This window comes from Ceratotherium simum, chromosome 21, assembly GCF_057802395.1.
Source record: "Ceratotherium simum simum isolate JZ-2026a chromosome 21, ASM5780239v1, whole genome shotgun sequence".
Lineage (NCBI taxonomy): Eukaryota > Metazoa > Chordata > Mammalia > Perissodactyla > Rhinocerotidae > Ceratotherium > Ceratotherium simum.
Window position 1 is genome coordinate 1,306,504 of NC_141920.1, and position 138,805 is coordinate 1,445,308.

The window sequence follows — 138,805 nt, forward strand, 5'->3', positions numbered from 1 at the left end:
AGACACATTTTGGGGTGGCAAATCCTGGTCCCCCACATTCCTGCCTTTGAAACTTCAAGAAGTTTCACAGTCTAGAAGCTGAATTGGTAGATTGTTCCATCTCACTGAACACCAACCAGTCTCCTAGTCCTGACAACAGGTTACATTCAGTCAGTCCAGTTACATTCAGTTCAGGAGGTGGTGATGCAGGTCAGCTCCCAAAGTTAGGCCTATACTGTGTAAGCAAGCAATCAGGAAAAACGTTAGTTTGGAGATTTGTAGCCAGATATGTCAGGAAACTAGAGGAATTCAGGATCCAGTCCAGTTTACAGGTAGAAAACAAAAACCTCAAAGACAATTAACAGAACTAGAATGTGTAGTATAGTTTCTACTGAAATATAATTTTTCCCTCTTAAGTCACCCTCATTTTTATCAAAGATAGACAAATTGAGACTCATTGGTTTGCAAAATAAGTCTAGTTTCAATAAACCTGGCCCAAATATTTACATAAGTACAGCAAGAATAGTAATTGATCATATAAGCTCTTTTAAATCTGCTTTGCTGGAACTTTTCATAAATAATCTCAGATTGAACTATAAAGGCCTCTCGAGGCCAGGAAAGCCAAGCTGAGGACTTGTCATCAGACTCTGCCTGCAATACCTATAGATTTGAGTGAATTACTCTCTTCTTGAGGTCCCCAAAATATCCTGAGGTTCTTGAACCTGCCAGGAAGTGACCTTCTTTACTCACCTGGTAAGGTTGCTGGGAACCCTGTAAGCAAGGTACTAGGCCAATTTCCAAGGGGCTTTATTTGTTCCATAAAGTCAACCTTTGTTCCTTAAAGCTGTCTGGTCATATCTGAGTCTATGCATGTTTCCCTCAAATATGACATTCCAGTCAAAGCTTTGGTAATATAACCAACGTTTCTAATTGTGCCCTGTTATAAGGAGAAGAGATTCTTACTGAACTTATGCAAATAATTATATTTCTATGAGAATAAGAATATTCACTCATTCTAAATTCTGGAGGGAACAGGTTGAGAGAAAAAGATAAATGTTTCAATTTTGCCTTAAATCCAGAATAAAATTTTTAAAAATCAGCAATATTTCAAAGAAAAATTCATTAAAAATTATAATCATCCTCATCAGTTCATTTGGCCCCATTTAATCAACTCTTGATCTTGATATTTTGTTAGCAGTTTTATGAAGCCATCAGTTTCTCCGTTGGAGTTCTGTAATTTCTTACCCAGTTCAGCTTTTTTTGTGTGTGTGTGGAAGATCAGCCCTAAGCTAACATCTGTGCTAATCCTCCTCTTTTTGCTGAGGAAGACCGGCCCTGAGCTAACATCTATTGCCAATCCTCCTCCTTTTTTCCCCCCCAAAGCCCCAGTAGATAGTTGTATGTCATGGTTGCACATCCTTCTAGTTGCTGTATGTGGGACGCGGCCTCAGCATGGCCGGAGAAGCGGTGCGTTGGTGCGCGCCCGGGATCCGAACCCAGGCTGCCAGTAGTGGAGTGCATGCACTTAACCGCTAAGCCACTGGGGCTGGCCCCCCGTTCAGTTTTATGATCTGAAAGTTTATCAGAAACCTGTATTCTAGAGTAAGTATCAGAGTTCTTCACATGAATCTCCCTGAAGATGACACATACTTGCAAAAGTATCAGAGTAAAACAATAACTGTCTGTAAATGACAAAAGATTTTAAAATGGCAATTGACAAAGAAATTTGGCTATTTCTGTGACATATAACATTTTATAATCAGGATAGATCAAAATTTTAGGAATGCTGTATAATTTTTAAAACACTTATATTAATAACATTTACCCATGCAATATAACATAAGAAGGTTTATCATCATTTACTTGACAATGCTTCCCATGCAATTTAACATCAAAAGATTTTAAAACACTTGTTCAAATAGGATCATAAACAATGCTTTGTTATCCATTTAACCAAAGTGACAACAGAAGATGTTAAAGGCAAATATAGAGAGTTATTAAACAGTTAAAAACAAAACCTTAATAGAAAGACCTCAGCCTTTTTGAACATAGGAAATTATTTTGACAAAACATAGAATTTCTGTCTTTTAGGTAGATTTACTCAAAGGTAAAGAAAGCTTTTATAATTTCTTTATCAAGAGCAGACTAAAAGTTCAAGAAAATTATCCTTTTAAGAGAGAGAAGAGCCAGCTCTGATGGCCTGGTGGTTCAAGTTCAGTGCTCACTGCTTCGGTGGCCTGCATTTGCTTTCTGGTAGTGGAACCACATCACCTGTCTGTCAGCTGCAATGCTGTGGTGGCAGCTCACATAGAAGAACTAGAACAACTTACAACTAGGATATACAACCATGCAATGGGGCTTTGGGAGGGAAAAAAAAGAGAGAGAGAAAACCAAATTCTAATTTTGCACCAGCTTACTTTTGATATTAAAACTTATTTACTTAATTAAATTCATTTTAATCTTAGCCAACTTGACCATGCACAAAACTCTCTTCTCAGGGCTCCTCTTCTATAAACTTTCTATAACATTTTTTTTACATTCAGAATTTGTTTCATGTCTTCCCTCCTTCCTAGTACTTTAGGAAAAATGTATCTTTCTTAACAAAACAAACAAAAATATCTCCATTATTTATACCTTCTTTACTGAAAACATACATCTTACTTTCCTTGGATACAAAGATGTTTTCCTTATTAATTTTTAGTAGCTTTAATCACATATATTATTAGAATTCTTAATTGTTAGAAACCTTAAATTTTAGTAAAAACTAAGAATTAAGCAATTATGAACTGTCTTTTATATTAGCCAAATTTATAAATACTTTTTATAATTTCTAGAAACATGCTAATTCATATACAATCTTTTTTTTTTTTTTAGGTGAGGAAGATTAGCCCTGAGCTAACCTCCATTGCCAATCCTCTTTTTGCTGAGGAAGATTGGCCCTGGGCTAACATTGGATCCCGTCTTCCTCTACTTTATATGGGATGCCACCACAGCATGGCTTGACAAGCGGTGCGTTGGTCTGTGCCCAGGATCTGAACCTGCGAATCCCAGGCCACCAAAGTGGAGCACGTGAACTTAACTGCTATGCCACCAGGCTGGCCTCCTACAATCTTTTAATAAAATATAAGACATGTTTACTAAGAGACTCAAACATAACATTTAGTTTTTCTGTAGTAAGAAGCCAAAGGTAGATAAATCTATGTTTAGTTATTAATATCTAATATTTTTTCTTATGTGGAAATGACCTAGATCATTTAATTTAGTAAAACTCTTAAGGTTTCAAGTTACCAAAAGGTTTTGAAGTTATTTTAGGTATATATACCATAACATTTATTGTTAAAAATTTGACCCAGAACTTTCATCTTTTTCACATCTCTTTAGTTTACTTGTCTCAATAATTACTTAGATTGCCTACAAAACTTCCCTGAGACATTAGGCAAAATCAACTATTGTTCTAAGTTATTTTCTCTGCTGAGAAATTTTGTAATGGAGATAACATGTCTGTATCATATCCAATGCTGATAACTCTGGAAATATATCTACTTTGATCAAACCAACAAACTTAAATAAGCTTTCATTTACCAAGCATTGTTTATATCACATTAACTTGAAAGACATTTGGCTTAGTTTTTATTACATTTACTTTAAGCCAATTAATAGAGATCTTTTAGAAATTATATGATCCAGAGGGAGAAAAATCTCAGATTTACAACATATACATATAGACATACATGAACAGAGAGACAGAGACCTTATAGCTTCTGTTAAATTATTTTTTATTTTATTTTTTCTTTTGGTGAGGAAGATTTGCCCTGAGCTAACATCTGTGCCAATCTTCCTCTATTTCGTATGTGGGATGCCTCCACAGCATGGCTGATGAGTGGCATAGGTAAACACCTCGGATCCGAACTCACAAACCCCAGGCTGCAGAAGCAGAGCGCACTGAATTTAACCACTACTCCATGGGGCCAGCCCCTTAAATTCTTGACTAATATGCTAGATGTGGAGCAAGGGCACTTCTATAGCTGTGCTTCTTTCCTTTTACAGAATAGACCTAATCGCAAGATTGTATTATAGTTCAAAGACCTGTTCTCAAGCCATACCTCACCAGACCCCAGTGAGTACTGGGGCCAGGCCGTAATACAAAAGAAAATATACCATTTACACACAATATAATTTACATATAACATAGATCAGAATGCTAGCTAGACTGCCAGGAGTACTCAAGACCAGACTGCCAGGAGTAACTTCCAAGTGAACCTTTTGCCCTGTCTCTAATTATCTTGGGTTGTCCAGGTCGAAGATTCAGGACTCCCCAGAATACAAGTCAAACTTATATCTCCAGAGGATCAAACTGGAGAGACAAAGTAAGGACAGTCACTTTCTTAAAGTTACTCACCCAGAGCCCAGAGACATCTTGATCCAGAAGCAATTTCTTTTTGCAAAAGTGAAAGAAGCACCAAGGAGCTGGAGTGCTGCGGCAGGGAAGCAGGAACCCGCCAACTGAGCCTGTAGACACATTCGGTCTAGGTGGCCACTTAGGGTCAGTGGCAAGGGCCCACACCCCATGGGGCCTACAGTGCCTCAGGCAGGCGGTCATAAGACCTTGCTCCCTTCATGGTTGCCAGAAATTGTTACCAAGCAAGAGCTTGCTGCCCAATGCACATAGAAGCCAATACTATGGCACCAGCTTTTGAGAAAAGAAAGAGCTTTATTGCAAGGTCAACTGACAAGGAGACAGGAGGCAAAGCTCTCAAATCTGTCTCCTTGATCCAAGGTTTGGGGCAAAATTTAAGGAGTTAGGGGCTACTAAGCTGCAGCTGGGCCCATGCAAGCTGATGGGCTAGTCTCGAATCAGTCCCTGTATGGTAATCAAGCTACATGGGCTGCTGGAAGCCAGATTTCCCTTATTGAAGGCCGGGGTCATCCTGGGGCTATGGGTTCCTACCTGGCACATGCCTAGCGCCGTCTCTGTTATTGAGTAAAGTTTGATTAATCAACAACTTGTTTTAAGGAAACAAAACTTGTTTAAGCTGGTCAATATTTTATGCGCTGTTTCAGCACTAACAACAACAACAATAAAAAAGAAATGAGGGGCTGGCCCGGTGGCGTAGTGGTTGGGTGCGTGCATTCCACTGTGGCGGCCCAGGGTTTGCCGGTTCAGATCCTGGGCATGGACCTACTCACTGCTCATCAAGCCATGCTGAGGTGGCATCCCATACAGAAGAGCTACAACTCTACAACTACGATACACAACTACGTACTGGGGCTTTGGGAAGAAAAAAACAAAAAGAGGAAGATTGGCAACAGATGTTAGCACAGGGCCAGTCTCCCTCCAAAAAAAGAAAAATGAGCTGTCAAGCTATGAAGACACGGAGGAAACTTCAGTGCATGTTACTAAGTGAGAGAAGCCAGTCTGAAAGGCTACATACTGTGTGGTTCCATCTATCTGACATCCGGAAAAGGCAGAACTACGGGGACAGTAAAAGGATCAGTGACTTCCAGGGGGTGGGGGGAGGGGGGACTGAACAGGCGGCATGCAGAGGATTCTTAGGGCAGTGAAACTACTCTGTGTGATGTCCAACATACACATCCTATCCATGTTTTGTTAAATTTATACCTAAGCGTATTTTTGAGTGGTTGTAAACGGTATTGTATTTTAGTTTCAGTGTACACATTCTCATTGCTAGTACACAGGAATACAGTTGACGTTTGTATGCTGTCCTTGTATTCTGTGACCTTGCTGAACTCACTTATTAGCTTTCTTATAGATTCCATAGAATTTTCTACATAGATCACCATGCTGTCTGCAAGTAAAGACAGAACATCCAGTACAAAGTTGAACAGAAGTGGTGATAGTGGTTATCTTTGCTTTTTTCCTAATCTGGGGGAAAACATTCAGTCTTTTACCATCAAGTGTGATGTTAGCTGTGGTGATTGCAAAGATGCCCGTTACCCTGCTGAGGAAGTTCCCTTCCAGTCTTGCTTTGTAGAGGTTTTTTTTTGTTTTGTGTGTGAGGAAGATCAGCCCTGAGCTAACATCTGATGCCAATCCTCCTCTTTTTTCTGAGGAAGATTAGCCCTGAGCTAACATTGTGCCCATCTTCCTCCACTTTATGTGTGGGACGCCGCCACAGCATGGCTCGACAAGCAGCGTGTTGGTGCGCACCCAGGATCCGAACCGGCGAACCCTGGGCCGCCACAGCGCAGTGTGCGCACTTAACCGCTTGCGCCACCGGGCCAGCACCCCTTTGTAGAGTTTTTTATCAGGAAATGGATGTGGGATTTACCACTTTTTTATTTTTGCATTTTTGAGGTAATCGTGGAGTTTTTCTTTTCTGTTAATACAGTAATCTACATTGGTTGATTTTCAAATGTGAACAAAACTTGACTCACTGGAATAAACTCCACTTGGTCAAGATGTCGTATTCTTTTTTTCAAGTCTTGTTGGATTCAGTGTGCTAGATTTTGTTAGAAACTTGCATACCTGTTCGTGTCATATTGTTCTGTAGTTTTATTCTCCTGTAATCTTTATTTGATCTGACATCGAGGCCTGCTGGTTTCACAGAACGCACACATCTGTACTAGCTTCCCTTCAACACTCACCCTCACTCCACACGGTTCACATGACGGTGTGCTTTGTGGTCCAGAGCCGCTAAACCAACTCCACGATCCACTCTGGTCCTCCCCCAGATAACCAGCCTGTCCCTCCCCCTGTCCACTGTGCTGCTCCTTGTGTCCTCGAAGGCCCATCCTTCCCTCGTGGTCCCTCTTGAATTGGGCCTGGCCTGTGGCTGCTGTCTACCTCTTTTTCCCTTGCGAGTTTGGAGCAGGGCCTGCTGTTTGCTCAAGGGAGCTGTGGCGGGAGCCTGTGTCCCTCCCCACCTGCTCAAGGGGCTCCGCCTGACCCCTAGGGAGCCTTCTCAGCTAAGGAGGGCCGCCTCTCCAGGGCAGACCAGAACCCCTGGGAGCCACGTTTAGAGTTTGGAAAAGTGTGTTCAGTATTCTCTTCACACTTTATTTATAACACAAGCCCCAGTAAAGCCAGATCACGCTCACGTTTCACGTTTAAATAAAAGAGGACTCAAAAACTGCTATCCACGAGAACTCCACCCAAAACAAGAAACAAAAAGCATTGTTGGTGCCAATGTTCTTCATTTCTGATAAATGAAAAGCCAAACTGGATATAATCCTGATTTTATTTTCTCATTTAAACATTGTAAATTTCATTGTACTCCAAGATTGTGCTATTCAAAGTGGCAGCAGACGCATCAGTGGGGGGCTCCTTTGAAAGGCAGGATTCCGTGTCCCACCCTAGGCCTGCTAAATTAGAAACTGCTTTTTAACAAGATCCCCAGGGTGATTCTGTGCACATGATGGTCTGTGTTGGTGCCATGCTTAGAATCTTCACAAAGAATGTATGGATATCATTCTACATAATTTTGCTTTTTAAATTTAGGTATTTCAATCATCTGGAACTAATTTTTATGTTAGGTGTGAAAAAAAGTGCTCTAACAATTTTTCCCTAAATGATTAATCAGCTGTCTTGGTATCTTTTATTGAGTATCCATCTTGTCCCTACTAGGGACATATTAAGTGGGGAAAAAAGAAAAGCTAATTATAAAATCACATAAATAGTATGATCTTATATTTGTTCAAAGAAAAGATAATGCAAAAGAAATGAACAGCACTCCAAAGATAAATACTGTCTGAGCTGTGATAGGATAAGCCAAAGATTCAGAGCCGCTTGGAAGAAAACTGTGCCTAAGTCACAGGCCTTCAAACATCCCGTTCCTACACAGAAAACAACCAACCTTTGGTTGAGATAGGGGTAGGGGGAGAGGTGGGTACAGTAATTATCTTGAGCCTGCAAAAATAATTCTCTCAAAGACCACATATCCTATGATACCATTTATTTGAAATGCCTGGATAGGCGAACCCACAGAGACAGAAAGGAAATTACTGGTTGCCGGGCTCAGGGATGGGGAATGCGGAGGGAGTGCTCATGGGTATGGGGATTTTCTTTTGGGCTGATGAAAGTGTCCTAAAATTGACGGTGGTGACGGATCGGCAGCACCGTGAATACACTTAACCGTCGAATCGCACACTGTAAATGGATGAACGTGTGGCATGTGCATCCGCTCTCAATAAAGCTGTTAAAAGGCTCTTAATTCTTGGCCAGCATTTGTTGAGCGCGTTAACTACAGGCGCCCTTCGCTGTTCTAGGACAAACTCGAAATACGAGGTGTATTTATCTGAGTTTTCACCTAGCCTGCAGGCCGCCTGGTCACACCGGTATTTGGGGCACTGTCTAGCTGTCTACCAGCAGGGCGCACGGAGACGTCGCGTCCCCGCACGCCGAGACGGGGCGCCCCACAGCACCCCTCCTGTTGGAGCTTTCCCTCCAGCACGTGGAGAGGCTCCTCCTGCGTGCGTCCCGCTACCCGCCAGGCCCGGCGGTCGGCACCTCGTGGTCACTGGGCCCCGGGCGGGGCGGGACCCGCGGTCACTCGGCGGGGCGGTCCGGCCCCCGCGCGCCGCCCCGTGCGGGGTCCCCGGGCCCCCCGACCTGCGCGCGCAGCCCCCGCGGGGTGGCCGTGGGGGGGGCGGGCGGTTGGAGGCGGGGCGGCGCCGGGGCGGGGGTGCCGTTGGGGGCGGGCCGCGCAGGCGCGCTGCGTCCCGGCGGTTTCGGCCCGCCCGCCTCTCCGGCCCGTCGCCGCCGGCCCGCCCGCGCGCCCCGCCGTTGGCGCCGGCATGTCGGGCCCCGGGCCGCGGGAGCCGCCGCAGGCGGGCGGGCCGGCGGGCCCCGAGGGCGCGGACGCGGCGCTGGGCGAGGCGGGGCTGAGCTTCACGACCACCGACCTGAGCCTGGTGGAGATGACGGAGATCGAGTACACGCAGCTGCAGCACATCCTCTACTCGCACATGGAGGCGGCGGCGGCCGACGGCGAGCTCGAGACGCGCCTCAACTCGGCCTTCCTGGCGGCGGCGGCGCCGGGCGCGGCGGCGGGGGGCTTCGCGGCGGCGGGGGCGCGGCGGCGGCGGCGGGGGGGGGCGCGCCGCCCGTGTACCCGGTGCTGTGCCCGCCCGCGCTGGCCGACGGCGGCTTCGCGGGCGCCAGCCCGTGCCTGGGCCACATCGACTTCCAGGAGCTGCGCATGATGCTGCTGAGCGAGGCGGGCGCGCCCCCCGCCGCCGCCGCCGAGAAGACGCCGGGCGCCGACGGCCCCCCGGGCGCCCCCCGGCCCAAGGCGTCCGACGGCGCGGCCAAGGAGAAGGCGGCGGCCGGGGAGGGCGCGCCCGAGGCGCGGGCCAAGTCGGCAGTGCGCGTCCGCCTGGAGGACCGCTTCAACAGCATCTCCGCCGAGCCCCCGCCCGCCCCGCGCGGCGCCGAGTCCCCGGAGCCGGGCGTGGCGCTCAACAAGTGGGTGCCCACGCCCCGGGCGGGACGGGGACGGGGAGGGCGCGGCTGCGGAGGGAGGACGTGGGTGCGGAGGCCGCCAGCTTGGCCTCTCAACGGGGAGCAGGACCTGCTGGGTCAGGGTGTAGACAAGGCGATCCTGTGCAGAGGGCGCCAGCCTGCCTGCCTGCGGCTGGATCTCAACAGGGAGCAGGACCTAGGACCTACTGGGTCTGGGTGTAGACAAGGCCACTGGTCTCCCTCTGGCTGGCGTCCCTCAGCAGGGAGCAGGTTCCCGGGGTCTGGGTGTAGGAGACTTGTTGTGAAGCTTTGAATATACAATACAGCTTCAGCCTGCAGCAGGATTGCCAGCCCACGGTGATCTCCCCAGGACGAGTATGGAAGAGGAGTGGCCTCTCTGCTTGGGTGACTTCTCAGCTTTCTATCCGTCCCCACTGTGTAGTTTTCCCCATTTTGCCCATAGTCATCAGATTTTGGAAGATGGCCCCAAAAAGAGAGATTGCTGTCAAGGGTGTGATAGGAAGGGAGGTGCAACTAAAAGATGACACACGGCCCGGTCTTCCTCTGTGAGAAAGAGGAGACTTTGAACCATCCCCAACAGCACTGGTTGATTGTTGCAGAGGTGTCCATGATGAGGGGTGGTGGTCCCAACAGATCTGAGGTCCTCTCTAGAAAATCTCACATGACCTATTAGAGTGACAGTAAGTGCGGGGTCTCAGGACACTTACCTGCCTCGAATTCTTCACATTTCTGGGTTTTCTTTTGTCTTGGCAGTTTGGTAACTCTTATTCGACATCCATCCGAATTAATGAATGTTCCTCTTCATCAGCAACAGAACAAATGTACAACGTTAGTGAAAAATAAAACTGCTGCTGCGACCGCCGCTTTGCAGTTCACTTACCCGCTGTTTCCCACAAACTCCTGCTCCTCGGGCGGGAGCGCCAGCCTCTCGCAAGCACAGGTGGGCCGACGACACGTGGAGCTCTGCTCTTTCCTGTTAAACGAATTTATTTTAGTTAAGTACCAAGGATTTTGTTTTTCTTTGATTGAGCTTAATGACCTTTTAAACTCCAGAGTATTTATGTGATTTGGGAACATTTTAAAATCCTCAGTGCACCTAAAGTTCTTCAAATTGGATGTTAGTAGCTTTGTCATTACTTCTGTTAAAGTGCATTTTATATGTGCAGTAAAGAGAAGATTAAGTTGCATATTGATGAAATTCCTGTTGCTTCATTTTTTCCAGAGTTCTAGTAACTCCTGTTCTATACTTGAAGCTGCCAAGCATCAGGATATTGGATTGCCTAGAGCATTTTCTTTCTGTTATCAGCAAGAAATTGAATCCACTAAACAGACTTTAGGTAGTAGAAACAAAGCTTTGCCTGAGCAGGTTTGGATTAAAGTGGGAGGTAAGCAACACGCAGAAGGTGGCAGGTATTCTGTCCTGCCTGGGTTGTGTCCTCCATGTCATCGTAGCTTTGGGCGGGTGAGGGAGAGAGGTGGTTTATAAACATGTGAGGTGATCTTGGAAGCGCATTTGTATCTGAGGGATCCTTCTTCCAACTCTCTTCTCATCATCGCACTTGGAACATTCTTTTGAATTTTGAACATCATTTTTATACTTGGTATGGAAACATTGAGTTTGGGGGCTGCCTTTTCTTAATAGTAAACTAAACTCCTTAAACAGAAAAATGATAGACTTACATAAGTTTTAAGCTATGAAATTACTAAAACAATAGTTTTTGTTTTTTTCCTTATTTTGTACTTCGTGAGTGAGGGAGGAGTCTGAAATCTGCTAAAAGCTTTAGGAGACAGTCTGCAGATGGGCAAAGATTGACTTGAGAGCAAGAGACCATAAGGTGATTCAGAAAGTTTTAGAAATAAGGAAACTGCAGGAGGCAGGCTTTGCTTACCTCCAAGGTTAAGTCTCAATCCCTTTCTCCCTGGAAACAAATTATTTTTCAAGTTATCCAACAAAATAACACAACTTACACTGAGCTTCTCAAGAGCTAATGAAGATAGGATAGGGACGGAGTGCTCCTGCTTTCTCCGTGTCAGTAATTAATTTTTCCTTGTTATGAAATTTTATGCAAAAGTATATGTTTACATTTGTAAGGTATAAAGGTTAATATTAAAATAGTCCCTGTACTGACTACTCAGCTTGGGGGATAAATATTACCAATACTTGTGAGTCCCCTCTGGGTTTCCCTTGAAAAGTGATCAGTGCTCTGAAATCTGTGTTAGGCGACTCTTTCGCTTTAGGCAATTGGGCTTTCGTGGCATCTTGGGAATGCTCATCACCACACATACTACTTAGATGCCTGCTGTTCTTTGTTTGATGGAAATTTGACATATTTCTGTAGCATAAATAAAAGGTATGCTGGGATTACTGCCTTTGTGGGGAGCATCACGTGTAAGATGAGGGCATATTTAGTCCTAAACCACTTCGGTTTTGTCGTCTTCTGAGTATTGCAGTCAGAATGTCAGCTGTCATATTAGCATAATTGTATGTAAAGAAAATCTTTCGGGGGCCGGCCTGGTGGCACAAGCGGTTAAATGCGCGCGCACTGCTGCGGCCGCCTGGGGTTCACTGGTTCGGATCCCGGGCGCGCACCGACATACTGCTTGTCGAGCCATGCTGTGGTGGCATCCCATATAAAGTGGAGGAAGATGGGCATGGATGTTAGCTCAGGGCCAGTCTTCCTCAGGAAAAAGAGGAGGATTGGCAGATGTTAGCTCAGGGCCGATCTTCCTCACACACAAAAAAAAAGGAGAAGATCTTTCAGAGAAAATATTTCCAGCTTTTTTTTTTTCCATTCTGAATATCTGGAAAATCAAACATCTTCTTGGGTGCTCTACTCAAAGATGACAGTTAACACCTGGCCATGGAAGAGGGGACTTCTGAAAGGTTACACCGATCACGTAAGACTCGGAGTGTTTAAATTCAGTGGTAGGGTTACTTTCGGGTCCGTGGCTTGGAGCCTGGGGCTTCGTGCCGAACTGCGGCAGTCGTGCGGCTCCTCCCGTTCCATTCTCTGCGTCCTGCACCCACTGATGTTTCTCTTTTGGATTGAAAATGCCAAAAAATATACTTAGCATTAATGGGGGTAAGTTAAGAAGAATAAAAAATTAAAATACCACTTTTTTCTTGTTTTGCAAAGAAGAAGCGCTATGTAAACAAGCCATAAATAAGAGGAGTCGGAGTAGAATCCGTCCGCTGGACACACACTTAGAACGAAGAGCGCTGGGAGAGATTCAGAACGTGGGCGAAGGCTCCATGGCCGCACAGGGTGCCTGGCAGTCCGCGGAGTCCGCGCAGTCCAACCTCGGGGAGCAGACCCAGAGCGGGCCCCAGGGAGGAAGGTCCCAGCGTAGGGAGAGGCACAACCGCATGGAGAGAGATAGAAGGTAATGCGTGTGGTTGATTGCCAGGCCGATTTGTATGTAGTTACTTAGACATGCGAGCGTGTTACAGTTATTAGTACTAATAGGCAAGTTATCGCATAGAACAATACCTTAGCCATTTCTGTGTTCAAAGGAGGAGGGCCGGCCCCATGGCTTAGCGGTTAGGTGCTCGCGCTCCGCTGCTGGCGGCCCGGGTTCGGATCCCGGGCGCGCACCAACACACCACTTCTCCGGCTATGCTGAGGCCGCGTCCCACATACAGCAACTAGAAGGATGTGCAGCTGTGACATACAACTATCTACTGGGGCTTTGGGGGGAAAAAAATAAATAAATAAAATCTAAAAAAAAAAAAGGAGGAAAAGTTGGCAAGAGTGAACACTGACTTTGTTTTGCTAGGTGGGTCGGGGTCCCAAGCTGTGATGGTTCACGAGGTCCCACACCCCCAGGTGTGATGGTTCTGGAGAAGGACTCATGGCTTCGATTTATTACAAGAGAGGATCCAGCAGCATTAGCCAAGGCGAATGGGGAGAAGCACTAGGGGACCAGGTGCAGGCTCCCGAGCCCCCCCCACTAGAGTCACAGGATGCACTTCCCTCCCCCAGCGCCAAGCTCTGGCCACGTGTGAGGTGGTACCAGCCAGGAAAGCTCACTAGGGACTCAGAACTCCGGGGTTTACTGGGAGCCTGTCTTGTAGGTGTTCCCTACCTGGCACCCAGCCAATTTCCAGACCCCCAGAAGGAAAGCCAGTGTTTGACATAAGCTGTGTTGTTTGCACAGGAAGCCCCTCTTAACTGGTGATGGTGGGAACCCTCTACAAGTCTCAGTTCCCTGATGGCTGTCAGGGCTGGCCGTGTGAGCAGGTGTCCTAAGCAGAGCTGGTCTACTGGCTTGACTCTTTCCTGCACACAAATCACTGGTTTTTCTTGGTTCTTTTAAGAACACTGGGGAAGGAGGAGGTTAATGCTGTTATTTAAGGCGTTTTATTGTGGATTTTATTTGTGCTATTCTTCTATGTAGATTTAACAGGTGGTTAATTTTTCTCTATTTCAGCTGGATTTTTACATGATGTTTCCCTAACATACAATTAATTAACTTATTTATTGAGTACTTTGAACCAATTTCTGTTTTAGGCTCAGGAAACATAGATGGAGCAAGACACATATTCAACTTTGAAGCTACAGTGTTGAGCTAAAGCCATATCGTTTCTGTTCAAAGGTGTACATTAGAGCTAGCCAGCCAGCTAGATGCCTTTCTTAACTGCGTGTACACACGCATTCCAACCAGAGGACTTCACTGAACTCACCGTGAATTATGAAGGGCATTTTTCCTGCTCTGACGTCTGTTTAATAAACATTTAACGAATACCTACTATGTGAAAACCGTCACACTATATGTTGACAGTAAAAGTTTGAATTCTTACCCTGCCATTTCCTAGTTTAACAACCTTCTGCAAATTCTTTACCTCTCATCTCGAGTTTCTCATCTATAAAAGAGAGATATTACCTACCTCATAGATTTGAGATCAGAATTAAATGAGCTGATATGTGAAGGGTGTCAGGCCCAGTGCCTGGAAGGTAGAGAGCACCCAGCTGTGTTCTACCTTACGAAGTCTCTACATAGCACTCCAAGTGTCCAGGTGTCCAGGCGTCCAGCTGGGAGGCTGGGAAGATGGGAAACAAGACTGTCTGGTAGAAGTGGTTCAGTGGCGGCTTACGTGGGACTCAGCATGTTACTAAATCGGGTTCGCAAAAATTAAAGATGGTCTAATAATAAGACTCCAGCTGTGATTTTAATTATCTCTAAAAGACCAGTTTTCGGGATATTAACAGGCTGGTAGTCTGTGATCCTTTTTGAACCAGGGCCCCTTGGAGAATCGAAGCCGTGAATCCTGTCTGTGAGTGAGCTCCCCGGAACATGAGGGCAGGTTAATAACTGTCGGGTGAAAGAATGCTCTTCCCAGAAAACCCACACGCAGCGTTTTGCTTCCAGTTTCAGGGGTTTGGACCTGCCCGTTGCTCCTGGCCTGAGAAGTAAATAGGGAAAACTGCAGGGAATGCAGCCGTGAGGGGAGGGCGCCCCGAGGCAAGGGGGTCCCAGGAGCAGCAGCGGCAGAGTGACGGGCACCCAGCCTGGAGGTGGTGGTGGGCACTTCCCCAGCACTCAGAGTCCTTGAGAAATACGAACCCTCTGCTCCTTGGGTTTGTTCCAGCCTCTCCATGTGATGCTTTGGATTTTGACTGTAGGCGCAGAATCCGCATTTGTTGCGATGAGTTGAATCTTTTAGTCCCGTTCTGCAACGCCGAGACCGATAAGGCAACAACTCTTCAGTGGACCACAGCGTTCCTGAAATATATTCAGGAAAGACATGGAGATTCTCTTAAAAAGGTTAGTATGTAGGCTGGGTAGACTTTCAGAATTTTATAAACTTATCAGTGTTCTTATCCTTTTTCCCCTGAGAATCCCAAACTCTCCTTTGTTTCCTGGAATCTGATGTCCGACCCTGAGTCCACTATGAACAAAGCTCTGCTCGTTACTGAGGTAACTTGTCATTTACTAAAGTGACTCATTCACTAAACTGCAGAATACAGATGACTGAAATGTCAGTGGTCGGGTAGACTGAGCGCCTGCCCTCTGCAGTGAGTTGTGCTGGGGTGGGAAGGGGTTTCAGAGACCTGTAGGGTGGGATTTCTTTTTGCCCTCAGAAAACTTTGTAAAAGGGATGAAGCAAGAATAGCTTAAAAAAAAAAGAGGCAAATAAATGTGAAATAAATAGTCTGGACTTCAAACGCATCCAGAGAAGAGACACCTCCGTGGGTGGGTGGCTGGGGATGACTTGGGGGCTCTGGGGCCCAAGCGTCTCAGCTCCTTAGGATACCAGCGCCACCTCGACCCTGTCTGTTTGGTCCCAGGCGATTCCCAGGCAGCGAGCTGGGCTCCTGCAGGACTGAGCGCTTGGCGTGTGAGTCCAGCCCGCCCCCTCTGTGCTGTTTCCCAGGAAAGAATGGAGGCGTTCGAGGCCTTGGGGGGACCTCGGTGCCAGGTTCTGGCCTCAGAATTCTGTGGGTCGGGATGAGTGGTGAGGAGGCCTTAGTGAAGTGAGCCCAGAGCGTCCTGATTCTGTTCCTTGTCCAGAGCTGTTGTGCAGCAGCCGCTGTTGACCGCAGCCCCAGTCTGATCAGAGGACTGAGCTGAGGGTGGTCTCACAATTGTGGAGCCTTTTTAACAAGAGCATCCTGCATCAGGTCCTGGAAGGGCCTGAGAGGGCTCCTCCCCAGCCAGAGGGCCCCCCTCTGGGGCTGTGTGCGGACAGTTTGTCATCTCGGTTTCCCTTTTCTGTGTCCACGTGACATTTACATCTTGTGAGTTATATAATTTCATCAAGTTCCTTATTTTCATTGTACGTTTAATTGCATTTTGAAATAATACTTATGTCAAATTTGTTCTAATTGGATCATTTATGGTTATTTTTAATGCAGTTACCCTAATATTTTTTAGAGGTAGACTATTGGTTTATTTTAATAAAATAAAGCTTTAATATTTTTAAAAATGACTTAATGTTTGGCTCTGTGTACCTACTAGTAAACTGTTATTGATATAATTCATTCAAATATGATGGAGGTGTTTACAACAAAAAAAACTCATTAACTATCTATATATATACTCAAAGATTAAATAGATTAAAAACTCATGGGTACTTTATATTATATATATTATGCTTCCCGGATAATTCTGAAATTTAATTACATGGAACTTGTGGATTGTTTCTGGGTCGGATGGTAGGGCCTGTCAAGAAACAGGCTGAAGTGAGGTCAGTTAGCAGTGTGTGGACTGGGCCTGAGTGGCCGAACCCTGTACTTAGTTGTGTCCGTGGCACCTTCCCCCTCTTGCTCCCATGAATATTTTGTTCTTAAAGATACAGTACATGAGAGTCTCAGGTGATTTTCCTGAATTATCTTAGTGCATATTTCGTCCCACAAATCTTTCCTTCTCCAACCAGGCTTCTGTGCAAGATGCTGGGGGCACTTAGAGTGAGACAGAGACCCTGCTGGCTGGAGGGAGGCGGTCACCAAGGAGGCAGGGAACAGAGGTCTCTGTCCTGTCTCAAGGACGAGACCCTGCTGTGCGGGCCCCACCTGCAGAGGGGGCTTCTTAGGTTGGGTGCCGGGGTGGGGCCCTGGAAGGTGGCATGGTCTAACCGACAGTTTGCAGAGGTCACTCGCTGCTGTGTGGGGAGAATGGACTTGGGAAGTAGAGGTCGGGGTTGGGGGGGAGTGAAGGCCAAGACCCTGGTCGGGAGGCCACAGGCGCAGCTCCCCAGGACTGGCCCAGGGGCAGCGGTGGAGTGCGAGAGGCACGTGGCTTGAGCATGTATTTGTTGGCGGTGCCAGATGTGGGATGTGCTGGAAAGAGGAATCAGGGACCACTCGGGTTTCTGGTTGAGCATGAGCAGCTGGATGGGTGGTGCTGTTTACTGAGATGAGAAGATGGGAGAAACAGGGTGAGGTGGAGCAGAATACATGTTCTATTTCGGACACACGAGGTTTTCGGTGCCCAGGAGGTGGCAGGTGGACGTGTGGAGAAGGCCATTGTGGTTCGTGGTTGACAGCAAATAGTTCACCTTGTATTCTTTTTCTAATGCACCTACAGAACAAGGAATACCTGTATACCCATCTCCTCATCTCAGCAGTTAACATCAACCACACTTACTTCATGTACACACACACACACACACACACACACACACACACAGATATTTGCTGTACATTTTCAGACAGTTACAGACATCATGAACCTTCACCTCTAAATATTTTCTGCATGCATGTCCTAAAAAACTCTGATGCCATTATCATGCCTTACAAAGCTGATAGTAATTTTCTCACATCATCCAATACCCAGTCCATATTCACATCTCCCGAAAATGTTTTACAAGTGACTTTTATAGCTGGGTTTTTTTTCCAAACCAGCATCCTGTATCTAGGAATGCATTTATGTTTTCAGGCTCTTTAAGCCTCAACAATCCCACCCCAGTTATTATGATGTTGAGATTTGAGATCAGGCCAGGTGCCTGTTGAATGTCCTGCATTCTGGATTTACATGACTCACTTTATTTATTTATGGTAATTTTAAATTTTGCTATAACTTCAGACTTACAGAAAAATTACAGTAGTACTAAGAGCTCCTTGTATCCCGATGCGGTTCACCCAGAGTCACCAGTGTTAACGTTTCACCCGCTTGCTCAGTCTCTCTCTGTTTTTCTGAGCCATTTGATAGTAAATTGCAGACACCATGCCCCTTTATTCCTAAATACTTCAGTGTATATTTTTAAAGAATAAGTACATTATCTTACATAACCAGAATACAATGACCAAAATCAGGAAATTGAGCATTGGTGTAATATTGTTATCTAATGACAGATTAACATTCAAGTTCTGCTGTTGTCCCAGTAACACCCTCTACAGCTTTTTCCCAGTCAGGATCCAGTCCAGGACCACAGCTACGCGTTGCTGTGGCAAGATGACGTTTTGGAGTCGTCAGGTGAACCTCAGTGAGGTTTCCTCTCCAGGCTGCTGGCCAGCTGCCCCCTGCCTCCCTCTCTGATCCGTCACCGGCACTGATGGGGCCAGGGGCTGCTGCTTCCTTCTGCTTTGCCTTCCCCCTCCGTCCATCTGAAGTCAGGCGAGCCCTGCGACCCAAGCCGCCCCTTTGCCCCCTCTCCACGGCACCAGCCCAGGTTCTGCGGTGCGGACATGCTGCTCCCACTCCTGTGATCCTGCAGGAACTCTCGACTCACGACCCCTGCCGCAGCCACCTTTCTCGGCTCCTCTCAGTGCAGAGCCCCAAGGGATTGTCTGTCCCCCGGGGCCCTTCTCCAGCACCCTTTGGTGGCCAGAGCCCTCTTTAGCCAGTGAGGGGTCTGCGGGTGAGCGTGGACCGCTCCCCGTTTCTGTCTTCACTGGCTTCAGGCCACCGCCCTCGCTGGCGTTCCTGCTTCCTCCCTGGGCGCGCCTTCTCTCCCTGCCTTCTCGGTGATGGGCGCCGGGCTTAGTCCATGGTCCGGGTGCTGAGCTGGGTTCCCAGCAGTCAGTGCACAGCGTCCACTGATCCCCGTATTGAGTGAGGTGCCTCCCCCACCTGTACACGAGCCCTCCTTCACCCTCTCCAGGCAGGAACCCCCAGCCTTTGGCTCCCAAGGGCAGGGAGGATCTGCGCCTGCCTTGGTGGGTGGGCCCAGCATGAGGAGACCCTCCTCGCAGTGCTTTGGCCGCCGCTGCTTGAGCGCCATCTCCACCTGCAGAGGCCCTGGGGCCCTCCTCCGCAGCCTCAGGCTCCACCAGCACCGCTGTGGGCTGTTCCTCCCGTTGCTGTCGGTGGGCTGGTCGCTGGCCCTCGGGGTCCTAGTGAGTTTGTGCCTCCTTTATTCTTCCGTCATTCCCGAGCTGCTTCATCTGTGCCCGGATTCCCCCGATTCCTGGGGGATCTGGCCATGTTCTTGGCCTTCCCAGGGAACCGGCTGTGGTCTTGTTCTGCTCTGTTGGATTTTTGGGGGCACAGGAGGCAGTGGTAGTGTTTTTTCTATTATAATTTTGCTTTTATTGTAATTATTTAAAAACCTTACTTTTTCTATTCTTCCCTTCTTTCTGTTTTTTGAGTTTTATTTTTCCTGCTGTCTTGAGTTGAAGTTTAGTACTTCATTTCTTTCCAGTCTTTCTGAGCGGGGCGTGTAAAGCAGATTTGTCTTCGTGCTCTTTCTGAAAACTTCCCACAGGTTCAGATATAATGCTTTCATTGTCTCCAGATACCTCGTAATTTCGTCTGTTTGCCTCTTCAACACAGGAATTCTCTGGAAGTTGGTGTTTAATTTTCCACATATGTAGGGAGGGGGTTTTTCCTGTCTTTTTTTTGCATGTTTCTCAAACTTATCACATTGTGGTTAGTGAAGATGGTCTGTATAAAAAAGCAGTTTTTAGAAGACTTCTATTGTGACCTCGTATGTGGTCAATTTTTAAAAGTTGTGTGTTTATTTGGAAGGAATGTGCGTTCTCCGTGTGGAGAATTCCGTGTGTGTATCAGGCTGAGATTGTGGTTCAAACCTCGGCTCCCGCGTCTGCCCGGCCTGCTGTCCCCAGGGTCCTGTGGGACGGCTCGCGCTGTGATTGGATTTGTCACCTCCCTTAGAGGTCTCTCGTGTTTGCTTTCACGGGTCCAAGCTTTGTGAGGTGCGCACATGTTCCGGTCCGTGGGTCTTCTCTGTGCGTGGTTGCGTGTGGCCGGTGATGTCAACCTGACGTGCCCTCATTGTTTCCTTTAACCCTTTGCCTTCAGTTCTCTCTTCTCTCCATTCAGACAACACCAGCTTTGTTCCCCTGCATAACTTCCTGGTATAATTTCCTGACGTGTAATTGGAACTATCTCTCTTTTTCTTACTAATACAGTTTTTATTATTGGCATTTTCATATTTACAAATCTAAAGTGAATATCAACTTTGGTCAGGTGTCATCTCAAGGTGATTTGATGAGTTGTAAAAATCTCTTAAAACTCAGTTATTTAACTTATGTTTGGTTGAAAATAGATGCTAATTGAGAGAGTCGAATGACAGGTGTGCACCTCTGGCTCGGCTGAGCGGGGCTGGGGGCTGGAGAGGGCGCTCGTCTCCTGCTCTCACAGGCACCCCTCTGCCAGTGAGTCGACTCCCGACTCCCGGGGATCCTGTAAGGGTCTAGGTTGAGCTGCAGCTTAACGCCTGTTCTGGGGAGCTGTTCAAAATAAAGATGGATGGCTAGGGCTAGCCTCCCCATTGTGTCAAGATTATTTAGAAAATCTCCCAAGTACTTTCTTATATCTGAGAAATGATTATTTTCTTTTTTCTGACTTATGCTTAGTTATTCTCAAAAGTAAATTCTACCTTTTGAAATATAGACAAATATTTTATGTTTGGGCTCTGGGTATTAAATATAGGAAATTATCAAAATGTGGTTTATCTTAAATTGCATTGAGACCCTAACACCTTTTAAAGTTTGGGAAGAAAATTAGAGTATCTTTATGTGCAAATACAGCTTCCGAGGTAGGGAGTGGTTGCCTTGGCGGGGATGCCACCTGGGCTGTGGACAGATGGTGTGCTGCAGCCCTTCCAGGTGTTGAGAAGTTAAACCAAGGGCAGCAGAGCCATTTATACATCCCTTCCTGGACCTGAATTAAATAGAAACCTACTGCAACCCAGCAACAAAAAAGACAACCTGATTCAAAAATGGGCAAAGAACTTGAATAGACATTTCTCCAAAGAAGAAAAACAAATGGCCAATAAGCAAATCACTGATGAAAAGATGCTCAACATCACTGATCATCAGGGAAATGCAAGTCAAAGCTACAGTGAGACACCACCTCACACCCATTAGGAAGGCTCCTATCAAAAGAACAGAAGATAACAAGTGTTGGCAAGGATGTGGAGAAATTGGAACCCTTGGGATTGCTGGTGGGAACGTAAAGTGGTGCAGCTGCTGTGGAGAACAGTCTGGTGGTTCCTCAAAAAGTTAAACATAGAATTACCACGTGATCCTACAGTGTCACTTCTTGGTTTATACCCAAAAGAACTGAAAGCAGGGACCTAAATGGATACTTGGACATGAATGTTCACAGCAGCATATTCACAATAGCCGAAAGGTGGAAGCACCCCAAGTGTCCATTGACAGATGAATAGATAAACAAAATGTGGTCCATCCATACAATGGAATATTATTCCGTCATAAAAAGGAAAGAAATCCTGACACCTGCTACAACGTGGACGAACCTTGAGGACATTATGCTCCATGAAATAAGCCAGTCACAAAAGGACAAATACTGTGTGATTCCACTCGTATGAGGTCCCTAGAGGAGTCAAGTTCACAGAGACAGAAAGTAGGATGGTGGGTGCCAGGGGCTGGGGGAGGGGGATGGGAGTTGGTGTTTAATGGGGACAGAGTTTCAGTTTTACCAGGTGAAAAGAGTTCTGGAGATGGATGGTGGTGATGGGTGCACAGCAATGTGAATGTATTTAATGCCACAGAACTGTACATTTACAAACAGTTAAAATGGCAAATTTTATGTTATATATTTTTTTCCTAATAAAAAATATGTAAACCTAGATTTAATTGTGTAAGAATGCTGTGCTTTTTTAAAAAAAAACTGATGGAAATTTATACATGCATAAAAATGGAGAGAACAGAATCATGAACTCCCGTGTCCCTGTAACTCAGCTTCAGGCATAATTTTGTTTCATCTGTACCTCCCCATCCTCCCACCCTTGCTGAATTATTGTTTTTTTTTTTTTACTTTTTTGCTGAGGAAGATTGTCCCTGAGCTAACACCTGTGCCAATCTACTTCTATTTTGTATGTGGGATGCCGCCACAGCATGGCTGACAAGTGGTGTAAGTCCACACCTGGGATCCAAACCCGCAAACCCGGGCCTCCAAAGCAGAGCACACAGAACTTTAACCACTCAGCCATGGGGCTGGCCCCCCCCCCTTCCTTTTTCCTTGCCATTTATCTGTGGAAGAAACTGAATACTTTGTCCTGTAGAATTTCCCACCTCCTGCGTTTTGCACACCCAAGACCTTTTGTTTCCTAGAGGCTGGTGAGATTCTGGTTGTCTGCTTGTACTAACTAGCCTTCTACTGCGTGAGGTTGAGACTGACCTGCCTGCTCAGGGCTGGTCAGTCTGACCGAGTGTTAACACTGAGGCCTTTTAAAAAGCGTGTAGGGGCAGAGCCGCATGAACGAGGACCTGCCGCCAGCAGGGCGCTGCAGGAGTCAGCTCTTAGTCTTACGTGTAGAGAGAGCATGCCTGCCACGGAGCACTCCTCAGTCTGCGTGGAATCAAACAGGTGCTCGTGGGGGGAGGGTATGTAATGGGTCAGAGTGTCTGGGGCGGTGGAAAGTTCTGGAGGTGGATGGTGGTGATGGTTGTACGACAGTGTGAATGTACTTAATGCACTTGAGTTGCACACTTGGTAAATGTGTGCAAGTAAAATGGTAAATTTTATGTTGTGTCTATTTGACCACAATAAAAATAACAAATATTAATATAGCTTCTCTTTTTAAATATGAGAAGCCTTTACAATGTGGTCAGGCATTTTAAGAATCTATTGGAAAACTAAATAAAAATACATATAACTATTTGAGAAAAATGTTTGAATTCCTGTTTTTATCATATATACCCTCTTACGATATGTGACCTAAGTTTGTGAAAGACACCTTTATTTAACGATATATTTTCAAGTAGTTTACTCTTAATTTCAGCCTTTTGTGTTTTTTGAAGATAGCACTTTTCATATATGTGAATTCAGTACATTAATGATCATTCCTCTGCTTTAGGAATTTGAGAGTGTATTTTGCGGCAAAACTGGCAGAAGGCTCAAGTTGACCAGGCCAGACTCCTTGGTGACATGTCCCGCACAGGAGAGCCTACAGAGTAGCCCGGCCATGGAGATCAAGTGACCGGGACTGGACACTCATCCTGGGACGGGCTCGGTCGTTCCCTCGTGGCCCATAAACGTTCTCTACAGTCCTGGAACTCGGCTCTGACAGTTTCACTCTAAAGGGACATGACTCAAGTTGATGGGACTCCAGGGGGGACTTTGGAAGCACATTTTGTAAAAATATTTATCTAGAACAAAATACTTGTCCACTCATGTCCTCTTAGACCATTTGGGGATGAAGACATCTTGATAATTAGTAAGTAATTTTCAATTATCTGTCTGATTCCATCATGTTTTCTTAACATGATATCTTAAAAAATTAACATCTTTTGTAATTTCTTTAGTCCTAAAAGGTACATTGCTTTTTATTTATTTTATCTACATTTTAAAATATGCCCCCTTAGCAACTGGAACAAGTTAAATTGTTCTTAACTAGAAGCAGTTTGGAATTTTATTTCACTTGTTTATCACTTCCCCTTGTAAGGACTTCGTCTCAGGGTACTGTATTGCAAAATGCAGTCCTATTTTAAACCTTTTGCTAGAAATTTTCCAGAGACTTCCTTTAAAGCTACTTTTGTCCATAAATGAGACACTGTCACGGTAGATTGCTGCAGTGCCCTCATTCTCATACTGAGAGTCTGACTTTCTGTGTAATAAACTGTAGTGTTCGGAACTGAGTTTTTCAAATGAGTGGCTTTATTTATTACAACAGATAATACCAATAGCCTTTAGTGCAATACAAAGTCACCTTCAATAAATACTGTTAATTGGACACAGTTAGAAGTTTGTACACAGAAGCAGCAGGTAATCAGACCAGACGTCTGTGTGAAAGGGACACTGTGCATTGGAGCCTTTATTTTCTTCTTACACTGTGGCTGTCATTAATCTGAAGATTTACTATATCATTTTGCTGGGATTGTATCTTAGTCTTTACACAAATGCTATGTAAACAAGTTGCTGAATATTTTTTATCTTGTGGAATTGTACAGAACTTTTTATACGTACACCTATGTCCTCTCAAATGTTGGGTTTACAGTTTTATCACGTAGGGCCTGTGTCTGAGGTATGACGGCAGCTGAATGGACCGATGCCGGTACTCGAAGAGACACAGCTGGATGGAGGATGCTCTCAGGGACCAAGTGTCCAGTCGCTGCCAGTGAGGACACGGAGGGGCAGGCCAGGAAGGCCTTGCTGGCGTCACGGCGCGGCGCGGCGTCCACTCCTTAATACCAGACGCTGCTGATCCCTGGGTGTCCTTCCACAGCTCACTGCTTAGCTCAGCATCACTTTCTCACTTGCTGCTTTAAGTTATGTTTTAGGAGCTTCTAGGTCCTGATTTTTCCCCAGCGCCTGCCATCACGGCTCCTTGGCAGGCCGAGGTGTCGCAGATGCCGGGGGTCCCCTGAGCTCCAACAGCCCCAGGAAGGCCAGGGTCGCCAGGCAGCCCGGGCTCGCCGGGGGCCCCGTCTCGGCCGTCTTTGCTCACGCCCTGCACGCCTTGCGGTCCTTGAGAGAGACCAGGAAGGTGAGTGTAGACGTAGTAAGAACAGAACGTTCGTGATCAGCATGCCACCCAGCTCTTGTGTTTTCCTAGCTTGTTTCTGAGCTCTGGAAGAGGCCAAGGGGAGGAGAGCCAGGCCAGGAGAAGGGCAAGGGCAGAGGTCTGAAGTGGGCAAGGGTGTGGCGGGCACAGCCAGAGGCCAGGCGGAGCCACAGGGAGCCCACCTCCAGGTTTGTCCTACGTACGCCAGCTCGGACTTGAGGAGAATTAATTGGTGCCATGTGACAAAGGGGTCTGGAGTGAGCCAGGGGGCCGCTGTGGGAGTAGCTTGGTGAGTGATGAGGGTGGCGTGGCAGCCATGGGAGTGGACTGGGTGTGAGCGGAAGAGGAACCCCCACCGGGGTGGTGGGCACCTGAGCAGGTGGGCGGCAGGTGGAGGCAGAGTAGGTCAGCAAAGCAGAAACAGGAACGTGGGGTGCAGCCTCGAGGCCAGGAGATGAGGGTGTTTGCGGGGCTGGGGGAGGGCCCCCTGTGGTGTGGAGAGGAGCCAGAGCCAACAGCTGTGTGTTTTGGGAAAACCAGCAGGCCTTTGACTCCCAGGATGTGTGTGCAGATGAGAATGACCCCGACGTCTCCGAGAAGGCTTGGGAGGGACCGCGGTGGTGCTGGCCTTCTCGAGGGTCAGCGGCTCCTCCTCCCTCTCGACAGAGCATTTATATTCAGCATTAAAAATCCAGACATTCAGTGTACATGTGGGTCAATGAAGAGAAAATTCTGTTGGAATTTAACTGAAATAGATACTAGATGGCTTTAGTTAAGTAGAATTTAACTGAATCTACTTAACTAAAATAGATGCAGGAGGGTCTGTTATTGACTAAACTTTTACATATCAAAGTGGTTATTGAAACAGTTCCTAACCTTGCCTCTAAGAATGCTTTGGCAAGAGAAAGATGTTGTTCCATTAAAAGACAATGAGGGGCCGGCCCCGTGGCTTAGCGGTTAAGTGCACATGCTCCACTACTGACGGCTGGGGTTCGGATCCCGGGCATGCACCGACGCACCGCTTGTCCGGCCATGCTGAGGCCGCGTCCCACATACAGCAACTAGGAGGATGTGCATCTATGACATACCACTATCTACTGGGGCTTTGGGGAGAAAAAGAGAAACAAAGGAGGAGGATTGGCAATAGATGTTAGCTCAGGGCAGGTCTTCCTCAGCAAAAAGAGGAGGATTGGCATGCAGGTTAGCTCAGGGCTGATCTTCCTCACCAAAAAAAAAAAAAAGACAATGAGACATGTTCATCACCCAAAGTCATAAAATGTCAGGAAAGGTGCCCCAGAACACAAGCTTGTTAACGACAGTGGCCTCGTACCTTGGAGCCCCTGGTCTCCGTCGGGCCCATCCAGACCCACGCCAGCCGAGCCTTTGTCTCCTCGGTCCCCCTGGTTTCCTGTCAAAGGCATTTGACATGTGCACATGTTTAGATTCAAGTTTAAAGACAGACTGGTGTGGCGTCACGGACGACACCACAAGTGTGTGACCCCGCCTTTTTACAAGTGGGGTGCATACTTTTTAAGCTTCCTACAGAAGTGAAACACCTTGACCTTTGGTCAAGTCCACACAGCACAAGCATAGGGCTCGACGGAGTCTGACGAAGTGAACCCTCCCACGTGGCTGACCAGCACCAGGGCAGCCACTTTTGATGGCATTTTAGTTTTGTTCAAACTGCTTGTGCCTGTTAAATAGTTGAGTGCTTGTTTTGTGTTTCTATTTTCAACATGATTTTTGACCCACGAGTTATCTACAGGTGTTTTAGAATGTCCCTCTAACTGTCATTCCAGCCTCCCACCTCCTGCTGGGTTTGGTTGTGGTGGCCACAGTGCTGACAGGCGTGCCGAGGTCTCCTGCTGGGAAGGCCCATCTGCCAGCCTGTGCCTTATGTGATGTAACGTGCCTACGAGTTACTGTGTTCCTGGTCAATGGAACCTTTGTCGGTGTAGCGACACCCGTACAGCACACAGCATTCCTGGAGGCGGCCAGTCTTCCCTGATGTTAAGTAGCAACCCCAGCTTTCTTGTGGCTGCTGTTTGCCAGTGTCTTTTTTGATCAGAAGTGTAGGCCTGACGAGCAGCGCGAGGCCACGGGGCAGTCAGTGCTCATCTCATTACACAGGGACACTGGCGGGGATGCCGTCCGTGGCTGTGGAGTTACAAGCTGGCCCCCCATGGGGTGTGGGATTTCCTGGCCTCTGAGGCCCTGAAGCAGTTGGTTCTGGTGCAGGGTCCCCAACCCGCTGCCTCCCTGACCCACTGCCTCGCTGACCCACTGCATCCTGGCCTGCTGTGTCTCGGGGCGGGAGAGGGTGGGAACGACAGCTCAGCAGTACCAGGGGCTTCTGCCTGAGGACGTACAGTCTACGTTCTTGTTTAATTCTCGCGATAACCCTCAGGCACCCCATGCTGCCACGTTGAAGGGACCGAGGCGCCAGGAGGTGAAAGGACCCACCCGCTTCCTCTGGGGGAAAAGCCCTCTTCAGACAGGGAGCGAGGAGATGTGGGGCGCCCGGAGGACACACGGACCCCTGTGTCTGTGTGGTGGCTTCACTTCAATATTGTCATGGGGCTTTGCTGGGAGAACCCATACAAGTGATTAATGCTAATTTTGAATTTTAGTTTCAAAAGTCTTAAAGGCATTCAGGTCCCTGTTCGAAGAAGACCCCGTGTGGTCTTTCATTTGAAGACAGCGCCCCTCAGTGAGGGACTAGCGTGCAGGCCCGGGACCTGAGCCCTTAGACAAGGCCCCGAGAACAGGAGCTGTGGGGGATCTGGGACGGGCCTCACAGCCCTGAGGAGCAGATGACAGGGACGTGCTTGCCCTCTAGTGTTGACACTGCTCAGTCTCTGAGTGTCTCAAAACAAGTGAGGTAGCACCGCTACTCATGGAACACTTGCACCTGCTAACGGGTTTAAAGTTAACCTCACAGAGGAAGAAAAGAACTCAGAATTAAGTTTCCCTTAGAAACTTTTTCCTTAAGCTGTTTTTTAGAGACAGAAAATTATCTGGCCAATAAGTTGGAATGAACTGGAATCATGTTTAAATCCTTGATTTGGGCCATGAGGCTGGCCAACTGGACGCAGGTCGACTTGAGGGCAAACCGTCAGAACTTGAGAAGGAACCGAATGTTAGAGGTTCGTATCCGACAGTTCACAGAGCTGTCATTCGTGCCCCAGGCCTCCCTGGATGTCAGCACAGTCAGCGTAAACAGATGGGACCACCGAGGGGTGAGCAGTCAGTGCGAGCGTCTGTGGTTCCATCTCGTTTCTAAATTACGTTTCCTAGTTCTTGATGGTCCTTAAAATGGATTTTTCAATTTTATAATTTTTGCCTTTTGCAACAGAAATGTTCATATATGCGAGTTTTCATTAAGGTATGTGCCACTAAGTATAAATGGGGTGCCTGTGTATTCATTCCTCACATTTTTATCAACCTTTCCTCCCTAAATGTTGTTTTGATGGTATTTGAGAAAAGCATCACACTTTAAAAATATTATAGTACCTGTGGGAGTAATAAGGCATTCACTGTGCTGGGCCCCGAAAGCATGAAGGCCCCGTCAACCTGAGCACAGCCGGCTCTCCCCGGGGGGCAGCTCAGCCTCTCCTAGCATTTGCATGCAGCATTTCCAGAGGAGCCATGTGGACTGGGGGACAGGAGGCCACTCAGACACACGTGTCAGACACGAGTCTTCGTGAGGCTGGGTAAGGCCCGAGCGCCTGCCTGCCCGCTCAGGTCCAGGTGACTTCAGGTCCCAAGTTTCCCTCAGGGTCTCTTCCCTCCCTTGTCCCTGCAGAGGGGAACATCTCTGTTTGGAGGCGTCGGGTTTCATGATGTGGGGAATGTCTGGGGGTCCTGTCGTGTGGCTGGGGGGCTGCCCACAGCAGAGTGGCCGTGTGGTGGGGTCGATGGAACTCACCTCTGGGTCCGGGGTCTCCCAGCTCTCCAGTGGGACCACGATATCCAGGGGGCCCTCGAGCACCAGGGTGACCAATGGAGCCTGGGGGCCCCGGGGGTCCTGGGGGGCCAGCTGGACCAGGCCGACCAATGGATCCCGGCGCTAAAGGCTTCCTCAGGTGAGCAGCTAACTGCGCAATTTGTTCTTTTGGAAAACAAAGATAAAAGCATTTATTCAAAGAGGATTATCAAAAACATTTTATGTGAAACGTAAAATATCTATACTGCCTTTGAGAAGGAAGTTTTGTTTATTGATTGAAAATGGCTTTAACTGCTTTGGGGTGCGTCGTAAACGCTGTGAGATTTTCTCAGTGTACCCAAGAGTGAATTGCAGGCCTAGAAAGGGGGATTCTCATTGTTTTGGAGCTCCTTAAAAATCCTGTGAATCAGAGTGGCCGAAAGATGTCCACTTGGTCTATTCAAGCTGAAAGGGCACAATTATTTGTCCCTTGTCCCTATTCATTCAGCAGACACTTAGAACATCCACCATGCGCCAGGCTCTGTGGGAAATCCTGCGGGGAGGGAGCCCTCATCTAGTGCAGATGGACAGACTGGAGTGCCAACACGGGCCCCCAAGGACCACAAGTCAGCCCGAAGCTCAGCTTGGCTGGGAAGCAGTGGAGATGAGGCTGGGGGTGAAGGTAGGGCTGAGGCGTGTACCCCCTGCGCGGGGCACAGGGAGCCACCCGTGGGATGGAGAGCGCTTACCGCTGATCATGTCCCCGCACAGCTCCCGGATGTGCTGCTCGCTGGCTTCTTTCCCCTGAAATTCACCCCCCAAGTTCATGAGCATACTGGGGGCGTGCTGGCACCTCTCTGAGGCTCCCCCCGCCCCACACCCTGAAAGGTAAGTGACCTCAACAAAAGAAAGAAATGCGTACCGGGACTCCGGGCTTCCCGGTGATGCCAGGCACGCCCTGGACGCCCTGGAAGCCCACGGGGCCAGGGGGGCCTGGGAGGCCCTCCACACCGCTGGTGCCATTGGGACCCTGGATGCCTTTCAGGCCCAGCTCCCCTCGACTGCCCGACTGGAGAGAAACAGCAGGACGAGGTGGGTCGGAGGCGAGCCACGCCCTGGAGCTGCCAGCCCACCCGCTGCGCCCTCTTGGCCAGCGGTTTCCATCTTGCCTGGCTTCAGAACAGAGTGAGCATTTACAAACTGCAGGTCCAGCAGTGCCCCAGGCGCCTGGGGGCCTAGAGGGGCCGAGAAGCCAATGGGCTCCTTTGGATGTTGTCACTGGAACATCTGCCAGGTACTCACCTCTCCTTTGGGTCCAACAGGGCCACTGGGACCCTGCAAAAGAGAAGAGGTGCATTCTGATTACTCCAGTGTTGTTGGCAGCTGGGTGGGACTGAGTTCCCAAGGAGCCAATCTAGCACGTTACTAGTTGGGGATGAAATAAAAAATCAAACCATCCACAAAACTGCTATCAGACTACGCCAAAATGTCGGCAGCCGCACTTCCTTTGATTCTTCTAGGTACTTGTTTTCATGTTGCTGTGGTTGTATTCTATCTACCCTTGTTTTTTAGCTTATTTCCATAAAATTTTAGCTTATTTCCTTGTTTTAATAGCTGCATGGTGCTTTTTCTCGTACACGTGGACTTTGTTCCCACTCTCTTATTGTAAATGATGCAGAGCTGAAGGTCTCTGTGCCTAGAGCGCCCCCCATCTCCAGCTGTGTCCTCAGGAAGCTGCCCAGCTGGATGCAGACAGGGACATGGTCTGACCAGACAGTTGGCCCAGGACCCACTCATCCGCATTGCCATCTGGTTGAAAGCCTGGGCATCACGCTCCGCTCAGGCCACATCACTGACTCCCCGTCAAGCCACAAGGGAGAGTCCAGGGTGAGGCTGTTCAGCCCCCACAGCCCGACTGCTGAAGTCACTGGGGGCACAGTGCACGATGTCCCAGCTCGTGGGCACTGCCGCCCCCATCAGATCATCGGGAGGTGGATTCCCATGGTCCTGTTTGTCAAGGTTGTCTAGGAATTCGCCAAAAGAAACAACACACACAGAACTGGGATTGTCTTGGCTGGAGACACAAGAAGTTTGCACTGGGCCCCAGGTTCTGCCGGAGGATCCTTGGGCCAAGCCATCTCCATCTCACCCAGACACAAGAAAGGCTTCACTACAGAACCAGACATCCTGCCCCGTGGAAGCCAGAAAGATCTTTCTCCCCTAAACCCCATGACGGTTCCAGGTCAGTTACCTCCAGGAAAAATGTGAATCCGTCGACGAACTCAATCAAGGATTTTATTTTAAACTTAACCTGAGTTTTAGCTCTGTGGAAGCCAAGTTTGCATTAGTTAAAACTCAGCTGTGACTAATTCACGCTGAAAGGCCACAGATGGAGCGACTTTACAGGCAGCATCTCTGTGCAGGAGAGGGTAGAGAATCCTGCAGCCAGGCCTGCGGCCGCCTCTCCCCACAGGCCCTTCAGGGCCGGTCAGCGGCCTGGGCCTCCGCTGACCCTCGGCTTCCCACCCCCTCGGAGTTTCTCCTTCTGCCTGGATCTGCAGACACCTTTTCCACAGATAGGTGCCCCCACCGCCCCCGGAACGTGGCGAGTTCATTCTCAGTTGTTAATAAAAGTGGAGTCAACTTAATCACACTTACCAGTTCTCCTTTATCCCCAGGAAGACCATCGGAACCTGCAATCCCCTGAAAATGACACACCCCAAAATTAAAAGAACTGTTCACGACTTAAGCTGTCGTCAAACCTTGGTGGGAGCTGGTGCAGGAGACCCAGGCCCAGGCAGGGACCAGGCTGAAGTCAGTTGTTGACGTGATGAGGCTTGTCCGCCAAGCAGAACATCAGGTGGGTTTAGACTGTTCTAGGCCTTTGACCAATGTAGCAAGGGCCTGGTGCTCCCTGAAGGTCAGGAGAAGCAGAGCCACAGCAACAGAGGCCCCTTCCACCCCTGAGCCTTTCCAGAGAGCAAAGTGCTCCTGGAGAAGCGAACGCGTTTCTCATCTGCTTCTGCACACAGAGGCCTGGAACCCGATTCTGCCCCTTTCCATGGTCACTTTCCCAGAAGGCCAGCAGGAACACGCCTTCCCGTTTGAGGGCCCAGGCCAGAGGCAGCTGCTGTTGTACCCAGGAGCCAACCGGCGACCTTGGGCTGGCTGCCCTGCTGTTTGCACCCAGGAAGGCAGCATGTGGGTCCTGGCTTTGGCTCCGGGGCTGGGTGCCCAGAGCTGTCGTCACTGCTCCATGGGAGAGGGCGCCGGGGACCAAGACCGCAGGAGGGAGAGAAACAAGAGTTCTGAAGACGGCCCAGAGCCACATCTGACTTCAGAACGGGTGCCCACTCACCTGGTCTCCCTTAGAACCTGCGGCTCCTCCCGGGCCCTGCAGCAGAGAGAAGGCTCAGCGTTAGAGGAATTACAGGAATCCCTAAGGTGACCTGCTCCGAGTTGTGGACCCGGGAATGTGTATGCTGCCCACACAAGGGGCCACCGTGGAACAGGCTCCCTCCCCCAAGCGACAGACTGTGCTCTGTGTGCGTCCCTAAGTGTCTCAGGGGTCTTCCTGTAGACCCGCCTCGTCTTTTTATGGATGCCACAGTGTCGCACCACTTGGGGTACCACAATGGTCTAACAGGCCTCTTCAGAGTTTGTAATTCCAGTGAATTGGATATCTTTGCACACACAATCCTCGGATAATTTCACAAGAGTGGAATTGCCGAGTCAGAGCCAAAAGTGCATATGAATCATCTTCCCGGCGGACTGAGAGGTTAGGGGCATGTCTGGGAACTGGTATGATCGCCCCTAAAACATTAAAATAAAAATTGTCCATTTGCTTAAGAGCAGCCTGAGTGAGAACCCACCTAAAGGGCAGAAGGTGGGGACTTCCCTTTGAGTCCAGTGTGCAGAGGGCAGGAGCGGGTGAGGGGCTGGGGGACCCAGTGCTGGCCCCACACCCCCACTGGGGACCGGCCAGCACCCAGGCGCCTCTCTCCACCGGCTCCAAGGCCCTGGCCTGGTTGGTATGTCCCTGACCCCTGGAATTTCCTGCCCGGAGGCTGCCCCGGCACAAGCTGGTGGTTTCCATGGCCCCGTCACTGCCGGGGATGAAGGGGCATCTGGGACGTTGGCTCCTGGGCCTCCCTGTCTGCAGTGATGTCTGGAGGCAGATGTGGCCTTTGCAGGGTCTCGAGCGCACCTCTGAGGAGGGCTCTGTTGCTGCCCGGTGGGCAGGCGGCCACGGAAGACACTAGGAGTTCCCCAAGGACCTGGTGCAGTGCGGCTGAGCTGGGCAGAAGTGCACACTCAGACCCGCAGCCTGCTCCCCGTGAACCAAGGCCGTGCCCTGGTCACCAGGCAACAAACAACCGACCTGGGGCCCTCTGTGCCCTGACTCACAGGACGATGGGGACCCCACAGTGAACCTACTGGCTGTTGTAAGACCACTAGGAAAGAGTCTTGAAAAGTTAGAAGCAGTGACAGTTACGGTAGTTTAGGGCGATGGTTTTCACACTTATTTACAGCAACATCACCCTGCCAAGTCCAGCCAAGTCCATCCTCCGTGGAGTCCAGCAGAGTGAGCAGAGGGCCAGGAGCCACTGCCCCTCCCCTCGGCCCCACAGGCCCCACAGAGCCCGAGCGTGCAGCTGCGGGGCACCGACAGTGTGCCATACGCCCCGAGGGCCTCTGACATAGGGCCCTCTGTCTGTATGTCCCGGGGGCTGTGGATGTGGGGCTAGGGCGCAGGGGTGGGACCCCCCTGCTGGGACTGCCACTTACCCGGTCACCTATGTCACCTCGGAGGCCTTGGGGGCCCGGCAGGCCAGGGTCTCCTATGTTGCCCTTCCGGCCCTACAGACAGGGACCCAGCTCATCAGCACCCACAAGAGAGCCCAGCGGGGACCCCGCCCCGAGCCCGGCTGGCCCACCTGGGGTCATTGGGCGCGAACCCTGACTCCAAATCTCACCCACCTGGAAACCTCGGACACCAGGGGCCCCAGGAGGGCCTTGTGGGCCCAGAGCCCCCTGAAAGACAAGGAAGGTGTGAGTCTAGCTCTGCTTCCTCCCGGGGGCTGGGCAGACACAGGAGCTGGTCCCCAGCCATCTGGCCCAGTTGCTGGGGACAGAGGTGGGGGCTGTCCTAGGGGGCAGCTGAGGGGTCGCAGAGGTCAGGCACATCCTCGGACCCCATGCATCAGCCAGGCTTGGTGCTGGGCATTGCGGCCCCACAGCTGCTGTCATCATATCTCCGTCTATGGTGGGGACACACGGAGTGGGAGCTTCCTCTGCAGCCCCCGGGGCTCAGGTGAGCCGCTCCCCTCAGCCAGGCATCATGGCTTCAGTCCATCAGCACAGAGGTCTCAAGGACAGGACAGCTTGGGCCTGGCCCCCACCATCTCCTGGCTTTCATGGACTCCGCCCATGGATGCATCCAAAACGCCACCCCAGCCCACACAGAAACTGGGCCACGCTGAGGCGGCTCCGTGCCAATCCCCCCTCCCCAGACCGCGTCCCCCACTCACCGCTGAGCCCCTGTGGCCAGCCTCGCCGCGCTCCCCGGGCACACCAACGTCTCCCTATGCATAGGGAGGGGGTGATGTCAGCAGGGTCCACACACTCGGGGTCGGGGGGTGAGGGTGGTGGATACTTACAGGGATGCCGGGCTCCCCCGAGGGACCGGCCTCACCCAGCTCTCCAGCTCTTCCCTGCAGGGGAAGGGAGACCCTGAGTGTCCACCCACGTCCCCTCCGTCCAGGACCCAGGCGCTGGCCTCCCCTCCCCTGGGAGAAAGAAGCCACGTACCAGTTCTCCCTTCTCGCCCTTGGACCCTGCTCGTCCTGGGAGACCCTGTGGGACAGAGGTCAGGGGTCAGAGCTGCTGAGCCCATGGGCAGCAGCACACGGCCAGAGGCAGAGCACCCTCAAATGGTGGGGCAGTGTCCTCCAGCCCTGCTGACCCCGGCGAGGGGCTCCGACCGCTTCCTCGGCCTCGATGCAGAGACCCTTGCATGAGTCTCCATTCAGGGACCCACGGGAGACACCCCCATTCTGGGAACACCCCCTGGCACAGTCCCCGGGACCACTACAGAAAGCCCCTTGCACTCACCGGCAGCCCGTTGGGACCTTTCTCTCCCGGGGCACCATTGCGACCAGCCTCTCCCTGCAGGAGATTGTAGGGGAGGGGGTACTGAGGCCTCAGAGGCTGAACTCCCTGCAGACCCCTCCTCCCCCACAGGCGCCAGCTGAGTACCAACCTTCTCGCCATCAAGTCCTGGAACGCCGTCCCGACCGTCCTTGCCTGGCATGCCCTGGGGACAGAGGACAGTGTAAGGCCAGGCAGGCAGTGTGTCCGTGCTCCCTGCTCCTCCCCATTCCCGTCACCCTCCAGGCCCCCCCCTCCAGGCAGCAACCTTCCCCATCCCTCCCCACCCTGCACTGGGCCTGCACCTCCTGGGCCAGAGGACCCCCAGTGCCCTGGGATGTCTGTGGTCTCACGGCTCAGTGGCCACGTGGCAACCTGTGCTGCAGGTGAGGGGAGCATGGGCGCATGAAGGGGGGTGCCTGTTTGAGCCCTTGCACCGCCCTCCACATCTGCCCAGACTCGTCACAGCACCCCCAGGGAAGCTCTGTTGTGGCCTGTTTTACAGATGGAGAAATTGAGGTTTGGGAGCCAGGATTTGGGCCCAGGCCTGCCTAATCCCACACTCTTGACTAATTCCGGAAATGAGGACACAGCCAAGTGCTGGGAAGGTGGCAGGAGAGCAGACGGTCCCCCTGCATTCGCCCTCCTTCAGCCCTGCCTCCCCATCCCAGGCCGTCCTACACAGACAGGGACACCCAGGGGCCTGTCCTCTAGGGCCACAGTGGGGAGGGGCCCAGAGGGGCCAGGAGGGAGTGTGGGTCCAGGCTGAGGATGGGCATGTAGCAGGGACGAGGGGGCACGGGTAGGGAGGGTGGGTGCCCTGGGGCCCTCAGAATGCCTGTACCTGTGCCCACGGGGCTACCCCACCTGCCCTCATGTCTCATGTGCCCCTGGAACGCAGACGAGCTCAAGCCGAGACCCTCTACCTCTGCACAGTCGGGAGGGCAACGGTCTTCGGGCCATGCAAAATGACAGTGGGGGGCTGTTCAAGCACTATTGCTATTTCCAGACGCAACAGCAGAGCATGAAACCGAGTGAGGGCCACACACCAGTGAAGCTGCCTGTGCGCAGCCCAGGACCGTGGAAGGAGAATGACCCCCCGGGGGAAGCAGTTGCAGCGGATGGGAAACCCGGTGACACCGGCGTCTGCACAGCAGTACTCACCGGCTCTCCACCCGGCCCGGCCACTCCGGGGATGCCTTTGAGACCAGGTCTGCCCTAAAAGACACACAAGGACCGCAGGTGGGAGCGTGAGGGGGGCTTGGGTGGGAGCTGTAGACACACCCAGTGCCCATCTTAGGATCCCGTGGACTCTGCAGCATCGCACAGCCACCTCATGGACCTCTGGCTGCTAGGTTCAGTCCAGGGGGAAGACAAGGTTGGTTTGGGGGCATCCGCAGGCAAATGCCAGTTTGGGGACGGTCCCTTCAGTTCATTTCATGAGATGCTTGATTGTCTCTCGGCTTTACTCGTGTTCACTTGCTCAGCCCGAGAGTGGCTTTCTCTGTTCATCCATTTCACAGCACAAGGCCGAGCATGACCGCCCAGGTCCTCTCCATATGTGTGCATCAGTGGCCAGAATTTGCACCCAGGAGTCAGGTCCTACAGTCCCTGCCTGCCCAGCTGCTCTGGAGGGGAGCTTGTCAGACGACGGCAGCTTGAAGGAGCCACCGGGGAAATGGGGGCCGGTCTGTGGGAGAAGAGCCTGGGGCAGGAGAGTGCTGGGGACCCCTCCAGGCCAGGCCCAGCACATGTCCAGTGGTCACCTCCACCCACCCCTCATCCCCCTGGCAGGTGCCGTCTGCGCGTCCTCCCCCTCCCTGTAGATCAGGTTCTTCCACTTACGAGGTCACCTTTGGGGCCGCGGAACCCCTCTGGGCCTCTCTCGCCTCTGTCACCCTGAAATGACAAGGGTCATTTGACCCTTGGTCAAATGGTTAACAACAGGAAGAAAGTGGGAGAGCTGGTCTGAGGTGTGACTGGCCCGGGTCAGCCCTGGAAGTGGTCAGAGGTGGCGGGACTGATGCTGCTGACGGTGGCAGAGGCCAGAGGGACGCTAACTGCACCTCACTGTACGTCCAGAAAGAGAACAAATGCAAATCTCCACAAAGGACAGACAGACTCCTTTGGTAAACTCGCCTCCTCAGGGGTGCCTGCCGGGGTGTGCCACATGTGCCCCCCAGCTGTGCCCACGGCTACCTGCCCAGGTGTGCCCACAGGACAGCTCAGCCCCAGGAGGGGGCAGCAAAGCCCAGAGGGGTTGGGGGAGGTATCCGAGTGAGGAAGAGGGAAGGGGACAGAGAGCCTGGGCCTGCCCGGGGCCACCCTCCACCCCAGACACACACATACCACTTTCCCGGGGGCTCCTGGGATTCCGGGGGGCCCTCGGAATCCGATGGGACCCTGTGGAGGAGAAGGGGGCATCTGGGGCCTCCCGTCTGAAGCCTGGCCAGCATCCCCCAGAAGACCCAGCTCCTTCTGGAGGGGCCCTGCTGTGAGCACCCCTACCTGAGCACCCCCGCAGCAGGCCCCTCCCCAATTAGCCACCCAGCGCTCCCCAAGCCCCTGTCCCCCTCCTGCATTTGCCAAGGCTTCCCCTTCTGTCCCCCACTTGCCCCTCCCTATCCCCTTGGGCCTAAGCCACAACAGCCTTCGTAGACCTCAGTTTTGGGAACCATGCGAGGGAGTGGAGGCCCAGAGGCAACCTTGCCAAGATCACACCGTCTGCCTACAGCCACAGGTGACGACCAGCACTCATGGGGCCCATCTGACATCTGGAATGGCCCCCCAACCGCCTGGGCTGACTTCAGGCTGGCCCACAGCCCCCAAGGGGCTGGGCTAGGTGGGGGCCAGCAGACTTACCCGGTCCCCGGGGGGCCCGAGCGTCCCTGGCAGTCCTCGTAGCCCCCGAGGGCCCTGCGGAGAGAGAGCTGAAGATTCAGGGCCCGGGCCAGCAGCCCCCAGGGACTCACAGCCCCTGGGAGCCACCAAGGGGCCCTGGTGTCTTCCCAGAAGCCCTTGGCCTCCCCTCAGGCCCCAGAGGGGTGATGGGGGCCACCACCCTGGGATCAGCTGCCTGGTGGAGGCAGGACCCCAGCCTGGTTCCCGTCGTGGGTGTTGGTGGACTGTCCCCTACAGCCCTGAGCTGCCCAAGGGGGTGGCTGTCCAAGGGGCTCCCATCCTGCATCCACACCCCTGTCCAGCCTCCCACCACTTACCTGCAGCCCCACGGTGCCCGGGATGCCGGCGGGCCCAGGGGGGCCAGGGTCACCCTGCAGCGGAGGCAGAGAAAGTGGTGGTAATCAAGTGGGCCCGGAGGTCTCCCAGGACCTTTCATGCCCACCGGTCCCCCAACCCGTGCCTGTGTAGTGGGAGGCGTTGCCCCACTTCACAGCTGAGCCTTGGAGGCTGAGGGGGCACGTGGCCTCTGTTCCGGCAAGGGCCCCACCCCTTCCCAGACGCCTCCTCCTGGCTGGCGTGGGCCCCCTCTGCTGGGCACTCCCACCAGCCACACCCCATTCCTTCCATGGGGCAGGGCGGCAGGGACCACTGGGGGACACTTCAGGCTGAGGCCAACCTTCTGTGGTCACCAGTGGGGCCCACTCAAGCTCAGGGCGCTTCCATGAGGCCAGGCAAGCAGGGGTCTGTGCCGGCTCTGCCCAGCCAGACCCCGCCGGGGAGGCGTGTGTGCCAGCTGCTCAATCAGGGTGTGCCCGCCATGAGGCTGGCACCCCTCACTCCTCCACCGGAGTCCCAGCCCCCACAAGTGCCTGTCCCTCCCTGCAGCCACTGCCTGGGCCAGCAGCCCCGACATGCCGGCCCGTGACACCCCATGCTCACCTTCTCCCCATCCTTGCCGACTTCTCCTTGATCTCCTTTGTAGCCCGTGGGTCCCTGGAAGCCAGTGGTGGGTGATGAGTCACAGCCCCACCCCCAAGAGGCCTGAACAAAAGCCCCATGGCCTGCCAGCCCGGGTGGGGAAACCGAGGCCTAGTTGGGAGGGGGCAGGGCTGGGCCAGGGAAGGTGGTTGGGGGCCTGATGCCAGCTCTCTGCTGAGCCCTTTCTCAATGCCTCCCAGTTGCAGGGGCCACGCCAGCTCTCAGCGGGTCACCAGTGTTGAGGGGGGATGGGGACAGAGCCAGGACCCCAGGAAGGGCGGAGGCCAGCCCCCTTTCTTCCTATGACAACCCTGGAACCAGGGCAGGCTTTCTGGACCCCCATCCTCCCCCCACCGGCTGTCACAGCTGGGGCCAGGCTGCCTCCCGAGGGGCGTGAAGCTGGGCTCAGGTCTGAGTCACCCCATGGCTGCTGCTCACCTTGAACCCTGGCATTCCTGGGGGCCCAGGGGGGCCTGGTGGGCAGATGGCCGGGCACTGTTGGAAAACAGAGTGGTCAGCCCCCTCCCAGACAAAAAGGGCCGGATGGCAGCTCTGAGCAGGACCCTGATGCCTAGGTAGCACCCAGGAGCCCTGAGATGGGCCTTTCCACACGGGCAAAGGGGACCTCGGGCCACACCGGGGCCCCAGACAGAGTCTCATTCATACTGGCCGCAGGGCGGCAAGGCGCTGTCCAGAGCCAGACCTTGGCCGCCTAGCCCACACAGCCTCCTCCTCACAGCCCGGCTCCAATTTCTCAGCTCCAGTGTGGACGCCGGGTTCAAAGCAGCCATTCAGCACGGTGGCTGTTGGCCTCACAAAGGGGCCTTCATCCCATGCCCCAGCTCCCGGCAGCGAGCTTCAGGCTGGCTTCTCCTCCAGGCACAAATGTGCTCTAGGAAGGGATGTGTCCCTCAGGCACAGACTGGATGCTCCCAGGCCTGGGATGGCGTGGGGATTCTAGATCGTTCCACCGCTGATCTGGCACAGAGCTAGTGCCGTCAACCTCCTCCCCAGCCGCTCCTGCCCGGCCCGTCATGAGGGGCCCAGCCATTCTCATTCTGGGAGATCCCTACACTCCCTCTGGGACACCAACCCGTCAAGCGCTTGGGACATGGGGTGGGGGCGAGAAGAGCTGGCAGACAGCAGCAGTGGGTGAGCCAGAATGGGCCGAGTTCTTCCTTCAAGAGCACAATACCCCTCCTCCGTGAAGCCAGGGCCTGACCCAGTCCACGGCCGCACAGAGCAGAGAAACAGACCTGGGGCCGCCCCAGTTACTGGTTTTTTTTTACACGAGCGACAAAGCTCAAAGACCAAAGGAAGAGTGAGTCTCAGACTTGAGTCCGGAATCTTCTACGGTGGGGAAACATTCTGTCTGCACCAGCCAGTGCGGCCGCCACTCGCCACGTGTGGCTGAGAGCACACGGAGTGTGGATTTGATTTTGCTTAATTCAGATTCACGCAGCTGCACGTGGGCCATGCAGGGGGACAGTGCAGGGCCTGGCGGTGGCAGAGGTGGGGCAGGGAGGGCGGGGGAGGCTGTGCCTGGAGGGGGTGTGCCTGCATGGAGCCTGTCCCTTGGGAGCCCCCATCCCTGCCTTCCTGCGGGTAGGGAACAGGCCCCTCCCCAGACGGTCCCTGAGGCTGCAGATGGAGCCAGAGCCCCTCCCACCAAGGCAGGCACCCGCCCCCCTTCACAAACGGCTGTGCGTGCCCACCTGAAGGTCAGTAGCGCCTTCGGGGAGGACCCCTGGCTGCCCCTAGAACAGAGATGGCTGACTTTGACACCACCCACCTGCCCACCCCCTCCCTCGCCCTCCCTGCCACCCACCACCCTGGGACCACCGGGGGACTGGGGGCCCTTCATCCCCCAAGGGGCATGTTCTAGGCCTCCTCCCCAAGTGGACAGTGCCAGGTGCTGCTGGCCCATCTGCTAGGCACGTGACAATGACAGAAACCACCTGTCCTTGGGGCAGGGTGCCCACCCGGCCTGAGCCCTATCCCCAAGTCGGCTGACCACTGCTTCAGCCCTGGACTCGGCCCATGTCTGGGGAGTGGAGCCGGGAGGGGGCTGGGGGGGCCCTGGGACAGAGGTATCAAGCCCACCATGCAGTCATCCATGCCCCACACGTCCCCTGAGAAGCTCTGGAGCCCCCTGCCCAGTACTTACAGGGGGTCCTGGAGGTCCTGGGGGGCCAGGGAGGCCTGGAGGTCCAGAGGGTCCCTGGGGGGGATTATAGCTTAGATGGAGCAGGACCAGCCCCCAGCTGAGGTGAGGTGACCAGCCACTTCCAGAGAGAAGCCTCCCTTCTGAACTGCGCCCTACGGGGACACGCCCAGTCCACCCACCTCCCCGCCCCGGCTTTTGCTAGCGTCCTCTGTGCCCCTGAGGTCTGGTCTGTCCTAGTCCCTGGATGTCAGCCAGGGCTTCCATCAAGGCCCACCAGGAAAGGAAAGTGGGGGAGGCAGGGGGGAGGAGAAGGGAGTGGAGGGAGGAGGGAAGGGAGGAGGGGAGGGGGAGGGTAGCCCCTAGAGGGTGAATCAGGAGAGTCTCTGGGGCGCCTGCTCCACCTGGTGGGGGGAAGTCTGGGGCAGTCACTCACCGGGGGGCCGCGGAGGCCGAGTCCACCTGGGAGGCCACTCACCCCTGCCTCTCCCTGGGGGAGGTAAGGAAGTGAGAGATGGGGGTCTGCACCCAAGGAGCTCTGGGGATCCTGGGGAGTTCATACCCTACTCCCAGATCCCCATGCAGGGCCAGTCTGCCCACTCTGAAGGGACAGGGACTGCAGGTGGGGGGTCAGGTCACTGCCCCTGAGGAGCCCCGCCCCAGCCCTGGTTTGGGTCCTGGCAGCCAGGTTGGCTCTGGGTGTGGAGGGCACACTAGGATGGGGGCCACAAGGACTGTCGGTACTCACAGGGGGTCCGGGGAGGCCTTTGCCCTGCAAAGCCAAGTATGGAGTCAGATCTTGCTGGGGCCAGGAGGGAGTCTGCCCACCACCCCACCCTTTCCCTCAAGATGGTCAGATGGGTCTTGGGGGAAGAGCGCCCAGTGCAGGAGACCCTCCCCTGGGGAGAGGGCACAGCCTAGATGGCACCCCAGGACCCCAGCCCAGGCACCAGCCTCCAGGAGAGGCTCCTGGAGGACACACCACCCTGGTTGGACGTCAGACGCCCACCGAGAGGAGAGACGGTACTCACCCCCAGCCCGGGCGGCCCTGGGGGTCCCAGGTTTCCCTGTGGAAGGACACAGGCGTCAGGAGCAGGCTGGGCCCATGCATACTCGCCTGTTTGCAAACCCGTTCTCCTCCCTCCCAAGTCCATCCTACAGCTCCTTTCAGGGGGGTCCCCACTTTACAGAAGACCGAGATGGGGTGGGGGGACCTCTGATGCCCCAGTGGTCTGGGACGGCTCCTTTGCCAACAATCCTGCCTAGAAAAAGCCAGAAAAGGTCTTTTCCCAGGAGTGCTGCTGGAAACATGTGGAAAGAAGCAGCACATGTGCCGGGTGGGCCTCCAGGAAGGCCCAGCACCAGGGCTGACCTGAGCCACGCAGAAGTGCCCCGTGTCTGTCTCCTCCAGGAAGCCCTCCAGTTAACCCACCTCAGAGGTCACTGAGACCTCCGACCTCCCACAATAAGGAGCCCGGAACCTCAGGCAGCCCAGTCCTCCTGCTTCCTTGCATCCCAAAGACAGCGTCCTTGCACCCTGTGCCCCCTGCCCTCCCGCCCCCTCCACCTTGCTGCAGGGCAAGTCCTCCCCTCCTGCGTCCCTACCTGGCCAGGCTCCCTGCAGAAGGCCTGGAGCTAGCCCACCCTCCCCCAGTCCTCCCACCCCTCAGCACCAAAGGACCCGCTGGCTGCAGGCAGTCACTCTTGCCCTTGTTTCCAACTCAGAACTCCCACCGGTGAGGTCCCAAAGGCAGGGCCGTGTCCTTGTGGCCCCCCATCTGGCCTCCCTGCCCTCTGCACCCCCAGAGAGGACCGTGGGGGGACAGTCACATCTCGCAGGGAGGAAAGTTGGGTTCAGCTTGTACTCAGAAACCACGAGAGAGAAATCCTTCCTGAAGAGGGTCAGTCAGGAGGTGGTTTCAGTGGGTGATGGTCAGACCTAGGGGACAGGCTGGGTGGCGTGGGCCCCCCGGGTGGACACAGAGAGGGGTGGCAGTTCACTGGGGGAGGAGGACACTTGGGGCCGGTCACCCCCAACCACACCAGCCCCCCCACCAAGGTCTGAATGCCAGGACAACTCTGATCAGAGATGGGTGTGGGACAGGGCACCACGGCACAGGGGACCATGACCAGTGGCCACCCTGTGCCCACCTGCCCTCTTGCCCCCTCCACCACACCACATGGCGAGGCCCAGCTGGTCCCAGTCCTGGCAGCGGCCCTCAGAACCGCCAGCCCCATGCCTTGTAGATAGAGGGCCCTTACCTTGAACCTGAACTGAAGCCACTTGACAACGTGGTTCGGGTACTTACCCGTTCTCCAGGGGCACCCTTGGGTCCAGGGGGTCCATCATGCCCAGTCAGACCCTGGGGAGGGAGACGAAGGGAGGGCTCGAGGGGTCACAGGGAAGGATATGCCCCTCACAGGGGGAAGATCAAGCCAGGGCCCTTCCCTAACTAAACTGAGTCCAGAGAGGCCTCAGGACCTTTGGGTCTGGTACCTTCCTCTTCTGGCCCCGCCCACTGTCCAACTGGTGTGCCCAGGGGCTCCGGGTGGAGGCAGGGCAGCCAGTGACCAGAGCTTCTGCTGGAGTTAGCAGCCCAGCAGGCAGGAGAATTCACTCCTCAGAGCCGGCGCCAGTCCTCACAAAACCCGCTGGTCCTGAGCCCAGGCCTTGAGACCCTGATGACCCATGAGGTGGCCTGGGGCTAGGAGGGGCCTGGATAATGGGCATTTGTTCCCAGATAAGCAAGAGCTGGTGGGACTTCCACCTCTACTGTGGGCTGGCTCTGTCCTCTGCCAGCCACCTTGGCCAGACACTAAGAGGTCTGGGATGAAGGCCAAGGGACCCCTGCTGGGGGACATCCGGAGACTCTGGGGACTGGGCTTCCTGCTTGAGCAGGCCCAGCTGGAGAACAGCAATTACCTGACTCCAGGCCGGGAGGGGAATGGGGGGGTCGCGGGGTGTGGGAAGGGAGGGGTCTCAGGGGAGGGGGAGGGGAGGGACCTCTGGGGAGGGGGAGGGTAGGGGGCTCTGGGGAGGGCAGCACACTCACGTCCACCCCGGGCAGGCCTGGCAGCCCGGCCTCTCCTGGTTTCCCTGGCTTCCCCGGAGCTCCTTTTGGTCCCTGTGTGTGGCGGGGTGGGGGGGGTGGGAAGGGCAGAGGCATGAGAGAAGGTGGGCCGGGAGCCTTGGCCTTCACGGAGAAGAAAGGTGTTTTCCAGCAGGGTCACCACCAGCAATCCGAGATGGGTGCCTCTCCACCAGAGGCCCAGCCCTGCCTGCGGTCCTGCAGACCCGAACTCAGCTGGGGCTTACCCACCCACCCCTCCCTGGGGCTGCCCACTCCAGCTGACCGCCCTCACTCAGTCACATCTGTGGGACGTTCACCTGGACCCTTGGTTCAGCTGGTCGCCTCAGCCTCCCCAGCTAAGGATGGGTGGGTCGTCCTGTGGGACCCCCAGTGAGCCCAACGACCCTTAACTCCTGGGCCTGAACAGCTCCGTGAGGGCTCGCTTGTGGGACCTCTGACTGTCTGGCCGTGCAGGGCTGTATGGACCCCTCCCCTGGCCTGCCTGGGCGCTGGCCCAAAGAAAGCTTCAAAGCCAGACCCTGCCCAGAGACACTGAATCCCACGCAGTCTCCTCCCACCCCTTCCTGGCCCAGCACAGTGTGGTGGGAAGGGGTGTCAATGACCCCTCTGTTCTAGGCCCACCCCCTCTCCAGACGGGAAGGGGCTGCCTCTCCGCCCACCGCAGCCTGGACACTCACCGGGGGCCCAGGCAGACCTGGAGGGCCAACTTCTCCCTGTAGAGGAGGAGACACCCACAAGTGACCGAGAGTCCCCTGGAAACCCCACCCCAGGAGAGAGCTGGGCCCCAGAGGCCCCAGGAGACAAGATGGGAGCCCCTCACCCCTCGTCCACACCTAGGGCACCTCTCCTCCAGGGCCAGGTGCAGAGGCAGTGGCGGGGAAGTGGTGAGCTTGACAGATGGGCCTGCAAGGCCCACACAGCTTTTGGGGACCACTTTGAGGTCACAGGGACAAACCCCAGAAACGAAGGGAACACGTCACAGAGCCCCTCCCCTCCACCCACACGAAAAACTTCAGCAGGCGGGCTGAGAGGCCTCCCGCTCCACCTGGTCAGAGGTGGCATCCCCCAAGACGCGCAGAGCAGCAGGAAGAGACCCCAGCCTCCCCCACACCCCCTGTCGTGACCACTATGCCTGAAATCCTTTAACCGAGGCTTCCAGGCTAAGTTTTAAGTGGAAGTGTTCCCAGAAGGAACTATTCAGCTTGGCTCCTGTCAGCCTGGGAGCCCTGGGGCGCCAGGTGCCCAGCCCCCACAGGAGGTGGGGAGGAGGGAGGCTGCCCTGAGCGACAGCCCTGAGAAGGGTGGAGGGAGGCTCAGGGCTGGGCAGGGCTTGGGGACTCCCCAGGAGGCTGAAGACCGGTGTGGGGGGCTGCACCTAGGGAGCAATATGGGTGAGGAGAGGCCTTGGGAGGGTCCTCCGCCATCCATGGAGGTGGCTGAATGGGGGGCTTTCACCCCAGACGGTCCCCAGGGGACAGCTGCAGGATTTCAGCTGCCTCCCCATGTTGCGTGGGCCACACTTGGACTGGGGCACCCACGGAGGATGCCATCTCTGGGGCAGAGCCAGCCTCCAAGCCCCCTCCAAGGCTTGCTCCAGCCCCCAGCAGCCCCCAACAAGACCCACCCAGAGGGACAGGCCCCACACCTCCACCCGCAAACCCCAAGAATACAGGAGCACGGGCCCCTCCATTTCCAGTCCAAAGACCACCATGCAGCCCCCCAAGTGCTCTGGGGATGCAGTCCCCGTGGGGTGTGCTCCAAGTAGGAACAGGGGTCATCTTTGTCCTGTTCCACACCCCACAAGGGGTGCTGGCTCATCACCTGACATCGCCCAGCCCTCGGAGGTAGACTTAGTGTTTCCTCCATCAGTCCTGGGGGCTCAGGGAGGTTGGGGCCAGAGCTGAAACCCCACAGAACCCATCCCGCCCTTCCCACCCCTCAAACTCACGTCAATGCCGTCCTTGCCCGGCTTCCCAGGTGGCCCTTGTGGGCCAGGGGGGCCTCGAGGTCCCATTTTCTGAAAATGGAGAAATGTCATTAGGCAGCTGCGCCCCACCCCCACCCCCTGTCCTGTGGGGTTTGTACCCCTGGTTGGCCCTCGGGTCAGCCCAATGAAGTGTCCCCTCTTCCTGGTCCCCGGCACTGAGGCCTGTCACGGGGCCTTGATGCCGGCCCACCTCAGAGACCCCAGCAGCAATATCTATGCTGCTCGCTTGTTCAGCCATGAGGGGCTGAATCCCGCCCGGCAGGGAGCTGGTGGGAACAAAGGCGACATTGTGCGTCCCTGGTGGCGGCAGCAGTGCCGGCAGCAGCCGGGCCCCAGTCAGGCGAGGACGGGGCGGCCTCCTGGGCTCATCCTCAAGGTGTCCTGGCCTCTGTGGGGGCTTAGCCGAGTGACTGTGACTCTGCACCCCTGGCAGGAAGGTGGGCTATGGGGTGACAAGGCTGCACCGGCAGTCCCCAAGCACCCACGGCATCCCGGCCTCACTCACTGGCCCAGGGTGCCTGGGGTGGGAGGTCGTCCCCTGGCTGCACTGCTTGACATCTGAACTCAGAGCCCCGGACCCCCACCCCGGGCCGCTGTTCTCCTGTGTGAGCCCAGCGCGCCCGCGGCCCCGTGCTCACCTGTGCCTCCGTCATGGTCGTGGCCAGGAGCTGCCCCAGCAGGAGCAGGGCCAGGGAGGGGGCTCCGGCCATGGCTGCACTCGCGATCTGAGCCTTGCCGGCAGCAGTGTCTGGGCTCGGGGCTCAGCAGGCGGGGCGGGAGGTGGGCCGGATGCCAGTTCCCGCCCCGCCAGCCTGCACACAAGCCCCCCATTCAGCTGGGCCCACCTGGGAGGGTGGGGGCTCCCCTGCTGCCTCGCGCCTCCCTGCCGAGCCAGGCAGGGGGAAAAAGAAGCCCAGTGGCATTTTTTTGGCCAGTCTCTGAGTTAAAATTATCCCAGGACTGGTGAGTTACACACATACACCTTTTAGCAAAAAAGAAAGGCGCTCTTTTCTCCCCTTGCCCCTCGCCCCGGTGTGGAGAGGGAAGAATCCCACAGTGAAGGGCTCCTTTGGAGAAGGGGCAGCCCTAGTCCTGGAAATGGGGTGCAGAAGTTGCATACCCCTCCCCAGGGTCCTGAGTGGGACCCAGGAAGCCACTGAGAGAGGGTGAGCATCCCTGTGCCAGGGGCAGACAGGGCCCACCACAGCCCTGGCTCCCGCCTCAGGGACCTGCCCCACGGAAGAGTCTAGGGCCATGCCTGCTGGGCCGGAACACCTCCCACTTTCAGGGCCCCCACCCCAAACTCTAAGGGTACTGTGTAGTCCGTCTACGTCAGCCACCACCGGCAAAGGCCGGATTCTCACCCAGCACCCCCCACCCCGAGAAAGAGCAAGGTGGTGGCCCTGGCCAAGAGGGAGGGAGCACCACCATGACCCTGGGGCCTGAGCGGCACTATGATGAAGTCCGAGGCTGATGGGGGCAGCTCCTGTGTCCCACAAACCATGGGCAGCTAGCTGTGGGGTCGCAGCTTTGGACAAGCTGTGCTTCACCCTGAGGGGCAGGGGAACATCAGGGTAAAGGGCACCACCCAGGGCCAGGACACCTCGACGGCCACCCTAGGGGGCTCTCAAACATTCAGGCCACCAGACAGCCCATCAAACGTGCTGAGTCTCAGCCTCACCCCAGGTGTCCGAATCTTCAGAATTCCTTGGGAAACGCTGCTTTGGGATTATAGGACGCTGCGTGAGCTTTGTTTCTGCAGGTGGGAACTCAGGACCCAGGAGACGACGTGAACATGGAGGGAGGGAGTGGATGGAAGAGGACAGGCAGGGATGCCAGTGGCCCTCAGGAAGCTCACTTCACTACTGAGTGGCACCGTGGCTCCCTCAGGCCTGGCCACACCTCAGGTGGGAGGTGTGTGTGAATTCTATCCTGAAGGACCAAGACAAGCTAGAAAGTTCCTGCTCTCCAACAGAGTCTGAGTCATCCCAGGACACCCTCAGAAACAGCAGAGTGGGGCTGGGGGGCAAGACCCTTCCACCCCAGCAGCTCGCCTCCTTGGTCCCTCCCACGTGGCCTCACAGCCCATCTGCCCTCTCTGCCCCATGCCCAGCACATGGCCAGTGAGGGCTCCTGCTGGACCAGACTCAGAGGAAGCCCAGCTGGCCTTTACTTCGGTCAGGGGAGTGGCCTGGTGCTTGGAATCTCACTCCACCCCTCCAACCACCGCCCCCCCAGCAGAAACCCACCCCCAGCTCCACGTGCAGACCCTCCCCCACTGCTGCTGGGAAATGCTCTCCATGGAGAGCTGCCCCTGCCCCGAAGCCCAAAGAGCCCCAAAGAGCCTCAGTGACCTAGGGCTGGGGGAGGCCAGGGGCTGGCAGCACCGCACCCCCCCCCACTGCCCTGTCAGGATCAGCCTCACCGCCAGAACCAAACCGCTGTCCACCTGTTTCGGGCCATCACTCTCCCGGAAGCCTAGAGGTCGGGTAGGCCAGATCGCCTGCCTGTCCCTACGTCCCTCCGCTGGGCACAGACCCCCTCCCCCAGGGTCGCTCAAGGGCATTTCCTTCTCACTTCAGGCTTCGAGCTTCTCCATCTGAACTTGAGCCCCAAAATGGTCTCAACTGAGGGTCCCGACCACGGGATCACTGGATCCTACTGAGGAGACTCAGCGTTTGATGCCCTACACCCATCTCAGTTCCCCTCTGTGGTGGAAACCCCGTCTCTGAGCCAAACCGGAGGTCAGGCACCTGGGGTCCCTCCCCTTCCAGCAGACCGGGGTGGTGCGGGCAGGCGACCCAGCTGTAAAGGACAGGCCCCTCCCTGACCCAGCACTGGTGAAAGTTAACTTGGTCTCCCCTTCCCACTTGGTCTTCCCCTTCTGGGAAGTCCAGAAAGACTTCCCATCTGTCCATCACCCCTCCCACACCATCAACGCTTTCATGGATCACAGCTCAACTCTCAGAAGGAACCACACTCCCCCCTCCTCCCTCCAGGAGAGCAGTGACCTCCATCACTTCATTTGTTCAAAGGCAAGTGTGTGGCCCCCTGCAGTCTCTTCCCTGGTTGGTGCTGATGGTAGAAATGCCGGTGCCCAGGAAGGGAGGGGTCCAGGCCCAGGGGGACAAAGCTGGGCTGAGAGCCAACCACGCCCTGCGGGGAGGAGGCTGCTGTGGGTGGGAGGCGCACTGTGCCCATGCCAGGCCAGAGGGGCCAAGGGGGTCCTGGGAAGGCTGCGGGGGGTCGGTGGGAACTGAGGCTGTCGGGCAGGGACAAAGGGGCAGAGCCACAGAGAGCACTGCTGAGCTTGCCCCCCAAGGCACATCACTGCAACCCGAACCATGCGGGGGAAGGCCTGGGCTAGACCCCACACTGCAACACTGCTCCCCCCTCCTTGGCCCACCCGATGGGACCGTGTATGAGTCCCCAGACCTACTCTTGAGCTGGTGACAAGAGGTAGCCAAGGGGCCAACTGCCTTGCCCCAGAGGCTCCAGAGGCCGTGCAGTCAGGGTGTGGGGTGGGGAGGGGACCTTGCTCCCGGAGGGAGTCCCGAGAGCAGCATCCCTTGTGAACCCAGCCCCACCCCACACCCCCACAGGCCCACCGTCCACGCCCCAGCACGCAAAATCAAATGAGTTTATTCAGAAAAGGCCCCGGCTCAGACTGAGAAAATGAGCCCCACTCCCCCCAGACCCTTAAGGGCCAATTTACAAAGACGGGGGCAGGGCACAGAGGGGGAGGGAGGCCGGAAAGAGGTCGAAGTGCGGGGACCCGCAGCCCTTGGCCTCCCTGAGGGCGGGGCCTGTTCTTCCAGTGGCTGCAGTGACCACAGGGAGAGGCCAGCACTGCCGGGTGCTGGGGACAGCTGGCATGGTGGCTCCCAGATGGCCGCAGGGCAGGGCCAAGAGGCCCACGGGCTCTTTTCTCTTAGGGCTTTCGGGGTTCAGGAGAAGGCCCCGCTTCCGTCGCCTCAGCCCTCTCATCCGCTGTGGGTCCTGCAGTCTCCGGGCTCCTGGGGGCACCCTGCTCCTGACCCGCTGGGCCTTCTGCCTCCTCCTTTATCCCATTCTCACCCTCTCGGGCCTCCGGGTGCCCTGACAGGGCAGGGGGAGAGGCGGGGGCTGGCGTTTGGGCCTCACCGCCAGCCGCCACCTCAGTTTCGTCTCTGGCACCCTGGTCCACCTTCCTTCGCTTCCTCACCTCGTCGGTCACCTTGGCCCCTGGGGGCTGGGGACAGGGCTTCTCGGGCTCCCCTGGGTCGGGGCTGCCCATTTCCTGGGTCCCTGCCCTGAGACTGCCCTGACTGAGGGCACAGCCCTCCAGGTTCTGGGCGATCTTCTCCACCTCCGAGGCGCCTTGGGGGGCCGGCTCCCCTAGGGCCCGCTCACGCTGGTTCACCTCCAACTTCCTCTTCTTGCTCTCCTTAGGACTTGAGGGCTCCAGCCCCTCCTCCCCGCAGCCCCTGGCTTCATCTCCCTGGTCCCTCTCCAGAGGCCCCGCCTCCTGGGGCTCCGCGCTGGCCTCCTGGGGCTCCGCGCTGGCCTCCTGGGGCTCCGCGCTGGCCTCCTGGGGCTCCGCGCTCACTGGCTGGGAACCCTGGGCCACACTGTCCCCCTCCTCCTCCCTCTCTGGCTCACAGGTCCGCCCCTGGGCGCCAGCCGCAAGGAGGGGATCCCCACGGCTCTCCTTGCCCTCGGCCAGTCTGGGGCCCACCGGTAGGGGTGGACAGGGCGGAGAGTGCGGCCTGAACCTCTTCAGCTTGTCGTGGGGCCCCCAGACGAACTTGTAGCGGGGTTTGAAGTGCTCCCAGGCGTAGTGCAGCAGCTCGCGGCGCTGGCGCCGACTGCGCACAGTGAACACGAAGTAGTCCAGCGCGCTCTGCCGCACGCCCGGCAGCTCCCCGTGCACCAGCGTCTCCTCCAGGAAGAAGCGGGCCAGCGGCGCCTGGTAGTGCTCCAGGCCCAGCTCGCCCAGCGACTTGAGGATGCGCGTGATGCGGAGGTTGTTGTGGCTGTGCCTGGGGGGAGCGTGAGCAGAGCGGAGCGCTAGCAGGGCTGCGCACGAGGGTAGGTGGTCCCAGCCAAGGCCTGCTCTTCTCCTCCCACCGTGCTCCACCCCGCCCCTCCAGGAGCCTGGTGTCTCCACCAGCAGACACACTCCGGTCCACATGTCCAGACTCTGTCCCCACCTGCTCACCCCCCTGGGCCTCGCCCCAGTCCCTGAGAAAACACCCCATGGACCAGGACCATGTAGGCATGGGACTGTGAGGCATCCTCTACAGCGGTGAGTGTCCCCTGGTCCCATGGAACCCCCCCAGCATGGGGGTCCAGCATGGGGGCCTCAGTCATCCACATGCAAAGGGGGCTGTGCCATCAGCAGATTCACTCCCTGCACGTCCTCCCCGCCCAGTGCTTCTCAACGGGGACACGGGGGTTGTGCCTGCCACTGACCAGGTGCGAGGCTCAGGGACGCTGAGAGGCAGGTCAGCCCTGCTGGCAACCTGACTCACGCCCATGCGGGCAGGAGGGACACAGCCAAGAAGCCAAACTGCCTCTGTGGCTTTCTCTAGGTTCCCACGCCCTACCAGGTGGACCACCCCCTCCTGTGAGCAAGGAGGAGGGTGCTCAAAGCCCTGGTCACTTGTCCAAGTGCCCTCCTCCCTGGAAATGCCTCTACACCTGCCTGAAACCTAGCATAGCCCCATGTTCCTCAACCGGAGACCCCTGTACTGCTGGGGTGGGGCACAGGGCAGGTGGCAGCAGGGGGCGGCGGAGGGGGGTGTGCAGGGCAGGGGGCAGGAGGGCAGGTGGGGGCAGGAGGGGGGAGGGCACAGGGCAGCGGGCAGTAAGGGTGGCCTCACCGGTCCAGGTTCTGGAAGCGCTTCTGGTAGTTATCAGCCCGGCACACCTTGCCCGTGTTCTGGTCCTGGAGCTCGATCCCATAGAACCCCAGCATGAGCTCGTAGGCCTTGACAAACCGCTCCCTGATGTCCTTGGAGCTTTTAAACTCCTGGAAAACACCCCCAAGGAGAGCAGAGAGCTGGGTGGCATCGCTGGCGTGGACCTCAGGCTGGCCGATGCCTCTCTTGGGCCCTGATCCATCCAGGGGCCTAGGCCCAGACTTCTAGGGTAAAGTGACGGGGAGGAGCCGGGGATGCGCTCACCCGCTCTCTTTACTCTGAGCTGCTACACGGTCTCTCTGGGGCCTGAGGTGTCTGCTTTAGCCCTGAGAGGAACTCCTCCAGCTGCTGGGGAGCTCAGGGGCCTCCTGGGCTGGGCCGGAGGCAGGAAACACCACCATCTTCTCCGCAGACCTGCTTTACCTCCTTCGGGCCCTCGGCTCCCCGAGCCCCTCTCAACTCTCGAGGAGTGTCCCACTCCAGCCCAAACAGGGGTGACAAAAGCCAAGCCCCTGCCCTGGACTCCCCAACTTGAGGCAAACTACCGCAGAAAGTCGGATTTCTCTAGAAGTGTAAAGAGCACCAGGGGACGGAGGCAAAGGCCACTTTGGAGGGAAGATAATTACACTGAGGGCTCTTCCGGCTCCTGTACTCCCCGTGGTGCAAACACTTGTGGCCAGATGTGACCCCCTCCCCAGGCAGGGGCGGCCTCTTAGCCTCCAGCACTCACCTCGATCTCCCGGAGCGTGAGGGGCTCGGCGCACCTGTTCACTCCTTGCTCCCGCAAAGGAAACAGCCTTTGGGAGAAGAGACAGCAGCCCATGAGTGGCAGACATGGGCTCCCAGCCACTCGGGCACTCGCTGGCTGGGGGGCCTGGGGCAGCTCACCATCCTCTCTGGGCTCACTGCTCAACTCTAGGAGGGGCAGTCTGGACAAACACTGCCACAGGCTCTCGCGAATCAATAAAGCCACGGGGTGAGGGCCCGAGAGCTCCAGGGAGGTGTCATGGACAGGACACCAGGACGGGTGCGCAGAGCCTATGGGAGTCTCGGGGTGCGTGTCCAGCAGCAAGGCTGATCTGTCACCATCCACCCAGGGCAGCCCCGCTTTCCCTTTTTTTTTTTTTTTGGTGAGGAGGATTAGCTCTGAGCTAACATCTGTTGCCAATCCTCCTCTTTTTGCTGAGAAAGATTGGCCCTGGGCTAACATCTGTGCCCATCTTCCTCTACTTTTTCTTTTTTTGTGAGGAAGATCAGCCCTGAGCTAACATCCATGCTAATCCTCCTCTTTTTGCTGAGGAAGACCGGCTCTGAGCTAACATCTATTGCTGATTCTCCTCCTTTTTTTCCCCCAAAGCCCCAGAAGATAGTTGTATGTCATAGTTGCACATCCTTCTAGTTGCTGTATGTGGGACGCGGCCTCAGCATGGCCGGAGAAGCAGTGCGTTGGTGCGCGCCCGGGATCCGAACCCGGGCCACCAATAGTAGAGCGCACGCACTTAACCGCTAAGCCACGGGGCCGGCTCCCATCTTCCTCTACTTTATATGGGACACCGCCACAGCACGGCTCGATGAGCGGTGCGTAGATCCATGCGGGGGATCTGAACCTGCGAACCCCGGGCTGCCAAAGCGGAGCGCGCAAACTCAACCACTGCGCCAAAGGGCCAGCCCCTGAGCTTTTCCTTTCACTCTGAGGTTCTTTCTCTCCCGTCATGAATGCTGTAGAATCGCTGCCCACGACGCCCTGTGCCCAGGAGAGGCCCCTGCGTGCCGTCCTCACAGGCACCCTGTCTTTGTGGGGCAATGTCACGGGTCTCCGAGGCAGCGTGCAGGTGCGGGTCACCACAAGCTGCCATCAGAACCCTGCCACCGCACGTGTCAGAGGGGCTCCCGGTGCAGGCAGAGTCTTCCCTCAGCCGCTGCTGGCCCTGCAGCGCCCTGCGGCGAGCGCAAGTGCGCCTTCCAGAAAGGACGCGTGTGCCCACTCAGTAAGCACCAGGGTGCTTCGGAAAGAGGCCAGGGTCCTGCCTAGGGGCGAGGGTCCCCTTCATCTGCACCCCCAGCTCCTCCCCCAGAGCCCCTCCCCCATCCCTCCCACTCACCACTGGATGTAGGAGTGATTGTTCTCCAGGAGGTCATAGTCGTTCTCCCAGTTTTGAAGAATGTCCTTAATGCGACAGCCTAGCAGCCCCAGGGGAAGGGGACGACAAGTCATCTTGGAGCTGCTGAGAGTGCCAACCCTACTCCCCCTCCCCTCCTTTCTGCAGGACCCTTGGACTTGGCAGCTCCAAGCTGTGCACACCTCATGTGATTTTAACCCCCCAACTTAGACCCTCGGCCCCTTTGCGATCTGGAAACCGGGCCCCCACTGCTGACCGAGGGCACACCAGAGTAGGAAGACCACGCTGGGTGTGCTGGGCAAGAGGGCCCAGGAGGCCCCTCAGGAGAAGGACAAGTGGTCCCAGTCCAGAAGGGGGGCCTCACTGTCCCCCCAAACCACAGCCTATTAGCTGGAACTCTGTCCTCAAAGAGAACGTCCAGACGAACCCCACCCCGTAGCGTGGTCTCCCGCAAAGTGGCTGCAGGAGGGCCCTTCTGCAAAGGGCCAGGTGAACGTTTGAGGCTGTGTGACCACATGGCCTCTGCTATAGTTACGCTGCGCTATAGCGGGAAAGCAACCACAGACAATGCATAAATGAATGGGCATGTGGGGTTCCAATGAAACTTCACCTATGGACACTGAAATGTGAATTTCATACAGTTTTAACATGTCACAAAATATTATTCTACCTTAAATTTTTCCTAACCATTTAGAAAGCATGTCCCAGTGGACCAGCCAGGCAGATGGGAGAGGGATTCCCACTCAGGACGGGGCTGCCAGCAGACGAAGGGGACGCACCGTTAGGCTTGAATGGGATATCGTTTTGGTAGAACTTCAGGTTTGGTGTGTCGCCGTTGCCGTCTCTTTCCACCAGATCCTGAAGGGCCAGAGAAAGGTGCCGGCTGGACTCACTGGAGACAGGCTGCCTCCGAGGGCCCCTTAGAGTAGAGCATTCCTGGGGGGTCTCCCAAACCCCCACATACTGTGGGCGAGGACCCCAAGCCCCAGCCTGCACCCTTTACCCCAGGAGAGGACCGGCCTCTGTCACCACAGTGGGTCGCCGCCGGGAGGGCCCCTTCATCTGCACTCACGGGTGCAGAGGGGCTGAGGACAAGGAGATGGCTGCGATGGGCTCGCGGGGCCGGCCTCCCCTGGAGGCACCACCAGCTGGCGCTGTGACTGCATTTTAAGGGCAAGGGTGCCCGTCACCCGGGATTAGGGGAGGAGCAGTAGGCCCAGGTGGGGTTTCGGGCAGGACACAGGACATACTGTCCAGCCGGCCTCATCCCTGCTGGGCTGCGGAGGCATGAGGGTGCATGGGCGGCTACCTACCGGGTAGTGGTGCCGGTACCTCCGCGTGTCCTGCATGGCTCGCCAGTTTCGGGACCCCACCATCCTGGACTGGGAAGAGAAGAGGCAGAATGAGACCCCATGGGAGACCCTCCCCACTCCTTCAGGCATGCCAGCAAGCAGGACTCACCTCCAGTGAGCCCCCATCCTGGTGAGGGCAGCAAGCACTTGGGGTAGCGGTCAGCTAAACCAGAGGGGGCTGGAGCAGCTGCAGCGAGGCCTGCCCCTGCTCGGCCCCTGCCGCTCGCTCCAGCCCTTAGGACCCCCAGGCCAACGTGCAAGTTCTTGGAGTGCAGCCCCTCAAGCTCCAGCTTCATTTCCTCCTGTGTCTGCGGGCTACCCCTACTCAGGCCGCAGCCCGTTAGGTCCCCCCAGGAACCCCCGCCTTCCCCAGTGCTTCCTCCTTGCGCTGTGCTCTAAGTTGTCACCAGGCTTTGTCCCCCAAGGGCAGTGGCCTCGCCACCTACAGTCCCAGGAGGGGCCTCAAATGCCTGTCACAGGGTCCAAAGAAGGAACAAATGACCGAGGCCCAGGGAGCCAATCCCATCCCCACCCAAACCTTCTCACTAACCAGACCCCATGTCTCCTGGCCTCCAGCCCCGTTGGGGGTGGGGGTGGGGGAAGGCTTCTCCATCCCAGATGGCTCCTTCCATCTGGATGCCAGAGGCTCCGTGCTGCCCCTCAACCCCTGCAGCCCCCATCCCTGCAGACCAAGCACCCTGGGGTCCCAGGAAGGATGGGAGGTAACTGGTGACCAGCACGCTGGGTAAATGCAGCCTGACCTACCTTATTACAAGAGTGGGGGGGCATGGCTGGGCTGAGCCCAGCTTGGGGTCTGACTGAGGCTGGGGGAGGAGGAGGGGCTTGGGCAGATATAGCCCCTGGGCGTGAGAGGAGGGGACACCTAATCCCGGGGAAACACCTGGGTTCCAGGATCCTGGAAGGAGCAAAGGAGCATTGGAAGGGAGTTAGGAACCAGGCCCACCACTGCCTCCCCTGGGTCCGACTGTGTCCCCACCCCACAAGATGCTCTCAATGGTTCAGAGCTCCAGCTGGGGTCTGGAGTTGCCTCTCTGACGGATTTCTAAACCAGGACCAGTGGGTGAGGTTCTCTTCTACCAGCCAAGGGCCAGCAAAAGAAATGGAAACTCAGCAGAAGCTGGCCCCACCTCTCCATCAGTTTCTCTTTCTCCTCCCTGGGGCCAGCCGGGCACTTCCCGGGGTCATCAAGAGGATGGGGCCTGACTGGACACGAGCCATGCACACAGCTCAGAGCAGGGCCAGCCCTACATATGACACAGCCCAGGACAAAGCCCTAAAGAGCTGCACCAGGACCCAGTGTGGGGCAGCCGGGGAGCGCCACGGGGGTTCTTGGGAGGGGGGAGGGGACTGGGACTTTGTAGGGGGACAGAAGCTGTAGTACGAAGGAGACAGGGAAGACTGGGCATCTGACAGGGCAGTCCAGGCGCCAGAGCACTGCTGAGGAGCGTGGCCTGTGAAACTAGAGAGGACAGTGTCCTCTCACCTAATCTGGGCCACACCTGGTGGGCATCCGCCTCGGGGACAGAGCCAGATTCCTGCCCTATGACTCCGGGCCCGTGACCCTGACCACTGCCTGGCCTGCCTCCCCAAGGAACTTGTGCCCGCCCCAAACACTGTGGGTGTGCTGCGGCAGCTGGCCCTCCAGGCAGACCCAGAAGCCCCTGCGGGTCCTCTTGCTGACCACCCAGAGATAAACCTGACAACCAGAGCTCTCATCTGCCACAAGGAGAACCCATCCCAGAGGCCATAGGGGCTGGAATCCAAGACTCTCTGGATGCAGTGCAGAGACACCTTCATCCAATAGCGACTGGACACAGGGCGACAGCTCTCATCCGGGCCCTCGTAACACCTGGAACCCCAGCTGGGACAACAGCACCCACGGACGGAATGCGACGCCCAGTGAGTGCCGGCAAGAAACCACTGGTAATGATAAGTAACCAGTGGCAACAGAAGTAACCAGTGGTAACAAGGAACTGGTGGTAATGGCAAGTAACCAGTGGTGATGACGGGGAACCTGCCCTATCACAGTAGTGACAAGAATAACCGGTGGTGGTAGCCACAAGTGACCAGTGGGCACAGCTGGCTGCCCACTCAGGCCAGTCACATCAATGTAGGCCCCAAGGCCACCTCCAGGATGGCGGAAGGTCGGCCCCAGACTGCGTGGGTGGGTGCTGCACCCAGTGAGGAACAGCCAGGGTGGGACATATTGGGGGCTCATGGGCCTGAGTGTGGGGGTCTTGGCCAGTGGTGAGAGGGTGAGGTGCTCCCTGAGTGGCACCAGGGTGGCAGCAGGGAGCGCCAGGAGGCTGAGAGGCTGGCGGAAGCAGCGGAGGTGCCGGCTAGAGGGCTGGGATCTATTTAGAGGACAGAGTCAAGGCCTGGAGGTGGGATGTGACACAGAGAGGGAAGTCAAGGATGTGCCCAGGGCATCCCCTAGAAGAAGTGTCATCAGCGTCATCAGCCCTAGGGATACGGGTCTGAGGGCAGCCCTGGACCTCCTTGCAAGGCCCCTTGGCTGGGCCAGAGCTGGGGGCACAGGTCAGGGCAGACCTCAGGATGTCCGGGGGATCATGAGGGGCGCACGAGGAGGACGAGGGTCAGGAAGACGGCCACAGCTAGAGAGGGAGAGCCAGGCCCCCAGCCGGGTCTCTGAGAGGTGCCTCCGCCCCGGGCGGACGGCTTTCCCCGGAGCAGTGGCCCGGCACCTGACCCCTGGGCAGGGCCTCGCCTCCCATTCCAGGGCGGCCGGGCCGGCCTCCCCAGAGGCGCGGGACGGGGCATCTGGGCGGGGCGCGGGGGGCGCGCGAGGGGCTGCACCTGGAGCGCGCGGGGCGGTGCCTCCTCCTCGTCCTCCGCGTCCGCGTCCCCGAGGCCGCCGGCCTCGTCATCCTCGTCGCCCCCGGCGCTCGGGCTCTCGCCGTCCTCCTCTTCGTCCTCCTCCCAGGTCGAGTCGCAGTCCAGGTCCTCCATGCTCGGGCGGCGGCGGAGACTGAGCTCGGGCGGAAGCGAAAGTGAAAGGAGGAAGGGCGGGGGCGGGACGGGGGGCGGGACGGGGAAGCACCGCCCAGCGACCAAGGGCTGCTGACGCCGTCGGCGCGGACGATGCCCACGCTTAGGTGTCCCGGTAGGTGTCTGGGAAGGTGTCCTCCCCAGAAAAATGTAGCCAGAAGGATGCCCCCCCCAGGATGCCTTCTGGAGGATGTTCCTAGAGGACCCCTGTCCCCCTGCGAACTGCCCAGGATATCCCTTCCCCCAGAACGTGGCCCCTGGAGGATACCTCCCCAGTGATACCAGCCCTGGAGGGTGACCTCAGGGAGGATATCTCTCTGAAGAATGCCCCCCTGGAGTTTGTCCACAGAGGATGACTGCCTCCAGGAGAACCCCTCCCACAGCACCCCCTCCCCAGGACATCCCCCTCAGAGGGTTTCCCCTAAGGCCCTCCCCTCCAAGAAGGCCCCTCCTTGGAGGACGCCCACCCCCTAGAGAATCACCCCCCAGCATGCCCTCCTAAAGGAAGCCTCCCCTGGTGGATTCTCTCCCCAGAGGATGCTGACCTCCTGGAAACCGAACCCACCCCCCGGAGAATATCCCTTCCCCCTGAGAATGTCCCTCCTAGAGAGTGGCCCCCCCAGAAGGTCCTTGGAGGATGCCCACAGGAGGATATCCCCCCACAAGGATGCCCCCCTAGGAGGATACTGCCTGCAAGTTGTCCCTCCCAGATGAATGTCCCCCAGAAGGCGACCCCCCAGGATGTTCCCCCCAGGATATCTCCCTTGGGAGCCACCCCCAGGATGCCCACCAGGTGTCAGCTGGAGCTGTGTTCTCATCATATGGAGCAATGTGCTTCCAGTCTCTCTCAGACTGTTGGCAGAATCCATCTTCTTCGGGCAGTAGGACAGAGATCCCTGTGTCCCCTTCATAGGTGGTTCACAGCTGGGCAGTTTGCTTCTTTAAGGCCAGCAGGAGAGTCCCCCCAGTGTGCTGAGAATGCTATAACGCACGTCCTCGTGGGCCTGACCTGTATCCTCTTTGCCGCATTCTGTCGGTTACCAGACACAGGTACTGCCTGCACTTAGCGAGGGCACCACACAAAGGCCGGCACACCAGGAGGCGGAAATGCCTGGCGGTCACCCTTGGGCCATTCGACACAGGCTGCTCCAGTTAAGCGCCCCCTTAGGGGCCTCTCTGGGGGCTGGTGGTGGCTGCCTTCTTTAGGTACATTGGCAGATTTCAGACAGCTGAAGACCGCCTTCAGGTGCAAATTTCCCAGCGGCTGTGGGTCCCTTAACCTCTGCCTTTGACACTGCTGGGGGGCCACAGGAGCTCCAGCAAAGTTGGTGACCCACCCCTCAAAATGGGAGAAAACTGGGAGTGGCCACCCCAGGTAAAATTCTTCTTCTGTAGATACTATACTACTTTGTTGTTTTTAAAAAATTTAGCTAAAAGTCAAGTCTGGCTTTTAGATTTGGCAGTGAGGATGGCTCCTGGGAGAGCTGCCTGTGGGGTAACAGGGGTCAGAAGGTGAAGTCCAGGCCCAGCCCCCAAGGGACGCTGACCTCTCCCAGCCCTGCAAGCCAGCTGACAGGCCTCAGGTTGCCTGTGCCTGGGGACGGTGACACTTCTTAAGCTGTGTACCTTGAACTTGAACCTTTGATTTTGGCTGTGGGCACAGCTGAAGGCCTTTCTCGGTGCTGGCCCTGAGTCCTTGCTGGCTCGGTGACCTTCATCAACTCTCCGGGCACAGTCTCACCTGTCTGGAACCTGTGTACACGCTATCTCACTTTCTAAAAGGATGGTGGTGACCCCCCCAAAGGTATGGTGCTCTGGGCATTTCTGCAAATTGTCCTCTATCAATGGCCATGGTGGGCTTCCTGGGGAGTGGCTAAGCCAGCAGCTACCGCCCACTGTGGACTGCCGCCACGGGCCTGACCTTCTCGTAGCCGATTTGCAGCTGGCCTTGGAGACCCTGGCTATGACATCTGGGTAGAACGGGGGGCCTCTAAGAGAGGCGTTGATGGGTGCTGGGGCGTCATACAGGGTTTGGCTGCTCTGAGAACACTTGGGTGGGCCGGCTCTGCCCCACCTCTGCCCCAGAAAAGAGAGACAAGACTGCTGTGGAGGAGGAGGTTGCTTCATCATCCCCGCCCGGCCGTGCTCAGGGCCCACAGCCCTCGCTGCTGCCTGCTGCCAGGGCCAGGACTGCAGGCCACTTCCCCAAGAGAGTGGTTCTTCAAACATCGCCCAACGCCCGCTTTACAAGTCATAGCCACGCCCTTGTGCGTCTCTAGGTGCTTCTGTGCGCAGTGCGCGTAGAGCTCATCTCAGAGGGGTGTTCATCTGGGAAGCCCAGCTTCTGCTGCGGGAACAAGCTGGAACTCAGGGCTCCGTGCCACAGGGCAGTGTTTCTTCCCCTCTGCCGTCTGGGGACGCCACTGTGGGCTCAGTGTCCAGACGGCTGGCTGTGAGGCTGGGCAAGGGGCTAAAAGTGGTGCACCTGCCACAATGCCCCCCTGGAAGTCACACCCCCAGGCACTCACAGGGGGCACTCCTCCTGCACCAGCAGTAGGTGGTCTGCCTGGAGGTGGTGCTGCCTCATCCCCACTTGACCAGCCAAGCAGGGAGCCCCACTGCACCCAATGCTGATCAATATGTATTAACACTACTTGGGAGCCACGGGCCCTCGGGATCACCCATGAGGGGCCCAGGCTGGGCCAGAGCAGAGAGAGCTGAGCCCACACCCACCTGAGGCCCACCCCATTCCCACCTGCCGGCCATGCAGGAAAGGTCTTTGGCAGCTGCAGGGAAGGTGCTCGGGTCCCAGGTGTCCTTGGCACAGAGAGCCTCTGCGGAGGCTTCTTGGCTTCGGTCAGCAGTGCTTGTTAACAAGTGAGGTCTTACTCAAGAGTGAACTGCAGGACCAACCTCATCGTGTGCTTTCGTTCTGCGGCTCTGTCTTCACTTTCAGAGACGGTTTCCATTGGTGCCCTCCGTGTTACATGGTGGGGTACATAAGACCCTCGTGTCACAGAGCGGACCCCTGGGCCGGGAGAGCTTACATGCCGCACAGGCCTGTGAATTTGACCTGCACAGACCAGGAGCTGGACCTACCCACAGGGAAGCCAAGATCCTGTGAGCTGGTCCAGGCTGAGGGACCAGGAGGGCCGTGGGCGTCTGTCCACCCAGCAGGGCTGCTCGGTCAGCCTCGCTGGCAGGTGCGAGAACACGCGGAGCAGGGCCAGAATGGGACACCCAAGGCGGGGGGCACCTGCCCACCTGCCTTGATGGATTTGCCCTGTGGGCCCCTTGATTCTCCTAGAAGTGCAGTAAAATGTAAAATGATTGAAATGAGGCAGGTTTGATTTATTAATTAGGCTTTTCCAGCATGTTCTGAGGTCCCTGAAGATGCTGTTTCAGAAGGGGATTTACCACTGAGTCTGGTGAAGACCCCCCCCCCCCGCCCCTGTTCTGCTTCTTCCTGGCGCCACGTGCCACCCCAGTGCTGTCTGTCCCACCTCCCTGGCCACTTCTGAGCTGAGGGCCAGGCTTCTCTCAGGCATCACGACTCCAGCGACAGGACCTGGCACAGAGTGGGCATTGAGGGACAGCTGCTGGACACGCTGGTGGTGAGAGGGAGGCCAAGGGGGCGGGCGAGTGTTCTCTCCCCAGTCTGTTCTAGAACCCACTATAATACAGACCTCCGCTCCCTCTTCCCTCTCAGACACACACACAACACACGTTGCCTGCTCTGTGGCAAGGAGAGGTGACAGGGAATCTCGTACGTCTGGGTGTTCGGGGTGAGTGTGGTGTCTGCTGTGCTCAGACAGCGGCAGACCCCAGGGATGCCATCTCAGAATGGAGAGGAAATGGTTCCCGGCCTGGCCTCATGGGCTCGGGTGAGTTCTGACCTCCTGCTCCCGGATGGTAGCAAGGCTCCGTCCGCCGGGTGGATGGCAGTTGTCTCCTCGTGGTTTGTCAAGATGAAGAGCAGGGGCGCGGTGGCTGGCCAGAAGGGAGAGCGCCTCCTTTTCGGGTCACATGGAATGGCCGGACCCTCAGTTGCAGAGAACAAGCAGCCTGCAGACTCACGGCACACGGGGCCGTCCAGCCAGAAGGAGGCACCAGCTCTGCCCTTCGCTCTCCTAACATTTTGCATTTGAAGGGCTTGTCACACTCAACAAAGTAACCTCTCCAGGCTTGTTACTATTTTGTACATACATTGTATCAAGTGAATGTTAATAAGTCATCTAAGTGTAAGCCTCAGTTACAAATCTTGGAAAAATACCAACTTGCTGTCGTAGGAAAAGGTAAGTCATTTTGGTATCAAAATCACACGACTCCAGGTTGCTTTTTGTGCTTTAATTTTCCACAAACGGAAGTGTATTTAGTCACCCCAGAGCCACGGCCTTGGCAGCCCCACAGCCGGCTTTCCCCTCACTCGCTCATTTGGTCTGTTTGCAAGCTAATCGGTAATACAAAAATAACCGCTACAAATTCTCTGTATCTAGCATATAAAAACTGAGCAAAAAGTACCTCCGTAGTCATATCCTTAAAACAAAACATCTCAGAAAAAATACAACACAGGTTTAACTTCTGCAGTATTTTCTTCCTAAAAAACACTAATAAAATAGGCTTCTTAAAAATTAAATAGTGAAATACCAACCAAATTATATACATCATTACAGTACAAGTGAACGAGGCACAACATCCAGTCTTCTGCTTCTCAGGTGGCGAGGGAGGGGCCGCGGCGTGGGCACGGGGGCCTCTCTCCTGAGGTGGCAGTCACTGTAGAAAGAGTGGCGGACGGATGGACGAATGGATGCACAGGAAGAGCCAGTCGCCCGGGAAGGCCAGCGCTCCTCAGAGGACGGAGGGGGACGGTGCTCTACTGCCTGCCATGCCGGGTCTCCTACCCGCCCCCAGCGCCTCAGCAGAGGTGGAGCTGATCCACGTCCCAGGAAGCCACGTGTGGACGTCCAGAGAAGACGGAGCCCGACTCCCCACTCACCGCTCTCGACACCTGAGAGAGCGGGGCCATCCTGGTCTCGTGGATCCATCAGAGGCCAGATGGTCTGAGAGGGCAGTGCGGGGCCTCCGGCGTCTGACCAGCCGCCTGCCTGGTGAGCACGGCTCCTGCCTGTCCGCCGGCCCGTCCGCCCTCCTCCGCGCCCGGGGAGCGTCTACGTTCGGCGCCGCTTGGCGGAGCTGGGGCTGGAGGGGTTGCTGTTGGCGGTCAGGACTTTGTCAGCGACCCGGCTGCGCTTCCGCTTGTCCGCCCCTTCTCTGGACCCCAAGTCTGAGGAGTTCTTGTCTTTGTCTTTGCTGGATTTTTCTGTGGCTTTCCCCAAGCTTCCTGAAGATGAAAAAACTGGGAGACAAAATCATTTGGCTGAAAATAGAATTTACAGAATTTTATTTCATCTTCCTGTTGAGTTAAAAAACTCTGCATCTACACACGTGACACTCTGACCCAAAAGGCTTCTCCAGAGCTGGGGATGCCCGCGTGGCCTGAAGAGTGCCTGGTCCTCCTGAGGATGTGCCTACCACGCGGGCCTCGGGGAGCACACGCTCAGCTGCAGGACCCTGCCACGGCCATCCACGCACGCCCATCCTACAAGGCGGAGCGAGGCTTGGGCCCTGTGCGTCTTTGCTATTCGGGATTTGTCCTGTTCCAAGACGACAGACACACGTGTGACTCCAGTCGGGCCCCCTGCACTGCACACCGTCCACCTGACTGGACACCAGTGCCCGAGGTTGCCCTGTGGTTTCTTCACGGTACTGGCCACGTGCAAGACCTCCACGCACGCCGAGGCTCCCGCCTGAGCAGACGGAAGCTGCCTTCACAACTGCTGAACCAGGCAGAGCGGCAATGGCTACAAGTGGACTTGAAATACAGGCTGGGGACATGCGGCTGCGCCCTGCAGGGAGGCCTTGCAGGGGGTGGGGTGCCGTGTCCCGGGCCTCAGGGGAGAGGTGGGGCGTGCTCCACACTTACCGTCGTCGGCCCCGTTATGGGGGTCCACATCCTCCTTCATCTCCTCTTTCATTTCCTCTTCAATGATCACTTTTCCTGTGGGGGACACAGCTGGTGGTTACCGAAAGCCAACCTGGGGGTGGCTCAGGCTGGGGCTGCTCCTGACTTGGGAGGTGTATGGACCTCGCTGCTGCCAGGCCGCTTTTAAAGATGCTGACTGTTCTTGAACAAAGTCCTCCCTGATCCCAGGAGGCTCCCCAGGCCTCCCCAATCCAGGTGGACGGAGCATCACGTCAGCGACCCTCGCTTCTCCCTGAGGTCATGACCTTCACCCTGACACCATGTCCCATCTTCTCTAATTCCCAAATCTGACCCCACCTGAGTCTCACCTTCTCGGACTTCTTGAATGATCTCTTCTGGAAGGACGAAGTTCCTCTCTGGATTCGGGAATGGAAGAATCTCAGACTCGTGCTGACGGCAAATAGGGCGTTTTATTTTTTTTTAAGAAACGAAGAAAATGTGATTTTAGCAAGTCACTAAAAACGTGTAAGAGCCAATTCAGGAGCAGCCAGCGAACGCTCACAGCTGTCTTAGAGGGCTGCAGTGGGTGGGCGCCGAGCAGGTGAAGACTCTTTGTTCTTTCTGCTCGTGGGGTCTCCCGGGCTGGGCTTTTCACAGACTCAGAGGAAGCAAACACTGCAGTGCAAGCAGTTTTGGGGGACCGGCAGGAGTCCCCTGAGATGAGGCTGGGGCAGCTGTCACAGGGCCAGGCTCCCCACTGATGGCTCCCTCACCCCAAGAGTGCGATCAGAGGGTGGTGACAGCCCTGAGGGAAGGCCACGGTGCCTCCGGTGCCCATCCACGTGGCAGGAGCTAGGCTGCTGGCAAGGAAAGCCACCTCCACAGAAACCAGGTAAGGAAGGCAAAGTGGAGCAAGGCACCCTGAATGCTTATGCGGTTCCACCCGTCCTGCAGGTCACACATACCAGGAGGGACAGGGACCCCGGAAACACAGACTCCTGGATGAAGGGAAAGCTGAGCTGGCTGACCAACATTTGCGAGCCCCTCTGGCTCCTGGGCCCACGGGTCACCTTGTAGGTGGGGTCCAGGGACTCATATTTACAAGGCCCTGGATGACTTGGCATCAGCCCTATAGTGGTGATGAGGTCTAAGGAGATGACAGGCCCGAGGCCTTGCCCAGTCCTCAATGAGCGGCACCCTGAAGCTCCGTGAGTGTCACGTGGGCCCCATGCTGGGCATCACAGCTACAGGCTCCTCTGAGCGAGTGTCTGCAGCTCAGAGCTGTCTGTCTGTCTCCCATGTGACAGGGGCTCCCCCAGGACAGGGACCCTGCTGCACTCATCTGTGTCCAGCATCCATCCAGCCCCCACCAGCCTGGAGTCAGGGCGCGGAGGGTGCCTGGGGACCCAGTGACCCCACGTGACAGGCATGGAATTCACAAGAGCGAGGCCGCTCCGGGAGGACTTCCTTTAGTTTAGCAGCTTGTCCTCGACGCAGCAACAGCAGCTCGAGTTTCCAGGGCACTTGCTGCAGGCCGGGCGGTCAGTCCCAGGTCACAGCTGTCATCTTTATCCCCTTTCTATGCTATGACAAGGAGACGCAAACAACTCGCCCAAGGCCAACAGAAAGAAGTGGTACAGCAGGATCTGGACGCAAGAGCGGGGCAAGCGTTCTCCGCCTCAGCAACGCGCACCCAGGTCTCAGCCGGGAGGGCAGGTGCAGCCCCGAGTCCAGGGGGAGACAGAGCCTTCCCTAACCATGGCACAGGTTCCCACCTCTCTGGTCCCGAAACCCCCTCTCACCCCACTCTCCAGGTGCTCTGGCCTCTCTAAGCTCCTTGACCCACCAACTCCTGCTGCCACGGGGCCTTGACACCTGCCGTTCCTCTGCCAGAACAACCACCTGTCTCTTCCAGCCATCCTGGTTACCCAGGTAACTTGCTCACCTGCCCACACAGCTGGCTGGGGGTTCCATGAGACCTCCCTGCCTGCCTGGTGCTCACTGTTGTTCCTCTTAATGTGACTTACATCTGGTCACCTTCCTGCCTGGAGCCTCTGGGCTGTCCCATAAGACTGACAGTGGCCTAAGGGGCCCCCACAGGCCTCAGCTCCCTAGTTACCTCCTTAGAGAGACCTTCACTAACCACCCAATTTGAGACAGTTCTGCATGGGTAACCAGCTATTAGGTTTCTGTATTTTGTAAAACTACTTTGAGCTATCTTGTTAATGTGCTCCCCCAGGGGACGTCCACAGGACATGAGGACAGGGGCCCAGCACATCCTCGAGGAGGAGACATGGAGGGGGAACTCTGCCGCCAGATCCGTCTGGGGAAGGCGGGGCTCTGGCCTTGGAAGGCCTGGGGAGGGAAGGGTCAGCTCACCAGGGCCTGCATGTCATACATGGTGCTCAGGTGGTCCCAGATGACCTTGGACGGGACCTGCCGACCGATGTTCTGGCTGAACTTGTCCCGGATACAGATCATGTGGAAGTGCCGGTTCACACCTACAGGAGGAAGGGGTCAGCTTGTGGGGGGGGGGGGAGCACAGCAGGTAAGAGAGGAGGAGTAGGTGGGGGGAGGGGCAGAGGTCAGTGAGGTGTAGGAGGTGGTGGGGGTGTAGGAGGGTGCAGAGATGGGGGTAGGAGGAGGGAGGGGTAAAGGGGGGCAGGGGTGGGGCACAGGAGGAGTGGGTTTAGGAGAGGGTGGGGGTGCAGGAGGGGTGGCCAGGTGGGTGGGTGTAGGAGTGGGGAGGGGTGGGTGTAGGAGGAGACGGGGTGAGTGGGTGCAGATGGGGCAGGGATGGGTGATGGAAGGGGCAGGGGTGGGTGGGTGCAGGAGGGACAGGGTGGGTGTAGGAGGGACAGGGGTGAGTGGGTGCAGACAGGGCAGGGTTCGCGCAGGGGACAGGCACGGGGGTGCAGGAGGGGCAGGGTCCGCGGGAGGGGGACAGGGGTGGAGGGTGCAGGTGGGGCAGGGGTGGGTGCAGGAGGGGCAGGGTCCGCGGGTGGGGGACAGGGGTGGAAGGTGCAGGTGGGGCAGGGGTGGGTGCAGGAGGGGCAGGGTCCGCGGGGGGGACGGGGGTGGGTGTGCAGCAGGCCCCGCCCCGCCCGCGCCCCGGCCGTTGCCCGCCCGCCCGCCCCGCCCCCACGCGGGTCCGCGGCGCCCCGCTCACCGACAGGCTTGTGGCCCAGCATGGCGTGGAAGAGGCACACCTCCACCTCGGGGCTCCACACCACCGTCTCCTCGGCCGGGCTGGTGGCTGCCTCGCCCGGCCCCTTGTCGCCCGCCGCGCCGCCGCCGCCCACCTCGGCCTCCCCCATGGCCCGGCCGCCCAGCGACGAGCCCCCGGCGGGAGCGGGCGCGGCCACGGCTCCGCGCAGGCGCACTCGTGGGGCGGGCGCGCTCTCGGCGGGCTCGCGCTCGGGCTCGCGCGCGGCGTAGGCGCAGGCGCAGCTGAGGGCTGGCTCGCCGCGCCCCCTGGCGGCCCGGCCCCGCGGCGCAGCGCCGGCAGAACGGGCGGATCGCGGAAACGGAGCGCGTTTGGGGCGGGGGACCGAAGCCTGTAAATGAGGGCGTGGCGGCGGCTGCACAGTTCTGGGTACGCCGCCCTAAGCTGAGCGCTTCGAAGGCGGGATTGCAAATCACACCTCCGTGGAGCGTTAAGAGAAGAAGAACGAGCAACTGACAATTCCGCGGGCGTGGGCTCCCAGGGCTTCCATTGCCCTGGCCGACAGGGGCCCCGCCGCCGTGACGCGGTCCTCGGGGGTGACCCGCAGGGGGGCCTCGCGGGTTAACGAGGACGGTGGGGGCGGGGCCTGGGCGGGAGCCGGCAGGGTCTGGGGCGGGGCCTGAGGCAGTCTGGTGACGCGCTCAAAGCAGCACCCAATCGAGGCCGCCGGCTCCGCCCCCTCCCCACCAGGCCCCGCCCCTCCCGCCAGGACCCGCCCACGCTGTGTCCGCCCAGGACCCGGGGGCAGAGCGCTCTTCCCTGCCGCCGGGTGTAGACTCCGGTCGGGCTTCCGGGTCCCCTTCCGGCTCTGCGGGGGCTGGCTGTGTGGGCCGGGCCAGGCGCTGCGCCTCGTTAGGCCGCACTTTCCTCCTCGGGGCAGGGGGACCACACGGCGCACCCCCAGGGGTTCTGACCGGCTGGCTGCCCTGCCCGCCGTCTGCCGGGCGCCCCGGGCCCGGCCAGCCCCGGACACGCGCTCGGGTTTCCTGGTACACAGCTGGAGCCACACTGGTGCGCGCTGCCCCTTAGCAGGTGCTGGCTCTGGTCAGCTTCACCCCCTGGGACGGCCTCAGAGCGGGGCCAGCTGGCTTCCCATCTGTGAAGGGGGCTGTCCCCACAATGCCACGGGGGGGGGGGGGGGACGGGTGGCCTAGAGAGGGGTCCGCAGTGACCCAGGCTCCCCAGCAGTCATGTGGACCTGAGATGTGGCTGGACGTTCTGTGATTCTGGCCTGTGTTCCTCTCCTCTGCCCTGACCCACAAGTGGCCCTTGTCTCAGCAGGTTGCTGCAAGGCTGGAATGAAGCACAGCTCGAAGCCACTGAACACAGGCTCTCTCACGCACTACAGTACTCAACAGATGGTGGCCCTCGGCATAATAAATCTCCTTACTGTTCCCTGGACACTGTGGGGTCCCTGCTCCCCGACCAGGTTTGCTCTCTGCTCATCCCCACCCCATCCCAGCCGTCTTCAGTCTGGAGAGCCTGGTCCTCCAGGAAGGTGCCGCTGAGCCCGGCAGGGCAGCTTTGGCCCCTCTCTGTGCCTCTCTCAGGGCCCTCGGCCTCTTCTGCCCTGCTGGGAGTGGCCTGTGCCCGTTTCCTTTCCTCACTGTGCTGGAGGCTCAGGAGGCCGGGCTGCGTCTTGGTCCTCGCTGTCCTGTGTGTCAGAACCGTGTTGGGCCAGCTGCTGTGGTCCGCGGATGCCTGGTTCCTTTTGCTATAGGCAGATCCTGGAGTGTGTATCTGGGGATCAGACTTGACGCAGACAGGTTGGATGATTTGCGTAAAAGGAAACCACCTTCTCCATGTCTTTCTTACTTCAAGCCCCCCAGGAGCTGCCTCCTTTCTTTGCTTCCCCAGTGCATGCAGAACAAACTCGGCCTGTGGGTTCCATGCTCAGAGTCAGGATGGAGCTGAACGCTGTGCTCACCTGCCAGGACTTTGCCTAATACCGTTCGTCCTTGTTTTTACACATATGTGAGCACAGCTGGAGCCAGACGTAGGCAGGATTAAGGAATCTGGAACCAGAGAGGAGGCTGGGCTTCCAGATGGGCATTCCGGATCACCACTGTGACTGTGCTGTCAGCCTCTTGGTTTTGGTGAATCGGACAATAGGCTTCAGAGCGATACCCAACCCTTGACTGTGTTGGTGATCCTGCATGGGTGACTGGGCCATCCAGGGAGTTCTTTAGGATGAGTGGTTTCAAAATAAGATGGGGAAAAACGGTTAAAAAGTGAAATGCAGCTGAATAGAGAGATGATGTGTGTGGGCACATCGTGTGTGTCCATCTGGAGGATCAAGAGGCTCTAGGCTGAAGGAAGCCCCTTTAGCTGATGAACAGAGAGCTGCTGAGGACAACTCCTCCGCTATGAGCGGTTTCTTCCCACCCTGATTCTGAAGGCAGGTGTGGGTGTTATGCAGGGATGAAGGCATGGCTGCCTAGGAAGGGGGCGGTCGCCGGGGAGTGGTCGGCAATGGTCTCTTGAGCACCTCCTGCTGCCTGGCACGGGGGATGGAGAGGGCGTGGACATGGTGCCTCTCCTCACAGCCTATCGTCTGGGGATCAGACTCACACGGAGTAGGAAGGTGGGGATCTTATCGTGCAGGACGAGCTGAGAGAAGAGGAGGACCTTCCCTGGGGACGAGGACAGCTCCTGGGGCGGCAGAGCTCCAGAGAGAGGCCATGGGTGTGGTGGGAGGCTGACTCTGAGCCCCGTGCTCCCCGTCTCAGCACACAAAGTGAGTGTGGCTTGGGCACACAGAGCATCCCCACTCTGGGACCTCAAAGGCCTGGGCACTTGCTGGCAGCGGCCGGCTAGGACCCAGGGCTTCCCCTGGACGTTCTGGGCCATCTAGACCTGCAGGGACCTTGTAAAAAAGACGTTGTTTCCTCTTCATCTGACATTGGGGACACAGGGCCAGATGTAACCTGCACCGAGCAAGTAGAGTAACGTGACGAGTGTCATGCCAAACTCCCTCTGCCCCGCACTGAGTGCCAGGTCCTGGGTGGGTGGCAGACCTGGTGGCTCCCCTGCCCTGCACGTGTAAAGAGAGGGAGGGGCTGGATGGGTGCCCCCTGTGCGGCTATGGACTGGCCGAGAGAGAAAGCGCCCGGGGAGGCTTGTGGAGAGAGGTGAAGTGACGTTAGGGACATGGAGGGGGGAGGGGTGTCTGTGTGCGTGTGCGCATGTGTGTGGTGAGGAGGAAGGCTCAGGGAAGTAAGCCCTGGGAGAGACAAGTAAGAATCGATGGATACAGAGCAAAAAAGCTTTGAAAAGAAATCTGTCATCTATCTATCTATATCTACTTGTCTGTCTGTCTCTCTGTCCATCCGTCCATCCGTCCACCCCTCCGTCCATCCCTCCATCCATCCGTCCTAGAAGGTAGGACACACATAACTGTGGCCCTGGGGTGGGCAGCTGGGGCAGGGGTGCCAGGAGACCTTTCCTGTGTCTTTTGTATGCTGGGTTTTAGAACCACATGAATGAGTTACCTATTCAAAGAATTAAATGAAACAATCTGACGTGCGATATGTTATTTGCAATCGTTATAAACAATAAATCTAATTATTTTTATGAGGTATAATTGACATAACATTCTGTTAGTTCCATGTGTGTAGCATAATGATTCGATATTTGTATATATTGTGAAATTATCTATTTATTGAGAAAAGATGGCATATTCCTTGTCCATAGAAGAAGTCAGCAAAGAATGAGGCAGGTGCCGGGGTGAGGAGACCTGGGACAGTGGGACCCCCGGTGGTCCCACGTCCACACGGAGACCCAGGCTCGGTGGGAACCTGCTCTGTGAATTTCCTCTCATCATGAATTTCCCCCCATGGCCCCTCTCTGAGGGAGATGCCACGGAGACTCCTGGGGTGAGGAACCTTGCCATGGTCCCACGATCAAGGGCAGGGCCAGGAACTGACCTCCAGACCCACGCCTCCAGGACCCACCTCCCTCCCCGGCCTGCCCGGCCTGAGCTGCTCTGGTTCCCCTGGATCCTCACCTGGGCTCCCCCTGGCAACCCACCCTCCAGACCCTGGGGCCACAGATGCCTCTCTCCCCCTGTGCCCCCTCTCTCCTGCCCAGACTTCAACTCTCAGGTCCAAGGTTGCCACCCGGTGGGGCTCTACCACCCCAGACAAGAGGGTCCTGTTTGGTCCATCATGGTCCTACTGCTCATCGAGTGTTTGGGGCACCCCGTCACCTGCCTGTCATCACAAATCACTGGTGACAGCTCGTTTGGTGTCCACCTTCCTTGCCAGGCTATCAGTTGGCACCAGGGTCAGGGCTGCTCTGGCTTTGCACCACCGGCCCCACCTCCCAGGCAAGGCCTGGCACACAGCAGGTAGACAATAACCATTTGTTGATGAACTGACTGACTGACTGACCTGGGCACTCCCTTGATCACTGTGACTGAATGAACTCCCCCACCTGTGTTACCCAAATTTCCTTCAAGAGATGCACTTGGCCTCCCAAGTACCTTGATCCCAGGAATAGGGGGTTTGGACCTTAGGTGAGAAACACCTAGGCCCTGGAAAGGGACCTCTCTCACAGTCAACAAACAAACAAGCCTTCTGGTTTATACATCAGTCTTGTATGAGTTTGGCCAGGGTGACTCATTCCCCAGACCAGCTCTGGGTTCTGACCAAGGGGGTTGCTGATGTCATCTCTCGAAGGTGGTAACCACCACTAACCAGAGGGCACCTGTCCCCCACCTCCGAGGGGACACCTGGTTCTTGGTCACAACAGCTGGGTCCAGTGGAAGGAGTGCTTGAAAGGCTTTGATCAAACATGCCCTGTGTGTTCACATGCCCTTGTGTCCACACACCCTGTGTCCACATGCCCTTGGTCACACCGTCCTCCTCTCTGGCTGAGTCTCTGGGAGGGAAGTGGAATTCCACCGCAGCATGGCTGGTCCTGCCCTGAGGGCTGTTCCTCCCTGGTGCATACGCCAGTGCTCCCGCTGGGGAGCCTGGAGGAGCACGCGGACGTGGAGGAAAGAGCTCACCCACGTCCATCTGCTCGACCACGGACCATCCTCGGGCCTCAGACGCCCGGACACTGAGGACAGCTAAGTTATCTATGTCCCCGGGCTGGGGTCCTCACAGGAGAGGTGCCTGGGGACCGAGTGGCCGCCAGCCCGGGTGGCAGAGATTTCTGATCCGGCTCTTGGAGAGGCTTGCAGCCAGCACATCACACCTCTAGAGGGCGACTCCCGCCCACTGTTTGGACCCAAACCCCGGCTCCTGGTTCAGAAGGAACCAAGTAAAGGCATTTCCTTTCCCTTGGAACCTGGCCCGCCGCCAGGGCACCAGTCCCAGCATTTTGAGAAGGAAGTCCAATTCTTCAGATGGGCGTATGAGGAATCGCTGTGATGGCCCGAGGGCTGTGGTCAGCTCCACTGACCCTCACAGCACCCTGCCTGGTACTGTCACCGTCCCCGCCGCGTCACCTGCAGGTCTAAGCGGGGCCGAGGAGGTGGGGAGCCAGGGATGCTGGGCTCAGCTGCTGGTCACTTCTCCCGGAGCGGGGTCTGGTTTCTCTGGGAGTTCCCAGATTGAACATATAAAAATAGACGATGATCAGTTCAATGTGCATTTCAGGTAAACAATGGATTGTGCATGTATGTGTGTCCCAAACATTGCACGGGATAGGCTTATAGCCAACATTATTTGTTGTTTATTTAAGATTCAAATTTAACCAGGGGTCCAGTATTTTATCGGATGATCCTTCGCCTTTTGCCTGAATTACCTTCTGGTCAGCAGCTTGATTTGTCTCGAAACATGGTACCTGCCAGGTCCGTAGTGTCCTGCCTGCCTCTGGCTGAAAGGAGCTTTGTATGTGAGGGACAGGGTGGCTCTGTCACTGCTGGGTGACATCAGGATCTGTAGAGGGAGTGAGCGACTTGCTGTGATGGCTGAGGGGAGGCCCCAGGCCCTGGCTCTCCAGGCGCTGATTTTGTGGGTGCAGAGGACCCCCGTAAGGGAGCACAACAATCGATTCCATGACCTCCTGCAAGGGTAGGCAGATCCTTTGTGCACTGTGCCGTGAAAAGCTGTGCTGTCCTGGAATCCTGTCCACATGTGCACCTCGTGTCCCTGGAGCTGTGGGAGGGACCAAGAAGAGGAGGAGGGTTTAAGTTCCGATAGACCCGGCTCCTCCGAGTGTGGCCCTCACCAGCAGCCTCGGCCTTCCCTGGGACTTGTCAGAAATGCAGACTCTCCCCACACATGCGCATGCACGTGTGTGCAGGTGCGTCGCGTTGTGTGCACAGACACAACACCCAGCTCTGCCCGCCGTCTCTGGGGCGGGGCCCGCGCTCTGTTGTAAGCAGCCCTGGGGGTCGCTTACAACTGCCTGGAACGCTTTCCGGGAGACGACGAGCCTCACGTTTACTTCCTGGCATGGGACATGTGGCCATCCAAGCCCTTGGTCACAGCCGTTTGTCATCAGAGCCGGGCCCTGCTGGAAGGGCCTTTGTCCAGCTGGCGAGTGGTGGCTATGAGAGCTGACGGCCTCACCTGTCATGATGGGGACCAAGCCGTCAGGAAATGAGACAAGGGTCTTCTGATTACTCGGAGCTAGTGGCCACTATTATCCCCTTCGTGGGGAGGGAAGCCGAGGTGAGGGAATGCTGGGTAACTGGTCTGCTACCAGGTGGGGGCCAGGCTTTGCCCTCTGCCCGTGGGACCCCAGAGCACCGATCCCCCAGTTTCTCGCCTTCCCTGAGAGTGGGGCTCCCACCAACAGCACTCATTTCCCTGTCGGGACTGACAAGCCTGCCCCTCTCCCTGCCCGCCCGTGGCCCCCAGGGGGCCTGTGGACCAGTTTGCAGGAATCCCTTCTGCACTGAGGGCAGTGGAGTGTGAGAGTCCAGTGCGGGGAGCCCCACCGCAGGCAGGATGTGCTGCCTTCAGTGAGAGAGCAGTTCCCAGGTCCCACCAGCAGGGCAAAGTGAACCACAGGGCCTGCTTCTTGGCTCAGTGTGGCCCCGCCCTGGGGGCAAGGAGCAGACCCTTGATCTCTAGAGCCTGGCGTTTTAGTGATGTCGGCTTTGAAGACCCCTGTCCCCAGGATGACTCAGGGCCAACTCCAGCAACGCCCCTGCCCCACAGAGGCCCTCCCGGCTCCCGCGCCCCCCCCTTCTACTTTTTAAGGCTTTTACATGGCCTGAGGGCGAGCCTGCAGCATGACCTGCTATTATTGCCATCTCCTCGGATCCCTTAGTGCCCTGGGACAATTACCACTTCAAAAACGCCACAGGACCGTGACGCGACAGTCACAAAATGCCCACAAAATGCCGCAGAGGCTGTGCCTGGGTTACTAATCATTCCAGCTCTCAAGTCAGTTTCAAGGGGACTGAGCAAGGGCTGAATTTATTGTAAAAAGATGGAATCTTTCCGCATTAATTCAGCTCCTGAGGGCCAGCGCGGCTTTCTTCTGCACACACAACCGAAGGAAAGACTCTCGGTTGGTGTGGCGAATGGCTAATGTTCTCTTTGTAAAAGGGATCAATTCTTTTAATGGCAGGAAAGGTCCTTCTGAGATGAAATGCCTTCCGCCCGGCACTTCCCCTGGGCCAGGCTCTGAGCGTCTTGGCTTCCGTGCGGTTTCTGTCACTCTGAGGAGGGAAGATGGGGGCTTCGAGGGCCGTCAGCGTGTGTCCCAGATGAGCACAGGCTGTAGGTCACATACAGACACCCTGGATGGGGGTCAAAGAGGTGACCCACTGGGCTCACCGTGTTCCCAGCAGGACTGAAGCCAAAGGACCCCCTCCTGGTGCCGTCTCAGAACCGGAGACAAGGAGAAAGGCACGAGCTTTCAGAGGGAAACTGGAGGATGGCCCCAGAGGACGCAGGGGCGGGATGACGGGCCGGCAAAGTTCACAAGGACGGGGTGCTGGACCCGGAGCCCGGCCAGACCTTGGCGCGTCAGCTACGAGGACAAGGCGCCCCGAGGCTCGGGCTGACTGCGCGTCGCAGCAGGGCGGTTGCCAGGAGGAGGCCGCGCGGGACGCCAAGGCCGAACATCACAGCCGAGGCGGGTGCGGGTGCTGGCGCTCGGTGGGGTCTGTCCTGTGGAGGGGTTTAGCGGCAGGGTTGCGTTTCCTGCCCAGGGCCCAAACCCGACACATGGTTTCTCGGGAGATAGTGCTGCTGTCGTCATGACGTGGAAGCGCCATTGATGAGCATCGCCGAGTTGGACTCTCCTTTTCCCCAAAGAGGAAGGATTGAGTTTGCCATTGAGCAGAAACGTCCCAGGTCTGGACGCTGTGAGGGGAACATACCGAGACCCAGGCAGGGACGAGTGTTCACACCATCCTTGGTGAGTGGTCGGAGTTGACCCCACGGAACAGGTTTCCTGGAATTATGTAAAGTTACAAAGCTTCCACTAGAAGATTAAAAATAGTCAGCTAAGGAGAATTGGGGGTAGGAGGGGTTAGGAAGGAGCATAAATGCCCGCCGTTTATTGTCTTTCAGAGCACGTATTCATCAAACAATCAAGAAATAAAGACTCCAGCGGGTTTGACGTTCTCAGTCACCCCATCTTTTCGCTCGGCTGCTGTGATGGGGACCCCAAACTGGGGCTCATACAGAATGGACGTTTATTTCTCACAGCTCTGCAGGCCGAGGTACCAGGTCAGGGTGTTGGCATGGTTGGGTCCTGGCGAGGCCTCTTCTGGGTTGTGGAGGGGGGTCTGCTTGTGTCCTCACCGGGTGGAGGGGGCAAGGGCTCTCCCTTAGGCCTCCGTTATAAGCTCACTAACCCCATTCATGGGGGTTCCCCCCTCAGGACCTAATCACCTCCCAGTGACCCACCTCCATACACCCTCACATGGGGCGTTAGGTCTTCAACATATGAATTTGGGAGGGACACAGATATTCAGATCATAGAACCCGGAAGAACTAGGAGGAAACCCTGAGACAGAGGCCCCTGGGGAGGGGGCAGGGTGATGGGAGGTACCCCAGAAGCACCTGGCCCACTGGTGTCCTGGGGCTGCCGTGAGGAACACGCTGCTCAGAAGGGAGCCCGGCACACAGCCGGGCGGCCCGGGAGCATCTGTCACCTGTGACTCTCCCCTCCATACCCCTGTGTGACTAAACTCTCCCCACCAACTCCATTTTTACTTTTATTAAAGAAATTAAAACACACAAAGAGAATGATCTCAAATGGTCCAGTAAAAGTATCCGTAGAGAGAGAGACTGAAAGCACATGTGACAGGATGTGACAAGCGGGGCCGTCTGCGGTGGGCGTATGGGGCGGGCAATTTCTTTGTTCAGTATGAAATTCTTTCAAAATAAAAATGTAAAAAATACATAAAGATTGGAAAGGAGAAAAGAAACGAGAAGAAAACCTACCGCTGCGGTGGTCTTTGTAAACAGCGTTTGTGTAATTTCACACACGAAGGAGCCCCAGCCCTGCCTTTCCTGCCTCGAGAGCAAGCTTTTCTGGTGACACTGACTCCCAGACCCGCTGCTTAAAGTGATGTCATTTCCATTTCACTGGAGGCCACAGGTCGACAGATGGAGGTGGTGGTCCGGGGGGCGGGTGGGGAGATGAAAGGGCTTCCAGGCTGACCCCCCGGCCCCCACCCCCTCTGCCCTTGAAGGATCTCATGGGGTCACCAAGCGTCTTCCTCGAGAATTGGGGTGTCTCAGGCAGGACTACAAGGATGCTGTCGTAGCCCCAAATGGGATTTGGAGGCCTTTTGGGGTTGGGGGCTGCTCCGGGTCCTGGGAACTTGGGTGGAGACAGGTTCTGGTGCCTCCGACAGGTTCCAGCATTTGTTGGAGGAAACGGTCACCGAGAGCCACCTTGTCCTTGGTTTTAGACAGGAGGGGAAGGACCTCCTTGCCTTGTCTTTGCAGCTGAGGACCCCCACAGCTCCTGGCAGTGGCAGAACCCACCGCGTGACCCTAGGCCACTGGCCCCCTGGAGCCACCATGGTCCTGGGACAGAGTGTTTGCCGAGAGCTGTGATGGAACCATCATGTGTCATCTGCCACATCCAGAGTGCAGAATGCAGCCGCCTCTCCGGCTCAGCTCCCACCAGCATCCACCGGGGCAGCTCCTGCCCAGGACGGGTTTGGGGCAGCCAGGGAGGCCTCCGCCCAGGACAGCCCCGGCAGGGCAGGCTCTGACCACATGTTCTCGCAGACGGCAGTTGCTGCTTTGAGAACGCCAGTATGAGAGCTCTGGCCCGTCTCTGGCTGGAGGGCACGCTCCCCACTCCTCTTCTCAAAGGCGGGGGCCTTCCTTCCCAATTGTCTCCCTGGTTTCCGTATCGGTGGGATCTGGGGTGGGAAGCAGAGGGGCCCTGGCTGGCTTAGGGGAGTGGGGAACAAGTAGGGACTCTGGGGCTCGCAGAGCTGATGGGAGTGGGGGGCGCTGGGGCAGGTAGGTTCCGCAGTAGGACCCTCAAGGGGGCTGGAGTAGGCGAGGTCCCTCATCCTCTGACTCTGGTCCTTCAGTCCAGGCCCACGTGATTATCACCCAGCTTGATGGGTCTTGGTGGGAAGGATGTTGTTCCTCAAGGAGAGCTGAGGTGCTGCCAGGAAGAGGCCAGGGCCCCTGAGTCCCCATCTGCAACTGACGTGACTCCAGCTTGACTCCAGAATGTCTCCCTGCTGCCTTCATGCTGGTTTGTAGGGTAGGGAGACGGATAGCTCAGGGGAGCTGGGGTGGGCCCCAACTGTCCACTCTATGCAGCCCCGTCTGAGATGCCCCGGGACCGGGCTTCCAGCCCTGGAGCCCCGGCATCTGGCTCTGCTGTTGGCTCCCGGGGCCCCTTGCTCGGCCTCATCGGAGGGCACCTGCATGGGCCTGGGCCAAGCTCTTCTCGTTGGTTGATCCCTGAGGTCTGTGTGGTCAGGCCCAGCCTGACCCACAGGCACAGGTTGGCGGCCAGCTCGTGTGAGCTGGGTTAAGTCGGAACAGATGGCAGTGTTGGCCCTTCTGGGGACAAACGCCAGCCCTGGGATTGAGGCAGGTGCCAGGCTCAGAGCTGGGTGCCTCTGGGTGTCGATCCATCCGAGCCGTCCCACCCATCAAAGACGCTTCCCTTCCCCAGGCTGAAGCTCAGAACTGCACTCAGAGCCTCGGATGGTCGGTTGGGATCTGAGGAGCGAGCTCTCCTCGGCCGCCTGGATTCCGGGCAGGGTGGGGGCTGCATGCGCCTGTGCGCTCCCCGGCGATGCGGCTGCCTCCTGTTTGTTGGGAGCTTAGCAAAACCTCAGGCTGGTTGTGCCAAGTCCCAGAAATGCTGGTTGGTGCCCCAGTCCTGCCCGGCGCTGGCCTGCTCCAGCCAACTCTGAGTGCCCTGGGGTCGTTCTCCAGCTCCGAGCTGAGGCACACGGGCCAAGGAGCCACGTGTCACTCGGGAGGACTCAGTGCTTGCTGGAAGCTAGGGAAAGGCCCGGTGTTCCCTTTGTCTGGCCTGTCCAGGTCATCAGGGAGAATCTGTTTTCTGGTAACTGAGCCCAGGAGCGAGGCCGGTTTGGCCATCAACTGAGGCCTCGGTGCAGCTGCCTGGGAGTCTTACCTGGGGGTGGGGAGCGGCAGGCAGAGGACTCCAGGCCCGTCTCTCCAGGTCTCTCCGGCGAGGCTCCTCAGCGTCGGGGGTGGAAGCTTCTGCCATAGTCTCTGGTGGCCACGATTGTCGATGAACTCAAGAAGCCTCTCCTAGTTCCCTAGGAGCACACCGGCTCGTGTGGAGGCCCCCGCCCAGGGTCAGAGGGCAGGGCTCAGGGAAGAAGCCCACCCCTGGCCGGCTGCCCTCACCCCCGTGGACTTGGCGAGGGTCATTACCTTCAGGGCCCCTCCCTGTCCCCAGGATTCCCAGTGCATGAGGACCGGGAGCGCTTCCCTCCTCCGTGTCGTCTGCATGCGCTGGAGGGGCTGCCTTCTCTCGGAGCGACTTCACCGGAGAAAGATTCCAGGCACCTATCATGTTTTCCCAAGAACCCAACACATCACAGCTGACTCATGAAGTCGTCGACAGATCCATCCATCCTTGCCCCACGGTCCCACTGCAGGCTGTGGGTGCTCCTGCATGTCCTTCAGGAGCTTCCCCGGAGGAGGCTGCCCTGGGGTCTTCCGGCTGCCCACAACTGGGTGTGGTTGCACTGGACAGGGAGCCCCTCCTCTTGCCTCCTCTCCTGGGCTTGGGGCCGGTGCTGGGGGGCTGCTGCCCATCCCGTCTCCCCCTCCATCTCCCCTCCCCAGTGCCCCATCCCTCCTCTGTCCCCTCCACCTCCACCCCACTCCTCTCCCTCCTTCCTCCCACCCCTCTCGCCCCCTCCTCTATTCCCCCCACTGCTTCCACCCCTACCCAGGCCCCAGGTTTCCCTCCTGCTGTGCTGACTGTGCCCTAGTCTGTGACCTCCTGGCCAACTTAAAAGAAAATGTAGAATTTTTCCCTGACGATTGTTGAATCTGGTCTCATGCCTGCAGGTGCTCATGCGCTATTCTCTCACCTTTTCTGTATGTTTGACGTTTTTCATAATAAAAAATTGAAGAATATAAATACCCGTCTCTGTGCTGATGAGGGTTATTATTATAAAAAACTGAACAGGTAACCGCCACGTGGTAAAAAACATCCTGGCTACAAAAGTCCGTGAGGAACAGTGACCCCGGCCCCCGCCTCGTGGCCACTCTGTTGGCACCGTCGTGGCTCCTGCTCTGGAAGCTCAGTTTTCTCTCCGTGATCCCCTCATTAAATGAAAAAAATAGGAGTCCACTGTACCTGCTGCTTTCCTGTCATTTTTTTTAAATAATTTTATTTATTTATTTTTTTCCCCCAAAGCCCCAGTAGATAGTTGTATGTCATAGCTGCACATCCTTCTAGTTGCTTCGCCTGTCATTTTTTTAACATAACAGTACATCATGGAGATTATTCTGTTTCAGCCCATATTTGCCGAGTAATTTGCAGAGTGCCGATGCCATGCCAGGCACCATCCTCACCTGGAGAGGCGAGAAGGCGCAGTGGGTCCAAGTGCATGGACGTGTGAGTGAGGAACGCCTCCTGACATGCTACCCCTCTGCCTCAGGCTTCTTCTGTGCTTCATTGCTGCCTGGTGGGGCTCGGTGGTGAGCACCCAGGTCCCTCCCCCATTGGCGGGACCTCTGCGGCATTTCCCCTCTGCTCTCCAGGACTCCCTGGCAGAGCTGAGTCCCCGCAGCCCACAGGCGTCCCCCGCTCATTGACACCCATCTGCTCCCTGGGATCACCTCCCACAGTCACTTGGCACCCAGCTCCTTGTCTGTCTCAGGTCCCCTCCTGGGACTCGGAGGAGGCATGCTGGCCACCGAGGGACAGCACAGGCCAAAGCTCAGGCAAGAGCAAGTGTGGCACCTTTGGGAAACAGTGAGCAGCCTGTGTGGTCAGGGTGGAGTGGACAGGGGATGGTGGCAGGAGGGTGATCCCAGAGCCATTTGGGGACCGGAGTAGGGGTGCCCTGTGGCCGCCACCCAGACTTGGGCTTCTGTCCAGAGTGAGATGGGAGCAGAGCCGGGTGACCAAGTGCTCAGCAGCTGTGGTTGCCTGGGGTCAGGGCACAGGACTCAGGGAACTGGCCCAGCAGCAAGGCTTCCACATTTGCGTTCCCAGGAATTACTGTAGGCCCGAGGAAGATACACCCCTCATCTGAGGCCGTGCCCCTCCCTTGCCCCATCATGGTCCCCAGGGGCACACTCTCCCCACACCAGGGCGGCTGCAGGAGGGAGGCCCCTCCTATGTGAAGCCCCTGAGTGGGGGAGGAACCATCTAGAAGCAGCAGGCAGAGGAGGGTGGTGGGAAGGGTTGGGTCTCCAGCTTCCAGTCTGGGCCCACTGGGGACTCCCTGTTGTGGGGACCGTATGAGGTCCCGGCTCGGCCTGCAGCTGATTTTCCACTCTCATGTTCTATGGCCACAGTCACTGTCCCGCCCCCGCCTGAAGCAGCTGGTGGAAAGTTCTAATTGTGATGTGTGTGCTCAAGCACCAGATTCCCCTCAGTCCTCTCTGTGGGCACAGCTGTGCAGGTCATTTCCATGACACAGCCACCAAACCTGTCAGAATCTTCATTTCCAAATGGAAATTTCCTTGGCAAAGTTCGACAGGCACTGACCTTGTTATTAGTTGCTGTTGTGGCTCTACAGGCAAGAAGTTTCCTCATGTTGCCTCTCTGCAGACAGAGGGACAAAACAATCAATGAGAAGAACACAGGCTTCTTCCTGTAGTGGACCACATGTCTCCTTCCTTCACCTCTGTACATCTATCCATCCATCCACTCACCCATTCATCCATCTACCCATCCATCCAACCCATCCACCCATCCACCCCCCATCCATCCATCCATCCATCCACCCTGCATCCATCCATCCATCCATCCACCCACCCATCCACCCCCATCCACCCCCATCCATCCATCCATCCATCCATCCATCTATCCACCCCCATCCATCCATCCATGCATCCATCCTTCCATCCATCCACCCCCATCCATCCATCCATCCACCCATCCATCCATCCACCCTCCTACCCTTCATCCATCCATCCATCCATCCACACATCCACTCCCTATCCATGCATCCGCCCATCCACCCATCCACCCCCCATCCATCCATCCATCCATCCACCCCCTATCCATCCACCCATCTACCCCCCATCCATCCACGCATCCATCCTGCAGACATTTGCTGGGTACCCACTATCTATATTTCAGGCACTAAGGGGCAAACCCAACACAATTCCTCATGTTTGAGAGAAGGGACGTAGAAGTTAAGAGAACAAATCAGTACACTGATAGTGGAGAAAAGCAGAACAGGGCCGAGGTAGGTGAGGTCTGCCATGGTGGGTGGCCTCATTGCCTGGAGACCACACAGTGCTCACGTGGGGTTTGTCTTCAGCCTGTTGCAGTGGTCACCTTTCTGCACATCTGAGAGCTGTTTCTCTCGCTCAGGATTGCACCGTCCAGGTCGACCCAGTTGGCCCCCATCACCACAGCATCACGGCAAATGGTGCTGGTATTCCTCCGTGTGTCCTGGTTTCCTTAACCACCCCAACCCAAGGCCATTGAAAACTATTTCCCATAAGAATTGACACTTGATGTCCCCCACAGCCTTTTCTTTCCTTCCTCCACCTGCTAGTGAGTTGGGAACAGCCACCTCTGTGGGCTCTGGGGTTCCACCAGGGGCCAAATCAGGCAGGAAAGCCCACCTCACGGCATGGGGGACATAGGCCAGGCCAGGATGTTGGACCAAACTGATTCCTCTGTGCTTTTGACACACCTGCTCATTCCAGGACTCAGGGTCCCGGCATTTCCGCCAGAGGGGTCTCCACGGTGTTGAGAGCATTTCCTGCAAAGCAAACCCTTTCTCCCGGGCTTGAGTAAGAAATAGGCTCAGAACATCCTGCCCATCCAAGCACCACCCTTCTGATGACCCCAGGGCTGAGTCTGTGTCACAGCCCAACACTGCGGGTCACAAAGGTCCCTTCTGGGAAAGCCAAAGGCTCAGCAGGAGTGGCCACCAAAGCACGTGAGCACCAGAGGCCACCAGCCACAGCACGAAGCAGCGGAAGGAAGGGGCTGGTGAGGCAGAGGTCCCAGCCAGGGGCCTAGCAGGGCCGGGGTGCACGCACCTGTGTCCAGCCTCTTCTGTCCACTCACTGCTGATCATGCTGTCCCAGGCCAATCCTGCCCTACAGCCATCTTCCTCAAGAGCAGCGCTCAGAACACCGTGGAGAGTGAGGCCTTGCTGGTTCCGGAGTGCAGAGCTGTGTACTCCTTGCAGACAGGGAGCCGGGGCCCCTGTCCCGCCTCACCCCCGCCGTCAACTCAGATCCAGGACACAGCCTGCTCAGGACAAGGCAGGTGACAGCTGCAGAACTCCCAAAATCAGACGGCACCTGCAGGGAGGGTCCTGGTGCCTTCCTGGGGCTGCCTGAGCCAGCTCTCCGAGTCCTGTGGATGGTGTAGACGCAGCCCCTGCACTGGGCCACAGAGGAGCTTAACTCAGGACTCAAGAGCAAGTTTATCCTCTGCTACACGTGCACACAGGCAAACATTCAAGGAAAGTAACGTGAAGCTTTCTTAACAGCAAAAGACTGAAAATACCGTAGGTCTGTATCACTCGGGCACTAGTTAATGCAGAGAGCAGCGCAGTGGGACGCTGTATCCATTCCCTACTGCCGCCACAACAAATGACCACAAATGTAGCAGCATCAGACAGCGCCCATTTACTGTCTCCTGTTCTGTAGACAATATGGTCAGAGGGCTGGGCGGGCTCAGCTGGGTGCTCTGCTCAGGGTCCCACATGCCGAAATCGAGGTGTCACCGGCTGGGCTCCTGTTGGGAGGCTCCAGGGAGAAGTCGCTGCCCACTCATCCAGGCTGTGCTCGGGATCCAGCTCCTTGTGGCTGTGGAAGTGAGTTTCCTTTCCTCACCGGCTGTAGCCTGAGGCAGTTCCTAGATTCTCTGGCTCAGGGTACGTTCCTCCATCTTCAAAGCCAGCAGAGGTGGGCCGAGTCCTTCTCACACTTGGAGTCCCTCTGACTTCCCCCTCCTGCCTCTGGAGACGCCCGAGCAAGTTCTCTGCCTTTAAGGGTTCATGTGCCTACGTTACCCAGCTGGTAATCCCGGATCCTCTCCCTACCTTGGCGTTTGTGGCCGTCATCGCATCTGCCAAGTCCCTCTGCCTGCCTGTCACGTAACAGAAACGTACTCACAGGATCTGGGGATTGGCCGTGCTGTTCTGCCTCCCGGGGACATGGAGCAGCCTCCGAGAAGGAGGCAGACCTGTGAGTCTGACATGGGAGCATCCAGAGCTACAGTCAGACTCGAGGGCTTGGTGCCAGTGGAGAGGCTGCGGTTCACCCATGTCCCTGGGTGCGTGGCTTTTCCTTCACGGGAACAGACACGCCCTCCAGAGTGGCCTCTGGGGAGGACCTGAGGGGCAGCGGGGAGAGGCAGTGATGTTTGTTGACATCAGCTTTGCACTTCTTTTGTGTTGTGCCATGTGTGTATATTACCTTTTTGAAAATTATATATATATTTGAAAATGATATATTTTATTTTTATTTTTTTATATATTTTTTATTTTTTTATTTGATGTTTTAATAGTTTTTAACATTGTGAAATTTTGGGTTGTACATTTTTGTTTGTCCATCACCATATATATGACTCCCTTCACCCCTTGTGCCCACCCCCACCCCCATTGCCCCCATTGCCCCCATTGCCCCCATTGCCCCCATTGCCCCTGGTAACCGCAGTACAGTTTTCTCTGTCCATGTGTCGGTTTATATTCCACATATGAGTGAGATCATACAGTGTTTGTCTTTCTCCTTCTGGCTTACTTCACATAACATAATACCCTCCAGGCCCATCCATGTTGTTGCAAATGGGGCGATTTTGTCTTTTTTATGACTGAGTAGTATTCCATTGTATATATATACCACATTTTCTTGATCCAATCGTCAGTTGAGGGACACTTAGGTTGCTTCCACTTCTTGGCTATGGTGAATAATGCTGCAGTGAACACAGGGGTGCATAAGCCTCTTTGGATTGTTGATTTCAGGTTCTTTGGATAGATTCTCAGTAGTGGGATGGCTGGATAATAGGGTATTTCTATTTTTAATTCTTTGAGGAATCTCCATACCGTTTTCCATAGAGGCTGCACCAGTTTGCATTCCCACCAGCTGTGTGTGAGGGTTCCTGTTTCTCCACATCCTCTCCAACACTTGTTGTTTTTTGTCTTGGTGATTATAGCCATTCTAACGGGCGTGAGGTGATATCTTAGTGTTGTTCTGATTTGCGTTTCCCTGATGATTAGTGATGTTGAACATCTTTTCATGTGCCTGTTGGCCATCTGTATATCTTCTTTTGACAGTGTCTGTTCATTTCCTCTGCCCATTTTTTGATTGGGTTTTTTGTTTTTTTGTTGTTCAGTTGTGTGAGTTCTTTATATATTATGGAGATCAACCCCTTGTCAGATGTACGTTTTGCAAATATTCTCTCCCAGCTGGTGGGTTGTCTGTTCATCTTGATTCTGGTTTCGTTTGTCTTGTAGAAACTCTTTATTCTGATAAAGTCCCACTTGTTTATTTTTTCTTTAGTTTCCCTAGCATGGGTAGACATGTCATCCGAAAAGATTCCTTTATGACCAATGTCAAATAGTGTGTTGCCTATATTTTCTTCTATGAGTTTTATAGTTTCAGGTCTCACCTTCAGGTCTTGGATCCATTTTGAGTTAATTTTTGTGAATGACGGTAGCAGATGGTCCACTTTCATTCTTTTGCAGGTGGCTGTCCAGTTTTCCCAACGCCATTTATTGAAGAGACTTTCCTTTCTCCATTGTATATTCTTAGATCCTTTGTCAAAAATTAGCTGTCCGTATATGTGTGGTTTTTTTTCTGGGCTTTCAATTCTGTTCCATTGACCTGTGTGTCTGTTTTTGTACCAGTACCATGCTGTTTTGATTACTATTGCTTTGTAGTATGTTTTGAAGTCAGGGATTGTGATGCCTCCTGCTTTGTTCTTTTTTCTTAGGGCTGCTTTAGCTATTTGGGGTCTTTTGTTGCCCCATATGAATTTTAGTATTCTTTTTTCTATTTCCGTGAAGAATGTCATTGGGATTCTAATTGGGATTGCATTGAATCTGTATATTGCTTTAGGTAATATAGACATTTTAACTATGTTTATTCTTTGAATCCACGTGCATGGGATATCTTTCCATTTCTTTATGTCATCATCGATTTCTTTCAATAATGTCTTGTAGTTCTCATTGTATAGGTCATTCACCTCCTTGGTAAGATTTATTCCCAGGTAAAAAATGATATATTTTAAAAAACAAAAAATGACAAGACAAGATTTAGAATCAAGTCCGGTCAGGGCTCACACAGAGGCTTGCAGATTAGGAAGCTATTTTGGGCTCCCTGGCTAGTAATTAATGGAAAGTCATTTAAAGTCACCACGGGCACTTGCCTTTAAAGAACCCCGGTGTTTGTGGGCGGCCAGCAGTGAGGCGATCGTAATTGGTCCTTGAATTATGGGGTGGGTTGGCTTTCTCTCCAGCTCTCATCTCCCTCTGCCCCGGGAGGCGGCAGGTGTCCTGTGAGCCTTGCCCCAGTGCGTCCTCGGGGGAGGCGGCTGCCGGGGCTGGCTTGCCTTTTCTCTTCAGGAGCATTAGCATCTCGGGGTCTGGCATGTTCTCCCCTCTCAGGGTCACGTGGGCTCCTTTCCGAGAAGGTGCCATGTCCGTGGGCGTGCGAGAAAGTCACGAATAAACCATTTAGCAGCTTCAAACTGGAAAACAACCAGGTAATGTGAGGAGGGACACAGTGCCAGGCACGCGGTGGTGCCCCGAGTCACACGGAATTGGGGTGTCGGGGAAATAGAACTGAAAATCTGCCAACTGGGCAAAGCTTCCACAAAGGTAGAGGAGAAAGATGACAGTTTTATTATCAAGTGAGCACTAACCAGAATGCAATGCGCACCGCAGGCATCGTGCTGGGAGATGCAGAGACGGGAAGACATGCACCCTTTTCTAGAGCCATACAAGGCAGCCCGGTGCACACATGTTCTCTAGATAAACAACAGCTGGTTCTCAAGTGGGAGGGCTTGACAGCACCATTTGTCACGAGTAATTCATCCTAAACCCGCCTACTAATTGGGGTGACCACCTGTGTTAGCTAATTGGCTTTATCCAAAGGAAAAGTAAACTCTTTACGGCAGGGGGTGGTCTGGGGTGAGGTCTCCATGGAAGTCAGGCTCCCGCCCACCCACAGGGGCCAGAAGACCGGGCACTATCTTCCTGATGGTTACGTTTCAGAGAGCCAGCTCCCAGGGCCTTGAGGAAGACAGGCCTGGGCTGTAAGCTGGCAAGAGGCTTATTTAGTTTTTAAAAAGATTTATAGCCCTCTCGAAGGAACGTACAATTACATGCTTTCTAAAGTAAACGCTGAAAGAAAAGAGGAGGGGAGTGTCTTTTCGTTTCTGCAGGGAAAATGGGATTTCTTCTTTCCAATGTCTATTTACCCGTGCAGGTGCCAGCATTGCCAAGCTCGCGCTGAGCCCACAGGGCAGGACAGGTGGGGAGGCCCCCGGGACTGTCGTCAGATGTAGGGTGGGGGGGGTCTGAGGGACCTGGAGGGGGGCATCCAGCCTGCTTCAGCTCTGGGGTCACCTCAGGTAAGCCGGGTCCATGCCCTGGGGCGGGAGGGGCTCTGCTCTGCGCTGTGGGCAGGGAGCTCAGTGTGGCATTACTGGTCGGCACTGCCTTCCCGAGGCCCCACTGCAAGTGTCACCTTCTAATGCAGATGGATGACGGGGCGGTTCCAAGGAGCCCGACAGACTGCCGGGAGAAGGAACTGGGTGATTAAGGGTAATTTGGGCCCAAGAGAAATGACTGATGTGGACAGAGCCAGCAGTGAAGGCTGCCGTGTAGACCTGGCTCTCTGTGGGACGCCAGGGTCCCAGCCACAGGGCTGGGCTGACTCCGGGATTGGGGGGGCTCTTGGCGGGCCTGTAGTGCCACCCCCCTACCCACATGTCCCCAAGGAGCCTGAGATAAGAGCCACAGCTGCGTCGTCCTGCCAGGCCAGGGCAGTCCAGCCCCACCCACCTGTCCTCCCCCTGCCCTCGGCTCTCCCGCTCTGGCCACACAGGTATCACCTCTCAGCCACTCTCTCTGTCCCTGATCACCCACCCCGCGATTGCCTCATCTCCTTGTCTGTTTTCCCCATTCCTGTCTGTCCTCCAGCAGGAGCCCCAGGGGGCCCCCACTCACCACGGGGTCCCCGCACAGCCCGGGTCTGGCACTCACGAGGGGCTCAGGTGAATCTGTCCATGGGAATCTCCATCCACTCAGTGGGCCGTGGGGGGAGCACTGCTGAGGCTGCTGCCCACCAACTGCCTCCTCTGAGCAGCCTTCCTGGATTAGAGTCACCAGCTGGAGGTGTTCCACTTCCTCGCTGAGCTGGAAATTCTGTCTCCTGTGGGTGGCTCTACCTGGGCAGAGGGGTATGGGCAGCAGGCCACAGATGATGGCAGGAGGCTGTGGGGGGGAATTTGATGCTTTCTTGGGTGCCCCCTCTTTGCCTCCCCATGAGGCGCCAAAGGCAGATTTTGAAATGGGGTTTTGATGCCTCCATCAGACCCCTGGATGACTTCAGGTGGGAAAGGCTGTACATGTGCCCATTAGCTGTCCAGGGAAAAGTGTATTTGGAGGAAAAAAGGACAGTAAGGTGACCCTTGGCGTGGGAGGCAGGTGGGCTGATGAGGGCCGGAGCAGCTGCCAGGGGCATCTGTGGACCTGCGGCTGGAGGCGGGCAGGTGAGGGGGGCCCTGGTCGAAAGAGCGCTGGGCTGGAGCTCGGACACCCCGAGAGTCCTGTGCTTTGCGGCCGACCCCCAGGGACACGGCCGGGCCTCCCCTCCAAACCTCAGTTTCCTCCTCAGTAAAAGGAACCATTCCCTCCCTGAGGCCCAGGGTGTGGGGTGGGGGTTGGGGGCAAGTGACTATTTCAAGGTGACATAACTGGTGAGAGGGCAGCAGGGGTTTGTGTGTCCCTTCCCTCCTGTCCCCGCCCCTCCTCACTGTCCCCTCCCTGCTGGCCCCATGAGCCTCACCCGGGCTGCATCCAGTGATGGCTCCATACAGAAAGGGGGGAGAAGTATAAAGACCTGGCCCCCCTCCCAGCCCCCAAGACACCCCTGAAGGTTCGTTTTCATCCCTGAGCTCCCACGGGGTCGGCTGAGGCCTGTTGAGACATAGCATGTCCTCTGCTTGGACACTCTAGGGACAGGGACCTTGAGACTGCACAGGACAGGCCATTTTGCTTGTGGAAACATGTGAATGTCAGAAATTTATTTCAACTTTGTGTCTAAAAAAATGGCTTTGGGGTGCACACAAAGGAAGAAGAGAGCGCCATGTGTGCTGACATGGCCACAGCTGTGTGTGCACGTGCACACACGTGTGTGCACATGTGTGTGCATTCGCATGTGCATATATGTGTGCATGTGTGTATGCGTGTCTGTGTGCATGTGTGTGTGCGCACGCTCAAGAGCTCCGTTCCAGGGTTGGTGCATTGGTGCAGCAGCAGCCACGTGCTCGCCCATCTGCCAGCAGGGATTATCTCTGGGGGGGACTAAGTGGGGCCTTCACTCTGTACTATACACAATTTCATGGTATTTAAATTTTTGACGAGAGAATGAATCACTTTTATAGTAAAAGAAAAGGGATTTGCATCTTGAAAGTTAATGTGCACACAGCGAGCTCAGCAGGCTGGAAGCACCGGCTGGGGGACCAGACGCAGGTGCCCCCTCTGCGGCCCGGCGCACATCTTGGGCCCCATCCCCGTTCTGCTCCCTGGTTCTGATTCTTTCCCCAACCACGAGGCTGAGCTCACGTCCCTTGAAGAGTCGAGAGGCAGGCAGGCAGATGTGTGGACGCTGGGCGTGTAGAAGGGGGTGGCACCTGCCGAGAAGCTCACTGTCAAGCAAAGCAGTGAAATGACAGGAGATGCCGCCAGAGTCGCCTGCCCATCCGGGAACCCTGGTGCAGGTGTGGGGCTTGGCGGGGCGGGGCGGGTTCCCACGACAGCCTCAGGCATCCTCGCCCGCGCTGCCTCTCCAGGGGAGGCTGACCACTAGAAGCTTCCTTGCAGCTTGGCCTCTTTGAGATTCGGCCGGCGGTTTGGTATTTTGAGCCAGCGCATCTCACGTTGACGGGATGCACAAATGAAGGCTTGGAGGGACCAGGCGCGCTCCGGCATGTTCTCCCAGCCAGTTGCCACCCCCAGGAAGCCCCGTCTAGTCTTTGGCATGGGCCCCGTCCTGGCCCTCCAGGGGCTCGAGACAGGAATTCACTGCCCGGGGGAAGGGGGAGCCTCCGCCTGGAAGGGTGAAGGCAAGAGAGGCACTTTACATGGAAACTGAGTGGTTTGGCTGGGGCTGTGGTTCCCCTCGCCCATGCACAGAAGTGACATCCAGAGTCCCCTTTTGTTCCCAAAGCATCTGGTTTGGGATCCAGGGAGCGGCGACAGGACGTGCGGGCGGGGAAGCTCGAGTGCGTGTGATAACCACCCCGGACAATGGAGTCCGAGTGCCGGGGCCACCTCACAGACGGCAGGAAATGGCTCACCCTGAAGGTTCAACGAGGCTGACGTTTCCCTCCGAGCTCCTGGTGATTCATGTGTCAGAGAGAGAATGCTATGGAATATTCTGCCAGAACCTTCAAAAGAGACCTGAAGAGTCTCGTTGCAAACACTCGGACTGGTGGGGATGTGCTCTGACACAATTCTGCAGGAGGCATTGGGCAGCAGCAATAAAATTACACATGCACAAACCTGGAGACCCAGAAATGCAGATTCCGCTGTAGGAAAGGATGGCACAGGAGCACGCAGAGAGAAAACGAAAGACGTGCAAGGCTTCATCGCACTTCCTGGGGAAAGTGAGAGACTGGAAAGGGCCTCCATGTTCCGTTGCTGCACTGCTGTATCCGTGCAGGAGAAGGTCTGCAGCCGTGGACGGAAAGCAGGCACAACTCGGTGGACAGAGTCACAGCCGTCTCTAGGAAGCCTAGGAAGCCGGTTGCAGACTCACGGCTCTGACCGAGATGGCATGAGTCCGTGGCAGACGTGCCCTCCCACGGATTACTAAAAACTAGACTCTGGATGGGACACAGAAAGCAGCGACCGAGGACTGCAAAGTAACTGCTAGCAGGTGGATTTGGAGGGAAGTTAGAAGTTGAAGGACATGCGACAAGTGGACGTGAGATTCCTGGGTTATTTTTCCTCCTCTATTTCCGAGCTCTGACTCCCGTTTACAATCAGCAATGGGCCTTGTGGCCCAACCCCAGAATCCCACCCCGAGGTGGCTTCCCAGGATTGCCCTGAGACAAGGATTTGAGTCCTGCCTGGGGCTGTGTTTCCTGGGCCCCTGCTCGGCCCCACTCCAGGCGGGCCCCAGGGGAGAGGGCCAGGCTGCCCCGGTGAGAACTGGTGGAGGAGGTGGCTGTGTGCGGGCTCCGTCACTAGATTTTTCATCTAAGTACCAGGCCCTGTGTATCAAACACACACAAAGCAAGTTACAGTGGGAATTTGACTATTTGGTGATTTTCCCTCAAAAACTGTCGTGGGGGGTTTGCATTTTCTCATTTCACCCCATTACGCTGGTACCATGAAAGACAGCCCCAGTGTCTCCTGGTCAACACCCTCCTGAACCAGAGGAGTGAGGCCCCTGCTCCGGGAACAGGATGAGATGCTGCGTAGTGTGGCGCCTGGGGCTTCCATCCAGCAGGCCCTGGACACAGCCTCTGACCCCTGACCCCAGCGCTCCTGCGGCGTGCACAGAGTGAGCCCTGGCCCCATCTGGGCCGCAACTCCCCCACCCCCAGGAGGCCCCTTCAGTCTTGAAGGCCTGGGCGGCAGGGAGTGAGCTGGAGGGTGGGGCTTCAGGCCCGGGGGACGGACTGGGCCTGGTTCTGGGCCTGGTGGGGGATTCCTGGGGGCTTCTGAGAGGAGGACGTGGCCCCACATTTCTCTCTTTACCCCGAGGGAGAAAGGGAGGTGGGACTGGAGGCTCAGGCAGGTCCGGAGGGCGCTGTCCAGGTGTACACTGGTCTGCTGACCGCCTTGTGAACTGGACTGCAGGCTGAGACCTGGCCATCTCTCAGAGCCCAGGAAGGAGGCCCAGTGGGGCGGGAGGCCGTGCAGCTGGGTGTGTGTGTGTGCATGCTTGTGTGCTGAGAGGTTCCCCACGGGAGTGGCAGCCCCCCTCACTCCCCAACTCTGGCTCGAGGCCTGCCCCTTGCCCCCAATCTCTCCTCGAGGTGCCATTCCTTTCATAAAGTCAGCCTGGACATGGTTTCCATGGCGTTCTGATAAAAATTGGAATTCAAATCGTAATTGTGGGGAACGTGGCTGGGTGGTGGAGGGAGAGAGGGAGGGAGGAGTGGTTGTGAGGGAGGAGGAAGAGGGTGAGAGTGGGAGAGCGGGGATGGGAGGGAGGGAGAGAGGCAATGAGAGGAGGGAGGGGGGTGGCCGGAGGACGAGGGCAGGAGGGAGAAGGTGGGAGGGAGGGGTGGGTAGGAAGCTTTTCCTTTCCTCAGGTTCCTGCAGCCACCGGCTCTTTTTTTCTTCCCTCAAATGTATTTTAAAATGTACAGGCTTCTCTCCCAAGCCCCCCTCCTGTTGCCTAGTGATGCGATGAAGCCAGAGGGACCTTCCCATACCAGGGTGGATTCCCCTTCTCTCCACGTGCTGGAACAGGGACCCGGGCTCAGAAAACCTGCAGGAGGTAGGGAGGGGCTCAGCCAGAGCTCGGTCTCATGGGAGCGGCATTGAAGTGTGGTCAAGGTTCAGGGCTGCCTGCTTGTTATCCCCAAATTTCCCTCTCCAGGACTGGCCTGAAATTCCACAATTAGAGTTTCATTCCTTTGGATATTCTTGTAATATGTCAGTGCACCTTTCAGAGGTGCCAGCGAGTCCCTGACGCCTTGGAGTGAGTGGGAGTCCTGAGACTTCCCTGCTTCCCTGCTGACTGGGTGGGGGTGGGGGGTGACTCACAAGCACAGTGGCCGGAGCACTTGGAACCTCACACCCTCACCCCTGTGCCAATCAGAATGGGGCAGTGAGTCAGCTCTGAGGAAGGCAGGCCCTAAGGAGCACCTGGCAGGTGAAGGAATGAATGGATGAACTGGAGGCGGGGGAGGGTGTGGGGGTGGTTCTTGCTCTGTGGTGGGCCCGGACTCTGCTGCAGGTGGTAAGGGTGCAAGTTTCCGGCCTCCCGGGGCTTCTGCCTGCACAGGGCGGGCGCAGGCCTGGGAAGCCGGTCTTGGCAGGCTCTGCTGTTGGTTTGGATGCCAGCCAGCCACCCCCCGCCCCGCCCCCGAGTCCATGCTGTCGAGGAGACTCAGGGGGAAGGACAGAGGCTCTCCCGGAGCCCTGCAGCCTAGAAGGGTGCTGTCCTTGTGCCCCAGGCTGGGGCCTCAGGGCCCTGCGGCCCTGAGACGGGGCAGAGCAGGGGAGGCAGGAGAAGGGAGGAGGAGGGGACACCCTGAGTCAGAAGGCATCTCCTGTGGAGGGGGAGGTTCCACACGGGGTGGCTCTGTAGGAGGACAGTTAGTGCCCCTGTCCCCAGGGCTCCCTCACCTGCTGACCCCTAGGGAGAAGCTGACCTTGTCCCCTCAGTTCCCCAGGTTGGCTAGAGGGGCCGTGGAGACCAGAGTCAAACGGTCACAGGACCCCGCACCCCCTTCAGTGGGCCTCCTCTGTGCCCAGCAAACAGATGGGAGAACTGAGGCTCAGGGAGGGGCAGGGCGTTGTCCACACAGCCAGTGTGGACCCAGGTCTTCCCTGGCTCCAGGCTGTGAGGGGACCCCCAGGCCCACGGCGGGGCCTGCTCCTGCACAAGCCCCTCTCTCCTCTGCTGCTCCTTGAAGCACTTGGGGGGAGGGAGGTGGGCAGGACCTGAGCCGGGGGATCCCTGCCCCCTGGGCCGCCAGCCTTCAGGAGACACGACCAAGGCTCACGTGTTTTTGGTAAAAGGGCCCCGTGGAGGGCTGTGGGCTGCGTCAGTAACAAGCAAGTGAATGAATGGACGCATGCAGGCCCACCAGCCCCTCAACATCAGAGTCCAGGCCGAGAGGGTGCACAATCTCCTTTATTGAGGGGTTCAGGGGGGACTCCTGTCGGCTACAGGATGTCATGGGGGAGTGGTGGCGTCTTGAGCAACATGTGAAATGACACGACAGGGTTTCGCCATCATCACTGACCGGTCACACAGGACACTGGACGCTGAGGGTGATATGCACCCGGCCTGCAGAGCCGGCTTCTGCAGCTGCATGGCGTGGCCGGGAGCCGACCACGCCGAGCTGCGCGGCACAAGGAGGGGTGTTTGGCAGCGGGTGCGTGGACGTGTGTCCCTACCTACATGAAGTGCACACGGGAACATAACGACCAGCAGTAAGTGGACCTCGGGTTGCAGCTACAGACCCTGCCTCGGAGACCAGAGCCGTCTGTGACTAGGAGGGTCTGGGGCAGCCGGGCGTCTCCATCCATGTCAACTCTGCCCCCTCCTCAGGGAACCGTCCCTTCTGTCCCTTCCGGGCTGGCTCCTCCAGGACAGTCACAGCCAGCCCTGTCAGAGGCTGAGAGGGTGGAATGACCACGCCCATTTCTCAGATGGGGAAACTGAGGCTTGGAGCAATCACGGCGTGCCCAAAGTTCAGGAACGCCAGGGAGGGTCTGAGAACCTCTCAGAATGAGCCCAGTCCTTGTTCTGAAGCCTGGCACCCATGCCCGGTTCGGTCGTTGCTAAACTCTGATGCCCACTTGCTGAGCAGGGCTAGGGGCTGGTTGACCTCTGCACTCACTCGGCTGGGTCGAGCTCCCCTGCACAGCACATGGCTATGTGGGTGTTCTGGGTCGGCCTTGTCCCCTGGGGTCAGCAGCCACTGGGTCATGGGAGGGCTGCCTGGCCCGAGGACTGGCTTGTGGCCTGACACCTCGGCCCTGTTCTTGGTGAACTGAAGGGTCCTGTGGCTCAGAGAAGGGATTTGTGGGGTTCAGGTAACACCCCAGTTCACATCAGAATGGCCAGATCTGAAGCGACCGTGGATATCGCCCTTTTTATGGATGGGGAGACTGAGTCCCGGCCGACCCCCGACTAGGACCAGGTCTCCTGAGTGCTGAGCCGATGCTGCTCATGCAGGCCGTCTGCCCGTCTGACTCTCTCTCTTCTGGACAAATGTGCTCCCAAGCCCAGGGAGAACATACTTGAAAAAGTCCTCCGTGTTGCTTTCTGGGCCTCTTCTGCCACTCATGGCCTCGACTGACTGGTCCAGGGCAGCTCCCCCAAGACCCACCTTCCCCCGGCTTGGGGGACCCTCTCGGGCCGGGCCGTCCTGTTCTGTTTGGAGAGCAGCTCCTAGAGACCAAGGAGGTGCCTGCCTTTCTGGGCGTCTGGAGTCTGGGGCTGGGGCCGCTGCCTGCCAACTCATGACAAATAGGTCTGGGCTCAGCCTGGCTGCCGGCCAGCGAGCTGCCTGGACCCAAGGCGCCTCCTCCTCACCTGTGGCTGAGCCCCCGGGACCAAGATCTCTCAGCCAAGTCCCCTCTGCCTCAGAGGTGCTCACCTGCACAGCTGGGAGTGGAAGCAGGCAGGGACGTGCCTGTCTCGGCCTGGGCCGCCTGGGTGGGTGCGGGGAGGCCAGGCCCCTCTGACCTGAGCCTGAGGACTGTGAGGCCGATGGAGGACGGCGGCCCTGCAGAGCCTTGCCACCTTGGTGAGGAGAAGGGGGAGGCCTGGGTCCAGGCCATGCCAGGCTGTCCTCTCCTTCGTCATTTTGGGCACATCAAAGCTCCCTGGGAATCGTTCTTGGGGAGCTGGGGGTCTGGACGCCTGTGGCACCTGGGCTGACCGGCTCCTGAGCGAGACCAGAGGCGGGATGGAGGCCCTCTCCTCCCACTGGGCACCAGGCAGCGGCGGTCCTGCCAGTCAGGCTCCTCCCAGCGCAGCCTCTCGGGTCCCCTGTCGAGCTCAGCCGCCCGAGGCCCGGCCCCACTGTTCCTTTCATTTCTCTTCTCTCTCAGCATCCATTAGTCCAGGGAATGGAAGACTGCCTTTGACTCAACACTAACTTCTCCTCATTAAAGGCCTTTTGGATCTGGGAGAGGAACAATCTCGCTGAATTTCAGAGGAGAGGAGGGAGCGCTGTGGATGGGGAGGGGAGCAGGGAAGGCTGAGGAGGGGTGAGGCAGGAGGAGCTGAAAGAAACGGGGCCTCTGGGGTGTGGGTGCCAGGTCCTAGGCCTCAGATGCCACAGTGCCGGCCTCCAGCTCACCCCCATTCCAGCTCCCAGCTCCCAGGTGGGGGACTGCTGCTGAGTGGTGGGGGATGAGGCCAAGCGGCCAGCCCCCTACCTGACCCTCCCTGCTCTACCCGACCCCCTCCCTGCTCTCTCCCTACCTCCTCCCAGCCTCCCACAAGCCTCTTCCCTGCCCCCCACAGCCCCCATCCAGCCCTCCCTGCCCCTTCCCTGACTCCTCCCTGTCCCCTCCCTCCCCCTCCAGCCCCCTCCCTACCTCTATCCAGCCTCCCAGCCTCCTCCTTACCCCTCCAGCCTCCTCCCTGCCTCCATCCAGCCTCCCAGCCTCCTTGCAGCCCCCTCCCTGCCCCCTCCCTGCCTCTATCCAGCCTCTCAGCCCCCTCCTTCCCCCTCCAGCCCCCTCCCTGCCTCCATCCAGCCTCCCAGCCTCCTCACAGCCCCCTCCTGGCCCCCTCCCGGCTCTAGTACAGTGTCTCCCGGGTGACGTTGCTGGAGAAGGTGTGGTTGCTGGACACGCTGTTGGCCTTCCTCGAGAAGGCTGGCCTCTTCCTCCTGCGCCCCCAGAGGGGACAGAGGCAGGCCAGGGTGGACAGGAAGACCTGGCGGAAGTTGGCAGACACGAGGTTGTACAGGACGGGGTTGATGGCGGAGCTGACGTAGAAGAGGGCGTTGGTGAGCATGTAGACGTAGTGGTAGACGTCGTAGAGGACCCTGCGGGCAGAGGGCGCTCAGACAGGGGCCCCGGTGACAGCCCACAGCCCCCAGTAGCCGGCAGACGTGGGGGCTTGGGACCATAAGGAAAAAGCTGCTTGTAAATTTTTTGACACGAGGCTGTTTCATAATAAATTCCAGGGTTCTGGCTTCTCTTGAGAAAGAAGTTGGAAGTTCTGACCCTGGTCCCACCTGGCACCCGTCAGCAGAGCTGAGTTGGCAGCACCTTCCCCAGGCAGGGTGTGGCCACTCTGCTTTGCCCCAGTCCCCACCTCTCCCTGCAGCACACCTGGCCTGCCCTTACGTGTGCAGAATCCCAGCAGCCCAGGGCTGCAGGGCGCTGCTGTCCCCGGCCTCAAGTGGACAGCCAGGGCAGGAACCCCCTCCAAACCTTGCCCTCAGCTTGCTTGCCTCCAGCCACAGGGATCTCACTCCCTCAGCAGGCAATCACTTCACCACCAGGTAGCCCTGAGTTTCAGAAACCCTTTATTTGGGGCTGTGCCTTGCTCCCTGTACCTTCTCCTTATCTGTTCTAGATTTACCCTCCCCAACAATTCCTCGTCACTTTGAAGAACCCATGACCCGTGCACCTGGCAGTCCTGCCATGCAGCAGAGCTCACACTGCAGGCCCGAGATAGGCTCCCGTCTCAGAAAGGCCTGCTGGCAAGGCCAGCCTCACTGGTGACGGGGAACTTGGATTTCGGGAGGGTCCCCACCTCCCCTGATAGGACAGGAGGGGCTCCCTGGGCCCAAGCTGTTTGTGCAAGGAGCACCTGCTTCCTTCTGGGGGTCTGGAATTTGGGTGCCTGCCAGGCAGAGGTACCCACGTGACCGGCCCCTGGTAAAACCCTGGGCGCTGGGTCTCTGGCGAGCTTCCCAGTTTCATATATTGTCACAGCTCGTCCTGGGAAGTCAGCCCAGCGTGGGGGTTCTGGAAGCTTGCCCTGGACCCCCGACTCCTCAGGGGCTTTTCCTGTTGTGGGTCTTGTGATGTCCTTTCACTGTGATACGTCACGGCCAGGGTGCAGCTCTCTCAGAGTCCTGGGAGTCCTGGCGACCCCTCCAGCCCTGGGTGGTCCAGGGTCCCGACAGCTGCCACCCCTCCTCCCACATCCAGCAGAGCCAGCCCTTCCCTGTCAGTCCCCAGACGTCTCTAAACCTGTCCCAGCACTGACTCTCCTGGGATCTGCTTCAACCTGTCCCTCGGCCGAGCAGCTTCCCGGGCGTCTGCCCCTCACGGCCTTCCTCCCTGGCCCAGTCACAGTCCGCTGGGGGACACCTGACCCGCACCCCTGCCCTGAGCTGTTCCTTTCAGCACCCCCACCTCCCACGCCCACCTGTTTAGGGAGCACCCCCTGGCCTGAGCTTCCCCACCCTCAGCCTCCTCGTACTCACGGGGTCCACTGCTTATCTGAAACGTAGCAGAACATAAGGCGCCGCACGTGGTAGGGCAGCCAGCAGACCACAAAGGCGATGACCACGGCACCTGAGACACACAGAGACGGGGTTCAGAGACACAGAGAGACAGGCCTCAGAGACAGGGGCTCAGGGAGGTGAAGGGAGACATCTTGTCTTCATAGACTAGAGGACTTAATACTGTTAAGATGACAATACTACCCAAGATGATCTACAGATTGATTGCAATCCCTATCAAAATCGCAATGATGTTTTTTGTAGAAACAGAAAAACCCACCCTAAAATTCATATGGAATCTCAAGGGATCCCGAGTAACCAAAACAATCTTGAGAAAGGAAAACAAAGCTGGAGGACTCACACTTCCTGATCTCAAAACTCACTACAAAGCCACAGTAATCAAAACACTGGTACTGGCATAAAGATAGATGCACAGACCAAGGGAATAGAATAGAGAACCCAGAAATAAACCCTCATGTATATGGTCAAATGATTTTCTAAAAGGGAGCCAAGACCACTCAATGGGGAAAGAACAGTCTCTTCCACAAACGGCGCTGGGAAAACTGGATATCCACACACAGACGAAGTAGGACTCTTACGTCACACCACATACAAAAATTAACTCAAAATGGATCAAAGAACTAAATATAAGAGTTAAGAGTATAAAATTCTTGGAAGAAAATACAGGGTCAAAACTTTACAACTTTGAATTTGGCAATGATTTCTTGGATATGACACCAAAGGCACAGGCAACAAAAGAAAGATAATTTGGACATCCAAAACTAAAAACTGTGTGTCAGAGGAGACAGTCAACAGAGTGAAAAGGCAACCCACAGAATGGGAGAAAATATTTGCCAATCACACGTCTGATAAGGATTAATATCTAGAATATATAGAGAAGTAAAGCTCAATGACAGCAAAACAACTCACTTCAACAATGGGGAAGGGACTTGAATAGACATTTCTCCAAAGAAGATAAACAAATGGCCAATAAGCACATGAAAAGATGCTCAACATCCTAATTATCAGGGAAATGCAAGTCAAAGCTACAGTCAGACACCACCTCACACCCATTAGGAAGGCTCCTGTCAAAAAAACAAACCAACCAGAAAATAATTTTTGACGAGGATGTGGAGGAATTGGAAGGAACCCTTGTGCACTGTTGGTGGGAATGTAAAATGGTACAGCCGCTGTGGGAAACAGTATGGCAGTTCTTCAAAAAATTAAAAACAGAATTACCATATGATCCAGCAATTCCACTCCTAGGCATTTGCCCCAAATAATTGACATCAGCGACTCCAACAGATATTCGTACATCACAGCAGCACTATTCACAGTAGCCAAAAGATGGAAGCAACCCATGTCCATTGACCAACGAATAGATAAACAAACAAAACGTGCCATACACACAATGGAATATTATTCAGCCCTAAAAAGGAAGGAAATCCTGACACCTGCTACAACGTGGATGAACCTTGAGGACCTTATGCTCAGTGAAATAAGCCAGACGCAAAAAGACAAATACATGATTCTGCTCACAGCACCCTCCCACCACAGGGCCTCTGCACTGGCTGTTCCTCTGCCTGCAGCCCTGTTGCCAAGACCAGCTCCTGGTCCTGCTGGTCTCAGCTGGATGTCACCTCTTCAGAGAGCCCCTCCTGGCTGCCAGACCTAGTCACACAGCCTCATTTTCCTCTTCATGCTCGTCACTATCTGATCGTGTGTGATGTACGTGTTTGCTTCCTCTGGTGGAACCTGTGCTCTCACTGGAATGTACGGGTGATCCCGCCTCTGTTGCCCCCTGCCCCCGCTCTGAGAGCAAGCTGTCCCACCCAGAGACTCAGGAGACTCAGTGAATGAGTGAATGAATGAATGAGTGGATGGATCAATGGGAATGAGTGGAGTAGATGAGTGAATGAGTGAGTGACTGAATGGATGGATGAGTGAAGGAATGGATGAGAGAAGACTAGATGTATGAATGAATGGATGAATGAATAAGTGAGTAGATGGCAGAATGAATGGATACATGAATGAATGAGTCCATGAATGGATGGATGGCTGGGGGAGTGAATGAGAGAATGAATGGATGGCTGGATGAATCAATGACTAGATGGATGGGTGAATGAATAAATAACCAGCTAGATGAATGAATGAAGGGCTACTGAATGAATGAGTACATGAATGGAGGGTGGATGAGTGAGTGCATGGGTGGATGAATGAATGGGTGGATGAATGAATGGAGCCAAGGGCAGCACCAACCCTCCGGTAGAGCCAGCACTCCAAGTCTTGGCCCTGACATGCTCTGTCCCCAGGTCTTCAAACTTTGCCCCATTCATTGGTGCTGTGCTCGCTGCTTTGCTGGCCCCTGGCCACTGCCCGCCCCCTAGAGGGCCCAGTGGTTACATACGTAAGACCCGGACGCCGTGCCGCAGGGCCTGGACCCTGCTGGGCTCGATGGACATGCTGAATGAGCTGTGCTGGTCCCCAACCGTGCACACTTGGCCCTGCTCGTCCGCCTGGCGGACCATGACAGTCAGCTTGTTGGCGATGACGGTGTTCAGGATGGAGATGACCACCATGGGGAACACGAAAGACATGAAGGTGTTGATCTGCAGAGAGACAGAGAAGGCGGGCCGTCAGACCTGCGTGCAGGGACACTGCCCCGGCCCTGCCCCGCCGGCTGGGGGTTTAGGGTGTGGTGGATGCGCTCACTCTACTGGGGCAGCCTGGCAGACCCAGGCCGCCCATCTCCAGCTCGACTCTCCGCCTGCTCCCCACCCCGTGGCTCAGAGGAGGTTCACAGACTCTCGGCCCCCTCGAGGAGCTTCTGTACAGGGTCCAGCCTGTACAGTGTGGAGTGCAAACTCTGGGGTGTCCCAGTTGCAACAAAGGCTGCTACGTTCCCAGGTCTGGACAACGTGTCCATGGTAGTGGCCCCTAAGCACGGGGCTGCTCCACCTGACCTCTCCAGGACGGCCCAGCCCAGCGTCCTTTGCCCTGTAGGCAGACAGTTCACGTTCAGACACAAACAGAAAACCCTTCCTCCCGCCCCGCCCTGACTGCCTCTCAGGGCCATGAAAGTGCTTCTCCTTAACACCTCTAACTGCCACGTCTCTCTGCGTCTGGGGAAACCGAGTCTCAGAGAGGCTGAGGCACTTGCCAAAGTCACTGGCTCAGAAGTGGCTGGACCTGGACTTGGCCAGGCCCTTCGATGACACCTGCTCAGCCCCAGCGGCTGTGGCCTTCTGGAGAGGGGGCGGCCGGGCCTCCTCTGTGAGCTGGCACTGCTGCTCCTGACAGGAACAAAAACATCAGTGGACGGTTGCGAAGATGGGACGTGGCTGAGGAGAATGAGCAAGGATGCATGTGGTCCTGACGGGCCTCCCCTGGAGCTGGTCCTAAAACCGGCATCATCTCTGGCAGCCAAGAAATAACAGCCTTGAGTGGTGCAAAACCATGCTGGCTTTTTATTCTTTCTTAAACGCCCTGTCACGTCATATCCGAAAGTCCCTTGCGTCCTGGCGCCTGCAGGGAGCGCCCTCGTGACGGGGCAGCGGCTCCTCTCCGGCCCTGCCAAGCTGCTCCTCATGCCCATCTTGAGCTTCAGGTTCAAAGAGGCTTCGGGTTGTACTGGGAGGGCCCGCCTGCGCTGGCTCTGGCCTGGCGGCCGCAGCTCCATCCAGCAGTTCCAGGGGGTCTGCCGTTGGGGTTCCCCGGGCTCCAGGCCGCCCTCCTGCCATCTCCTCACCTGGTTTGCCTGCAGCCCCGAAAGCAGAGCTGAGGGTCCTGCATTGAGGCCTCCTCAACAACATGACCGTGATGGTCTCCCCAGGGTGAGGATAATCACAGCTCTGTCCTGCTGATGTGGGCAGCGGCCACGGAGATCCCGGCAGCCACCAAAAAGTGCTGGAGGTTCTGGAACGTCGGCGGGTTTGCTCCCTGGGTCTCCCGGCTGTCGGGCGTCTGTCGTGAGCAGGACAGACTCACACACCCGCTCTCTTTGGGGCGCTGGCCAAGGCCTCCAAAGGTGCTGCCCACTCCCACGGTGCTCCAGGCCCCACTCCGAGGACTTGAGGCCTTCCAGGAGGCAGTGGCCTGAGTTTACCTCCAGTTCCATTTGAACAAGGCTCTGCTAAACTAGAAGACAAGCATGCTGGAGAGGGGCCACCCAGACCCTCGGGAGGACAGCCTTCCACACTAGCCAGCTCCAGTGCCCATGTCTGCCCACACGGGTTCCTGGGAGCCACCTCCACCGGGCACTCTTCCATCCTACGTCTGCTGAGCTTGGGTGGCAGGTCCAGAGACGGGGGCCTGTCCCTCTGTCCCTCGGTTTTGCTGCTTTCCACTTGGAGTCCATCTTCTGCAGGATGGTGAGGTGCTGACGTGGCCGAGGGCCAGTCCTGGGAAGGTTTCTGGGGCTCCCTGCTGGGCTGGGGGCTGGGTAGGAGCGCAGGGGACGCTGGGCCTGGGCCAGGAGACAAACCAATTCCCTGAGAGTCATCACAGCCCGGATATAATTTAAACAGAACGAATGTATCCAACACAGACTTTAAATGTCAAAACATTTAAAATACCGTACCTTGCTGAGCACAGGCAGCAAAAATAGCTACCTCTGGGGGCTGGGCGAGGCCCGCAAGTGGTGGGTCAGGGCCCGGCCTCTTGCCCTGGGTTGTGGGGTCTGGCCCCAGGCCCCCGGGGGCTGCTGCAGTTGGAAGACACACAAGCCCTTGATTCTGAGGCCCTGGAGGGGAGATGAGGTCCCGGCCCTGCAGGCCCGCCCTGACCAGAGGCTGAGTCTGGACTGTGGGGGCTGGGCCCTGACTCTCAGGGTTTGCCCCTTCTCACCAAGGCTCACAGCACGGATGGGGGCTCAGCCTGCATCCCTTTCCTGCACTCTACCCCCCACTTCTGGGTACAGAGGAGCAGCCCACCTGCGGCAAGGAGCAAAGAGAAATCAGCCAATAAGCCACGTGCAAAACCTCTGGGAAACGCTGCAAACGTTACCACCGCAGGGAAAAGAAGCTTTGACTGAGCAGAGCCAGGAACCTCCCTGGACGGAGACAAGCATACGGAGACGGGCTACGCGTGGTCTAGGCATTTGTCCCAATAAAACATGAGAGAGACTTGGGATAGACAGGCTGATTCTAAAATTCAAATGGAAAAAAAAATAACCTAAGAATAGCCAGGAAAGTTCTGGAAAGGAAGAGTGATGGGTCAATATGGGAAGGCGAGGTATCCGCCTTACCGACCAGTGGACCACACTAAAAAGCGACTTTAGTGAGAACAGTTTGGCATCAATGAAAGAACGGACAGAGAGATCAATGGGGCGGGACAGAGGCCAAAAACGTGGTGCTGATAAAGACGGCATCTAAGCCAGCCAGGAGAAGTAGGCTGGACCCTCAGGGCCTGCTGTCCCTGCTCATCCAGCACCCACTGCCCCTTCCTGGGACCTCCCCTCCGCTTCCCAGGAACTGCTCCCCCATCCCCCCAGTGGCCCACTCCCTCTCCAGACCTGGCCAATCAGCACATGCCAAAAGGCCTGAGCAGGCCCTCATCGGACAAATGCAGGCCACGTGTTCATCCCTGCATCAATCACGTTTGTCCAATGAGGGCCAGCCCCAGGCCTTTTGTTCAGGAAAGAGACACTACCTTTTCAGGGGCCTGCTGAGTGGGAAACTGCATTTATGGTTGTTGGTGTCATTTTCCTACCATTTTCCTACCTGGGGAGGACCTGCCTAAGAATGAAGCCAGCACAGGTGAGAGGAGAGCACCCCATGACATCAGTTGAGCTCCTGGATCCACCTACACCTGCAGGTGTCCTCCTGGACTTTTAGTTTTTCTTGAGCAAAATAAATATTCCTTTATTCCTCTTAAGACAACCTGAATTAGTTCTTGGAACTTGTACCCTGACTCACGGAGATCTCACACCAAAAAAAAAAATTCAGATGAAGCAAAGATTAAAATGTAGAAATAAAAACCATACAATTAGAAGAATTCATGGAAGTTTTACTTTTTCACTCTATACATTAAACTGTTGGAATTTTAAAAAACAAAGTAGTTCAGGTGCTGCTGTAAAATTTTGCTATAAAATTTAGTGATGGAAAAAAATCAATGTTTTCAGCCCTGGAAGACATCCCTCCTGTCCCAACTCGCCCTCCAGACTGTGGGGCATTTGACAGCGGTGAGCCTGGGAGGAAGCAGATTCCAGAGCTGGAGCCTTGAGGGGTCCAGGCCCCGGCTTTGGGTAGCCGAACATCTGCAACCCAGAGCTCATCTTCTGTCCCTGAGGCCGAGCACCCACCAGTGTAGCCTTGACTGACCACTGGGCAAGGTTTGACCACAGCGGGCAGCCTGCCTGGGGGAGGACAGCTCTTCTGGTGCCGGATGACATGTTTAGATGCCTCCCTGCCTCTGTGCCCCAGCTCTGGGCTCTGCAGCCCTGACCTGAGCAGAAGACTCTTGAGGTGGGCAGGGCCTCCAGGAAGCTGCAGGGTGTCTAGGGTTGGGGTACCTGGGGGTTGGGCACCTGGGGAATTTTAGTGCCTGGAGTTGGGGCTTGGACTTTGGCCTCAGGCGGACAGGAGCCCCGCTTGTCCTCTGGCTAGCCATGACCTCAGGCAGTTCCGGAATGGCCTCTGGGTCTCAGCTTTCTCATTTCTGAAAAGGGGACAATAAAGGTGCTACCTCGGTGCTGAGAGCAGGGTTTGTCCTCAATGGTACCCAAGAGGAAAGGAAGAAGGTTGGGTGGGGCGTCAGCCTGGAGAGCTGGGATGGGTGCTCTGAGGGCGTTGGCTGACAGTGGCCAGTCCTGTCTGAGAACTCAGGGCCTCCGGCATTTGTAATTTTGTGATGGAGATAGAGTGAAATGGTTAAACAATAAAAATGAAGTGCGAATGTAGGGGAAGCTGGAATGGGACGATGGGTCTGCCCAGAAGAGAGGGCTGACCCCCAGGACAGTGGGAACGCAGACAGCCTGCCTGCAAACAGGTGCAGGCAGGTGAGAGGCGCCCAAGGCGGACACAGACAGCCTGGCCTGGACCCTGGCCCTCCCCCAGTCAGGGGATTCCCCGGCTGAGACAACATCTTCTGCCTCCTTAAATGGTCCTCGACCCACTCCACCCTTTTTCTGAAGGACAATTGCTTGTTTTGTACCGGGGTCTGTTTCTCTGTAATTCATACCATTGTGTTTAGATAAAGAGACAGCCCCCGGACTTGCGCGAATGGCGCTTCAAGGCTCAACAACCAGCCCACAGTGAGTGGGAAGGTGCAAAATATCACTCAGGATGTTTGCAAAACCCAGCGCTCGAAAAACAGCTTCTGAGGCTGCTGAGGGGGGAGGTGGAGAGAAACGGCTTCTGTCCAAGCTGTCCAATGTGGAGACTGCTGGGACAGTCTTGGCTGGCCTGGCAGGGGACCCTCCACCCCAGCAGATAACCAGCCCCCAGCCAGGCCCAGGGTCCCAGGGGTGACCTCCAGGAGACAGACTCCAGACGGAACAGAACCCTCTTCAGTCCTGCAAAGGTGGAACAGGAGCAAATGCCTGGGGTGTCTCACAACTCCCCTTCCTCCCTTCTCGGCCACTGCCGAGCGCAGGAACAATCATGCAGGTCGTTCCAGAGTCGCTGTGTGTCACGGTCACTCAGCACAGCCTTGCTTGAAAGGCAAAATTCCAGCAACAACTTCAGTGTGCACGGTTTGGGCTGGTTGACAGGTTATGATGCATCCACCCCACAGGGCGCTCTGTTGACACCGAGAACGACGCTGACAGGGGCGGCAAAGATCACAGATTAGTGAAAAGAGCAAGCACAGAGCAGCGAGCATGGCATGTCGGTAAAGCGAGGAGACGCCCAGGACGGCTCTCTGGAGAGCAAAGTAATAGACGTTGACCGGGAGAGGGCTGGGGAGCTGGGAGGCTCGAGTTTCCATTTATTCAATTTGTGAGCTCCAACTTCAAGACGACATGCCAGGAGCCTACAAGGCAGAAGCTATCAGTATCCTCACTTTACGGTAAGGCACCACTTAATGACGGGGGTACGTTCTGAGAAACATGAGAAGATTTCCACTTGGATGGCATAGCCCACTACACACCTAGGCTCCATGGTACTGATCTTACGGGACTGCCATCATGTATGCGGTCCGTTGTTGACCAAAATGTCCCTATCGAGTGTACGACTGTATAGAAGAAAAACCCAGACCCAGTCTGACCCAGAGACAGAGCGCTCACTTCCCACCCCACAGGGCCGTTCCACCAGCAGAGAGCAGATAAATGGAACATGCGTCTACTGAGCGTGGGCGAGAGCCAGACAAGTGTGGAGGGACCTTCTCTTTATCAGTGAAGCGTCACTGGGCACGTGCCCCACCCCAGCTCCCCAGAGGGGACACTTTTTTGGGTAACTGCAAATTTTTGAGAATGACTTCTAGTCCAAAGACCACAACTCCCTGGTGATTTCTCAGGGCTGAACCTCTGTCCAGTTCTCTTTCCTTCCGTTGATCTCCCTTCTGCTCCACCCTGGTTCCCGAGCTCCTCCTCTGGTTTGGAATTCTGGGAGAAGCTGGCCAGAGTCACTGGTAACTGAGTGGAGAGACTCCTGCAGCCCCAGGGAGCCTCGGGGTTCAGCACCACGGACAGTGCCCATAGCAGCTGACGGGGCTGCCCTGGAGGGCAGGGGCCTGGGGTGGGACAAAGGCCTGGGGTGGGGGCAGCCTGTGGGGGAGGGACCTGGGGGCATAGGGACCTAGGGTGGGAAGGACCTGGGGTCGGGGGACCTGGGGTACAGGTGAGCAACCTGTAACCTCTGTGACAGATGCCCCACCCGTCCCCTGCCCCTGCCGCCTGTGCAGCCAGCAGCCCTGTACGCGGGAGTCTTCCCCCCTGGAGTGTTGGAGCCACAGAGACCCCTGTCTGAGAGTGAACGTGGTGAAACAGAAGCCCCACTGGAGCCACATCCTGTCTGCTCCTGGCTGTGCCGCAGCGCTGGCACCAGACGGGCTGCCAGGAGACCCGCAATCGGATTAGGAAAATTGCCTTCCCAACACGCCTGCCCCTCCACCTGTGCTGGAGGAGGCATCCTCGAGGAGGGGCAGGAGGGACCCCTCCCCACGGCATCACACAGGATGGGCGTTGGGGGTCTGGCTTTGGCCGAGTTGGGTGAGGGGCTCATTAGCTGCCCTGGGTGCAGCAACTGGGGTGATGAGTTGCTTTTTGATCAGGCCAGCACCTCTCAAAACTGCACTGAAGCCATCTGCACAGAGCAGCGAGCCATCAGGGGTGTGGGCTGAAGGCCTGTTTGCCGTGTTTTCAAGTATCTGTTGGCTAAAATGCCCATGAGAATGTTCAAACCAGTGGGACAGGCCGGCTCCGTGGCTTAGCGGTTAAGTGCGCGCGCTCTGATGCTGGTGGCCCGGGTTCGGATCCCGGGCACGCCCCAAGGCACCACTTCTCCGTCCAACGCGAGGCCGAGTCCCACGTACAGCAACTGGAAGGATGTGAACCTATGACATACAACTATCTACTGGGGCTTTGGGGGGAAAAATGAATAAATAAAATCTTAAAAAAAAAAAACAACCAGTGGGACATCTGCTAAGTAGCAACAAACGAGGCTTTAAAAGTCCTTGCCAAGTACAGGAGGCAGAGCAGTGAGCAGTGAGCAGGTGGGTGGAAGTCTGACCCCAGGCAGGGCCCCCACCTCTGTGGTGCCTTAGCAGTCACCTAACAGAGAAGCTGTGGCCCACATGGGGCACGTCCCGGCTCTCGTCTCCACTCGCACATCACACTATGAGACTGACTGTTTTCTTGCTTGTGACAAAGTCTGTCTTGCAGGGCAGCTCCCAGTCTGTAAGAACCGGCGCTGCTCACCCCACCATTCAGACACGAGCAGATTGGATCAGTGTTGTAAGCCCCTGTTTGCACTTTTCTAACATGGAGGGCACTAATTTGCCTCTGAGGATTAAAAGTGCTGCCCATTCACTTAGCGCAGAGTGTTCTGGAGGCTTCACGTGTGCCCGTGACAGATGTCAAGCCATCCAAGTTCTCTGCTTCACGCCAGGAAAACTAGGAGACCTGGTCTGGATCAAGACCCTGGGGGGCCAGGGGGACATGGGGAGTGGATTTCCAGGGAGCTGTGCAAATCCCTCAGCCGTGCCCGAGAGTGAGGTCCTGCAACACGGGACACGCCATGCTGTCGGGGCTGGGAGCTCCCAGCAGGCATTGACCACATCTCAGAAAGCGTGTTTAGAAAAGAGCCATGCTCCCAGCCGCAGTGCGAGGCCTGGGTTCAGCGTGGGGATTTGTCCTCCACCCTGGTGCGGCCGGACCTGCCCCACACTCTCTGCTGTCATCGCTGAATCTCCAGCTTTTCCCACAGTTTTCAGTGTTTTCCTGCCAAGTAATTGTGTGGGCAGTTTAGCAAATATCCTGTTCCCTCCCAATTTGAATTACCGTCCACTGGCAGAGCTGGTCACCGCGCTCCCCGTGGACATCTGGCTCTGTACCCAGCGCCTCGGCTCCTTTCAATAGAATTAGCGCTCCGTCCCTGCTGTAGGTGAATCTGATTATGGTGGACCCAGAGCCGAGGGGCCGGTGTGAGGGGGGAGGGCTGGGAGCGGCCACCCACGTCCCCCGGCCCCAGTGGGGGAGGGACTCATCCCAAGGGGGCCAGAGTTTGGCTCTGGTTTCTTCCCAAGTTGACCGGCCTCTGGGCTTGGAGGGGACCTTGTGCTCTGGGTTTGGTCCCCGGGGAAGTGACACTATCCTCCTTCCACCAGGCCTCCTCCTGGGGCTTCCACCCCAGAACGGCTGTGATGAGGAGCAAGTGCATCTTAGAAACGTGGGTGGGGTCCTGGGCCACCGCCCCCGCTTAGCCCCCATCCGTGCAAGTGAGCCTGGCTGCGGATCTGTCGTAGCAGGAAAACCCGTCAGTAAAGAGGGAATGCAGGTGGGTGCTGCCGAGTGCAGCCAGAGAGTCATCTCAAAGTACCTTCCTCCAATGACCATATCGATTAAAGACCTTTCTTCCCTCCATCCCAAGAGACCGGCGGGCCTTACCGTGGCCACATGACTACACGGGGTTCCACTTTGCTTTTCTCCTTTACAGCCACACAGGACTCTCCACCATGGTAAACAGCCTTGGCTTCTATGTGTGTGACCGGCCCAGCGCACATGAGACCGGCTGTTCTCCACACACGTGCGAGTGAGAGATGGGTCGCTGTCAGGGTGAAGGGTCTCATTCTCTGTTTCTAGAACTGGATCGGAGAGCAAGACAGGCTGGGATTTGGTTCTTGCCAAGTGACCTGAGCACATCCATTCTCACGCTGGGTCTGACTCCTGCCTATAGAGAGGGGCTGGGCTGAAGACCTACCCTGAAGATCCTGACCCTGGGGAACCAGGGCGGCCCCCAGCTCCGGTTCCTGCCCTGCCTGCCCCATGGGCAGAAGGGAGGCTTGCCGGCAGGACCCTGGCCCCACCCAGGGTGTGGCTGAGGCTGTGGGCGCCTGGTGCGCTGTTGACATTGTGAGCCCGCAAGGGCCAGAAGGGGGCTGATTGCCTCAGAGGGAAGCCTGGCTCTCTGGAACGCTGGGATGAGCAGCTCACAGGGGCTGCTGAGGCTGTCGATGTTCCACAAGTGGCTCATCAGCCCCTCGTTTCTCTTGCGGGAACTCAGTGGTGGCTGAGGCAATTTAAGGGAATGAGGCTGTGTGGCTCGGGCCTCTTGTGATTCAGGCTCTTACCTGGAGGTGGGCCCAGGGGCAGCCGGCTTCTTCCCAGCCCGGAAGCCGCAGACTTGGGCAAGGACAGGCTCTGCCATCTCTTCTTGGAGTGTTCCAGCACTCACTGGCTACATCCTCCCTTCTCTTTACTCACCCTGTCCTGGCTCCACCAGCACATCCTCCATCCTCCATTCTCTGAACACACCATGCACCCAGGCTTACGTTGTCTGACCTTCACAAGCATTTATTGAGCATATGCTGTATGCAAGACACTCTGCACACAGACTGAGAGTGCAGAGGACAGTAAACAGACATGACAAGAGGCAAGCATGAGACACAGCCTGGTGGGGACAGAGGGCATTTTCTGGAGGAGGGACCTTTAGGCAGAGACCTGAGGGATGAGGGGCACCCTTGAGCTGGAGATAGGAGGGTAGTGTGTGAGACCTCAGGAGCCCAGGGGGGCTGGGCAGGGGGCAGATCACAGAGGGCCTGCACTGTTTCCTCCTGGTCATAGAAGCAGAAGAAGGGGGCGGAGCAGGGGACACCTGCAGCCACGTTTGCATTTCGGGGGAGCTCTGCCTGCAGGGTGGGTGGAGCCTGGGGGCAGGGGCCCAGGGAGGGGCCCAGGAGAGAGGCGATGGCGGTTCCTGCAGGAATGGACACAGTGGAGGGTTGGGAGGCACTGGGAGGCTGAGGTAGGACATGGGGATGAGTGGATGTGGGGGCGAGCACAGGCAGGAGGCAGCGAGGGTGATGCCAAGAGGAGGAGCCCAGCCAGACTCTGGAGCCCCTGGAGCTGTGTGCTGGGCCGTAGGGGGGGCTCCAACGCAGAGGGGTGTCTCCTGCTTAAATAACCCTTCGTTCAGGTGTCCTTGCTGCTAACGACCTCCCAGGTCAGAGGTTCCGCCTCACCTCTTTTCTCCAACAATTTGAGTTTCTTTCTCATGGAAATGTTCTGAGCAGGGACACTTTCCTATGTTGTCCAATAGGTTCATCTTCCTGGGCACCCTAATTTCCGCCAGAGTGGTCCCCGAGCTGACAGTGCCCCTCCCCCACAACGACTCACTTTCGGGTGCACCCGAGGTGTTGGTGAGATGGGACTTGTTCACTGCAGCAGAATCAGAGAGTACACCGCAGTGGGGGCGTCCTCGAGCTGCCCTCCAGCCGAGCCTGGACAAGTGCGATCTGGCATTGAGACGGGTGCTGCAAACCCAGACAGGCTGGGGTCACCATCAGCTCCGGCCACACTGGAGGCCAGTCATTTGCTCCTGGTGCTGCGGACACATGTCTCCCACCATCGACCGGGGCGCTAACTGCAGCCTCTGGAAGCTGTTCCAGGTCTGGCTGCATTTCCTGAGGCTCATTCAGCACAACCTCGTGCTGCCTCTGTCAATACCGGCCCCTTCACGGCGAGATGAGTTTTCTCTGATGGTTTTGAAATGGCCACTTGAAGGTACTCGAAGGCCTTAGTCTCCTTGTGTGGCCCTGTCCCTGTGCTGGGCCGGGCCTGGGGTGTGCTGGTGGATAAATCAGCCACTTGAACTGATGATGGGGTCTGTTGTGTAATGGTCGATGCCGTGAGGTCTCTGCTTCTGGCCAGTCTGTCATTGTCTCTATGAGCTCAACCACAATGAGATGAATTCTCGCCAACATGGAGGCTACAAGGCCAAATCCACAGCAATGCCGGGGATGGAGTGGGGACAGAGCATTCCCATGACTGGAAAAACAACTTCTAGGTTACCCCCTGGGTCGCAGACATCTGATCAATGTAACTGCTTTCCCATGAGACCCAGGCCTGGTCCCAGCCCTTTATGCCTGCTCTGTCCCTGGACCCACCAGCACCGGGCCCACAGGCTGCTACCTGGTATGCTTGCCCATGGACATCACCACGATGGCCCTGCATCCTGCAGTGACCAGGACCTCCCGGAGGCCTTCTGGATCATCATGGAGAGCCTTGGTGTTGCGGGCTGTCATCTTAGGGCCGGGCGCCTCCCAGACAGCCCAGATCGTGAGGCAGCTCATCAGGAACTCTCTGTCAACAAGACTGTGCCGTGACCTCGCCAGCTCGTGGCCGTGGAAGGTGGTTGTTGAGGATGGCTGATGGTCTCTTGCACCCATGGACACACATCTTTTGCAACGCGACTTGGCCACTCCTCCCACAAAGAGGTGGGGTCCAGGGCCACTCCCGACTGGGCTGGCTCTGACCAGTGAAATGCAGTGGACGTGATGGTGTGTCCTCCGAGCCAGGTCTTATGCTCTCCGTTGTCACTCTCTCAGGACAAGGCTGCCACAATGTGAGGAAGCCCTGAGTGGCTTCCTGGAGGGGGAGGCCCAAGCAAGAGCCAGCATGAACCTCCAGAGAGGTGAATGAGGCCATCTCGGACCCAACGAGGCCCAGTGGAGCCACCAGATGACCGAAGCCACATGAGTGACCCCAGCCAAGACCAGCTGAGCCAGCCCAAATTGCCATCCAAAGGATCACAAGCCAATAAATAGTTATTGCTTTAAAGCCAATAAGTTTTGGACTGTTTTGTTATGCAGCAGAGGCTAGCTGATACACTGCCTTACAGAGAGATTACCATACTTCTTACTTATCTGTCCCACCATTCCATTTCTCTTTGAAGAGAAACACCCCTTGCTTAAATAAAATACAACCCCACCCCTGAGCCCCAAGAGAAGAAGCCCCAAGAAGGCAGGGCGGAAGCACTGGAACGGCAGGAGGGAGGGCCATTTGTGTGGCCGACCCAGCCACCCTACCCCAGAATTGGGGACTGGTGCCACCTGTGGTTTCTCACTCCACCTGCCACACACGGAGCTGGGGGAAGGGTGTGAGGGGAGGAGGGGACAGTTTTACTTTTGTTTCCCATGAAGAGAGGTTCATCAGTGAATCTGACATGTGGGTCTGACTTCTTGAAAAACCAGCAGCATGTAATTAAACTTTGAAGGAGAAGAGCCAGCTCTTGGCTGCTGGATCAAATTTGAGAGTGAAATCAAACACAAGGGAGCCTTGGGCAGCTAAGCCCTGGTGAGCCGGTCCTTCAAGGGGCTGTGCAAGCCCCTACAATACATACGTCGGTTCACGCTTCAGGTGGCTTATTGTGCACGTGTGTATGTGTGCTGTGTGTGAGTGTGCGCGTGTGTGCATGTTTCTGTGTGTGCGTGTATGTGTGCGTGTGCTGTGTGAGTGTGTGTGTACATGTGTGCATGTGTGTATGTGTGCATGTGTGTGCACTTAGCTTCTGTGTTTGTTCCTGGTGTGCTGCTGGCTCATGTAGAACCAGGGAGGTCACTTTACCACAGAAATGTGACCCTGAGGCCCGAGGACCTCGGCCTCCCGGAAAGTGGCTGCTGAGGGGGCATCTGCTTCATCCTGCTGCAGCCCAGGTTCTGAGCAGGCCCCTCGCCTCACTCCTGGCCCTGCTCCCCCTGAAGGGACATGCTTCAGAAAAAACCTCCTCGGCTAACACCTGGGCTTCCGTAGTCACCACACACCGGTTTCTGTTTAGGAATGAAAATTAGCAAATTTAGACGATAATTACCAGGCCCTGAAAATTAGTCTATGTCATGAGAGAATGGTGGAACGTGGAATCCAAATTTGGCATTCAGACCAGACCCCTTGGAAGGAAACTTTGAACCAGAAACAGGAATTGGCTGGAACCCCAGTTCTCTGGCGACTCCTCTGCCATCTGCCCTCCTGGGTGGGCTGTTCCCCTCCCAACCTCACAGGCCACAGACGTCCCTGGGCGGCTCCTCACCTCTTTATTGTGTTTATTTCCTCTTTTACCATCACTCCAACCTGAGGGGGGAGACTTGCCTCACATCACATGGATGGCAGAGGTTTGCTAGTGACTGAACATTGGTGTCCCCCAAATTCACATGTTGAGTCCTAATCCCCCGTGTGATGGTGTTTGGAGGTGGGTCCTCCGGGAGGTGCTTAGGTCAGGACGGTGGAGCCCCCATGATGGGGTTAGTGCCCTTATAACAGAGGCCCCAGAGAGCCCCCTCACCCCTCTGCCTTGTGTGGACACAGCGAGAAGGTGCCGTCTATGACCCAAGAAGAGGGTCCCCACGAGACGTCAAATCTACCGGCGCCTTGATCTTGGACCTCCAGCCCCCATTTCCGTCAGAGCTGCTAGAGCCGAGGGAGACAGCTCCAAGTGGGTGCCCGCCCGCAGGGAGCGATGGGGCGGGGCTCAGCCGCCCGCCTGGGGAGGCACCTGGGGGCCCTGGCCACTGCCCTCTGTGCAGCGTGGAGCAGGGTGGAGGCTGTTCCCTAGAGCAGGGCATCTCATCCAGGGGCACTTCCTCTACATCATTCCTCTACCCAGGAAAGGAATGTAATCTCTCTCCTAATGATGTGTTTGTCACAAAGACATAATTGGTTCATTTGTTAGCCTCGGAGTGTTCCAAGCCTGTAACATTGGGGTTTTTGTTGCAGAGAGTGGCAATCGAGCTGAAGTGCCACCACCCTTTGAGGAAAGCAAATGAGGCATCCATCCTGTCCCCGCCAGGGCCCCGGCTCCCCCTGCGGCCCCACCTCTTCCGCCGGCCTGCTGCAATCATGGCAATTTGCGTCACGTGAATGGGGCTGTTTGGAGCTCCAGGCGGGGACAGGACCGTGTGGGGACAGGCCGGCCTCTCTGGCACAGATGGAGGCAGGCTCGCCCTCTCCCTGAGCGCCTGGTGCTGTCCTTCTCCCTGGACCAGCAGGCCAGGCCATCACCTGAGCAGCCGGTGGGGGCGGAGCAGGCAGGGAGAGCTCTGTGTTTTCCTTTGGTTGGCACCTGGCCGTTTGCGATGGTGTACGTGTTTGTTCTCCCAGTCGCTGCCCCCACCTCCCACACAGGTGGCTGCCTGGGGACAGAGGCTGGTGCCCCGCAGTCACTCAAATACTTACTGTATGAATGAACAAATGAAGGAATGGCTGCTCTAACCAAGTACCGCGGGCTGAGTGGCTTATAAACAACAGAGACCTGGTTCCCACGGCTCTGGAGGCTGGAGGTCTGGGCTCAGGGTGCGGCACGGACGGGCCCTGGAAAGGCTTCTTCTGGTGTCCTCATACGGCTGAAAGAGGGCGAGGGGGCTCTCCGGCCTCTTCTTATGAGGACACTAATCCCATCATGGGGGTCCCACTCTCATGACCTCATCACCTCAGAGGCCCTGCCTCCGAGCACCGTCACATTGGGGATTAGATGTCAACAGGTGAATTTTGGGGGGACACAAACATTTAGTCCATAACAGCTGCAAAGGGAGGAATGAGCTGTCCCAACATGGGGAGGGGGCCCTGACCTGAGGCAAGCCTGGGCAGGCTCTGGAAAACTGCAGCCTTGGGTGAGACAGCCCCAAGCAGGTCAATTGCAGCCAAGCTTTCTAGAACTTCTCCTCCCGACCTGGAATGGAATGTGGGACTGACTCCACGTGGGGGAGCCGCCAGCAGCGTCCCTGCCCAAAGGAAACCGCCGTCCCCTCGGAAATGCTCGCAGCCTGCAGAGAGGCGCGTGGGTGTGCATGTCAGCCAACTGCTTCATGAGGGAATCACAGCTTCCCTTTCCCCTAATTAGTGCTAATTTTTGTCCCCCAGAGCTGTGACTTGGAAGATGGTTGTGCAGAGGAGCCTCCGGGCGGCCGTGCCGAGGACCGAGGAGGCCGCGTCCCTGTTATGACTGGTAATCGAGATTCATTTTCTCTGACAGATCTTTCCCGAAAAGACGTTCACACACTGTTTATGACATTTAAATTACTTGGAATTTGCAAGTCAAATGCTTGCATGAATATTCATGGATGTCTACTTTCTGTGGCTCCCAGGACACAGCCCGCCTGGGATGCCACGCCTCCGCAGTGATGTGACAAGTTCAAATGACGTCGTGGTGGCTCCTGACTGGAAAACGTTTCGGAACCTGAAAGCTGCCAGCCGCCAGAGGCCTCTTGCACCCAGATGTCACAGCATCCTCAGGCCTGGGCCACCCACTGTGACCCCAACAGGTCGAGAGAGAGCAGAGGACAGGTGGGAGGAGAGAAGCTGAACCAGAGAAAGCAAGAGCGAAGTGGGGAGGGAGTGGGGCCACTCATGCCTTCTGCTGGACGGCCTGCTGTTCTTGAACCAAAGGCAGCCGTGGGGGCCTCCGCCAAAGACCTCGGCCGTGGCCAGGCCCCTGGGGATGGGACGAGGCTGTGGGTCCCCCAGGACACACCAAACGCACAAACCACACTTGGCTCCTGGTCCCTCCACTGCACTGAGCAGGGAGCATCAGGGATTCTCTCCACACTGGCCACGGGCACCGGAAGACAGGCTACGGTGGCCCGTCTGTGAGTGCCGGGCAGTCTGAGGGAGCCCGCAGTCCACACCTGGGAGAAAGGTCTGACTTCCCGTCTCAGCTGCGTGACCCGGACAGCCCTCAGGTGACCTGTCCTGTGACGGGCCCCGTGTCCCTTCCTGCTCATGGGGTAAAAAATGCTCTTGTGCTCCCAGAGGGTCACAGGCCCCGTACCGTGGGAGTCAGTGAGATAGTCCTTTTGAACCGAAGTAGGGGGGTGGGGTCAGGCCCAAGGCAAACTTCCTGTTTAAGCTGCCAGCTGCTATGCCAGGTGTAGAAAGAAGCTTGGAAATCTCCTTCTGCACCAAGAGCAGAGAGCCCGCGGCCTACATTTCCAAATGCTGACCCAGGGGCTCACCTCCCACCACGTGTGGTTCACAGCGCTCTGCAGAGGACAACTCATTTAATCCTCAACACAGTCCAGACAGGGAAACTGAGGCAAAGGGAGGTCTCATCACCCCACTAGCAGGTGTAGAGCGGAAAAGTGCATCCGGGCCGCCCTGCCTGGCTCCTGTTTGCAGCTAGCACCAAAAAAATGAAATACTTTAGATACAAACTAACAAAATATGTACAGGATCTGTAGAAGGAAAACTGCAAAACTCTGATGAAAAAAATCAAAGAAGAACTAAATAAATGGAGAGAGATTCCATGTTCATGGATAGGAAGACTCAGTGCTGTCAAACTGTCAGTTCTTCCCAACTTGATCTATAGATTCAGTGCAGTCCCAATCAAAATCCCAGCAAGTTACTTGGTGGATATCGAGAAACTGATTTTAATGTTTACATGGATAGATAAAAGACCCAGAACAGCCAACATAATATTGAAGAACAAAGCCTGACACTGCTCGAGTCCAAGACTCACTATAAAGTAACGTGGCACGGTATAGGCTAAAGGAGACACACAGATCAGCGGACAGAACAGAGAGCCCAGAAACAGACCCACACAAATACAGTCAGCTGGCCCTTGACGAGCAGCAAAGGCAACACGGTGGAGCAAGGACAGTCTCTTCAAGTATGCCGGGACAACTGGACATCCTCACGTGAACAATGGGTCTTGTACCTTAAAATCATCAACTTAGAATGGCTCATAGGCCTAAATGTAAAATGCGAAACAATAAACTTCTAGATAATGCGAAACAATAAACTTCTAGATAATAACACAGGAAAAAATCTAGGTGACTTTGGGTTTGGCAATGAGTTTTTGGATGTAACAGCAAAGGCATGATCCATGAAAGAAAAATCCCATCAGCTGGATCTTGTTAGAATTAAAACTTCTGCTCTGCAACAGCACTGTTAAGAGAAGGAAAAGACAGGCTACAGACTGGGAGGAAATATTTGCAAAAGACATCTGCTAAAGCATTTGTTACTTCATAATCTGATAAGGGGTTAATACCAAGAGTACATAGAGAACTCCTAAAACTCAACAACAACAAAAAATAAATGACCCAATTCAAAAACGGGCAAAGGACTTGAATAGACCTTTTTCCAAAGAAGGTTAAACAAATGGCCAATGAGCACATGAAAAGACGCTCAACATCACCGACCACAGAGATGCAAATCAAAACCACACAGACACCACCTCACATCCATTGGGATGGCTTCTATTAAAAAACAGAAAATAACAAGTGTTGGTGAGGACGTGGAGAAACAGGAAGCTTTGTGTACCGTTGATAAGAACGTAAAATGGTGCAGCCACTGTGGAAAACAGCATGGTGGTTCCTCAAAAATTTTAAAAATAGAATTAGCATACGATCCAGCAATCCCACTTCTGGGTATACACCCCAAAGAATTGAAAGCAGGGTCCTGAAGAGATATTTGCACACCCAAGTTCATAGCAGCATTATTCACAATAGCGAAGAGGTGGAAGCCACCTGACAGATGAATGGATAAACAAAATGTGGTCCATCCATACAATGGAATATTATTCAGCCTTAAAGAGAAAGGAAATCCTGACACCTGCTACAACGTGGATGAACCTTGAGAACGTCATGCTCAGCGAAATAAGCCAGTTACAGAAAGACAAACACCGTATGAATACACTCACATGACTCCCTGGAGCAGTCAAATTCTCAGAGACAGAAAGTAGGACAGTGGGTGCTGGGGATAGGGGAGGGGGTGGGAGCTGGTGTTTAATGGGGACAGAGTTTCAGTTTTGGAAGATGAGAAAGTTCTGGAGACGGATGGTGCTGATGGTTGCACAACAATGTGAATGTGTTTAATATCACTGCACTGTACTCTTAAAAATGATTAAGATGGTAAATTTTATAACAATAAAAACAATTGGAAAAAAACTCCAAAATGTACAAAGAACTCTTAAAACTCAACAGCAGTGGCAAGAGCTTAGCCCCAGTGGCCCCTACCCCCATGCACAGCCGAGCTGGGCTGAGCTCGGCTCCCATAGAGGGGTCTTGTGGTGGAGGTGGCAGGGGGAGGGATGCTCCCGGGTGAGCCCTTTGGCCCTGTCATGCTTTCCTATTGTCCAGAAGTCCTCTTTTCTCCCACAACCTCCCTCCCTGCGGGTCCCAAAGCCTCACACCAAGAGCCGGAGACCCAGGCAGGGTGAGCACTGTCCCCACCCTCCGGATGAGGAAACCGAGGCCTGAGAGCTCGACCACCTGGCTGAGGTCAAGGGCTGGCGTCTGGAGCCTCTCAGGGACTCTCTGGGCCAGGGGCTGAGGCTCCTGGGCATTTTCACCACAGCCCGGGATGCAGGCACCACGCTTGTCCTGGTATCCACGGGACCCAGGCAGGGAGGGCTGGATGCTCGAGGTCCACGGGTGGGGAAGCTGGGGGCCCAGGTCCTCTGGCGCCAACAGCTCTGCTCCAGTGGTGCTCTCCCTCCCCTAGATGTCACCACAGCTGTCCCCTCCACCTGACTCACCACCCTGAGCTCCACCCAGGCTGCCCGGAAGTGTCACAGACCTGCTGAACGCTGCTGCCGGTGGCTGGGCTTGGGCAGGGCCTGACCCCTGGGCTGCGCCGGGTGGGGACCGGAACAGAGGTCCAAGATCCAGACGGGGAGCACACATCTCCATGGGCACGTGGAGGGCTGTCGGTGCCCCGCCCAGGCCTGCTTCTCTGATTTGCTGTAGCTGCAGGTGCTGGCTGCTGAGGGCTCCTGCCCGGCCTGCTGCAGACCCAGCCGCCTGACCTGAGTCACTGCTGGCCCAGAGGTGCCTGATGCGAGGTGACCACCCAGCCAGCCCCTGCCTCTGGGTGGGACAATCTCCACTGCAGCTCAAGCTCTAGGACTCCCGTGGGCTCAGCCTGAGACTCCCCCCCACCCCACCCTGCTTCCCTTTCCCTTATCCTGAGACCCTGCCTCCACGAGCAGAGGGAGGAATGGGGCTCTTTCCAAGGGGCTGGAACAGTTCCAGGGAGCTATCTCCTCCCACCCTGCCCCTCGCCCTGCCTCCTCCTGGGGGCTGCAGGGAGGCAGAGGAGCCAGCTCGGCTCAGGCGAGCCCACAGACGCGGGTCAGGGAAGGGGTGTCCAGTGCACCTGGGCACCACTGCATCTCTGTGTCGACTCCCTGCCGGCCAGCAGCCGCCCAGGTGTGGATGGACTGAGGGCCGGATACTCATCTCTCGGCTCTTGCAACTGGCTTACTCTGACTGCTGTCAGGAGGGGTGGGGTGGGGTCAGCAGACGCTCTCGGGGTGCCCCCTCCAGCTCAGCACCTCCAGGTTCCTTCTGAATAAAAACCACCCAAGACCCTCCTCTGCCCCGAGGCGCCTCTGTCCTGAGCCCAGGCTGGGTGACCACGGCGTTAGGGCCTTGCTGGCGGCCGGTTCTGGGTGTAGCTGCAGAGAGCAGCCGAGCACCTGGCCGGTTGGTCCAGATGGGCCGGTGGACGCCCCTCCATTTTCAACGAGGAGCAGGTGTTTGACTGACTGAAGCGACCGCCTCGCAATCTGCTCGGCAGAGAAAGTGCAGCCTCTCAGAGTCAGCTCGCTCTTCATGGATATTCCTTTTGTTTTCCTTTCTCTTTTTGAGCAAGACACACACAGAAATAAACTTCAACCATGCACATGTTATCTTCCGCAGAGCGCTTGTCTGGCCCCAAGTGGAAATGGGGCCCAGGGAAAGCCACAAACCACTTCAATTTTTACTGAAATAGAAACAGCTTTGCAGAGGAGATGTGAGAAATGAGGTCTCTGCCATTTTTAGAAACCAAACAGTAAAAATCCACAGGAGTGAAGCTGCTGTTGGAAACGGAAGCTCTGCTCACTCCCGCAGTGCTCCGTCCCTGTGTCCACCCGTCAGGTGAGCCTGGGCAGATTGCTGACCCCATGCCGGGCGCTGGGGAGTCAGAGCAGCCTCGCCTGGCTCTGCCCTCCTTACTCAAGGAGGACGTGGAGCATGAAGACGGCTGCGCGGGAGCCGTGAGGTTGAGGGATGGAGGGCTTCATGGAGGAGGCAACCCTAGGGCCACTGAGCAGATGGGGGGACACGGGCATCTGGGGGGAGTTGAGAGCACCAACCCCAAGGAGCCCAAACCTCCCTCCTACTGGATCAAAACTCGAATGCTGGGAGAATCTGGGGGAGAGCAATCCACCCCCTTCCCCAGACTTGAAAGCCACTAGGCCCCTCCTCCAGGAAGCCCTCCTTGCTACTCCAGCCCACACGGCTTGTAAGTCAATGTTGCTCTTTCTTATTCTCATGGGGGACCCTGGGAAGGGTGCAAAGAGCCAGACGGGCCCTGTTTTGGCCCTGCATGTGCCATGGGCTTTGGGTGATCCCAGAGCCGCACCGGGTCTGGCACTGTTTGCTGTGACATGGGGTGAGCAATGTAGGGAGCTCGGTGCTGGCTTGGCCCTGCATCAGTCACAGCACCAGGTGCCCAAGGCACAGGACACAGCTGCTCTGTCCCTTGGCCCAGGAGCCAGACCTGGCCAGTCAGAGACGACATCTGTCCTCAGACTCCTGGGAAGGACCCAGGCACCTTATGAAGTAACCCAGGGCGGCTTCCTGGGCACCCATGCCTGCCTGCCCTTGGGCAGTGCCTCTCGGCTCCACTCTGGCCCTCAGGAAGCTCCTGCACACCCAGGTCCAGCTCTGGGCCACAGGGCACAGGCTGAGCAGGATGCTGCCCGCCCGGGGCTGTCTGCGTGGATTCCCGAGACCCAGGGGCCATTTGTTGTGACAGCTTTCAGGGCTGGAGATGACTGGTCCAGAGTCCACTACTTCTGGCCCAAGGCTCTCCCTCCAGCCACCCTGGACACATGTTCTTGTGGAAATCCATGTCCAGCTGCCCCATCTGTGCTGCTGGCAACAGTGGCTCCACCGCCAGCCATGGGCTCAGAGCCACCGCCAGGCGGCCACCTGCAGGGACACTCGTCAGAGCCACTTCTGCTGAGTGCCGGTGGCCTCGTGGAGCTTGAAAGTTGGCTCCAGGCCCGCCTGCTGGATGGCCCTGTCTCAGGGAAGGAAGCTGCAGTTCCAGGTGGCGACAGCCTTGTTTGTTTTTGGTGGCAGAGGCAAGCTGTTCGTGCCTCGCTGCACTCCGCCACTTGAACCCACCTGTTCCCGGCAAACTCTGGGCTGGATTCACTGTGATCCCCACTGCCTCCTACCCTTGCTGCTCCGCAATGCATGGAGGTTCGGGGTGTGCTGACGGGCTCGCGCACCGTGCTGGCCGGGGTACAGCGCAGAGGTAGCTGGAGAGAGTCCACAACACACAACGGCCGTCCATGGTGACAAGTCTGTGGGGCTGTGGGGAGCAGGCAGAGGGCCCACACCTGACCATGGGCCGAGGGGGCCTTCAAGGGCTCCCATGGGGGCACTGATGTGACCCGACCTGGTTTCACGAGATAACATCTCCCGATTGGACTAGATGGTCTCTCCGGGACTCCAGGAGCACCTGGAGCCCTTGGGACCAGAGAACCCAGGTGAGGCTAAACCCTCCCCCTCCCGCTGTGCACTCCTGACAAGCAGCAGAGCCCCCCTCCAGCCCCGTCAGTGTAGCCAGGTTCCTGACTGGACTCAGAGGGATGGACACACATACAGCACCTGGTTTTCAAAGCAGCCCCAGTGTCAGTGGTGTCACACTCAAATGCTGGCACCGACGCCTGTGGTCATGAGCATCTGCAGCCTCATGCAGTCGTCAGGGACAAGCAGGCATCCTGGCTTTGCACTGCAGGTGCCCTTTATTTGTGGAGAATCACCACTTGACTCTTGATTCCATAAAAGGACAAGAAAGCCCTTGACAATTGCCTGTGTCTAAAGGGCTACAGTGCATGGGGTGCCTGGATTCTCCCGGGACCCGCATGCAGGCGGCAGGGGACACCAGCTCCATCTTACAGGTGGGACATGGGGTGCAGAGCAAGGGGTCACACGAGGCCTGTCGCCCCTGGCCCCCAGGCCTGGCCCATCCTCCTGGGCTCCACTCTGACAAGGGCCATTCGTCTGGGGCGGGAGAAACGAAAGGAGTTTAATTTATTGCAACAGACTTGGAAGTCACAGGCAGCTGTGGGCCGAGCTGCCGGTTCCTGGAATCCGGAGCCTCCCCGGAGATCCGATTCCACGTGATTTCGGGCACACCAGTGCTTGGGTTTAAACTGTGGCTCCTGCACTGTGACCCCAGCTCACAGTTTTGGAGAGAGTGTCAGGGCAGTCAACCCAGGGACGCCCCATCTATTTTGTGAATTAGTTAAAAAGCTCAGGGAAGGATTCCACTAAAATTCAGCAGGAGGTCCCCCAGAAAGGACTGAAATCAGTTCTAAATGCTATAAATGTCAACCTCAGACATTTGTCAACCCACGCGGCTGCTGGGTTCCGTCACTGCCCCCTTCCAATGCCCCTCAGGTGGAAAGGGCTTTCCCGGGGCGGGCCTCAGAATCCTGCACCAGCCCTGGTCGGTCGTCCCTCCTGTCCACACTTCGTCAGTAGTCTCACCTGTCCACACCTGTCAGGTAGTCCCACCTGCCCACACCTTGTCGGTAGTCCCACCTGCCCACACATGTCAGGTAGTCCCACCTGCCCACACCTTGTCGGTAGTCCCACCTGCCCACACCTTGTCGGTAGTCCCCCCTGCCCACAGTAACGAACGTCAACCACAGCTCCCTCTTCGGGCTGGGATGAGGTTGGCAGTGATCAGCCCCTGGGCCTCTGACCTGGCTGAGTCTGGGTGGAATGTGGCAGGTCCAGGCCATGAGGACAGCTCCCTTCTGCCTCCGTCTAGTCGAGCCCTGGGATGGGATGGGGCAGGTCTCTTGGCTCTTTCGGGAACCTCTGGGGCAGGCGGTGGATGGAGCAGGGATTTGGGGACTTGAGGCAGAGCCACCAGGAGCCCTCTCATGCCTGGGTCAGGGAGCACCAGAGGGCACCTTCGCGCTGGGCTGGAGAGCACAGGGAATCTTGACTGCAGCCTGGCGTCGCTGCCTGTTGCCCCCTTTCTGGCTCACCCTTGGGCCAGGGCAGCCTGCTGACCAGGGTCCCGCATCCACACCTGCCCCTCAGGCCCTCCCTGCACAGCAGAGCCATCTCAGGTGCTGGGTCCCAGGATTAAGCCCAGGACCATTCTGCACCCCTGTCCCCTCGACCTTCACAGTGGCAACGTGGAGGTGCCTTCGTGGACCCTGACCCAGGCTCAGCGACCCTGCAGGCGTGCTAAAGGTTACGGGCTTGGAGCAGAAAGGATGGATCCTGGAGCCACAGACGTCACCAGACCCTCCTTGCCCCTCCCCGCCCCCTCATCTGACCCCCCTGACAGTCATAGGTGCCCCCACCCCCCAGCAGGCTCGCATGTGGTCATCAAATCCATCTAAGCTCGACTTCAGCTCATCACGGTATCCAAGAGGACCTGGCAGGAACCAGCCGGCTAGCCTACTCCAGCTGGCAACTTGAAGAATTTTCAGCCAAGGGACTACCTGATGGGGTGCGGCCAGGGGGGACCGCTGATGGGGTGCGGCCAGGGGGGAAAACTGGCCAGGGCTGTTGCAGGATTCTGAGGCCTGCCCCGGGAAAGTCCTTTCCACCCGAGGGGCCTTGGGAGTGGGCAGTGACGGAACCCAGCGGCCGCCTGGGGAGGTGGCGCCCACAGCTCAGCAGGGAGTAGATGGGGTCACGCACCCCAAGCTCACTCCCCACTTCCCTCTGCCCCCTCCCAGGTGTCCCATGGGCCTCGCCTGGCTGGGACACGGCCGGCGATAAGGACAGCTGCGCTCAGTGTCTCGGGCCTGGGGGGGACAGAGAAGGTGAAGGGGAACTGGAGTGAGGGGCACAGACGGACGCTGCCCAGCATGCTGCCCACAGCATCTCTTCACCTCAGTGGTAAGATGGGTTCGTTGTTCCAGCCTCACAGGGTCACCGTGGGGATTAAATGAGATTACGTATAAAAGGCAGTGCGCGGCGTGCCTGACCTGTGTCCCTCTTCCTCTCTCGGGGCTGTGTCCTTGCAGGCAGGCCAGAGGGCGTTTCCTGGACTGACGATGCCCCGCGAGAGGCCTCGTCTCGGCTGGTCTTGGGACAGCCCCAGAGAGTCTCATTCGAGGGCTGTGAGGTCTGCATTCGGCCCCTCCCTGTTCCTCCTCCTGCATTTATCAGGGGGCCACAGTGCTGGCTCCCCACCTGGAACCAGGGAACTGGACCAAGTGCTCGGAAGAGAGAACTCAGCATCTGCACCCTGGGTGTGAGGTGGCCCAGGCAGTGTGCCAGGAGCCACCCCTCCGCCGGGAAGAGTCGGCCCTGGTCCTGCTTTCTGTCTCTGCCATTGAAGTGTGGTCCAGTGGGGTTACTGGCGGCCCCCAGAAGACATGTCCACGTCCTAACCCCAGAGCCTGTGAATGTGACCTTATTTGGAAAAAGAGTCTTCGTGGATGAATTGGGGATCTCGAGATGAGACCATCCTGGATGATCTGGGTAGGACCTAAACCCAAGGACAAGTGTCCTTAGAAGAGACTGAAGAGGAGACACAGACACAGAGGAGAAGCCACGTGGAGACGGAGGCAGAGACTGGGGTGATGCAGCCACCAGCCGAGGGAGGCCTGGGCCACCAGAAGCTGGAAGGGCAGGAAGGCTCCTCCCCCAGAGCCTCCAGAGGGAGCACGGCTCTGCTGACACCTTGATTTCGGACTTCTGGCCTCCAGATCTGTGGAGAATAAATTTCTGTTGTTTTGAGCAGCCTGGTCTGTGGTCCTTTGTTACAGTGGCCCCAGGACACTAGCACATCTGTTCTTGAGACCTTCGGAGCTTCCCGTGGGCTTCATGACGGGCAGAAGCATAGAAGATGTTTGAGGTTAGAGCTTTCTCAAAACATGAATATACGCCCCTGGTGGTTTTAACTGGAAGCCTTTTGAGCGTCTTCTAGCTGATCTCCAGATCTGACACAAATGTAGGTATTTTTAATACACTAGACAGGTGTCTTTTAAACAAGCTGTCAGGAAAATGAATTGCAGCAAATTTAGCAGGTGTTAACCTTGTCTAAGTGCCCTGCAATCATCCATGTCTAGTCTGCAGGCGCATTTGACAGGGTGGGGGCCTCAGTGGCGTCTCGCTGTTCCAGAAAAGCTTCCTTCGGCTGGGGTACGCTTCCCCACCCCAGATCACCACTCAAGGGTCTGTTTGGCAGCTTGCTGTGGCTGGCTGGTGTTTTTTCCCAATCTTCTGGGCCTCTGAGGTCGCAAAGGGCCCCAGTGTCCTCAAGGGCCCCCATGAGACCTGCACCCCTTCAAGCCCTGGGGCTGCCTGCCTGTCTCCTCCTCAAACTCTGTCCAGCCCTGCGGCGGAGTAGGTGTCCTCTGGGTGCGGCTCAAGCCCCCTGAGAGGGCAGTCCACATTGGGAAAATAGGTCTTGGGACTGGGCAGAATCTGGGACCCCAGCACTGTGCCTGCCCGTGGGGACGGGGGGGTCTTTGGGCCACATGGACGTCACCGCGGGCATCAGCAGGGACCCGCCGTGGCTCAGCCGCTTGAGCCTTTGCTGACGGGGCTCGCCTGTCCTGCCTCCTGGGGCCTGCACGCTGGGGCCCGTGCTCCTGACCCGCTGTGGGGAGCAGACGGGCCGACACCTGGAGGCCACCAGAGCACACACGCTGGTCAGAAGCTGGTTTCAAAGAAGTCTGCAGGCTTTTCCACAGCTCAGCCCTGCCTCCCCCATCACTGGACTGGGGAAAATCGAGGGGCGATGTTACGGGGCTCCCCACACTGAGGACAATCCAGAGCGGGGTCTCCAGACTGCGTGTCTGAGGGGTCCCTGGGCTGGAAAGACCTTTGCCCCCTCTTGGTGCTCCTTCTCTTTAAGGGTTCCAGGAGCGGCTGGCAGCGATGGGAGCGGCTGGCGAGCCCAGATCCAGAGATCCCGGGAGAGGCGGTCAGTACAGACGTGACTGCTTCTCCCTCATCCCCGGGGAATAAACAGGGACCCTCGACAGCCGCTTCCGACCGTGTGCATCCTGTTGGGCACAGAGCCTGAAGCAGACCGACTTACACAGGAGCGAGTCTTGGGCTCTGTACCAGCATGTCCCGGACGGCCCGACGCACGGGGCTCCCAGAACACTTTCGCTCCCTCCAGACTCTTGGGAGCTGGAGGCCTTGCAGTCCTGCCAGACAACTGGGAATTGCACCCCAGACAGCAGCGTCCCACGCCTGCTGTGAGCAGCTACAACTTCCTAATGTCTAAATAGCGGTTATTCTGAACAGCCCCAGGACTCTCCACTCCAGGTGGTTGGAAGTGGTGCCTTTTTTCAATAGAGGGATAGTTTTTGAGTTATGAGAGCACAAAACGCACTGAAGAATGCCCTTAACCTTTAAACATGCCAAGAGAGAGTTATTGAAATTTACAATAAATTCACCTTTTAACAGACAGGGAGCTAAAAATATTTAAGTCCAAACAATGTTGCTCTTTTTCACAAGCCTTAGTGTAAGATTTACTCAAACACAGCCGCAGTCTTCCACTTTATGTTTCTAGAATAACTATGTTTCTTTGTTGTGTATTCTTTTGCAACGTTGTTTTAAGAATTCCTTTAAACCAAAGTCTTTTATCATAAGCTGCTTCAGATATTTTTGAAAGCAGGCAGTGTTTAAAATCCACAGATGGCTTCCACTTGAGGTACTGGACAAGCTCTCCTGTCATAAACAACCGTAAAATCGCACACAATGCATCAGGTGATTGTTTTCAGAAACCGGACAAGTCCAGTGCAAGACTTCCCTGATCTCCAGTGCAAGAGCAGGGAAACTCACAAGGTGAGCCTCACCATCACCCATTTCTCTGCTTGGGGACACTTTCCTGATTGTGACATTAGGAGCTGGGGTCTGGGCAGAGCATGGCTATTCCAGCTGAGGAGGCAGAAATCAGAGACTGGGGCTGTGGGCACGGCTTGAATCTGCAGAGCAAGGTACTGGAGAAGGACCTGCATGGTGGGGTCCTCAGAAGCCTTCGAGGGGCTCTCTATGGGTTCTGGGCTGGCTGGGCTGTGTGTGCAGACAGAAACCTTGAAATGCTTATGGGAGGGTGGCTGGCATTCTGGCAGAGCTGGAAGGGCAAGGCCTCATCAACACAGCCAGTATCCCGCTGAGATGCCAGCAATTCCACACCCTAGGAGTAAGGACCATGCCCTAGAGGAAGGCCTGCTCTAGCCCCACCCTAACCGAGCCCAAGCACAAACTCACAATATCCACAGAGGAGACCGAGTCTAGATTCTGAGTCCTCCCGCACGAGACAGGCTTGGGCTTCCATAGAGCTTCACCACTGACGTGTAAAACTGAGCCTGCAAGAGTTCAAGACAGTCAGTCTGCAACCGAATGGCCTGCTAAAACGAGAATCAACACTCTTCAAAGGAAGATAACAAAATCCAGAGTCTCTTCAATGTGTCATCTACAATGTCCAGTATGAATAAGAAATTACTAGGTATGCAAAGAAATAGGAAAATGTGACCCACTGATAAGAAAAAAGCAGTCAATTAAAGCAGACCTCACGGTGAACAGGGAGAAGTGGGAAGCGTCGGGTGTGAACCCACACAATGTGAACTCTCATCCGGACAATCATGTAAGGATGCCTGCTGGTAGCCCCAGAGCAGCCATTACAAGAGCAAACACAGGGAGGTATATCTCAAAAGTCAATAGAGGAAATAAAATGGAATACTCTGGCTTCCCAGCCAGAGGGCTAAGAAAGGGATCTCTGGCAACTGGAGAGTGTGGGAGGAAATCTCAGCAAAAAGAGAACTGGAAAAGGGGATTCCCTAATTCTGTGTGAGAACTGACACAAGTCCTGGGGTAACCCTCGAGCTATACGTGCACAGAACACACCTAAAGAACCGGAGTGAGGATCTGAAAACTGAGCTGTGATATAAACCACCTCCGAGATCCAAGACTAAGCCCTGAATGGGTTTAAAGGATTTGAGAACAGAACTGACACTGGAACCACCACCAGACAGTAAGGGGACAAGCAGTTCTAGCCAGGCTGATGGCCAAGAGAAAAGAATCAACTAAAACGTCACGTTCTCCAAAGGATTTAACATAACCCGAAACACCACAACAGTACAGGCGTCCTCGCTTTATCGAGCTTCGCTATATTGCGCTTCACAAATATTGTGTTTTTTACAAAGTGAAGGTTTGTGGCAACCCTGCATTGAGCAAGATTATGACTCGCTGAAGGCTCAGATGATGGTTAGTATTTTTTAGAAATAAAGCTAAAATTTTAGCTTTTTAGCAATTTTTAAATTAAGGTATGTACATTTTTTTTTAGACATAATGCTATTGCACACTTAATAGACTACAGTATAGTGTAAACATAACTTTTATACGCTCTGGGAAACCAAAAACTTCGTGTGACTCAATTTCTTATGATACTCACTTTATTGAGGTGGTCTGGAACTGAACCCACAACATCTCTGAGGTATGCCTGTATTCAAAATGTTCAGGAAGTAATCCAAAATTACTTGACATTGAAAGAACCAGGAAAATGAGACTAACTCGTAAGGAAAAGATAATCAATACACGCCACACTCAAGAAGCTCAGATGATGGAATTACCAGAGACTTCAAAGGAGGTATCATAACCATGCTCCTTGAGGTAAAGGTAACCCTCTGGAAATGAATGGAAAGACAAAAGTTCTTAAAAGGGAAAAAGAAACTATATTTAAAGAACCAATGAAAATTTTAGAACTAAATAATACAACACTATCAACCAAATTGACCCCTGTAGAATAACATACCAACAATAGCAGAATACACAATCTGCAAGGTGCCTGTCTCATTCACCAACACGGACTGTTACCTGGGACCACAACGAAAGAGTTGAAATCATGCAGTGTGTTCTCTGAACAAATGGAATTAAATCAGAAAGCAATAATAAAATGTTATCTGGAAAATCCCCAAACATTTGGAAATTAAACAATACACTTCTAAATATCCCAAAGATTAAAGAGGAAGTCTCAAGAGAAATCAGAAAATATTTTGAACTGAATTAGATAAAACATTTCAAAAATTTTGAGATGCTACTAAAGCAGTTTTTCGGAGGAAGTTTATAGCATTAGATGTTTGTATTAGAAAAGAAAAGAGATCTTGAGTCAATAATCTAACTTCTACCTTAAGAAATCTAGGCAAATAAGAACAAATTAAACCCAAAGCAAGCAGAAAAAGGGAATGCAGATAGGAGCAGAAAGAAATAAAATTGAAACAGACAACAGAGAAAATCAGTGACACCAAACGCTGGTTCTTCAGAAAGAATAATAATATTGATCAACTCCTAGCCATAGTGACCGGGGAAAAAGAGAGAAGACATAGATTACCAACATTAGGGATGAAAAAGGAGACAAAGACGTTGTAAGGATGACAAAGGAACACTACCAACCACTCTATGCCCCCAAATTTGACAGCTTAGATAAAATGGACCAATTCCTTGAAAGATACAAATTGCCAAAACTTACCCAAGAAGAAATGCATAACCTGAATATCCCTGTATCTATGAAAGGAATTGAATTCATAGTTAGAAATCTTCCAACAAAACTCCAGACCCAGTTGAAGAATTCTACCAAACCTTTAAAGAAGAAATAACACCAATTCCACACAACCTCTTTCAGAAAACAGAAGAGGAGCTAACACCTCCCAACTCATTTTATGAGGGCAGCATTATCCTGATACCAAAACCAGACAAAAAGACAGGACAAGAAAATAAAACTACAGACCAATGTCTCTCACAAACATAGACACAAAAATTCTCAAGAAAATATGAGCAAATCAAATCCAGCAACATACAAAAGGATAATACATGACCAAGTGGAGTTTGTCCTGGGAACGTGAGGCTGGTTCAACCCTAAAAATTCGTCAATGTTTTCCACCAATATGCGATTCCTAGAGTAGTCACATCATAGAGACAGAAAGTCGAGTGGTAGCTTCCAGGGGCTGGGGAGGGGTGAGTGGGGAGTGGTGTTTAACGGGGACAGAGTTCCTGTTTGGGAAGATGAAAAAGTTCTCCAGATGGATGGTGGTGATGGTTGCACAACAATGTGAATGTACTTAATGCCACTGAACTGTACACTTAAAAATGGTTAAGATGGTAAATTTTGTTATGTATATTTTACCACAATAAAAAATAATCAATGTAATTCACCATATTAACTGACTAATGGCGAAAAACCACATGATCACACAATAGATGCAGAAAAAGCATTGGACCAAATTCAACATCCATTTATGATAAAAACTCTCAGCAAACTAGGAATAGAAGGGAACTTCTTAACTTGACAAAGAGCATCTGCTAAAAACCTAAATAAACTTAAAACTTCATAATTATAAAGACTAAAGACTTTCTCCCTAAGATCAGGAACAAGGCAAGGAAGTTTTCTCTCCCACCCTATTAAACATCATACTGGAAGTCACAGCCAGAACAATAAGGCAAGAAAAGGAAATTAAAGGACACAGATGGGAAAGGATGAAATAAACTTTCTCTATTCACAGACGACCTGACTGTCTACACAGAAAATCCCAGGGAACCCACAAGAGAATTTCTAGAATTAATAAGTGTGCTTATCATGGTTGCAAGATACAAGGTCAATATAAAAAAACCAATCACATTTGCAAATACCAATGGAAAATTGGAAATAGAAAAAATTTAAAAATGTACATGTATAATAACTCCAAAAACATGAATACTTAGGTATAAATCTAACAAAATATGCGTAGGACGTGTACACTGAAAACTGGTGCTGATGGAAGACTCAAAGGAGAGCTCAGTAAATGGAGAGACGTGCCTGAACTCTGGGGCTGGAAGCCTCAGGGTTAGGAGGCCACGTCTCTCCATATTGACCTATAGATTGACAGAGTCCCAGTCAAAATCTCTGCAGGCTTTTTTGTAGATTTTGAAAAGCTGGTTCTAAATTTTACATAGAAAGCAAAGGAACTAGAGTAGCCAAAGCAATTTTGGAAAAGAACAAACTTCAAGGACTCGTGCTACTTGCCAGACTCACTATAAAGCCGAGGTAATCGAGACAGTGTGGGACTGAGGACAGCATAGACACATAGACCAAAGGGAGAGATGAGAGTCTGGATACAGTCCTACACGTGAGCTCAGGGGATTTTTGATTCAAGTGCAAAAAACTTCAATGGAGAAAAGATCATCTTTCCACAAGTGGTACTGACCATTTTGGTATCGATATGCAAAGAAAAGTACCTATAGCTCACACACTATAGAAAAATTAACTCAAAACTGATCATAAACATAAATATAAAACAGAAAACTATAAAAATTCTAGAAGATAACGGAGAAGAAAATCTTTGTGACCTGGGGTTAGGCACTGAGTTCTTGGGCACAACACCAAAAGCACGATCCATTAGAATTTTTTGTAAATTAGACTTCACCAAAATCACTTTTTGCTCTGTGACATAAAATGGTAGGAAAATGCAAAGACAAGCTATAGACCAGAAGAAAATATTTGCAAGTTACACATCTGACAAAGGACTTGTATGTAGAATATATTTTGAAAACTCTTGAAACTCAACAATAAGAAAACAAACAACCCAAATCTAAAAATACAATCTACTGGAACACTTTGCCGAAGATACGCAGATGTCAAATAAACACATGAAAAGATGCTTAATATCATGAGTCATTAAGGAAATGCAAACTAAAATCCCAACAAGATGCCACTACACACCTACTAGAATGGCTAAATGAAAACAGAAAACAAATCCCCAAACTGACAAACCATCCTGCTGGTGGATGCAGAGCAACGGGTCCTTCCATCCTGCTGGTGGACATTCAAAATGGCACATCCACTTTGGAAAGTTTGGCAATTTCCCATAAAGTTAAATGCACTTCCTGCACGACCCAGCAATCTGACTCCAGTATTCACTCAGGAGAAATGAAAGCGTATGTTCACACTAAATCCTGCACGTCAATATTTGTGGCAGCTTTATTCATAATCGCTCAAAAGGGGAAACAACCCAGATGTCCTTCACCCAGTGAATAAGTAAACAATCGATGGTCCGTCCGTACTACGGAATCCTGTTCCACAAGAGGAAGGCGTTGCCGACACAGGCCACAGCACGGATGGGTCTCAGACGCATTACGTAAGTGAAAGAAGCCAGACTCGGGAGGTGACAGCCCGTGTAGCTCCATTTCCCTGACATTCTGAAAACGGCACGAGGCTAGCGAGGGGAAGAGATTGGGGTCGCTAGGGGTTGCGATGGGGTGCAGGGGACCCCAAAGCAGCAGCACGAGGCAATGCTTTGGGGTGACAGGACTGGCCTCTGTCTTTGAGGTGGTGCTGACACAACTCCATGCATTCGTCCGAACTCATAGATGTAAACAAAATGAAAGTCATTTTTACTGGATGTAAATTTAAAAATAAACTTAAAGAAATGAGAACCGTGTATCTGGCATCCCACACTGTTCCCACCTCTTCCACGACCACCCTGGCCTGAACTCCTCGGTCAGCCGCCCGGAATGCTGCAGCAGCTTCCTGACCGCTCTCCCCGACCCCCAAATGCACGCCCAGCAAGGCAGGCAGAACGACCCCTCAAACGTAAGGCACACTGCTGCTGGCTCAGAATCTCCTGTGGCTACCCATTTTTTCCGGAATAAGAGCCACTGCATGGTCTACGTGGCCCTCCACGGTCTGCTAACCTCCTGCACCGCCCTGTGCTCACTCCACTCTGGCCACGCGGGCCTCCTGCCGTCCCTCCAGCACAGCACGTGCTGCCCCAGGGCCTCTGCACCTGTTGTTCCATCTGCCTGGAATCGTCTTCCTGCAGACGCCTCCACACTTGCTCCTTTAGTGTCTTCGTGAGGTCTTCTTGGACTTGCTCTCTGGTTAAAGTTGCATTCCCACCCCGCAGCCGTTGGGGTATATGCTCCATGGGGCAGAAATCTTTGCCAGTTTTGTTCACTGCTGTACACACTGTGGCTGGCGCATGGTGCTCAATGAGTGAGTGTGGAAGGAAGGAAGGAGGGAGGGAAGGAAGGGAGGAAGGATGGAAGGAAGGAGAGAGGGAGGGAGGGAAGGAAGGAGGGAGGGAAGGAAGGAAGGAGGGAGGGAGGGAGGGAAGGAGGGAGGGAAGGAAGGAAGGAGGGAGGGAGGGAGGGAAGGAGGGAAGGAGGGAGGGAGGAATGGATATCATCACATGTGCTGAGAAGAGGATTCTTCACACACGTGATGCTGGAGAGACCTGGCTCAGGCTGTTGCCTTCAGGCAGCAAATGTTTCAAAGTTACCGGACAGATGTTGACCAGCTGCGGATGGTTCCCAGACCCAACAGGCATGGGAACAATGCCGGGCACCGAGGGTTTCCTGCAGGACTCTGCCGCATGCACTCGGACCCCCCAGAGCGTGGATGAGCGTGGATAACGGAACAGCTCCCAACTCCGGGAGGGGGAGCGTTTTTGGGAGGAGACAACTCTTGTTACCCTGGAACAAAAAATCAGAGGGCCGGTTTCCCCTTAAATGCCATCGCACTACTGTTGCGGCAGGTAACCGAGCCCTTACTCGGCTCCCGGAGCTGTCTCCAGCGTTTCGTGTGTATTAACTCATTGGATCACAGAGTAATCATCACCTCCAGGAGGCAGGCAGGGAACCCGAGGCACAGACGGTCACTTTATTTGCCCAGGGTCCTGCAGCTGGCCAGGGGCGAAGCTGGGATTTGACCTCGGGGCCTGGGTTGCTACATTGCGCTGCTGGCAATAAACCCCAAACTGCCCATTCCCGAGGGCATGGAAGCACTGGCCCGTCCCCGTCTAGCTCCCCTGTCCCCTTAACTCTCCCCAAACCAGCTGTGTGTTGATGAGGCAGCCCTCACAGGTGCAGGTCTGTAAAGTGGGCAGGGTGTGGCTGCAGGTGGGCGGCTCCATCTCCGCCCCTTGAGGGAGCAGCAGAGGGCATGGGGCTGGATGCTGGGCCTGGCTCTGGTGCCCTGCCCTCCCTGGGCCTCGGTTTCCTCATTGGACCAGAGGAGTCTGGCTGGTTCCTCTCCTGAGCTTTGCTCTCACCTGGGATGGCACCCAGTGGGGGCCAGCCCCACGGCCTCTTGGTGGTTGCACATTTGCTGGGGAGGAGGAGGGTCTCAGGGGCCAGGTAGACCCCACAGCTGTGAGCCGGGTAACACCATCCTCCCTGGATACAGGAATCAGGCCCTCCATCCCCCCTGGGGGCCGAGCATCTGCTGGATTCCCAGTGGTGACGGAGCAGCAGGGAGTGGTGGGGAGTGGAGTGCAGGGGCTGTCTGGGGGCTTCGAGCTCCCCATGAATGTCCCCAGGACCCTTTCGGTCCTTTTGGGCCATCTAGCCTTCGGGAAGGCCCTGAGGTGCCCAAAGGCCGGCCAGAGAGAGGACCTGGCCCTCAAAACAGCCTTTACAGGGTGAGGCCTCGGGAGCTCTCTGATCTTTCATCTCCAACAGACTCATTGAGACAGAATTTACATTCACTAAAATTACCCCTTAGTCTACAGTTCCACGGGTTTTGGTAAACGCTCAGTCATGTAACCAACACCACCGTCAAGACACAGAACATTTGTCACCCCAAAGTCAGCGCTGCCCCCCGCCCCAGCCACTGATCTCTGTCCCTGTGGCTTTGCGTTTTCCAGAATGTCATGTAATCGCAGTCACACAGTTGGAGGCCTCACGAGGCTGGCTTCTTTCACTCAGCAGAGTGTGTTCATTCGCAAACGCCAAACCTTAAAGAAGGTCAAAGAAAGGCCTGAAACCCCCCAGATGAGGGCCCAGAGCAGCCAGATGCATAGAGACGGAAGATGGAATGGTGGCTCCAGCGGCTGGGGTGGGGCAGCTAGTGTTTGATGGGGACAGGGTTTTGCTATGGGAATGATGGAAAAGTTCTGGAGATGGACGGTGGTGACGGTCACACTTAAAGATGTGTGTATTTTACCACAACAGAAAAAAGAAAGCCTTGAGATTCCCTTTCTCCTCGTAACACAGGCCACTAGGTCACGAGATGGGATGTCTGGCTTGTCTTTCTCTGGTGGAGAGAAATGCAGGCCTCGAGACAGTGTGCGTGGGTCTGACGCCCGCTCCCCTCGCGGTCCCGCCCACCTGGGCTCACTGCCCTGCTGGTGCTGTGAGAGAGCCTCCTGTGCCGGCACCAATGTCGCCGGCCAGGCCCAGTCCCCCCGGAGCTGAGGCTCTAAGCTCGGGCAATCAGCACATGTTGTGGGGCTGCCGTCCCTGAGCTCACGAGCGTGACTGGGAAGGGACTGCCCCTGGGGTCGCTGTGCCCACTCACTGCCCTTGGTGCCCCCAGAGTGGTGGACCAAGCCTCGGGACAGACTTCATCCTTGGACAAGGACGTTCTTGCACGGAACCACAGCACAGTCACCAAAACCAAGACATCAGACTCAGCGTTGATACAACATCACTAACCCACGGACCGTGTCGACCTCAGCAATTGTCTCAACAACCTTCTTTACAGCCGTTTTCCCTCAGGGCCAGAGTCTAATTGGCAACCACACCTCGTGCTGAGCTGCTGTGTCTCTTTAATCCCCTTTAACACACAACGGCTCCTCAGCTGACCTTAGAGCATCCCCCAAGACAGGGGACTCAGGCATTGGAGGGGTCTGTGTTCTGGGCATGGCCCCCTGAAGGGCTGCTGTGTGCTCTGTGCACAGAGCAGGAGGCGCACAATGGCACCGGTTTTGGGGTGTTCCCGTTGGTGTCTGCCACGTTTCCCCAGTATACCGTTAATTTATGGGGGCCTTGTCACTGGTCACACTTCACCCTCAGTGTCAGCCTCACGGAGGCCAAGTGGGTGACAGGATAGAGCCTGTGGTTCACAGACAGGGGAAGGAACAGAATCAATGAGGGGGAGTGAACAGGAGGACGGACGTGCCCTCACAGCGCCACCCATGGACAAGGTCGCTGGGCGCAGCTGGTGGCAGAGGACAGGAACACTGAGAAAATGACCAATGGCCTGATTTCATTGGAACAACTTTCTTCCACTTCGTGGAGACAGGTCTCGGCTGCCTCTTCCTCAAAGGAATCGTGTCCGACTTGAACGGCCCAGGTGTTCTCGATGCCGCCTTGGGTCTGTGTGCCCGTGGCCTCCGAGCAGGTGAGTGTGGGACACCAGCTCCTTCTGCGTGACCCTTGGGGAGAGGGCGCACCCCTACCCAGTGCTGGCCAACCCCTTCTGAAGTTGGGTCCAACCCCACCAGGAGCACTTCTGTTTGCACAAAACAGGAAAGAGGTTTTGTGGGAAGACAAATGACGAGGCAGGGAGCCCCCAGGAGCAGGGCCCCCAGCGTAGAGCTGCTGCAAGGCTGGCAGGTCCTGGAAAACAGCAATAGTGAAGTGCTGACGCAGAGGCCCCAGCCGCTGCCTACGCAGGCCTAACGGCTCCTGCCTGGCCATGCAGGAGACGCTGCACTAGGTGTGGCCTTGGGGGAGGGGGCTCTCTAAAAACGGTTTAAACGATGCAGCCCCTAACTCAGCCTCACTTCCTGGGCACAGCCCATATGCGGAGGAGCTGCTCTGACCTGGGGCACCTTCTAGACCCCCGGCCCCGGCCAGCAGAGCAAACGTGCTGTCAGGATGGGAACCCTGTACCACTGGCTCGAGCATCACGAGGACTGTGAATTTACTGCAAAAACAGCAGAACCAGGTCTCAGTGGAGGACAGACCTGCTGCCCCCAGGACATTTGCCAGTGATGGTGCAAGGCCACCACTGGGCACTATTGTGAGGCTCGGCTTGGGGCGCTGGGCGCTCTGCCCACAGGTGTCCACCAACACCGAGGGTTGGAGGTGACCCTGACCCTGGGGTCTCTGCTTGGGGTGTCCAGTTAGAGAAGCTGGGCTGCGGCCCCCTGCAGGCACCAGTCCCCCAGATCCTATGCCCCGAGTGGCACAGATGCCTCCATACTTCTGAGAAAAAGACGAGACCTCCAGATCCTCTTCTGTTAACTGAGCTGCGGAGACAGCCTGCAGGATGCCGTGAGGGACCCTGGTGAAACACGCGGTATGTGTGTGTGCAGGCACATGTGTGTGAGCATGTGTGCTTGTGCCTGTGTGTGCACATGTATGTCTGTGTGTATGCACATGTATCTTGTGCCTATTGGTGTGTCTCTACCTATGTGTATATGTGCGTGTTCCTGTGTCTCTGTGTCTGTGTATCTCTACGTTCATGAATGCATGTCTGTACGTGTGTCTCCACGTGTGCATCTGTGTGTGTTTTCATGTGTGTGTGGACACAGTCCCCCAGGCTCTAGAACACTGGGCTGGGGGAGGTCAGCACCTCCCGTGCCTTCCTTCGGTAACTGGGAAGATGAGAACACACAGGGACAGCACGTGTCCAGGGGCTGGGGCTGGAGCCCAGGCCAGATTCGGCGCGGCCCTGGTGCTGAGCTGGCACCCACGTTAGCGACTGCGCTGGGGCAGGCGGCACATTCGTGGCTGAGTCCTGGGTGGGGGCTGGGGGCCGCTGGGGTGAAACGAGGCTGAACAAGCCCCCCGCCAAGGCAGATCTGAGCCAGACGCTCAACCTCCCCAGGCCTCTGCCGCTCTCCGTCTCCCCGGCTCGCTGCTCTTTCCACCACCGGCTGCACACAGGACGTGCTCAGTGCGCATCACTGGGTGAGTGGACAGGCCCTGCCCGACGTGAAGCCAGCGACACAGAACCTGTGAGAGCAGGACCCGCATCACGCCTGAGGTCAGGGCACAGGGCCCGGCCTGAATTGCAGTGGACCAAACAGGATTCAAGGCCAATCCACACGGGCAGGGCCATGTGCGTGGACGGCTGTCCACCTCAGGAAGACGCCTGAGTGAGTGGTGGTGGCAGCACTATCTCTTGGAGGGACTTCCTAACGGG

General features: G+C 55.7%; 5 protein-coding genes across 6 annotated transcripts in view; 1 reads left to right on the plus strand and 4 right to left on the minus strand.

Annotated features, from left to right (window-relative positions):
* Positions 1-8,733: 8,733 nt before the first annotated feature.
* On the plus strand, positions 8,734-23,931 carry TCFL5 (transcription factor like 5). Its single transcript, XM_004430516.3, is given in 7 exon segments — positions 8,734-9,006; positions 9,009-9,403; positions 10,175-10,361; positions 10,644-10,806; positions 12,559-12,805; positions 15,046-15,187; positions 23,151-23,931. Coding segments are annotated over 7 exon segments (1,530 nt in total). The 3' UTR covers positions 23,274-23,931.
* COL9A3 (collagen type IX alpha 3 chain) lies at positions 23,907-46,764 on the minus strand. The gene is made up of 32 exons (XM_004430207.3): positions 46,633-46,764; positions 45,956-46,024; positions 44,685-44,720; positions 43,969-44,040; positions 43,225-43,278; positions 41,947-41,982; positions 41,664-41,687; positions 41,352-41,405; positions 40,919-40,972; positions 40,467-40,508; positions 39,190-39,246; positions 38,713-38,766; positions 38,091-38,144; positions 37,735-37,788; positions 37,222-37,275; positions 36,718-36,771; positions 36,037-36,090; positions 34,985-35,038; positions 34,837-34,890; positions 34,534-34,578; positions 34,383-34,436; positions 34,254-34,307; positions 33,703-33,756; positions 33,511-33,582; positions 32,081-32,116; positions 31,381-31,425; positions 30,025-30,057; positions 29,645-29,791; positions 29,472-29,526; positions 28,726-28,908; positions 26,128-26,205; positions 23,907-24,760 (listed from the first exon to the last, which is right to left on the minus strand). The coding sequence occupies exons 1-32, from the start codon at positions 46,702-46,704 to the stop codon at positions 24,570-24,572; spliced, it is 2,049 nt and encodes a 682-aa protein (XP_004430264.1). The 5' UTR covers positions 46,705-46,764; the 3' UTR covers positions 23,907-24,569.
* Positions 46,765-49,616: 2,852 nt separating this feature from the next.
* Positions 49,617-58,390, minus strand: OGFR (opioid growth factor receptor). Of its 2 annotated transcripts, none has more exons than XM_087445006.1 (7): positions 58,208-58,390; positions 55,331-55,399; positions 54,797-54,875; positions 54,000-54,078; positions 52,628-52,694; positions 51,859-52,007; positions 49,617-51,015 (listed from the first exon to the last, which is right to left on the minus strand). In XM_087445006.1, the coding sequence occupies exons 1-7, from the start codon at positions 58,358-58,360 to the stop codon at positions 49,926-49,928; spliced, it is 1,686 nt and encodes a 561-aa protein (XP_087301132.1). In that variant the 5' UTR covers positions 58,361-58,390; the 3' UTR covers positions 49,617-49,925. The 2 variants fall into 2 exon arrangements, with proteins under 2 accessions (XP_087301132.1, XP_087301133.1); XM_087445007.1 differs by having other exon boundaries at positions 55,331-55,394; positions 58,208-58,360.
* A 4,341-nt stretch (positions 58,391-62,731) lies between these two features.
* Positions 62,732-67,728, minus strand: MRGBP (MRG domain binding protein). Its single transcript, XM_087445008.1, has 5 exons — positions 67,552-67,728; positions 66,762-66,883; positions 64,751-64,832; positions 64,383-64,457; positions 62,732-63,755 (listed from the first exon to the last, which is right to left on the minus strand). Exons 1-5 carry the CDS (start codon positions 67,697-67,699, stop codon positions 63,568-63,570), a joined length of 615 nt encoding a protein of 204 aa, XP_087301134.1. The 5' UTR covers positions 67,700-67,728; the 3' UTR covers positions 62,732-63,567.
* A 29,136-nt stretch (positions 67,729-96,864) lies between these two features.
* NTSR1 (neurotensin receptor 1) overlaps positions 96,865-138,805 on the minus strand; it is a 46,351-nt gene continuing 4,410 nt past the window's right edge. Inside the window, exons 2-4 of the mRNA XM_004430208.3 lie at positions 100,949-101,150; positions 98,524-98,614; positions 96,865-97,128 (exon numbers count right to left, since the gene is read on the minus strand). Coding sequence (XP_004430265.1) covers positions 96,879-97,128; positions 98,524-98,614; positions 100,949-101,150 — 543 coding nt within the window. The 3' untranslated portion in view covers positions 96,865-96,878. The remainder of the gene's footprint in view (positions 97,129-98,523; positions 98,615-100,948; positions 101,151-138,805) is intronic.

What these genes read in the sequence shown, in the direction of transcription:
- COL9A3 (XM_004430207.3), bottom strand. Translation starts at nt 46,704, where the DNA reads ATGGCCGGAGCCCCCTCCCTGGCCCTGCTCCTGCTGGGGCAGCTCCTG. An exon ending in CAGGGCCGCCCGGGCTGGGG is followed by an intron (nt 41,688 to 41,946) that starts GTGAGTACCGTC and finishes TTGGCTTTGCAG; the next exon opens with GGCAAAGGCCTCCCCGGACC. An exon ending in CGGGCACCGTGGGGCTGCAG is followed by an intron (nt 37,789 to 38,090) that starts GTAAGTGGTGGG and finishes CTCTCTCCGCAG; the next exon opens with GGCCCTCGGGGGCTACGAGG.
- OGFR (XM_087445006.1), bottom strand. Translation starts at nt 58,360, where the DNA reads ATGGAGGACCTGGACTGCGACTCGACCTGGGAGGAGGACGAAGAGGAG. An exon ending in GGTACCGGCACCACTACCCG is followed by an intron (nt 54,876 to 55,330) that starts GTAGGTAGCCGC and finishes CTGGCCCTTCAG; the next exon opens with GATCTGGTGGAAAGAGACGG. An exon ending in TATCCCATTCAAGCCTAACG is followed by an intron (nt 54,079 to 54,796) that starts GTGCGTCCCCTT and finishes TGGGGCTGCTAG; the next exon opens with GCTGTCGCATTAAGGACATT.
- MRGBP (XM_087445008.1), bottom strand. Translation starts at nt 67,699, where the DNA reads ATGGGGGAGGCCGAGGTGGGCGGCGGCGGCGCGGCGGGCGACAAGGGG. An exon ending in TGTATGACATGCAGGCCCTG is followed by an intron (nt 64,833 to 66,761) that starts GTGAGCTGACCC and finishes ATTTGCCGTCAG; the next exon opens with CACGAGTCTGAGATTCTTCC. An exon ending in CATTCAAGAAGTCCGAGAAG is followed by an intron (nt 64,458 to 64,750) that starts GTGAGACTCAGG and finishes TGTCCCCCACAG; the next exon opens with GAAAAGTGATCATTGAAGAG.